This window comes from Thalassophryne amazonica, chromosome 13 (genome assembly GCF_902500255.1).
Source record: "Thalassophryne amazonica chromosome 13, fThaAma1.1, whole genome shotgun sequence".
Lineage (NCBI taxonomy): Eukaryota > Metazoa > Chordata > Actinopteri > Batrachoidiformes > Batrachoididae > Thalassophryne > Thalassophryne amazonica.
This window is the reverse complement of record NC_047115.1, coordinates 74,082,541-74,226,719: the sequence shown is the minus strand read 5'-3', so window position 1 is coordinate 74,226,719 and position 144,179 is coordinate 74,082,541. Positions and strand designations below refer to the sequence as shown.

The following is a 144,179-nucleotide window of genomic DNA, read 5'->3' as shown; positions in this document are numbered from 1 at the left end:
TAGTTTTTGAGGTCCTGCTGTCAGGATTGGGATTTTTGTTATTGTTAGGAAAAATGACCTTAAAAAACTCTCTGACACCGAAAACAAATGAGACACCAGAGGAACAGGTTTCAGTTTCCAAGATCTTTTGATATTTAAAGCTTTAAAGGTAGATGTCATACAGAGTGTAGGTCTGAAGACAAATACAAATACATTCAGTTTTCATGCCTCTTATATACAGTCCCAAGATGTGCCAAAGTCCATTGAATGAAATCAATTGATAGTATAAGACAGTCAGTCTCAAAGTCCATTCCCGATCGATCATGCATCATGCACTGATGGAATAAAGTCTTGTCTCATCACGTAGCATAAGACAATCAGTCACACAGTCCATTTTCTGCTTCTTCATCATGCACTGAATGAATGTCTCACCTCATCAATCTTATCTGTGCTCTTCCTCTTCCATGGCATTGTTCAATCAATTACTAAGACAATTACGATGGCAAATATATTTGACAAAGCATTAACAACATTAACTTTTATAACAGTTATGTTTTGTGTGTTGTTTTTGTACTTGGGATTCATGTGTTACTAATTATTCTTGTCTCACTTGGGTGTTTCGTGATGGGCAGTTCCCTTCTGCTTTCCACGCGCTGCTGTGGATCTTTCATTCACACCTGTTTCTCATCACCTGCTCATTACACTCTGTATTTACACCTCCTAACTCATCCCTGCCAGACCATTGTGCTTTACCGCCTTTGCTTCCAGCGTTCCTTCAGAATCCTTGTTTTGAATGCCCTGCTGTGTTTTTTGACATACCTCCCTGTTATCTCGACCTCGCCTTTTACCTGATGTTTTTGCCACTGTTGCTCATGCTGGACTGCCTTTTTGTGTACCGACCTCTGCATGGAATCTCAGTAAACCGTTTTGAACATCAAACACCAGTGTCTGTGTTTAGCATTTGTGTCCAGCCATTGCTGGTTACAGAACCTGATACCTGTGCCTTATTCTCTGGTGCAACTTAAATACTGAAAATCACACGTCAATAGAACACAATTTTCATATTGATTATCATTAAACTTGAAATTCATCACACATTTAATTTATTTATGAATATTTAGCAGGTTTTGATACTTTTTTAATTTAAATGTGCTTCAAACATTACCACAGAAACTTTTCTTAAAAATGTTCTGAGAAGTTTACAGCTGACTTATAACGTTTTGGGAACTTTACTTTGTTAGCTCAGGTGCTGCAAAGAGGAATGAGCAAAACTGCCCAAAGATAGGTACGCCAAGCTTGTGGCATGATATTCTTGAAGATTTGAGGCTGTATTTTCTGCCAAAGGTGCATCAACAAAGTATTGAGCAAAGAGTGTGAATACTTATGTACATGTGATTTCTTAGTTTTTTTTTAAATGTAATAAATTTGCAAACATTAAAAAAAAACTTTTACATGTTGTCATTATGAGGTATTGTGAGTTGGCCAGCTGACTTGGTCAAGGACAGACCCCCCCAACCCACACACACACACAAATAAACTCAACTTATTTTCTTCCCGAAACACCTGCATTTTGTTAGCCGTGCTTTGAGGAATGCACACTGTGTTCATCCTAACGACATTATTTGATCTCATTCAGCCATGTACCGACAGATAAACTGCAGCATGGAGACACTGGAGGCACAGGTGTGAGAGCAGACATAGAAGGTCTCTTTGTTGTCCATGGTTACAGCCCTAACATGCAGACAACAAAGGTTCCCTTGAGCCTCGGCGGCACAGGTCAGACACACTGTTCCTCTGAGCCAAGTGAGATCTGGTTATTAGTCTCCCCGAAGACCGTCTGCCATCACCTCATATTGAGGCTTCTGGGCTCGTGCTTTTTTTTTTTCTTTTTTTTTTTTTTTTTTAGAAAAACCTTCTTACTGGGATGTTCAGTGAAATGTAGTACTCCAGCACTCATGAACCTGTTTGATAATACTACACTGTGTTGTCTAAGTCCATGTGGTGCAGCATTCATGGGAATGCTTAGTGTTGTTCAGTGTGCAGACAAGAACCATGTATGGAAGCATACTGTCGTTGGAGTGTGCATGAATGGGTGAATGTGAGGCACCATTGTAAAGCACTATAGAAAAGCTTATGTTGTGTGGGCCGCTGAAGAGGAGGTACTGCTGGCCCACCACCAGAGGGCGCCCTGCCTGAAATGCGGGCTTCAGGCACGAGAGGGCGCTGGAGCAACCGGGAGTGACAGCTGTCACTCATCAACAGCACCAGCTGTCACTCATCATCACCAGCACCATAAAAGCCGGGCAGCAACTCCACCTCGCTGCCGAGATATCATCTACCGCTTAGGTGATATTTTCTGCCGTATTTGAACTGTGACTTACGTCTGATCTGTTTGCAGCCATTGTCCTGTGGTGCACTTTCAGCTGGGTTGGTGGTCAGTGATAGAAGCGACATCTTCGCCTCTCACTCCATCCAGATAAGTGGTAACAGGAGCTGCTAGTGTGTTCCTACTTCGGAGGTGGAGGTGCTCCCTCCCGGAGGAAATGTATCAGTGTCTGAGGATTTACTGGGTGTGTATCCACACACCCACCATTAACTGTCTCTGCTTCCTGCCAGCAGTACCAGGTCTGACAGCTGGAGACGGTGGCCACTTGGGGACCCAGGACTTGGCGGCTCCGGTGTTCTTCAGATCCGTTGGCGGTGGAAGCCATGTGGGGACCCGGCTCTTCTCTGGACAGACGTCTTCTATCCTCGAGCCTGCCCACACGTCACTTTTTGTATAATTGACTGTCATTATCAAACTGCATTTGTCTGTATTCCGTTGTGCACAATTCACAACATTAAATTGTTATATTTTGGCTTATCCATTGTCCGTTCATTTACGCCCCCTGTTGTGGGTCCGTGTAACTACATTTTCCCAACAGCTTACTTATCACTGATAAGCAGGGGCACCACCAGGGAATTTGGGCCCCATGAAAACACATCTTACCGGCCCACCCCCTATATTATTTTGTAAGTATTATAATTGTATTAGGGGCCTCTCTCAATCATGGGCCCCTGGAATCTTTCTCCTTAATCTCCCATTTTCAGCACCCCTGCTGATAAGTATTGTTTGCACATTGTTCTAGGTAGTTTAATGGCAGTTTGCAGATCTGTTGGTGCATTACCACCACCAACTGGGCAGGAGAGTCTACCAGCAGACTGACAAAGCAACAAACAGTATAAATACTGTATAAAACACTATACATACAATGTTATGAGTCCTGCATTGAAATTGTTTAGTAAAAGTACAAATGTGTTAGCAACAAAATATTCTTAAAGTACGAAAAGGCTAGCCAGCCAGGTAGCATACTAAATTATTAGCATGGAGATGTTCTGTCCCTATAGTAAATTAAAGCAAAAGCAGGGGTGGAGAATGTATTTAGGCCAAAAATTATACATGATTAAATTAATACTCTGTGTACCCCTGACAGTGATGGTAGAATAAGCCATTATATAAATGCCCAGTCATGCAAATAAATCACAATTTAAAAAATATATATCATGATATACTATAGAATTTAAAAAATAAAAAATTATAAAAAATGATACAGCAGTACTGCACAATGTGAATTATTCACATGTCCAGGACCTACTCTTGGATCAAAAACTTTCATTACGTGAACAAAGTTCCATGACAGCTGATTAGTAATATTTTCCATAATTCCATCATTCATTCATTCACTCATTCATTTTCAGCTGCTTATCCGGGTCCAGGTCACAGTGGCAGTAGAGCAAGCAGCTCATCCCACAGTTCCCTACTCTCAGTCAATAATTATTGCACACTTTCTGTAAATCCTAGAAACTTCATTTCACTTCTCAAATATCACTGTGTTTGTCTGCTATATGATATATTTAACCTGAAATTGCTGATCCAAACAACCAATGATTTATAAAGGAAAATCATGGAAATCATCAGGGGTGCCCAAACGTATGTTGGGGTTCAATTCAGCACTCAGGCACTTGCGGGCTGGAATCATGCACAGAGAAGTGCGCCACATGGTCAAAATGTTTAAGCTGATGCTCCCTCACAGTGCAAGTGATACTCCTCATCTAGTCCTCTCTTCGTACCAAAACCGGCCATTGATACAAAGGTCATTCCAGCGGAACTCAAGGCTCCTCCAAGAGAGCTAGTGCCAAAGATAGCCAGTTGCAACTGTCCAGTTGGATGTTACATAAAACCATTGGATTAAAAAGAACGTAGCCCTATGAAATCATGTTAGATTTTTCTCAAAATCAAATAAATTTGTCCTTGCCTACCCTCAGTTCTTCCACTAAGCCTGGTCTAAATCAATTGAAAACTCTGAATAATTTTGTTTCACACATGGAAACGATGTGCAGCATAGGGGTAGCATTATTGTGGTAATATGTGCTACCAATGTGAATGGGTTGTCGTGACTGTATACACACACATACACACTTGAATTATGTCCTGTTATGAGTACTGTTCAGACTGTTCATTTCTTTGGTGTTTGATTTCTAATTGAGTATGAATTGCATTGCACAGTATTATATGGCAATAAAATGTGCAGCACTTCTGTGTAAATACAAAGCAGATGACAGTGTGTCTTTGTAGGTGTGTCCTTGCTATCTGCTGCCTTTTTTTAAATGATCAAACCAGCTTTGGCAGTCTGTCAGGGGCACTTGTATGTGTTTCCTGTATCGTGTCACACATAGTTGGCACAGTGAACAGAAACTGAGCTCTTCATTAGGTACAGAAAGTTCATCAGCATGTGAACTACTGTATGTCTGCATCAGATACTAATCGCCAAACAACTTCATATAAAATTAGATTTTTAAATCTGTGAAATTTTTACACAGGAGTGCTGAGAATGCATCACTGTTCTGTTTAATAACTGCACTGAAGTCATATTAAATACTCTGTGACATGGGTGCCCAAACAGAATATGGAACAACTGTAGCAGGTGGCCCTGAACCATTCAGTAAAAAGGTGGGTAACACTTTACTTGAAGGTACCGTCATAGTGATGTCATAAACGTTTATGACTGCTGTCATTAAGTGTCATTCGGTTTTCGTAATGACAAGTTGGCATACAACTGAAGACTAAAAAGGCCAAAGACAACTTCTGGTCATGCCACGTTGATTAAAGTCAAGTTGTTATAATCAAGACAACCCCCAAAAAATGTCATCTTGTCATTATAAAAACTGAATGACAATCAATGACAGCAGTCATAAATGTTTATGACATTGACATAATGTTTATGACACGTTCATGACTGTGTCATGTCACTGTTATGACAATACCTTCAAGTGAAGTGTTATCAAAAGGGGACTAGACTAAATATATACATTAGTGATGTGAGAACAGTACCCCCTGGTTCTAGAGATGAGGTTGATATAAAAAACTGGTGATGGTCATCAAAACAACAAACAAACAAACAAACAAAAAAACACAACAAGAAAAAAAAAAAAAAAACTGAATCACATGCCACAGACAGTGGTGGGCACAGCTAACCAAAAGGTTAGCTTCGATAATCATTAATCCGCTAACTGAAAAGTTAACATTTATAAAGCTAAACTGATAAACCCCTAAAAAAATTTATGGAAGTTACAGCTAAAAGCTGAACCAGTAACTTTCAGTATTGATTCCAGTACACTGGCAGCTACTGACACTTCTGAATAAATTCAAAGACAATCACAAACAACAACAAGCCGGCACTTCTGTCTCAGATCAGCCTTCTCTCACCAAAAGAGACCTGGTGACCAAAGAGAAAGGAAGGGGAGAAAAATAAATAAGTAAATAAATTTTCACAGCCATACAGTCTTGCAGATGTGTCACAGGAGTGATGCACAGCAAGACAGTTTTGACTAATCATTAAAATTTTACACAAACTAATTCCGGACAAGTTGTTGAAATTAACGTCACCCCTGTTGTTTTTACAAAGTGAAAATATCAGGTATATGTTTTAGTTTTAAAGTAATTCACTACTTTTGAAGGTTTTAGAGTTTACAGACACACATGCCAAAAGGCATTATGGGAAAATTAGTTTCCTGTCATCGGTGGTTGGTCGGTTTATGTAAAAACCAACACACAAGTTACTGTAATGTGTGTTGGTTTTTTTGTCACTTTTTTATTTGTAAAAAATGGCAATTTGAAAACTGAAAAGTCTGTTAACCCTCTTCTATCTGGGATCCGAGGGCATTTTTTGGACAGTTCACTTGCCGGGCATAAATGTTTATTATTGCTGTTAACAGCTCTCCCTGTATCCCACAATCAAGTTTTATGTCTCTTTTTTTCAGGACAACCCTTGCTTTCATAATATATATGCTTTTGTTGTGTTTTATAAGTGTAATTACAATCAAAAATAAGGAAGGACAAAGTAAAGTGGAAAATAATTTTCCACACACATTTATTCAAAACACACAGCAAACTATAATAAACAACTGTTTTGACACTTTATAAAGGTAATTTGAGGTCTTGTGTGAAGACTGTACAACAAAAAGGGTTAAACAAAAAACACAAATGCACATGTTCAACAATATATACAAAACTGTCTATGCATTTTTTTGTCTTCATGGTAAAAGCAACAGTTATCCAGTAACATTCACATGCAAACTAGTGGAGCAATCCTGATAGTTACACACTCTTTGTTTGAGCACATGAGATTGTCATCAGAGGCTCTCCGTCTGCTCCGTCTGCTTTCAGTGATCGCTGTGCGTAATAGCGCAGGGCGCATTTGGAGCCCAATAGTATGTACTCATTGGAGCACCCAGGGGGCTATTCAAATGGGCCAACTAGTAACATATCATTCCTGAAAACTATCTTTGGCTTTTCACGTGAGGTGAATCTGCCCTACGATTGGATTTTGGAAAACCATGGTGACGGTGACCAATTCCGATTGGACATTCACATTGCGCACGTTTCACAGCTTCTACTAGGAGTACAAAGATGGCTGATGGCTGGCTCGAAAGTCTGCGGAGTGAACTTTTCAGCAAAAAAAAAAAAGTAAGTTTTTGTCTCATTAATTATTTATTATTAATTAATAAATTATTTTATTATTTATTAAATTATTTATTATTAATTATTAATATAACTTTTTAATAATTATCTCATTAAAAGTTATTATATAAAGTTATTTCTAATTTAGTAAAGCTTGGTATTAGCTGTTGTATATGACGACGTCAGCCCCAGAGGGTTAAGTGATTCAGCTCTTAGCGAATGTGTGGCAATTGGTATTCACACTGCCATGAACACTGCCATCCAGTAGATGGCAGTGTGTGTTGGTTTGTGTGTTGATTTTTACATAACCGACCAACCACTGATGACAGGAAACTAATTTTCCCATAATGCCTTTTTGGCATGTGTGTTTATAAATGCAAAACCTTAAAAAATTAGTGCATTACTTTAAAACTAATACATACTTCACTTTGTAAAAATGACATTAACGTGACGTTAATTTCAATAACTTGTCTGGAGTTAGTTTGATTAAAATTATAACCATTAGTCAAAACTGTCTTGCTGTGACATGCCTGCAAGTCTGTATGGCTGTGAAAAAAAAAAATATTTTTCCCCTTCTATTCCTTTCTCTCTGGTAGCCTGCTCTTCTCTGCTGGCAGCAGCCGGGGTGACAGCTGTCACTCATCAACTATGACAGCTGTCACCAATCACCAGGTCTTCAACCACGCACACAAAAACCAGACGACATCTCCACCTCGTCACGGAGATATCGTCTACCTCTATGGTAAATTCTCAGCCGTTTTGACTGTGCCGTTACGCACATAGTCCTTTCTGAGTGTTTGCAGGAGTTGCTGTAGCTGCTGTCTGCTGGGTGCAGTGTTTTGTGGTTCTGTGAAAGTGACGTTTCTTCATCCTCCGCCAAAACGCTAAAGTAGCTCTTTGGCTCCGCTTACCTGTGTTCTGTGTTAAAGGTGGAGGTGTTGTTTCCCACCTGGAATATCGAATTGCTGACTGTTACTGAGTGGATTGTCACCCACGCATCACATCTGTTCTTCTGGCCAGCAGTACCAGATCCAACAGTCGGAGACGGTGACCACCTGGGGACTCGGGACGTGGCGGCTCCAGTAGCCTTCAGGTTCGGTGGCAGTGGAAATCGTGTGGGATCCGGTTCTTCTATCCTCGAGCCTACCCACACATCACCTTGTACAGTTTTATTGTGATCCAAATTCTGCATTTGTCTGTATTGTCATTGTGCGTTTTTCACAACAGTAAAGTGTTGTATTTTTGGCTCATCTATTGTCCGCTCATTTATGCCCCCTGTGTGGGTCCTGTGTCACTACACTTTCCCAACAGGATATCTCGGCCATCATCATGGATCCCGAGGGGCGTCACCATCTGTTGAACAGCCAATGGAAGAGCAAGGTGCACAGGCATCTGCAGAGGCATGTTAGGTGAGTTGCAGCAAATCCTCACCACCTTTACTGCTCCGGTGGATCTAATGACCGAGCAGAACTCATCCTCAATCGCCGGATGGAGGCTCTCACCGCACAGGTGTAAGCGCCGCGCTCAGGGCGCTGCTGCAGCTCCTCTGCTGACCCGGTGCCGAATATAGACATTCCACCGGTCATTCAACGGACCCCCCCACCATCCCCTGAAGCATACATAAGTCCCCCCAGAACCGTATGGATGTTGTGTGGAAACATGCGCAGACTTTTTGATGCAGTGTTCGCGTCGTCTTTTCACAGCATCCGTGATGTACGCGTCTGACGCCAGTAGGGTGGCTTATGTGATTAATCTGCTTAGAGGTGAGGCAACGCGCCTGGGCTACGGCGCTCTGGGAGCAGAATTCACGGCTCCTTACCTCTTATACTGGGTTTGTGAGGGAGTTCAGAACAGTATTTGATCACCCAAACAGAGGCGAGACTGCTTCAACAGCGCTGCTGTCAATGAGACAGGGGCGTCGGAGTGCAGCAGAGTATGCGGTCGACTTCCGCATCGCGGCTGCGAGGTCCGGCTGGAATACCGCTAACAGACAAAGGAGACTGGTCCGCGGAGAGTGCTTTATCTGCGGCTCAAATGAACATCAGCAGACTGCCCCAAACGGTTAAACATCAACGCCCGCTCTTAGAAACTGGGCTAAGGGTGGGCCAAGAAATACACGTGGGACAAACCCGTCTTTCTGCATGACTCCCAGTTACGATCCTGAGTGGGGATCTAACCCTTCAGGCCCCCGCACTGGTGGACACGGGGTCAGAAGGGAATCTGCTGGACAGCAGATGGGCAAGGGAGGTAGGGCTCCCTCTGGTGGCGCTTCCTTTGCCATTGAAGGTGCGGGCACTAGATGGCACCCTTCTCCCTTTAATCACACACAAGACACTGCCAGTAACTTTGGTAGTGTCTGGGAATCATCGGGAAGAGATCGAGTTTTATGTGACTCCTTCTACCTCCCGCGTGATTTTGGGCTTCCCTTGGATGATCAAACACAACCCCCGGATTGATTGGCCGTCTGGGGTTGTGGCTCAGTGGAGCGAAACCTGTCACCGGGAATGTCTAGGATCCTCGGTTCCGCCCGGTTTGACCGCTAACGAGTAGGTTAAAGTCCCCCCCAATCTTGCGGGGGTGCCTGAGGAGTACCACGATCTCGCTGATGTCTTCAGCAAAGATCTAGCACTTACTCTTCCCCCACACCATCCGTACGATTGCGCCACTGATTTGATCCCGGGCACTGAGTATCCGTCCAGCAGGCTGTACAACCTCTCACGTCCTGAGCGCGAATCAATGGAGACCTACATCCGGGACTCGTTAGCTGCTGGGTTGATCCGGAACTCCACCTCCCCGATGGGTGCAGGTTTCTTTTTTGTGGGCAAGAAAGACGGCGGCCTCCGTCCATGCATTGACTACAGGGGACTGAACGAGATCACGGTCCGCAAACCGGTACCCTCTACCCCTGTTAGATTCGGTGTTCACGCCCCTGCACGGAGCCCAAATATTCACAAAACTCGATCTTAGGAACGCGTACCACCTGGTTCGGATCCGGAAGGGAGACGAGTGGAAGACGGCATTCAACACCACATTAGGTCACTTTGAGTACCTGGTTATGCCGTTCGGCCTCACCAATGCCCCCGCGACATTTCAGGCTTTGGTAAATGACGTCTTGCGGGACTTCCTGCACCGATTCGTCTTCGTATACCTAGACGATATTCTAATTTTTTCACCGGATCCTGAGACCCATGTCCAGCATGTACGTCAGGTCCTGCAGCGGTTGTTGGAGAACCGGCTGTTTGTGAAGGGCGAGAAGTGTGAGTTCCACCGCACATCTTTGTCCTTCCTGGGGTTCATAATCTCCTCTAACTCCGTCGCCCCTGATCCGGCCAAGGTCGCAGCGGTGAGAGACTGGCCCCAACCGACAAGCCGTAGGAAGCTGCAACAGTTCCTCGACTTTGCGAATTTCTACAGGAGGTTCATAAAGGGCTACAGTCAGGTAGTTAGCCCCCTGACAGCTCTGACCTCCTCCAAAGTACCATTTACCTTGGTCGGATCGGTGCGAGGCCCGCCGCGTTTAGGAGTTGAAACGCCGGTTTTTCGACTGCATCAGTTCTGGTGCAGCCCGATCCTAGCCGCCAGTTTGTGGTAGAAGTGGACGCTTTGGACTCAGGGATAGGAGCCGTGCTGTCCCAGAGCAGGGAGTCCGATCAGATTCTCTATCCTTGTGCCTATTTCTCACGCAGGTTGACCCCAGCTGAGCGGAACTACGACGTGAGCAATCGGGAACTCCTCACGGTGAAGGAGGCTCTTGAGGAGTGGAGACATCTGTTAGAGGGAGCCACGGTACCATTATGGTTTTCACGGACCACCGGAACCTGGAGTATATCAGGACCACCAAGCGGCTGAACCCCAGGCAAGCCTGCTGGTCATTGTTCTTCGGGGCGTTTTGACTTCCGGATCACCTACCACCCCGGGACCAAGAACCAAAGATCGGATGCTCTGTCCCGGGTTCAGGAAGTCGAAGTCAAAACCGAGCTGTCGGATCCGCCGGAATACATTCTACCTGAGTCCACTATCGTGGCCACCCTCACCTGGGACGTGGAGAAGACCGTCAGGAGGCCCTGCACGGAACCCGGACCCAGGTAAAGGGACCGAAGAACCGCCTCTACGTCCCCCAGAGGCCAGAGCTGCTGTCCTGGACTTCTGTCACGGTTCCAACTCTCCTGCCATCCTGGGGTGCGAAGGACCGTGGCAGTGGTCAGGCAGCACTTCTGGTGGGCATCCATGGAAGCCGACGTCCGGGACTATGTCCAGGCCTGCACCACCTGCGCCAGGGGGAAAAGCGACCACCACGGGCACAGGGACTGCTCCAACCGTTACCTGGCCCCATCACCCCTGGTCCCACATCGTCCTGGACTTCGTCATGGGCCTCCCGCCGTCCCGGGACATGACTACCATCCTCATGATAGTGGACCGATTCTCCAAGGCGGCCCACTTCGTGGCCTCCCGAAGCTCCCTACGGCCCAGGAGACAGCAGACCACCTGGTCCCACCATGTGTGCGTCTGCATGGATACCAACAGACATTGTCTCAGATCGTGGTCCCCAGTTCTCCTCTCAAGTCTGGAGGAGTTTTCTGCTGAGAACTGGGGGCCACCGTGAGCCTCTCGTCCTGAGGACCATTTAAGATGCTCAAGGTCATCAGTCACCCTATCACACCTCACCCCTCTGTGCTCCCGGACCGGCGCCGCCTCCTGCCTGGATCATCGACGGGGAGCCGGCTTGGACTGTGCGTCAGCTCCTGGCGTCCACCGGAAGGGGCCGGGGGTTCCAGTACTGGTGGACTGGGAGGGTTATGGACCCGAAGAACGCTCCTGGGTGAAGAGGAGCTTCATCCTGGATCCGGCCCTCCTGGCCGATATCTACCGTCGCCATCCCGACAAGCCGGGTCGGGCGCCAGGAGGCGCCCGTTGAGGGGGGGTTCCTGTTGTGTGGGCCACTGAAGAGGTGGTACTGCTGGCCCACTACCAAAGGGCGCCCTGCCTGAAGTGCGGGCTTCAGGCACGAGAGGGTGCTGCCGCCTCCACAGGAACAGCCGGGGTGACAGCTGTCATAGTTGATGAGGTCTTCAATCACGCACACAAAAACCGAACGACATCTCACCTCGTCGCCGAGATCATCGCTACCTCTATGGTAAATTCTCAGCCATTTTGACTGTGCCGTTATGAACATAATTCCTTTCTAAGTGTTGCAGGAGTTGCTGTAGCTGCTGTCTGCTGGGTGCAGCGTTTTGTGGTTCCGTGAAAGTGACGTTCTTCCACCCCTCACGCCAAGACGCTAAAGTAGCTCTTGGCTCTGCTTACCTGTGTTCTGTGTTAAAGGTGGAGTGTGTTTCCCACCTGGAATATCGAATTGCTGACTGTTTACTGAGTGTATTGTCACACACTCATCAATCTGTTCTTCTGCCAGCAGTACAGATCCGACAGTCGGAGACGGTGACCACCTGTGGATTCGGACTTGGCGGCTCCAGTATCCTTCGGGTTCGGTGGCAGTGGAAATCGTGTGGGATCCGGTTCTTCTCGGGACAGACGTCTTCTATCCTCGAGCCTACTCACACATCAACTTGTACAGTTTGATTGTGATCCAAATTCTGCATTTGTCTGTATTCTCGTTGTGCGTTTTTCACAACAGTAAAGTGTTGTATTTTTGGCTCATCTATTGTCCGCTCATTTACGCCCCCTGTTGTGGGTCCATGTCACTACACTTTCCCAACATTAATCTTTATTCACTATGATCGCAAAATATGTTAGTGGTCTAAAAGTTATTGGAACTAAATTTAGCAGAAGATAATTGGTCCACTGATGGTTTTCAAAGTTAGCTGAAAAGCTAATCAGTTAACAAAAAGGTTAGCTTCGCTATTATTGGATTAGCGGAACTGTGCCTACCACTGGCCACAGACAACAACATATGAAAAAGCAAATCATAGTTAAACTTCTGAAGTTATCAATTCATTTTATTTGTATAGCACCAATTCACAACAAAGGCACCCCAAGGTTCTGCACATGGTTAAGGACCTCACCTCTTGTAGTTCAGGCTAATTCACCCCACCCTTAAGGACAGAACTTTGAAAGTGAACATGTGGTGTATTTTTAAAAACTTGTGTCCACAACAATCCAAGCAGTTAGTGCTCTTGGTTCCACAACAGAAGGTCCCCAGTTGAAGACCAGCTGTGGTGTTTCATCAGGAAGGGCATCCAGCATAAAGCTTATGCCAGATCAAGATGCCACATCTGATCCACTGTGGTGACCCAAACAAAAAGAGAGGAATCAAAAGGGGGGCTAGAGAGTATCGCAGTGGTCACTGGCCGAGAGGTGGGGTACACTCTGGACAGGCTGGCAGTCTATCACAGGACTGACACCCGTATAGTCATTCACACTCTCACTCACCACTACAGTTAATTTAGTGTTTCCAGTTCACCTAACCAACCTGACACCCTCTCGCTGTAAGGCAACAGTGCTACCCACGAAGCCACCATGCTGCCTAACTGATGAATTAATATAACATTTTTTGTCATCATTGGGATCCAGCTGTCAGTTGCTGATGTCGTCCCTCCTTCTTCACAAGAAACGGTGTGAAAATGCTCAACACATCGTAAAAGGAAAAAATGCAGCCAGGACTTAGCTGAACAATCAGTAGTGACAGTAGAGGAGGTGTCAAAGTGTTAATGTCGCAGAGTTCTGATTTTGTCAGTGCACTCCTTCCCTAAAGAACATGGAATATTGTGGGGGTTTTTTTAAGAGATTTTGGCTCTGATCAACACTGCTGTGTGACCGTTGTTGGAATTCTGGTATTCTTAAACCTATCAATAGTAGATTAACCCTCTGAGGTCCCTGTACATTTCATCATATTTGTATCAATAGCTCAGCAATGGAATGTCACACAGACATCTTATGGCTGCTGCCTGAAACTGCAAATTCTCAGCTGTAATATCCATCTCTCCTCTTTGACTCACAGCCAATACTGGAGGCCGGAGAAGTTCACATAAGTAAATTTCCTCTCTGTCCCTGAAAAAGGCTGCACTCTGGCAGCATCTGTTAGTGGCAGTACCTCACTGAACCTGGCCACAAAACACTCATAATCTCTAAAAGAACAGCTCTGTTTTAAATTTTGTTTTATTTAGACATACAAACAAAGAGAAATGCTGCGGAAGAACATATGAAAGGTTATTTCCTTCAGGAATGGTGCAGCATTAAAAAAAAATAAATAAATTCAAGGCAGGAATATGGATTTTTTTTCACATAATTTTTCATCATAATTTTATTCATCCTTAAAAGAATGAATGCATAAGTGAAGAATTCCAGCAGACAAGTGATGTTATCAAAATGCTGTTTTTGAATGTTCTAGAGCTCTGCTGTAATTCCCAGTGGGTGGTGCTGCTGCACTGCATTGCACATATTTTATTTATTTATTTATTGTTCATTGCTTTAAAGTCTTTTTCATATATTACACTACTTTGTGACCAAACACTTTGGTACACTCATTTCTAACACCAAAACAGTTGAAATGAACAAAAATGTATATTCAAAGATTTGAAAAACATTTCATATTCACATAGTTGAGATGGTTCTTAACATTTTGATGTTCAACACATGGGCATTTTACTAAAAGAAAGTACAATAAAAAGAGAATTACTGAAAATATGGTTAAAAAAAGAGAGAAAATACTTTTGGGTTGAGTTTATTTGTGAAGGGATGATGGGGGGGGGTGCTTTCAAAAGGGATGCATCAGAAAGCTCCTGGAAACTACTGCTTAATGAAATGAGGGGGAAAAAATGTACGGTGAAGGGAGGATGATCTCATGATGAACATACAAAAGAATAGGCAGGAGTGACACACAATCCATATGGAGTCATGTCTCCCCATGTCAAAGCCAGACTGTCTATCTGGAAGCCTCTTTTTAACCACTGCAATTGGCAGAGGGCATGTCATGTCATGACACTCCTCCTTGATGCAGATTCCAGCACCATCTGTTCTTCAGTGACTGGGATTTCTACACCTCACATCATGATCAGTCAGAATGTAGGGTGTTTCCTCATCCACAATGAGAAAGCTGCAGCGCTGGAACAAATTGTACAAACAAGGCAAATAAGTTATAAGAAAGGTCTGAGAGAAGTGCGATCCAGCTCCATGCACAGCCATTGTTCAGTAATCTCAGACTGTATGTGTTATTTACACCACTTCAAAGGAGAGATCAGCTCTGAGATTGCAACATACACTCAACAAAAATATAAATGCAACACTTTTGGTTTTGCTCCCAATTTGTATGAGATGAACTCAAAGATCTAAAACTTTTTCCACATACACAATATCACAATTTCCCTCAAATATTGTTCACAAACCAGTCTAAATCTGTGATAGTGAGCACTTCTTTGCTGAGATAATCCATCCCACCTCACAGGTGTGCCATATCAAGATGCTGATTAGACACCATGATTAGTGCACAGTGTGCCTTAGACAAAACATTAATACCACACTCATTTTGCAGTCATCATAAGGTTAGGATACAGTGCCCTCCAAAAGTAATGGAACACTTATAATTCACACATTTTAATTGGTTTATCCCATTTCAAATTCAAGAAATACAAAAAAATATAAAGAATAAAAAATTCTAAAATTATCTTTCTCAAACTGAAAGCAAATCTCTGAAACTTGATAATACCTGTAAATAATAATCTGTTTTATTGCCACTTTTGGTCTTTTTCCTCTTGTGTCCGTAGGACACAAGAGGAAAAAGACCATCCAGATTGTTACCAGCGCAAAGTTCACAAGCCAGTGGAAGTCATGAATAAAGCTTTTAGATCATCCTCATTCCTTTGATGTATTTCTTAAACTACTATCAGAAAGTATGTCAACTGAAATGACGTCAGTTTCTGAGGTAAAAGCATTTTTTAGAGAGGTGTGGAAGGGAGTGTTCATTTAGAAAAATGTGAGTTTATTGTACTGTTCTTGATAGGGGTGGACCGTATTCTTTTCTGGAGTTGCCCAGGGGGTGAGGTGCCGGGCGGGTGTGGGGATACTATGAGTCTCCGGCTGAGCGCCGCTACGTGGGGTTTACTCCAGTAGACAAGAGGGTTGCCTCCCTGCATCTTCGAGTGGCGGAGGGAAAATGCTGACTGTTGTTTGTGTATATGCACCGAACAGCATTTTGGAGTATTCGGCCTTCTTGGAGTCCCTGAATGGAGTCCTGTATGGGGCTCCTTTGGAGGATTCCATTGTTCTGCTGGGGGACTTCAACGCACACGTGGGCAATGACAGAGACACCTGGAGAGGTGTGATTGGGAGGAATGGCCTCCCTGATCTAAACCCGAATGGTCGTTTGTTATTGGACTTCTGTGCTAGTCACGGACTGTCCATAACAAACACCATGTTCGAACATAAGGATGCTCGTAAGAGTACATGGTTCCAGAGCACCCTAGGCCGAAGACTGATGATCAATTTTGTGATTGTATCATATGATTTGAGGCCGGATAGTGCGGGTAAACTGGGAACATCTGGAGGAGCCCACTGTCCAACAGATCTGACAGATTTCACAATGCGTGTGAAGTACTGTTCACTGTTCACTCAGATTTATTTGGTAAAGACTTTTGACATTTAATTATGAAATATTCAGTGTAGCATCCAAAATAAACACTGTCTTCTTGACAAAAATGCTAGTGATGGTCTGATCATCTGATTGTGCTTGATCAGATTTTAACACCTTCTTTACATCAGTTTTACACCAGAGGTGTTGTGTGAGCAAACGCACATGTATTTAGACTGGCAGCAGAGCTGCTACAGCCACCTCTATGTTTCCACATTATTTGATTTTGATTATGGCTCTTTTCCCTCACACTCGTCTAAGAACTGTTTTTGGAAGTGATTTTACAAGGTCATAATTGGCTTCTTTTTTCTTTTTTTTTTTTTTGCCAACACAAACTGCTGAATTTATGGCAGCCAATGGATACCATCTCCCTGAAAATACAGAGTTGAATATGTTATACAGCAAGTATGCAAGCTTAAAAATGCTAATACATATAAACTTACTATCTGAACCAACAGCATTTCCTTTTTTATTTTATTTTTATTTTTATCATTTGGATCCTGTCGCTCACAGAGCTCTGTGTGAGTGTTGGTGGTGTAAACACCAGGTTTTGGAGCAACACATGCTGCCATCCAAGCAACATCTTTTCAGGGGACATCCCTGCTTATTTCTGTAAGACAATGCCAAGCCACATTCTGCACGTGTCCCAACAGCGCGGCTTCTTAGACAAAGAGTGCGGGTACTAGACTGGCCTGCCTGCAGTCCAGACCTGTCGCCCATTGAAAATGTGTGGCGCATTATGAAGCGCAAAATATGACAACGGAGACCCCGGACTGTTGAACAACTGAAGTCGTACATCAAGCAAGAATGAGAAAGAATTCCACCTACAAAGCTTCAACAATTAGTGTCCTCAGTTCCGAAACGCTTATTGAGTGTTGTTAGAAGGAAAGGTGGTAAACATACCACTGTCCCAACTTTTTTGAAATGTGTTGCAGGCATCCATTTCAAAATGAGCAAATATTTGCACAAAAACAATAAAGTTTATCAGTTTGAACATTAAATATCTTGTCTTTGTGGTGTATTCAATTGAATATAGGTTGAAGAGGATTTGCAAATCATTGTATTCTGTTTTTATTTACATCTTACACAACGTCCCAACTTCATTGGAATTGGGGTTGTATATCCACTGTAGCTCATTAGGATTAAAATGCTGTGCCACCAGTCCGTAGACAAAGGTTTGATTTCTGGTCACTTTAACTGTGTCTTTCAGCAAGACACTTTATGTGTGTTGTCTCCATCCACCCAGCTGTAAATGGATGCTACTCTTGGCTGGGAAAGTAGCTTGCATTGGACTGGCATCCCAACTACTTCACATTACAGAATCTGAAGATAAGCACCGGCACCAATAGCCCATACAGGTCTTATATATTGGTGTTCTCTTTTCCAAAATATATTTATGGAAAAAAACACTTTCTGAAAACCCAAGTCAGCTTTTTGATAAAGAAAATGCTTTAATTTGAAAGTAATTCTGATAAAAGTACATTTTACGGGCAGCATTTCATTTCTTTCCTAAATCATATACTGACACACTAACACTTTAGGTCCAACATTGTACTCTCATCATATATTTCTAGGCTGCTGGAGAGTTGTCTGATGACTCTGCTGCATTTATCATTTTGAGTTTGGTTCTCTGTCATTCAGTACAGTAAGCTAGTTCGGGTGGGTCACTTTGGTACTGGGTGGCACACTAATTTCATGGATATTTGGTGACACCTCCTTTTGTGTTTGTATAGGACAGGCAACAGTCTCAACCCTGAATATAATTTTTTAAAGATGTATATTCAAGAATTACATATGTATTGTTCATATTCTGAACAATACATTACATCCCAAATATCTTGCATTTGCAATAATTTGCTATCCAGTAATCGTGTGACAAAGGCCATTATCAGACAGATGCACACAAAGGCAGAGCTCAATAGCAAAAAGAGCTAAAAAGGAGCTCACAGTGGAAAGGCTGTTTGCAATATTTTGCTCACCTACCTTCTGTGGATGTAACAGTGATTATAAGATCCCACATGCTTTAGTCCAGGACCGTGACCACTTTAATCAGTCCCTGAATACATCACGTCACACACTGCAAAACTGCACGCTGCTGCACTGGTTCACTGGCCAGTCAGAAGAGCTTGAGCAAAGAGGCGGGTGTCTACTTTAAGCCCCTCAAATCACAACATACCTGTCAGAGAATGCATTTTTAAATAGGAAAAGCATTGTGTCATATCATTTATCAGAATCACAGAGGAATCATCATCAACAGAATCGTATGCAGTGGACGTCCAGAATGTGGGCACACAGATATATCTTTTTCCTCGATCACACAGTGTTATATAACCACCTGAGGAGGCTCCATCCTGTCCCAGATCAAGCTTTTTTCCCCCTTTTTTCTTTGTGTGTACGTGCAGGTTTCCAGATGCCCTCGTTACCACGACCGGAGTTTCTCTATTCACCCAGCCGTCCACAAAATCTCACGTCTGCATGTGTGACCGTGGTTATCTGAACATCTGAGGCAGTGCTGATCCCAGCACATTGACAAAATCAAGGCAGCTCCTGTAATCTCTCTTTTTATCACAGACAAATTCGTCAGCACATTTAGTCCACCTTTTTTTTTATAACCATGTGACCTTGAAAATGTTGAAGATTGTAGAGATACTCATAACTGGCAGTAGATAAACTGACTTTGGGATAAACTTAAGCAGAGCCGCAACAACCACTGCATGCACCATGCACAGTCTGCAGGGCACCAAGTGCTGGAGTGGCAAAAAAACAGCCTAATGAATGATCATTATAATCGTCATAATTAGAATGGCATGATTGATTACACTGCAATTCGGTCTGTGTGATTATATAATCTGAAAGGCTTTGATTTCTATAAATAAATCATCTTCACACACTGTGTTATCTACTTGTGGTGCACCCAGCCATTAAAACGCAATGCTTCCTCCATTGGATGCTACATGAAAGATGTACCACCGCTATTTATTTATTTATTTTTGTTTTTAATTTAAGTCAAAAAAGGATTTTCTTTGACACCAATGCTGGGGAATTTTATTCCGTAGCATTTAAATGAGGGATTCATAGTATGATAGTGGCAATTTGATCAAAATCTTGCTGGCTGGAAAAAATTCAGAATTTCTCCCCCTGAATAGGAAATTTTCAAGCAATCAGACAGCTATGAATTACATTTGGTGGTGATATTAGAGCATGTGGGCGCTTCCCCAGACTTGCATGAGGGATGTTGGGACATCCAGTTGAAGTAAAGACAGGCAGCATTAGGTCAGTTGGCAACAAAATAAACCAAGATGGTGGAAAAGCTCTGAAACTGCTTATTTCTGTATAAATCTAATATGTTTCTCATATATATTCTGTAAAGGTTAGCAAAAAATAAACACTTCCAAATCTAAAAAAACAAAAAATGCTGTTTTTGAAACCAGATAACACCTCTGAAGTGATTTACAAGACATCTTACATATGTTAGCATGCACGCACCAGGAATGCGCATGACACAAGTACATCAGGTCAAAGGTAATCTCAAAACCTCGTGCATGAGCACACACTTCCTTCTGTAGACGCCATTACAAGGAAAAGAAAATTTCGATCCATTTTTATACCCACTTACTCCAGTTAAGGGTCACTGTTGCAGGGAAACACACACACACACACACACACACACACACACTCTCATCTTCAACTGCTTAGTCCAATCAAGGGTTGCGGGGTCTGGAGCCTATCCCAGCAGTCATAGAGCATGAGGTGGGGTACACCCAGGACAGGATGCCACAAACAGAAAAAACAAAAACATTCACACCCGCACACACACCTACAGATAATTTTTAAGTGTCTAATCCACCTAACCTACACATCTCTGGATGTGGGAGGAAGCCAGAGTACCCGGAAGCCACAGGTGGGAATCAAACCCATGACATTCTTGCTGCGACGTAACAGTGCTAACCAAAATCCAGACTCTCACTGGAAGCTGTACGAAGTGTTTAGAGGCTGTTATTTCTGCAACAGGAGAATCTACTAAATATTGATGTATTTTTTCTCTTGGGTTCCCAAATTTATGCACCTGCCTAATTTTGTTTAAAGAATTAGTGCAAATGATTTATAAAGGAAAATCATAGAACTCATTAGGAGTGCCCAGACTTTTACATACAACTGTACATAGTTGATAGGAAATGCATCCGGGAGTGGTGTAGGAACAAGGATGAGCTTGCAGCCCTGGCCACAAAATAGCAAAACTGCTGCCTGGTGGTGGGGTGGGGAGTGGCAGGCAGGGGGAGTGGCTAGCATGACAAGGAAGGGACTGAAATATGAGGCACAGTGGCTGCATATGCAACATGGAAACCAAAACAGACTTGATGAGATTTCGTGGCAATGAGGTAGGACTATTTGATGTCTTCCGTTCTGCTTTGCCTGGGCAAAGCAGGATGGGAGGCATGGAACTCACGGATGAGAGCAGGATCCAAAAATGAAGTGGGAGAGAATCCACGCCCACTCCTTGGGGCCATAGCCCTCTCAGTCCACAAGATATTAGATCTCACGTCCACTGTGGCGAGAGCCCAGGAGCCATTGCACTGTAAACACCGGGCCACCATCCACACACCAGGATGATGAACAGACATTGGGTTAATAACTTTGGATACCAGGAATGGGCCAACAAACCTGGGAGCCAGTTTTCTGGGCAGTCCGTTCAATGGCAGATGGCAAATGGAGAGCAAAACCTTATGACCGGGCTCGTACGGTGGTGCAGAGGACCTCTTCTGGTCAGCGGCAGACTTATAGGCTTGTGAGGATCATAGCAGAGTTCTTTTAGCCCGCTCTCAGGTTCGTGGAGAATGAGTCTGAGTGCTGAGGGAGTTGGGGAGTCGAGATCTGTGGGTGGAAACAAAAAGGCTTTACTTGAGTGGATAGCAATGGTCGGTACACAAGTAAGCAGTCAAGAAAAGCAGCAGTAAAAAAATCATCAGGCAATCAGCGTGATTGAGGCAACAGGCTAGAGCTCAGGTACACACAATGAGGCAGGCAGGACTAGGAACACAGGAACAGAGCAGGAATGCAGGCACAGGGCACAACAAACTGGCGACTAGCAAACACACCCAGTGAGCTTAAGTAGCAACAGGTGATAATCAGCAAATCAGGAACAGGTGTGCATGGAAAGCACCAAAACAAGGACGTGGCCAGAGAAAGGGAAACACCCATCACCAAGGGACAAACAAGAGAGACAGTGACAGACAGACCCCAGCAGAAAAACCCAGCAAGACAAAGAACACACAGAACAACAAAACACAGCAAAACCAAAAAGTAACAAACCTAAGAAAATAAAACAGAAAACCAGACAAATATTCAAACCCTGAGATGCGTTCATTAACCTGCACTTGCTTTACAGCCCTGCCCTTTGTTCATATGAGTCACACATGAGAAGATTACTCTTTCCTTCGCAATCTATAATTGCATATTCAACAATTCAAATTTTTAAATATCCTGGTGGGGTGGCGGAATTGAATAGGACTTTACACTTCTGGCCTAAAGTAAAAAATTGCCCACCTCACAGCAAATCTGTGTATGCGCTGGGATGATTTAAAGTTTCCGATTCCCCTAACCTGTATATCTCTGGAAGTAGGAGGAAGTTGCAGCACCCAGGTGGTACCTACGCAAACACGGGGAGAACATGCAAACTCCACACAGAAAGGACCAGGTGAGAATCAATTCAACCTTCTTGCTGTGAGGCAACAGTGCTAACCACTAAGCCACCGTGTCGGCCAGTAATGAATTAAAGCCTCATAATTTTGCTGATATAAGACTTTCAGGCAGTAGATTCTCAGGCAAGTTCTCTCCATAGTAAGACATCCAAAGCACAACAATACAAGATAACATTTAAATGTGCACAAAAAACAAAAAACAAAAAACAGAATAAGCACCAAATACAAACATGTTATACAAATGTAATTAACAAATGTTAACTATAAACTAATAAGTACAGTAAGTCCCTTCCACTTCTTCATTGTTTTGCTAAAGCAGATCTGAGGTGGATCTGCATGTTGCTTTGGCACACATTTTATGCTGGATGACCTTCCTGATGCAACTGCACATTGTATGTTGAATGGGCAAGGGGGGCCTTGAACCATGTAGCTCAGTTCACTGCACTAGTAGCAGCCGCTGTTGGATTTTACATTATTACATTATTTTACATTATATCTTAATCAAATGTGCCCTAATCACTCTATTTGAAAGTGAGGTTCAGACTGGCACTCACTATCACCTGAAAACATTTGATAAGGATTTGATCTGGATTGTGGATTTTGTGGACATTTGAATTTAATATTGAAAAGCCCGTTTGGTGTATTTTGCATTAAATCTCAATCAAAAGTGTCTCAGTCACTCTCATTTTCCTGTTATGGATTTACCTACGCCACCAAAATTGGATGGAGGTTCCAATTTTATGCTTGTTTGTTTATCTTCCAGTTATCAGTCAGAAACCAAGTGCCAAAAAGCAATGACAAATTGTGCATAGCAGAGATAATTAATGTTCTGTGAAAATTATATGAAAAATAATTCAGAAAACAAAAAAGTAAAAAAAAAAAAAAACTGACAACACCACAAAAAACTTCAAGTGCATGAACTATATACTTACGAGAGGTGGGCGATACCGGGAATTTTGGTATTGATCCGATACCAAGTAAATACAGGCCCAGTATCGCCAATATCGATACCGATACTTTTTCATATTTAAGCTTCATAGATCCAAAGGATCCAAAAGACCTAGGATAGAATTTCGCCAAACACTGTATGTGACAACAAAATACTTTATTATCACAATCAACATTTTTGTTTAAAAAAATATCACTCAACACAACTTAAAACAAAATCTCCTGAGGTAGAGGGCTGACTCGAGGAGAGCGCTGATTGGGCGGGCCAGGCTGAGCCTACCTGCGTGGCTGTTGGCTGGTGCTCCTGAGCCACGTGACGGCGCAACAAAAGACTGGGGGGGAGGGGGGGTGTGCTGCTCCTTGTTGTGTCACAGCGCAGCGCTGCTCTTACAGACAGAGTAGACTTTGATGATGAATCAGTTAGTGCGTGCAGGAGAGAAAAAAGCTTGAGTATCAATCTTTTTACATGAGGATCATTCAATATCAATACCAGCGTTGGTATCGATATTATCGATATTAGGATCGATCCACCCACCTCTAATACTTATTCCCAACATTTGATCACATCTAATTGATCTTATGAAAAGTCACTTCTAACAGGACTTTGACCTTGACATTTTTTCCAAGGTAAAATTTTGTGGAATTGGAAACTAGTGTTGGTGGACATCTGAACACTATTCAGTTAGAAAGCAGTCCAGATTGAATCTGGCTCAAGCTGAATTGCCAACCATAGTCTGAGCGGGGTCTTAAACTACATCAGCAGTTATCCAAAGGCACGTTTAAAAGTACAAGTCTTTACTTACTTAAAATAGTCCACACATCTTTAGTTTAGAGGGATAGAATTAGAGAGTTTGGTGGTTATTAGTACAAAGCTCTGTCACCTTCACAGTAGCTGTCTTGTATGAGGAACAACGAGCATGGTCTAGTCAGAGAACCCAAGAGTCTTGGTTCTGATAAGTGGATACAGACACTGACTCATTTTGGTTGGTGCTTGGCCATGCAGAGCACTGAATATAAAACACTAGGGGCCTCATTTATCAAATGTTCATAGATTTGTGCTTAAAGTGTGTGTGTGAAGATTTGTACACACAGTATGGAATCAATCAGCTTGTACTTTGATTTAGAAATGTGTGTAAACATACTCACAGCTCTAGCCATTCATACGTACAGCGTCTAGTGATAGAACAAGAGAACTGCATCTAAAAAGCATTGTCAACATCACATCACGCAACCTCATCCACATCTGTTCTTTATTTCCTTGAATTAGTAAGGCCACAGTTGGTAATTGTCTCAAGTTAGAAACAGATGTGTAGCCTCACTGGTGTCAAAACCTACAAAAGAAACCTGTGTATTAACCAAAAAGCAGCTGTGACCTCAGCAACAAGCTGCTACTACATGGCGTGAAGCAAATAGTTTTCCTCCTGCAATTTTGTATTAAAAATGAGCCCACATTATTTTCGCTTCTCAAATTTCATGTGGAAAGGTTTCATCTTAATAAAGACAACAGTGCTGTGACCTCACAGGAGCACAAAGTATTCATTCTGAGACAACTGCAACAATAAATAATTGTTTATTTATTCTGTTAACTGGAAAGCTGGTTTTTGTGATGAAGTTTTTCAAGCTTCTCAAAGCTTGTTAAAATTACATCCAGAAGCGGTTTTGATGTCTAAATAAAGAAACAACATGACATTAAATAGATAGGGGTCGCTGCACTGAATTATTATTATTATTATTATTATTCCCTAAAAGTATCCAGACATCGAAAACCACAAAGGTTAAACCATGGCTAAACCAGGTTCTAAACCATGACTCATAAAATCAAAAAAATATTATTTATTTATTTTTACTTGATGACTGGGTTTTCATTAAATATTTGCACACAAGTTAAGTAACATTTTCAGAATGTCGACAAAACTCTATCTTGAAATAATAGCATTTCCACTGGACAGGGACTGCTGGTAACAGGGCTTTTACAATAAAATTTAAAATTTTAATCTGATTATAGTTTTTATATATATTTCTAATATTATTAAAAATCTTTGAATAGAATGTTGCAAACTACTGAGTCACAGGTGTCGGGCATGTCTTCTTGATTTGCTCAGTATTTGGCCATATGTTTTTATTGTAGCCCAACCCTCGCTCCAACAGTTTGCAGTCATCTTGATTGTGTAGTGAGTGACAGGTATCCCTTGATGTGCTCAATTTTTTAACTAAATTCCGTTGGCTCAAAGGCCTGAAATTCGGTGAATGGCAGCAGATGTTCAGTTTTGTGAGCATTAGCCAATGACAGGAGTGGACATTAGCATGAACTAGGTGGATTGTTCATTTATTCCAGACATTAATGAATGACAGTGGACATATTATAGTTTTTTCTGACAGTTTAGAGGGAAAATTGACAGTGACGATGGCTGCAGTGAACATTAGCATGAATTGATTATTGTACAAATAATGATAAGAATGGTAAGAATATTTCATGGGGTGGAAGATAGAGTGTTCCATTCAACGAGGCATATATTCTTTCCATTGAATGAATGAAAAAAAACATTCATTATTTGTTTATATTATGCCTAAAATGGGTTGTCACTTGATATTTTATTAATTTATAAGTAAGAGAAAAGGGACTCATGCCCTTCCCGGTGTCCGCCAAAGCTCTGTAGCAAGACCGAGATAGCCTGTGTCACCCAGTTGTCATTTGACAGAGCCTGCTGTGCCCCCTGCAAACCCAGCCTGTGCAGTTTTGCCTTTGGCAAACACTACTTTCTCAAGACCCGCCCCCCTCCCAACTTGCTCTCGAGCCCCCTCGGCGCATCCAGCCTTCCCGTCTGTTACCCAGCAAGTCTGGACACTGTGTCAGGCCGCTGTTTGTGCAATAGCACAAAATGTATAGAACCAAAATTGCATGCTATATAGAACCAACATTGTATGGTAAATGGAACACAACGGAAAATTCTACAAATATTCCAGATAACGTGACATAAAAAGCATCAATCAAATGACAAGGATCTATTCAGGCATTGTATAATAATTTATAATCACCTGTTCAGAGAATGACACCGGACATGATGAAGGGTAATTGGCCACCATCACATTACGAGCTCAGAAAGGTCGTAATGTGAGCTTCTCTTCAAATAAAGTACAGCCGACATCTCCCTCCTTCACACTAAAAAATGAACTGCTGTCTCAACGAGAAAAAGTGATGTAACAATTTGCATAGATTTTTTTAAAGTTATTTCAACTTAACTAAAGTTATTGTAACTTAACTAGAGAAGTCTTGTGGCATTAACTCAAATGAAAATGGAAATAACTTTTAAAAATCTATGAAAATTATTATATCAATTTTTCTCTTTGAGATAGCAGCTCCTTTTTAAAAGTTTTCCCTCCTCTTCCTCTAAATATGAATGAAACTTTCCTGTTGCCTGTCTGATGCCCTGCTCACAGGTTTTTATTTTATTTTTTAAACACACACCCACCCAAACAATTGTGAGAATCAATGCATATCGCCACACCCAGAAAAATAAATGGTAATTAATGACACAAACCCGACCCATCAGGGAGGGAGAGGAAAAAAGAAAAAAGCTAATGGGTCTATGATGAAATCCACACCATTTAAGTAGAATAATTTTATTATGCTCCATCCGTCCCTTGCTCGTGAACAGCACCCCGAGATACTTAAACTCCTCCACTTGAGGCAAGGACACTCCACTGACCTGAAGAGGGCAAGGCACCTTTTTCCGGTGGAGAACCATGGCCTCGGATTTGGCCGCTACCCGACTCCGGATAAAGCAGAAGAAGATGGATGGATGGATGGATGGATGGATGGATGGATGGATGGATGGATGGATGGATGGATGGATGGATGGATGGATGGATGGATGGATGGATGGAATTTTATTATGATGTGTGTGAAATGAAATGCAAAATGCAGACAGTCAGCCACACAGGAAGTGTAGAAATAAATTGTTCTTTACTCAGTGTACTATTTAATGCAGACAATACCAAGTAGTACAGCAGACATCCTCTGGGCTGTGCATGTCTAAGAGGGAGAGGGAAAGAGAAGATGGAATTAATCACATCTTATGCTGTATAAATAAACTGTAATGTGTACCCCACCTCGCACTCTATGACTGCTGGGATAGGCTCCAGCCCCCCGCGACCCTTGACTGGACGAAGCGGTTGAAGATGAGTGTGTGTGTGAGTATCTGTAAATCAGCAATCACTTAGTGTGTACTCTGCCATCCGAATCCTGGGTGCCCACAGGTTACGGGCTGACCCGTGCATCACAGTGTCTCTCTTTTGAAATTAAATTTGCTCTGGATAATTGTTTTATTCAGAAAAATAGTTCTGATAAATCAGTTGCAGGATCTATTGGCAGTTGTTACACATTTTGTAATGCATCCCTAGCTGCATCCACAGAACTTGAATGGATTTTTCTGACATTGTAGCATTTTGATCCGTTAGTCTGTAATTCCATCATTCTTGCATATTTTTTGTTGTGTTGTACTTGTGTTGCACATCATGCTTGCATATTTTTTGTTGTTGTGTTGTACTTGCTATGTGAAGGTGTTGCTGTTGTAAATTGGTAGCTCGTGTAGTGAGAAGCCTGCATCCACCATTCAACCTCCTAAGTCTGCATTAAGCAGAAGTCATAAAAAGCATTCTTCAAAGAGAAACCCATTCCAACCAAGACATGGGAAATATGAAGCTGTCAAAAGGCTTTTCTGACCATAGCACAGGATGGCCAACTGTCATCAACCCCCACCACTAACAGGATTTAAGATTCTCTAAAGTGCATTCCTCATGGAGCTGTGAATCCCCTTATCAGCCCGAAACCAGATGTTGAATCACACTGCAGTTTGTCTGGTTCAAATCAATGCAGAATTGAAAATTACAATATTTTACGATGAAATCCAAAACCCAGTCCCTTCCAGTCTGTGAACCAAGAGTGACCCCTGTTGGACAAATTAGGGAAGGGCATGTAACTAACTTGTACAGTATTATAAAGTTTAACCACCTTTAAAAAGTGTACTTTGCTGTTGTAACCAGAAGAAAAAAGAGGAAAAGGAAATGAACGTGATTGTTTAACCTCACACATGAAATTGATATATCTGGTATTTTGTGCTCTGATCATAAATTGTAGAATGTCTATCCAATGTGCTTTTTCATATATATAATTGTGTTGGGTGGTAGTTCTAAGGACATTGTTTACTAGAGCTTTTTGACCGTTGGGGTTTTTCTGTAATTATTGTATGGCTTTTGCCTTACAATATAAAGCACCTTGGGGCGACTGTTTGTTGTGATTTGGCGCTATATAAATAAAATTGATTTTGATTTCATTAGAGTTTTTACAATACAGGACTTGCTTGGTTTGTAAGCAGGAATTTAAGAATAACAGATGCTGATTTATTATAAAACTAGACAAAGGAACAAAGAAGAAAACTATAGTACCCACAATTCTTGGGGGTGGAGCTTTTAACCCTTTTAAAGCAGGCGCCCCCGGGGAATTGCTCTCTTGCATTCTCTTCTCTTATGCAATTCTCTTCCTCTTCTCTCTTCCTCCAGCTGTCTCTTCTTGGGTCTCGAGATGCTGCCTAGCCGTCCAAATTTTTTTTAGGACCCTTTGTCTGCAACCACGTGCTGTGTAAACTTATTTCTTGTTTGTACGCACCAACAAGAAATTACTTTTCCTTTTTCTATACTTTTGCTCAACTTTTGTAAAGTTAAATGCGCAGGCGCATTTAACTTCCTTTTGCGAATTTTCAAATTAAAACCTTTTTTCTTCTTGAACTCCAAATTCATCTCGCAAACATTTTTCTTACAAAGTCAGCTATTTTTGTATCGAGTTTTGTGATTTGATCCTGCTTCCAAAGACGACGACGAAAGACGAATTTTTGTTTTGGCAAATAGAAAAATAAAGACACTCAAGCCTTTATTCTGATCATCGCAGACTACAAGCGCTGCAGAGATAAAAACATCCGGGTCAGCTGAGATGACAACAGTGATTTGAACCTCTGCTGCAAGTCACAGCCTAACAACGGAAAGCATCCCCGGTAACCAATGAAACTGGGCGGGGTGACCGGCAGAGTCTCTTTGTCAAGGTCCCTGAAGCAGCTGTGTGACGGACGGATCATCGACTGAAAACGAGACGATTCCCAGCACATGACCTACAGAGACTGATCTGCACAGCGTCCAAGTAAGACTGGGCTACGGTGTCACATAAAAACAGAGTGGCTTTTATTTAAATTCTATTCACCTTCACTAACTATCTCACGTTAATAAATACCAAAGTAAATTCCCTGATGATTAGGATGAAATTCATTCTTAAATTCCCACAACTAAACCAAATTATCTGAACGTCATACAATAATTGCTCAGTGAAATTCATCATCCTCAGAGTGCTTACTGTGATATGTCCTGTTATTTAACTCCTGCCTGAGTTAAATAAATATCTTAAACCTGTGAAGTTGTCTGTGATTTTGTATGTTTTACAGAGGGGGTCGGACTTGACATGTAGAACTTGCGACTGTAAGATTAGAGACTGATTTTAATATTTCCTGTTGACTGACCCTAAAATCATAGATATTATAACCTGGTTATAATATCATTCAGTCATAGGTGGTGCCCCCAGTATTCGAGGTAAAATTATCCACAAGTAATAATTTCCAATATCCTAAAACACATATTATATTCTTCCTCCTGCTGCACTCAGCTGTCATGCTGCTGTTGCTGCAGTGTGAACTACAAGAGCGATCTCTGATATTGCTTATGTTCTCTTTTCCCAGTGTGTACCACCTGGTCTGCAAAACATCTGTGGTTGCAGTATGCGGGAACAGACATTCATATTGTCAGTTTTGGGGTTATTCGGCAGCATGTTTTTCAATTTGACAAAGACATTTATCCATATTTGTTAATTGTATTTTATGTCTGGAGCCTGATGACCTATAAAGATAATATAACTAAGGCAAAGCCTTGAGCAGAACATCGACGTAATTTGATGTAATATACCGTGTCAACTGTATGTGATACACAATAGTTCAAAATTGCTTGGGTGTATGAAGGTCTTGAGATGAATGTCCTTTCAACAGACTGACACGATTTGTTAATGATAAACTATTGTAGGCTTTGATGGTACATACATATGGGTTTATTAAAGGTATTCATGAAAATATCATTAGAATATCAAGAACAGAAACTTCTGTATTCTCAAGATTGATAGCTTTATTAAATGATCAATGTAATTTACAACTACAGTAAATAATATGTTTATGTCACCGACATTAATGAGCGAAGCTCTTCACCATCTCACCATGTCATTTAGGTCCTTCAGACATTTTATCAGTCAAATGGTTCTGGGGAGCATTAGCATGGCTAAAACCCTTTAGCGTCAACTCCCCCAACCAAGGCCCTCTTGACCTCCCTGCAATTTTAAGCATTTTTTTTTATTTGCCTGTCACATGCAAATAATGCATGCATGCTTGATGTTTGGTATGAAGAAGAGCTCAAAGTCATCATCATATTTTCAGTATTTGTTAGCCTAACCACCCAAATCACTCATGGACATTATAGATGCATTAGGATTACAGCAATGCATTCAGGGTTTGACTCGCATTATTGCAAATACCCTGGATTTAGTCCTCGTTTGTGGCATTACCGTCTCAAATATTGACATTGTGTCTCTTGCATCAGTGGTTTCAGATAACTCACTTATTACGTTTACAGTCTCTTTGCCTTGTCCACTGTGAAGAGACATTTAATTATCATCATAGTGTCATACGGTAGAGTAGCTAAATAGAAGCCACTCACAGAGGCCCTTTTCCCTGATCACTCAGTTTAGACAGGCAGTCAGCTCTAGGAAGAATCCTGGTGGATCCGAACGTCCTCCATTTACGGATGATGGAGGCTACTGTGCTCATTGGGACCTTCAAAGCAGCAGAAATGTTTCTGTACCCTTCCCCAGATTTGTGCCTCGAGACAATCCTGTCTCAGAGGTCTACAGACAATTCCTTTGACTTCATGCTTGGTTTGTGCTCTGACATGCACTGTCAACTGTGGGACCTTACCAAATCATGTCCAGTCAACTGAATTTACCTCAGGTGGACTCCAGTTAAGCTGTAGAAACATTTCAAGGATGATTAGTGGAAACAGGATGTACATGAGCTCAATTTTAAGCTTCATGGCAAAGGCTGTGAATACTTACGTGCACGTGAGTTCTTAGTTTTTTTTTCAATTTTAATAATTTGCAAAAGTAAAAAAAAAACAACTTTTTTCACATTGTCATTATGGGGTATTGTGTTTACAATTTTGATGAAAGAAAAAATAATTTCATCCATTTTGGAATAAGGCTCTAAAGTAACAATGTCAAAAAAGTGAAGCGTTAATACTTTCTGGATGCACTGTATCTTGACAGTCAGTAGTGCGTGTGGTCTAAAACAACCAATAATTTGTGTCACTTTTTTGTCATCAAAGTTTACTCAGTTTCATTGTGAAATATCTGCATGACACTGGAGCAAATATTTTGCCTCCTCAAATGAATCCATGGATCACAGTTTGAGTGACTAATCACAAAAGAGGGGAGATTTACTTCTTAAACAGATGCAGTGACAGATACGAAGCAATACTGTCTTAGATGAATGTCCTGACAAAGGAGGAAGGCAGTGTGACAAGACCGGCATAATGACATCTTTATGTCTTCATGATGGTGTTATCTTTCTGCTCTGTAGACTATAAGCTGTGTGTCAAAAAGACACCTTTAATAACTGGTCTTTCCGGGGGTTTCTCTGCCCAGCTGAGAGATCGCGTGCGACTTTGCAGTCACGGCCACCCACACAGATAAAAGAGGAATGGCGACGTGCAGACAAAGTCCAACAGATGCCTACATTTTCTTGCAAGAGTCACACACAGACTGTTAGGGAAGTGGTTTTCTTCTATCTTTTTTTTCTCTACATATCAGAGGGGAAATTCCATCATATATTTGTCAGTTCACTCCTCATACCTCCACTATTCACGTTTCTCTTCCATTTTTAAGCATGAGGGTAATAAAAACAGTTTTGAAATCATTTGTTGCATGACTGTAATTTGCACGTATTCCTCCTTTGCATGCAACCAGCAGGTTACGCCGCTCACACTGTTTCCTCATTTTACATACAAACTAACTGAAACAATGAGGACAGGCTCACTTTAAGACACAACTATTTGGCCATCTCAATCAAAATAATAGCACAGCGTGACAGAGGTTTGTTTTGATTTCTAATTGGCTTTGGAAAGCCAACAGGATGCCACAGCATTGCGTGTGAACCTTTGGCCCTTTTCCAGGTGACAGACTGTGGTTAAGAACATGTTGCTAAAGAGTTTCAGTACATTTTGAAACAGTGTGTCACGGCATTTGTGATTCAGCTGGTAACATTCAGGGTGAAGAGTTAGATGTGTGATGGCACTGATGTTTTCTGTGCATTTTGATTGAAGTGAGGTTTTTAAAAATAATTTAGCTGTGTAATATAGAAACTCATCTATCACAACATCATCTGAAAGGAAAATGATGTGTTTCACCTGAAATACAGTCTACTGACTGACACGAGAGGCAAATCACAATGAGCATTTAAGATTTGCAAAACCCTATTATATTATATTCTTCTTGCATTATTTTGCATGCTTTAAAACTGAGTTTTGTTTTTTGCAAGGTTCATCAAATTAAAACACCATAAGCAATCAAATCCATGGGCCAAGCAGGTTTTTGGTACCACTTAAGGTGACGAAATGACACTTAAAACTATACTACATTATTTGTCTGATCATAACGATTCCAGAAAGGTATAGTTTGGAATATCTATGATTGAATGTTTTCGAGTTATGGGGTAAAAACAACACAAATGGTGACAAAGGTCAGTTTCAGTTTGTACAGGGGTCTAAAGTTAAAGTTGCTCCAATTTCAGTAAAAAATGACGCAAATTATTGTTTGGGTTAATAGGGTTCTAAAAAGGAATAGTTTGCACCATCTGTCATGCTTAGTTATCATGTTACAGGGTAACGTATGTCAGATGTCATAGAATCCAATGAACGTCGACCTTGTTTGACTTTTACTTTAGAGACCAAACATTCAACACAGTCAAAACTACTGCATTTTTTAATCCTTTTATTTCAACCAATAACTTGTGCCATTTTTACTGAAACTGGAGCAACTTTAACTTTTGACCCCTGTAGAAACTGAAACTGACCTTTGTCACCATTTTTGCTGTTTTTACCCCATAACTCCATAACATTCCATCATAGATTGTCCAAACTATACCTTTTTGGAATCACTGTGATGAGACAAATAATGTGATATAGTTTTCAACATGATTGAAGCATTTTTACATTTTGACCTCTGTGTAATTCTTCATTGACCCCTAGCTGGCTCCAGCTGCCACCCTGGGATGTTTATCATACATTTTTGTGTAGGCCATAGTACACTGAGGCTGGATTCTAAGTGTTGTTTCGTCACCTTTCATGGTCCCCATTACGTCAAAATTAATGACTGGCTAATAGACTATTTGTACAATTCCACTGTACAAGAGAAATCAAATCTGTTCATTTTCCATAACCACTTACTCCAGTTAAGGGTCATTCACGCCTGAAGCCTATCCTAGCAGTCATAGGCTGTGAGGTAGGGTACACACTGGACAGGATGCCAGACTATCACAGCGCCACATATTGACAGACAAACATAAGCACACCCTCACAGTCAACCTGCGTATCTTTGGATGTGGGTGGAAGACGGAGCACCCAGAGGGAACCCACACAAACACAGGGAGAACATACAAACTCCACACAGAAAGGCCACAGGTGGTAAACAATCCCAGGACCTTCTTCCTGTGAGGACAACAGTGCCACCATGAAGCACCGTTCCATCAGTAATCACATTTCTGAAAAGAAAATGCATGTGTAAAGGGCATCTTAGAGTAAGAAAATGTAGATTATCTTAAAAATAACATGAACTAAAATTATGGACAGTATAGTGTGCAGATGCTTATACCACTTTTAAACATTATTACATTTTTATTAACGCCAGCAAGGTCATATTATTATTATTACTATAAGTATGTACAAATAATGTAATGCATCGTGCTGTGGCACAAGTCAACAAATTTAATTCATGAAACTTTGTGATAATGTTGCACCAAGGCTGAAATATAGACAACAATGAGTACATTTGGGGGCAGATGCTTGACAGTGTAAACTAAAAAAAAAAAAAAAACAAGAAAAAAAAAAGGGGGGGGGGCAGGTTGGTCATATTACAACAAGGATGCATCACTGCAATAAGATTTGTGAAATTTACTTTAAAGATGTACTGCTGTGGTATATTGTTGTGTCAATCCCTCAGTGGCAAGGAAGATTGTTAAGATAATTATTAATGGGGTCATATTGTGTCAAATCAGATTTTATCTCTTTTAAATTTTCATGTGTTTGCTATTTAATGTTTAACATCTCCAAAGTCCCACAATTCTATAAGTGTTTTCACAGAAATTCTTGTGAGTTAAATTGAATTTATGACTAACACAGCTTGTTTAAGACCTCTGTGACATAGGTAACAGAAATAACCTCCTCTAATTTTACCTCAGATTATTAATAGCCACCTATTCAAACCCATGCACTCTGTATTCCAAAAAACAGAAAACAAACTGAAATGCAAAGTGCAAATTGTTACATCACCATGATTGAGGTGATGAAAAAATTCTGAAAATACACTGTGTAGTGTAACAATAAATTATTCTCAGCATATTCATGATTTTGCAAAGTTCATAGACCGCACAATTAATCTTCAAATACACACTGAAGTATATATATAAACGCAACACTTTTGGTTTTGCTCCCACTTTGTATGAGATGAACTCAAAGATCTAAAACTTTTTCCACATACACAATATCACCATTTCTCTCAAATATTGTTCACAAACCAGTCTAAATCTGTGATAGTGAGCACTTCTCCTTTGCTGAGATAATCCATCCCACCTCACAGGTGTGCCATATCAAGATGCTGATTAGACACCATGATTAGTGCACAAGTGTGCCTTAGACTGCCCACAATAAAAGGCCACTCTGAAAGATGCAGTTTTATCACACAGCACAATGCCACAGATGTCGCAAGATTTGAGGGAGCGTGCAATTGGCATGCTGACAGCAGTAATGTCAACCAGAGCTGTTGCTCATGTATTGAATGTTCATTTCTCTACCATAAGCCGTCTCCAAAGGCGTTTCAGAGAATTTGGCAGTACATCCAACCAGCCTCACAACCGCAGACCATGTGTAACCACACCAGCCCAGGACCTCCACATCCAGCATGTTCACCTCCAAGATCGTCTGAGACCAGCCACTCGGACAGCTGCTGGAACAATCGGTTTGCATAACCAAAGAATTTCTGCACAAACTGTCAGAAACCGTCTCAGGGAAGCTCATCTGCATGCTCGTCGTCCTCATCGGGGTCTCAACCTGACTTCAGTTTGTCGTCGTAACCGATTTGAGTGGGCAAATGCTCACATTCGCTGCCGTTTGGCACGTTGGCGAGGTGTTCTCTTCACGGATGATGCGAAGGAGATGTGTTGCACTGCATGAGGCAAATGGTGGTCACACCAGATACTGACTGGTATCCCCCCCCAATAAAACAAAACTGCACCTTTCAGAGTGGCCTTTTATTGTGGGCAGTCTAAGGCACACCTGTGCACTAATCATGGTGTCTAATCAGCATTTTGGTACGGCACACCTGTGAGGTGGGATGGATTATCTCAGCAAAGGAGAAGTGCTCACTATCACAGATTTAGACTGGTTTGTGAACAATATTTGAGGGAAATGGTGATATTGTGTATGTGGAAAAAGTTTTAGATCTTTGAGTTCATCTCATACAAAATGGGAGCAAAACCAAAAGTGTTGCGTTTATATTTTTGTTGAGTATATATCTCCCAATGGGGGAAACTGTTTTTATCCATTTTTTTAAACACATGTAAAAAAAATCATTTATGTGTTTCAGTGTGATCAGGAATATTCATTTGACAGAAAAATCACTATGTTTTACGCCAGTGGAATTATTATATTATTTATACTCTTACTAATATGGCTGCAGCACTGTCTGAGTGCCCATTTAGTTAAATATGTATTATTACTTTGAAATATGTCCGTGTCTTTTTGTGGCCTGCACATAATTCTTTTAAAACTGGCCGCATTTTAAATTTTAGTCATCTGATTTGTTGGCTGTTGTTAGAGCTATAGAGTTAACTCGAAGCCTGTTCAGTAAATCTACTTGTTAGTGTAGTGGCGCCCTCTCGAGGAAACGATCGAGTAGTGAATCACAGTTGAACTACAACTCCCGTCAGGCCTTTTGGCGGCAGGGAGGGAGGAGCAGCAGCACTTCCGAATGATGGACGGAGGCGCTGTGAAAGCGGTGATCTTTGATTTCGACAACACGCTCGTTCAAACTACTCGGGCAGGCGCGCTGGCCATTGAAAAGGTGACTGTGCAACTCTTTGTGAAGCAATAACATAAAAAGGCGTAATGGTTATGTCTCGTTTGACTAATGATAACGTTGTTAATTTTCAAAGCAATGTATAGCATGTAAATGAGTGGGTGAGTCTACAGTTTGTCTGGCAATAACTCAGCAAAAGTGAGCGCTGGCTACTTGTAATAACTCATAACTTTGTTTTCCTTGTGTAATGGGTATAATGTAATAGTCGTTCATTTTCTACGGCTTATCCGGGTCACGGTGGCAGCAGACCGAGCAGCTCTATCCTCTCCTCCTCACTTGTATCTGCAGTCTTATTCTTTTGGCCATTATGCAAAGTTCATGACCATAGATGAGGATAGGAGCGTAAATCGGCTGGTAAATTGACAATCTTACCTTCTGGCTCAGCTCCTTCTTCACCATGATGGCTTGGCACAGCGTCCATAAACCATCAGACGCCGCCCCAATCCGTCAATCTATTTCACGCTCCAACTTACCCCCACTCGTGAACAAGATCCCGATCTACTTAAACTCCTCCACGTGGGGCAATAACTCTCACAGAGGGGACAGGCCACCCCAGTCCAACATGGTCTCAGGTTTGGAGGTGCTGATTCTCATCCCGTTTGCTTCACACTGCCTCAAACCTGCTCAGTGCATGTCGGCGGATGAAGCCAACAGCTAATAGTAAGTCCCTTCAGCTGCTCCCTTGTTTATCACTTGGGGTCACCACAACTTTTGGCACAGGTTTTATGCCAGATGCCCTTCCTGACACAACTCCACATTACATGGAGAAATGTGGCAGGGGTGAGGTTCGAACTGGGAACTTTTCACACTAACACCAAGCGCACTAACCACTTGTCCATCACCCCTGCAAACATCAGATGTAATATATGTTATGTAAAATTGATAAAGCCCATTGTTATTCCCCCGGCTCTTTCTGTAACACTGTCCCACACACACTACTAACTCGAACTATTCTGCACTTTTAAATTTATTCAAAGTCACAATGGAAATCAGGCCTGGTTTCTGAAGAACTTCTCTCATGCATGAGATCTGCCAATTCAGAACCAAGAGCAATGGATACAAACAGTTTTATAAAACTCTCCATGGGCTTAATAAAGGCGGACCTTATTTTGCAAAATCCTTCCCTTATTGGTCCCTGTGGGTATTTGAGGGAGGCCCCACCCCCTGCCACTGATCCGTGCGATAACAGGACATTTATGATTTATAATGTAATCTGAATCTCTTTGTCCTAAGTGGTGAAACTGGTTAAATCCAGTTCAACATGCACATTCCAGCAAATGCACATTTCAACAGATAACAGAGAAAAGTATATGAAACTAAGGATATAATCCTAAGTAAAATAACAACTTTAACCTCTTATAAGCCTGTATATCCCATTGATGGGAAATTTCACTTTTTATTTGTGAGATACTGACAAGCCAAAATGAGACAGGTGGTAGGGGATTTCAATACCAAAGCAAACAAAGAAAACAATAATTAAACACACAAATATATCTAACAGCCATGCTGTTACATAACTGATATATGGGATAATGCTTCCAGTAAGACCTCTTGGGTAAAGAATGACTTCTTACAAATTAGAAAAATAGCCAACAGAATTGATCCATGTAAGGTGGTGCATATTGTCTTTGGGCCTCCATCAAAAGGCCACAAATCTTCCTACCCTAGGGGAACTCACATGCTATCAGTATAATAATAGGTATGCAAGTTATTCGTCCATATTCGGGATAATGAATGCAATAACCTTCTGTTTGAGAAAGCCTATAATTAATCATGTCAGTTAGCAATATACAGGACCTCCTGGTCATTTTCTGAATAAAATAATCAGTAAACTTGAACTGGCAGCACAGTGGCTAATTTATATAGCGCCAGTTCACAATGAAATCATCTCAAGGCACTTCACACAACATAAAACAACAGCAACAAAAAAACTGAATTAAACATTTAAAACAATAAAAAGACGACCATAAAAGAATACAAGAATAAAAACACATCATAACACTAATGATAAAACAGGGAAAACAAATGAGTCTTTAAACGTGACTTAAAAGTCTCCACAGTATCAGACTGCCGATTGTGTGCCGGGAGATCGTTCCACAGAGCTGGGGCACGGTAGGAGAAAGCTCTGTGAACGGCAGACTTTGTATTCACCCTGAGAACACACAGAAGTCCTGCACCCTGAGAACGCAGGGCCCGAGCTGGTACATAGGGGCTTACCAGGTGAGCCAGATAGGAGGTGCAAGTCCATGAACAATTTTATAAACTAATAACAGTACTTTAAAATCCGATCTTCCAGCAACTGGAAGCCAGTGCAGGGACGCCAAAATGGGCGTAATGTGGTCGAACTTTCTGCTTTGTGTCAAAAGTCTGGCATTTTGAACCAGTTGAAGACCTCTAATCCTGGACTGCGGTAAGCCAGAAAATAGAGCATTACAATAGTCCAGTCTAGAAGAGACAAATGCATGAATCAAAGTCTCAGCATCAGCCATAGACAGGATGGGACGAATCTTCGCTATATTTTGCAAATGGAAGAAAGCAGTCCTCGTAATGTCTCTAATATGGAGATCAAAGGACAACGTAGAATCAAAAATTACTCCAAGGTTCCTCACTTTATCCGTATGATGTATAACACACGAACCTAAGCTAAGTGCTAGCAGATCAAATTGATGCCGATACCTCGCTGGACCAAGAACCATAACTTCAGTCTTATCAGAATTTAAAAGCAGGAAGTTACTAGACATCCAACTTCTTACTGATGCAAGGCAATCTTCCAAAGATTTTATGTGAATGAGATTACCAGCAGTTATTGGCATGTACATTTGAGTGTCATCAGCATAGCAATGAAAGGGAATCCAAAAGCGCCGCAGTATATTCCCAAGGGGTGCTACATAAAGGGAAAAAAAGCAGGGGCCCTAAAACGGATCCCTGCGGAACCCCAAACTTCATGTCCCTACGATCAGAGGATGTGCCATTACACAATACACAGTAAGAACGACTGGACAGGTATGACGTCAACCGTGCAAGAGCAGTTCCAGTAATCCCAAAGTGATTCTCCAGCCTATTGAGTAAAATATGATGATCCACAGTATCAAATGCAGCACTAAGATCCAGCAGCACCAAGACTGTAGTGGTATCTGAGTCCATTGCTCGCAAAAGGTCATTCACTACTTTAGTAAGTGCTGTCTCTGTGGAGTGATATTTTCTAAAAGCAGACTGCAGTGGCTCAAAAAGATTATTCTCAGTGAGGTAGTCCACGAGCTGTCGCGAAACCACTTTTTCCAGGATTTTAGAACAAAATTATAGATTTGATATCGGTCTATAATTTTTCAATACACTAGGGTCGAGATTGGATTTCTTAAGTAATGGTTTAATCACTGCAGACTTGAAATATTTAGGAACAGATCCACAAGTTAATGAGAGATTTATAATTTCCAGCACAGTCAGTCCAAGAATAGGTCACAGGTCCTTAAACAGTTTTGTTGGTATAGGATCAAGTAAACAGGTTGTGCTTTTAGTAGACTTCATGAGCTTACAGAACAATTTCTAAACTTCTGAATGTTCCAGTGGGGATATAATCCAGAAAACCCCCCCAAAAAAAACAGAATTCATCCATCCATCCATTTATGGTGAAATGGATGGATGGATGAATTCTGTTTTTTTTTTTTTATAAGTCATTACAAAATTCAGATGTGTAAAAGCTCAGGGGCTGACAAACTTTGAAGCACTACTGTAGCTGACTGAATCAAACTTGTTTTAACCTTACAATGACTGTCTTTGAATCTTTCAGACCACTGAACTTCTAAAAACCACAACTGGAAGTGATGACACGACCGTCTGCTGCATTTGTGAGAAGTTTAAGCAGAAGCTTTTGCATGAATCGTTTGACCCTGCAGCTGGGCGATCCATAGATGACATCCGTGTGGGTCACTGGGAGGAAAGCATCCAGGAGACTGTTGGCAACTGTTCCTCCCCCACACTGGCAGTTCAATGCTACCACTTGTGGAAACGGAGTCGCTTGGAGGTTCTCAGTCTGTCCCCTGAAATATGCAGGCTCCTGGAAGAGCTCCGAAGCCAGTACAAGCTGGTGCTGCTGACTAATGGGGAGACACAGAGCCAGAAGGAGAAAGTGGCAGCAGCTGGGTGTGAGAAGTTTTTTAATGCAGTTGTAGTGGCGGGAGAGCACACAGAGCAGAAACCATTTGTCTCCATCTTTAGATTCTGTTTTAACATACTTGGGGTAGAGGCCCAGGACTGCATTATGGTTGGAGACTCTTTGGACACAGATATTCAGGGTGGCTTCAATGCTGGAGTACGTGCAACAGTGTGGATCAGCAGCACAGGAGAAAATGTGCCAAACGGCAAAGTAAAACCAGACTACACGATTCCAAGTGTACTGGACCTGCCCAGTGTTCTGGCACAACTGAAGTAACTGGTGTTTTTAAAAGGGGGAAACCTTCATGTCACATCCTGCTGATCAAGTGCAAATTGGGGTTTAGTTGTAACTGTAACCAGGGCTGCAACAGGATTATTTTTATAATTGATTAATCTCACTTTTTTCACTCTATTAATTATTTTTGGATTAATCAGTGATGTTTTGGTTAATTTACTGGTAAATCATAACAGTAAAATCTACCAATAACTAAACCTTGCATTTAAATGTTAAATCTAAATATATGACAGATATAAAGTGACAAAAAGGGTGTTTACAGACAATCTTGTATACAGCTTTGCCTCTTTCTGACTCTCTCTCTCTCACAGACACACACACACACACACACACACTTGATAGGGCTGTAACAATTATTTTCATTATCAGTTTAATCCGTTGACTAGTTTCTGCATTAATCAGTCGCATTAGTCTATAAAATGTCAGAAAGTAGTTAAAAATATTGATCAGTTCTTCTCAAATGTCAAGATGACATCCTCGTATGTCTGGTTTCGTCTACAACCCAAAGCTATTCAGTTTACTGGCAGAAAGGAGTAATAATAATAATAAAAAAAAAAAATCAGAAAATATGTACATTGACGAAACTGAAATTGGAGAACCTGGACAAATAGACTCAAATCAATTAATGATTGATTATTATTTGATTAGTTATTGCAGCACTACTTAGAGGTAATATCAGGTTTGGACAAGTCAGGTCTGGAAGCATATGCAGTACTTCACCACATCCTTAATATTGCAGTACTGCCTTTGGGCTTGGATGGCAACGACTTACAGGCAGACAACCGGTCCAACCACCCATTTCAGAGAACAGGTTCAACCACTCAGGCACACAACCGCTCCACTGCCGCTTCTCAATAGGAACCACATATCTGTTACAGCCAGGTGAGACATGGGTGCCCAGAAAAACGTGCCACATGAACAAAATGTCATAGCTGGCGATCCCTCAATTCAAGTTGTACACCTCATCAGTCTCAACTGTTTGACACAGGTTTGTTAGCAATATATCTCAAAATGACAGATTTCAATCAAATATAGTAAAATGTTTTGTCTTGGGTTAGCGACGACTCTTCACTAACCCAAGATCGCCAAAGACTTGTTTTGATTTTGAGACAGCTGCAAACCAGGATACTTTTTTTAAAAATTAATATTTCTATAATGTATTCAATTCCCGCACTAATGCCTCATCACAATTAAGGACAAAGGGATAACAGGACTCTTTTGTGTTGGAAGAGGTATGCACACTATATTCTGTTTAGGTAATTACATGCATTCCCCTTTTTGAATGACGACGCTAAATAATTTGTTCAAGAATGAGGCTTCTTTCAGCTGCTCCGTTCAGTAGTAGGTTATCAGTTTCCATCTCACCCTGTTCTCTGCATCTTCCTCTGTCACACCACCCACCTGCATGTTCTCCCTCAGCACATTTCTAAACCTCGTCTTTGGCCTCCCTGTTCTCCTGTCTGGTGGCTCCATCTTCAGCATCCTTCTCCCTATTTGCTCTGTTGAGATATCCCATAATCAATCAATCAATCAACTTTTTTCTTATATAGCGCCAAATCACAACAAACAGTTGCCCCAAGGCGCTCCACATTGCAAGGCAAGGCCATACAATAATTATGAAAAACCCAACGGTCAAAACGACCCCCTATGAGCAAGCACTTGGCCACAGTGGGAAGGAAAAACTCCCTTTTAACAGGAAGAAACCTCCAGCAGAACCAGGCTCAGGGAGGGGCAGTCTTCTGCTGAGACTGGTTGGGGCTGAGGGAAAGAACCAGGAAAATCCCTTGTGTGCCAGAGAATTGCAGCAGTCTAAACGAGAATCCACATGACAACAATTGCAAATGAACATTATACTACCAAAATGTAATTTTTTTTATGCCATCCATAATAATAATAATGAGACTTGCTAAAACTGCCTGCCTACGTTTAACCTGCGTGAAACTTCTTGAATGCAAACAAGTGTTTCAGACATTATATATATATATATATATATATATATATATATATATATATATATATATATATTACTCTGGAACAAACAGGACAAACAGTGTTGTAAAGGACAATAAGCAGGATGTTAAAGAGCAAACTTCACTTTCCACCAGAACGACATGAGCAGAAAGTGACCGCGGCTCACAGATTTCCATTGAAAATAAACCTGAGCTTCTCGCATGTTTACATAAAACAAATACAATAGCAATGTCTATAAAGCCAGATAATATATTCAGAAGAGTTTTATGTTGCGAAGTTAATACTGTTATCCGTGTGCAGCCCGATCAGGGCGTCTCAATGCACCTCTCAATGACATCTCGCAGAGCGGTGAACTCTGAAGTTTTGGGGGATTTGAAACCTCAATAGGATGAATATACACATGCTGGGTCCGTCCATCTCAGTCTCGTCTATGTTCATTCCTTATACTGACTATCATCGTCACTCCCAAAGAAAATCGTAGCATAGTTTGCACAAGTATTAGCAATTTATTGTACTGAGTAACATCACCATCATGTACTCTTAATCTCCAATTATTACCTCTACCGAAAACATTTACTTCAATTTTTCTTTGTCCATTATTTCATTGAACCATGCTGATTGTATGAGATGGTCTACTGATTATTTGAAGATGAGCACATGACCTCTCAGTGACAATACGCAGTTTTAATCTATAGAGTGTGTTTCTACACTCAACAAAAATATAAACGCAACACTTTTGGTTTTGCTCCCATTTTGTATGAGATGACCTCAAAGATCTAAAACTTTTTCCACATACACAATATCACCATTTCCCTCAAATATTGTTCACAAACCAGTCTAAATCTGTGACAGTGAGCACTTCTCCTTTGCTGAGATAATCCATCCCACCTTACAGGTGTGCCATATCAAGATGCTGATTAGACACCATGATTAGTGCACAGGTGTGCCTTAGACTGTCCACAATAAAAGGCCACTCTGAAAGGTGCAGTTTTATTACACAGCACAATGCCACAGATGTCGCAAGATTTGAGGGAGCGTGCAATTGGCATGCTGATAGCAGGAATGTCAACCAGAGCTGTTGCTCATGTATTGAATGTTCATTTCTCTACCATAAGCCGTCTCCAAAGGCGTTTCAGAGAATTTGGCAGTACATCCAACCAGCCTCACAACCGCAGACCACGTGTAACCACACCAGCCCAGGACCTCCACATCCAGCATGTTCACCTCCAAGATCGTCTGAGACCAGCCACTCGGACAGCTGCTGAAACAGTCGGTTTGCATAACCAAAGAATTTCTGCACAAACTGTCAGAAACCGTCTCAGGGAAGCTCATCTGCATACTCATTGTCCTCATCGGGGTCTCGACCTGACTCCAGTTCGTCGTCGTAACCGACTTGAGTGGGCAAATGCTCACATTCACTGGCGTTTGGCACGTTGGAGAGGAGTTCTCTTCACGGATGAATCATTGTTGTTCCATACATCCAAGAACATCACCTCATGTTGCAGCAGGATAATGCACGGCCCCATGTTGCAAGGATCTGTACACAATTCTTGGAAGCTGAAAATGTCCCAGTTCTTGCATGGCCAGCATACTCACCGGACATGTCACCCATTGAGCATGTTTGGGATGCTCTGGACCGGCGTATACGACAGAGTGTACCAGTTCCTGCCAATATCCAGCAACTTCGCCCAGCCATTGAAGAGGAGTGGACCAACATTCCACAGGCCACAATTGACAACCTGATCAACTCTATGCGAAGGAGATGTGTTGCACTGCATGAGGCAAATGGTGGTCACACCAGATACTGACTGGTATCCCCCCACAATAAAACAAAACTGCACCTTTCAGAGTGGCCTTTTATTGTGGACAGTCTAAGGCACACCTGTGCACTAATCATGGTGTCTAATCAGCATCTTGATATGGCACACCTGTGAGGTGGGATGGATCATCTCAGCAAAGGAGAAGTGCTCACTATCACAGATTTAGACTGGTTTGTGAACAATATTTGAGGGAAATGGTGATATTGTGTATGTGGAAAAAGTTTTAGATCTTTGAGTTCATCTCATACAAAATGGGAGCAAAACCAAAAGTGTTGCGTTTATATTTTTGTTGAGTATGTCACAAGGCTGATTTTCCACAAACGTAGAGATGAGCGGTTGGTGGATTGTTGGGACTATTAAACACCAGATGCATTGTGTGCATGTGGTGGCAAAGCTGCTGCATCTGTCATGTAGTGTTTGTGCTGCTACACTGTTGCAGTACTCGTTTTTTTTCTACATCATTTGTTTTTGATAGTGGCTTTCTTCCTCATCTTCAGTGGAGTAAATTTTTTTTTTTTCATACGTGATTTTAGGCCCAGTGTCCATATTGTTTTTTTTCCTGCCAGAGAAGTGCTAAGAGCACTGTTTTATACTAGCACTTTAGGGGGGAAAAAAACAAAACAAAAGACCATTTTCATTTGGAGCAAGTAAATAATAATAATAAAAAACCTGTTGATGCTCTGGGGAAAGAAAAAAACCACCGTCTATGAGCACGGGACCTTACAGGTCACTAAGTTTTGTTTTTTTATACTGTCACTAAGGATGAACACCACACATAAAATTTTATTGCAATATTTCATGGCATTTTTAGTGATACAAGGGGTGACTGAGAAGTTTTGAGCCTGACCCAGAAAAAGTAGGGCATGGTTTTCCATCTTTTGCATCCTGTGAAAAAACATTTCTCAACACTGCACCCAATTCTCTACCTTTCTCAGGGTGCTAGGAGCGGTTGTAATCATACTGATGGGTTTTAGCCATGTTATTTGCTCATTGATTTATTGTCTGATTTGGTGACTCATGACTACTTCAATATCCATGTTAATAAGGTTTGTGGATCTCCTCAGCACAGCGCTTTTGCGTGTTTCGATTTTATCAGTTTATCCAGGAATTGACTCACTACAGTGATAATACTTGGGATTTGATACTGGCTCAGACAAATATATAGCCTCTCTTATGTCAGCGGTTTCACTCATTAGAAAGTCCCTTCAGCTGCTCCCTTTTCACTCACTCAGGGTCGCCACAGCAGATCCAACATGGATCACGTATGAATTGTCCTGCTCAGTGAGCCTGGATACACAGTAAAATCAGTAGTGTTAAATTAACACTGACAGTGAACATATGGTCCCACTCTGACTAGATATGTACACTGTCAGTGTTAATTCAACACTGTCAGTGTTAGTTTTACACTGGCGATTTTACTGTGTACCTGTATATCAACATTAGTTTTGCTACAGATATTTGTCACAAAAGTTTGCTTCCAAAGTGCACCGGAATGCATTTCAAGAGCAAGTAGATTTTAAAAAATAAATAATTACACAGCCAAGGTTCCCAAATTTACTTTCATCAGTGACATTTGGTCAAAAGTATCCCTGTAAACTTTAGTCAAACAGTGATCATATAACTAAAATAGGTATTACATCAGATAGAAAACTGACATTTACAAATTTTGACACTCTTACTTGGCATGCTGCTAAAAATTGTGGATAATGTTAATATACACAACTGTCACTTGGACTCACTGTGCTGACAATTATTAATCTGATCACAAATAGGTCTGTTCCTGCATAATTTAAATCTGCAATGATGTAAACTGGGGGCATGGTGGGCTTAGTGGTTAGCACTGGTGGCTCACAGCAAGAAGGTCGTGGGATTGCTTCCCGCCCTGTGTATTTTACATATTCTTCCCGCGTCTCTGTGGGTTTCCTCCGGACACTCCGGTTTCTTCCCACAATCAAAAACATGCTTATTTAGGGTCTGCTCCTCCTCTGGCCCTGAACAAGGCAGCATCTACATCTGGAGTTGGTCCCCAAGCACCGGACTGTGGCTGCACACTGCTCCCAGTGGTTGGATTGTGTCTAACTGTAATTCGGATGGGTTAAATGCAGAGGACAAATTTCATGTATGTATGTACGTAGATGCACAATGACAATAAAGGTTCTATTCTATTCAGTGATTATCCCATTCTCAAAAAAAACAAACCTAGATCCAGGTTACCAGTATCGAATCTTTCTGTTTCAACACTTGAAAAAGTGGTTTATCTTGCTGATGGCGATCTGTCTGAGCTGCTGCAATCAGTGTTCTGAACTCATTAGTCCACGAAGATAGCACTAAAGTGGTGAATAAGCTAGTAAGTCCCTCTGGCTCCTCCCTTGTTTTCACTCAAGGTCACGGTTACCACAGCAGACCCAAGGTGGCTCTGCATGTTGATTTGGCACAAGTTTTAACCGAATACCCTTCCTGACACAACTCTGGCAGGGGCAGGGTTTGAATCGGGACCATAAACTCAGATACAGCGCTGGTACTGCTGGATCTCAATACAGTGTTTAATGCAGTTGCTCAGTTTATATTCCCAGAGCTTCTTGAAAATGTTTTGGTATTACTATGTTGGGTTCTATCACAGTTGACATTTATATGACCAATCTTAATGTGTATTCTACAACATTACTTCAAAACTTCCTCTGGTAAAATATGAGGAACCACAGGGTTCTGTATAAGGCACTTTGCTATTCCATCTTTACATAGCACCACCACTTGGACATGGAATTACTTTTCACTGTTACGCTAATGATGCTTTACGTGCCAACTAATACAAATAACCTCTGTCGAAAAAGGATTTCAGAGGATTGTATAGCATTGCTGACAAACTGGACATCCTGTAATTTCTTTCTTTTAAATTCAGACAAGACTGATTTGATGGTCACTGGTCTCACAAGACAGACATCAGTTAATCAGCTAACAATGCCGGATGCAAGTCATTGATGGTAGAAAGCAAATAATAATAATAAAAAAAAAAACTCAAAATGATGTTTGATTCCACACACGGTTTGCTTTGTGTGTTTATTTCATCAGTGACCTGCTTTCAGGTTATTTCCACTAAGTAGCAGGATTATTAGAAGCAAATGTTGGTTGTTCTATAGATCCATTACATTTACAACACTTACATTACAACACAAATATCTGAAGACATTTTGGCAGAGCTATGTGTTCAGAGTATTGTTTGATAGTTCTGACAGACATGGTAAGTAAAACATTTTCTGTAAAGTAGCTCAACGCCTCAAGTATCTGATTTCTGCATCAAGAATTTGTATTTGTTCTGCAACATGTTTGATTTTGGCAGATGGGCAAGATATGAAGTAATAGTTGAAAAGGCATCTTCACCACTCATTTGATTTCTAACTTGACTTTTATGTTCATTGCTGCGAGCTCGGCTACAAAGTAGCGGAAGACATAAGGAACAGAAATCGAGTCAATGGAGTCACTTTTACCACACAGGGTACAGATGGTCTTACGGTGGCGCATGGCTGACCAGTAGGGTGGTGGTTTCTCTAACAGAGGGGAGAGCAAGCTGCCACAGTCAACACACACCTGAGTCACTGAACGGTCCGAGCAGTTAAAGAGCCGATCGTGGAGCAGGAAGGAAGAACCATGAGCCAACAGAGCGTCTCGCTCCATCTCCCCAAAACGGATGCCTCCCTGGATGTTCCTTCCTCCTACTGGCTGATTGGTCACCTTGTCTCGTGCTCCTGTGGTCCTCACCTGGAACTTGTCGGAGACCATATGACGAAGCCGCTGATAGTAGACAACACCAATGAAAATGTCCGCCTCTAGCTCCTGACCACTCAAGCCGCTGTAAAGTCGCTCTGTTCCATAGTAGTTGTAGCCACCGGCCTGAAGCATTTTACCGAAGTAGTCCAGTGCCGATTCCTCCTCAGAAAAGGTGAATGGTGTAGCATCATGGCTTAGGCCATGCAAGGAGGCAGACTTTCCAGCCATGCTTTCAATTAGCATCCCGATGGTCATACGGGAAGGGAAGCCATGAGGGTTGAACAGGATGTCAGGAGTCATGCCGCTCTCTGTGAAGGGCATGTCCTCTGCCGGCCACAGACGGCTTAGGATCCCCTTCTGTCCGTGGCGGCTGGCAAACTTATCACCAATGGTTGGGTTTCTTGGTATTCGAACAGTGATGCAGACACGCTTAAAGCGGCCTGAGCCGCCGTCGTTACTACAAACTTTTATATTGTCGACAACACAGGCCTCCTGGTTCCTATTGGCGGGGAGACAAAAAAATTAAACATTACTGGTTTCACGTTTACCATTTTTACAATTGCAAAAAAGTGAACCAAGAACATCAACAGTGGTATATATTGTAGCGAAGATACAGTCATTTAGAATTAATCCAATAAAGTGCATTAATTCTCTTCCCTAAAAGGATGATCTCAAACTGAGAAAAGACTGGTGTTACACTTTTGGCCTCCTGGTTTGGTCTCCTAAACACTCAGCCTCCACATCCCATCAGATTTACCATTACTTGTAATTCAGTTTTTCTTCAAAAGATGTCCCTGGAACCTACCAGGGAGTGTAAGTTATCGGACACTTTAATTGCCAGACATCAATGCAAGAAGCTTTCCAGACCATCCAGAATGTCTCCTCAAAGATAACAAGGCAATAAACTCAGAACCTTGACAAAACCAGTTTTCCTACAGGTTTTAACAATAAAAAAAAAAAAACACAACCACTTTGTGTTGCAAAGAACATTCTTTTATCCATGTATGAAAGTTAGAATGTTGTTCTTGTGTGCATAATTAAGCAAAAACACTATTTGGATATATCCAATTTAACCTGACATGTTTCCTTTTATAATGTGGTGTATGTTAATGTGATTCTTGAATTATTAATGCTTTGCCATGATGAAATGTTTTCTTTAATCGATTAACAGCTTGGGACTCCGGCAAGGGCGGTCGCATCTCCTCCTCCCTTCCCCTTCTGGGGTGCTGCGCAGTTTTAGCTGCGGCTCCCCATACTCACATCACCTCCTTTCAGAAAACGGACTGTTTCAAAGTTTAGTGCACATAAAGAATGTCAAATGTATATGTGTTGTTTTTAATTCTGTTGTGTGCCATTATTACGGTAAACAAGTAATAATTGTGGATTAATTGCTGTCTGTGGTAATTTGAGTGTGGACTTAATCTCGTTGTTGTTACACTCGTGTAATGACAATAATAAATCTCTTATCCATTTGTTTTCCAACACTCTAATCATATTTGTGCAGTTTAAAAGAACATAATAACAAAATGTCAATATATTTGAAGTATCTGAACCACTGAGTGAAATCACACACCAAATGGGTGGAGCTTAGTGATGTAGAGTCCACTTTAGAAGGCCAAGAACAAACAGGTCTCTCTTGTTTTTGTGCCCATTCTGTTTTTACTCTTACTCTCTTGTTTTTCTCTTTTGCAAGTGCTTCTTTTCTTTGTGACTAAGCAGTAGGGATGTGAATCGTACAACTCACGATTCAATTCGATTCCGATTCTTTGGGTGACGATTCGATTCAGAATCGATTTTCGATTGAAAGCGCTCTGAGAAATAGTTATATTACTTAGAAAATGTTTATGTTTAAGAAAATGCAGCTTTACAAGGTTAATCAAGTGATTCTAGATGTAAATTTATTTATCTGCTTTGCTTGTTCAGAGTTGGCTGACAGTTTAGTGAAGCGCTGGTCACTAGTCGGCAGAGACCGCTGCTCCACTTCTTTCCGGATAATGACGTAGCATGTGGGCTTGCGGATTTGAAGTGTTTCTGAAGTACTTGACTTTAATTTTGCAGATTTTGCACACTGCATAAATCATGTCAAGCTCCTTCTTACGCAGCAAATAATAAAATCCAAAATGCGCCCAAACATTTGCCTTCAGCAAAGACGGTGCTAGCTGAATTAGCTCTTCGTCCACCATGCTAAGCTGCAGCTCAAGAATGTTTGAAGCATGCTGGACCCTCCCCTCGCGGGGACGCTGTAGTACGGAGGCCGTTGCCTGACAAACAGTACACGCAGCGAGTAAGCAAGAAAATGTTTAAAGAAAATGCTTTTTAAAAATTGATTCTTGGACATTTTGGATCGATTCAGAATTGTAATAAATAAGAATCATGATTCGGACGTGAATCGATTTTTTTTCCCGGCACCCCTATTAAACAGGCCCGTTAGCTAAAAGCTACCACACGGTTTCGTTGTTCTTCATGTTCTCTGTTATTTCAGTACTTTTAAACTTTTGACAGCAACGTGCAAGCCTGATAACTTAAGGCTTGTCAAGTTTTTCACTTTTGTAGACAACTTCCTAGCAGAATTTTTCAGAATAACAGTGAAATTACAGAAAAGCAGCTTTTTCCTTTCCTGTAATTTTATGTCACTTTCAAGCCTTTAACTTTTTCTAAATTTACAAAGACTTTTAATCCAGTCCCACAAGTTGTTGAGGACACCAGAGTACCATTATTAACAAACACCTAAAACTTCATCCGCGGGTCAAGTGAGCCAAGACTGACCTGAAGAACCAGTCTGTCCTGCTGGCAAACCAAGCCTAAACCACGTCTAGCATCACCGGGGAAAACCAGCGGTTCAACCCCAGAAACAGGCAAGCTCAGACCGAAACCAGCCCATCAGCAACCAACGAGATCGACTGTTCATCTTCCAAGAACCAGCTAAATGACCCATCAAAGTGGTACAAGGTGGCTTCATATAGTTTTGTTTGATAATTTTCTTCAAAATTTTCTTCCTCAAAATTCTTACCTAAATTCCAATCAGATTTATTAATTTAATTACTTCAACTTTGTTTCACTGCTTTCTTTCGATGTCTCATGAGTAACAAAATGTGTCCATAATATAACTACTGTTCATTTCCTCAAAATTTCAGTAACCTGTTCATTTCTAGTACAATTGTACATAAATATCCCTGCAGTGGTTTTATTGCGTTCAGGTGGAAACAGTGTTGGTCAATCGTAGAAGTTACAACTTTGAGATTTGAGACTAATGATTACTGATTAATTACTGATTGTTTAAATGAAAGTTCCTGATCTTCAAAACTAGGTGGTGTCCTGATAACTCTTAGGTAATTAAATATCATTACAATTAAATATTGCTTTACTAATAAGACGGGAATACCTTGGCCTCCATAAAGCGGACTTTTTAATATTAAAGATTAATACATTTTAATATTCAAATTCATTACATTTTTCATCCGCCCATTTGTTCCAAATTATTAAATCTTAAAATTACTTATTTTGGTGCCCCGCTGGTGAGGCCCAGTCCAATTTAGGATCTTAATAATTATTCAATATTTAAACTTGCTACATCTTATGTTGCCACCCTGTGCAGCAAAGTTAACATTGGCAAATTATTATTTTTAATTATGCTACAATAGTCAGGCCTGTATGTATTTGGACAGTGGCATGGCTCCTGTAATTATGCCTCTGTACAGCAGTTAAGCTGAATGAAGCAACAGGTGACTGTAGTGGGGATGTATCTCACAGATAAGATTCAATCTATAAAATTTATTTAATCGGAATCTAGCCAAAAATAAAAGTGATTTGCACTAATCCTTAGTTATAGAACAGAGTCAGATATAAGTCCACTTTTTAAAAAACATTTTTAAAACTGACACTTCAGGTTTAAAGTTTAAGAGCTCTGAATGTGGTAAACACTTAGTGGTCAAGTAAACATCATTACTCATCTTCAACTGCTTATCCGGGATCGGGTTGTGGGGGCAACAGCTCCAGCAGGGGACCCCCCGACTTCCCCTTCTCGTGCCACATTGACCACCGCTGACTGGGGGATCCTGAGGCATTCACAGGCCAGTGTGGAGATATACTCTCCATCTAGTCTAGTTAGTTAGTTCCCCTCCGGCAGATCCCGAGCAGCCGGGAAAGCAGGACGACTGGGTGACTGTGAGGAGGAAGCGTAGTCCTAAACAGAAGCCCCGTGTACACCGCCAACCCGTTCACATTTCTAACCGTTTATCCCCACTCAGTGACACACCCGACGAGGAACAAACTCTGGTTATTGGCGACTCTGTTTTGAGAAATGTGAAGTTAGCGACACCAGCAACCATAGTCAATTGTCTTCCGGGGGCCAGAGCAGGCGACATTGAAGGAAATGTGAAACTGCTGGCTAAGGCTAAGCGTAAATTTGGTAAGATTGTAATTCACGTCAGCAGTAATGACACCCGGTTACGCCAATCAGAGGTCACTAAAATTAACATTGAATCAATGTGTAACTTTGCAAAAACAATGTCGGACTCTGTAGTTTTCTCTGGGCCCCTCCCCAATCGGACCGGGAGTGACATGTTTAGCCGCATGTTCTCCTTGAATTGCTGGCTGTCTGAGTGGTGTCCAAAAAATGAGGTGGGCTTCATAGATAATTGGCAAAGCTTCTGGGGAAAACCTGGTCTTGTTAGAAGAGACGGCATCCATCCCACTTTGGATGGAGCAGCTCTCATTTCTAGAAATCTGGCCAATTTTCTTAAATCCTCCAAACCGTGACTATCCAGGGTTGGGACCAGGAAGCAGAGTTGTAGTCTTACACACCTCTCTGCAGCTTCTCTCCCCCTGCCATCCCCTCATTACCCCATCCCCGTAGAGATGGTGCCTGCTCCACCGTAACCACAGACTAAAACAGTTAAATGTGGTCTATTAAACATTAGATCTCTCTCTTCTAAGTCCCTGTTAGTAAATGATATAATAATTGATCAACATATTGATTTATTCTGCCTTACAGAAACCTGGTTACAGCAGGATGAATGTGTTAGTTTAAATGAGTCAACACCCCCGAGTCACACTAACTGCCAGAACACTCGTAGCACGGGCCGAGGCGGAGGATTAGCAGCAATCTTCCACTCCAGCTTATTAATTAATCAAAAACCCAGACAGAGCTTTAATTCATTTGAAAGCTTGACTCTTAGTCTTGTCCATCCAAATTGGAAGTCCCAAAAAACAGTTTTATTTGTTGTTATCTATCGTCCACCTGGTCGTTACTGTGAGTTTCTCTGTGAATTTTCGGACCTTTTGTCTGACTTAGTGCTTAGCTCAGATAAGATAATTATAATGGGCGATTTTAACATCCACACAGATGCTGAGAATGACAGTCTCAACACTGCATTTAATCTATTGTTAGACTCGATTGGCTTTGCTCAAAATGTAAATGAGTCCACCCACCACTTTAATCATACCTTAGATCTTGTTCTGACTTATGGTATGGAAATTGAAGACTTAACAGTATTCCCTGAAAACCCCCTTCTGTCTGATCATTTCTTAATAACATTTACATTTACTCTGATGGACTACCCAGCAGTGGGGAATAAGTTTCATTACAGTAGAAGTCTTTCAGAAAGCGCTGTAACTAGGTTTAAGGATATGATTCCTTCTTTATGTTCTCCAATGCCATATACCAACACAGGGCAGAGTAGCTACCTAAACTCTGTAAGTGAGATAGAGTATCTCGTCAATAGTTTTATATCCTCATTGAGGACAACTTTGGATGCTGTAGCTCCTCTGAAAAAGAGAGCCTTAAATCAGAAGTGCCTGACTCCGTGGTATAACTCACAAACTCGCAGCTTAAAGCCGATAACCCATAAGTTGGAGAGGAAATGGCGTCTCACTAATTTAGAAGATCTTCACTTACCCTGGAAAAAGAGTCTGTTGCTTTATAAAAAAGCCCTCCGTAAAGCTAGGACATCTTACTACTCATCACTAATTGAAGAAAATAAGAACAACCCCAGGTTTCTTTTCAGCACTGTAGCCAGGCTGACAAAGAGTCAGAGCTCTATTGAGCCGAGTATTCCTTTAATTTTAACTAGTAATGACTTCATGACTTTCTTTGCTAATAAAATTTTAATTATTAGAGAAAAAATTACTCATAACCATCCCAAAGACATATCGTTCTCTTTGGCTGCTTTCAGTGATGCCGGTATTTGGTTAGACTCTTTCTCTCCGATTGTTCTGTCTGAGTTATTTTCATTAGTTACTTCCTCCAAACCATCAACATGTCTATTAGACCCCATTCCTACCAGGCTGCTCAAGGAAGCCCTACCATTAATTAATGCTTCGATCTTAAATATGATCAATCTATCTTTATTAGTTGGCTATGTACCACAGGCTTTTAAGGTGGCAGTAATTAAACCATTACTTAAAAAGCCATCACTTGACCCAGCTATCTTAGCTAATTATAGGCCAATCTCCAACCTTGCTTTTCTCTCAAAAATTCTTGAAAGGGTAGTTGTAAAACAGCTAACTGATCATCTGCAGAGGAATGGTCTATTTGAAGAGTTTCAGTCAGGGTTTAGAATTCATCATAGTACAGAAACAGCATTAGTGAAGGTTACAAATGATCTTCTTATGGCCTCAGACAGTGGACTCATCTCTGTGCTTATTCTGTTAGACCTCAGTGCTGCTTTTGATACTGCTGACCATAAAATTTTATTACAGAGATTAGAGCATGCCATAGGTATTAAAGGCACTGCGCTGCGGTGGTTTGAATCATATTTATCTAATAGATTACAATTTGTTCATGTAAATGGGGAATCTTCTTCACAGACTAAGGTTAATTATGGAGTTCCACAAGGTTCTGTGCTAGGACCAATTTTATTCACTTTACACATGCTTCCCTTAGGCAGTATTATTAGACAGCATTGCTTAAATTTTCATTGTTACGCAGATGATACCCAGCTTTATCTATCCATGAAGCCAGAGGACACACACCAATTAGCTAAACTGCAGGATTGTCTTACAGACATAAAGACATGGATGACCTCTAATTTCCTGCTTTTAAACTCAGATAAAACTGAAGTTATTGCACTTGGCCCCACAAATCTTAGAAACATGGTGTCTAACCAGATCCTTACTCTGGATGGCATTACCCTGACCTCTAGTAATACTGTGAGAAATCTTGGAGTCATTTTTTATCATATATGTCATTCAATGCGCATATTAAACAAATATGTAGGACTGCTTTTTTGCATTTGCGCAATATCTCTAAAATTAGAAAGGTCTTGTCTCAGAGTGATGCTGAAAAACTAATTCATGCATTTATTTCCTCTAGGCTGGACTATTGTAATTCATTATTATCAGGTTGTCCTAAAAGTTCCCTGAAAAGCCTTCAGTTAATTCAAAATGCTGCAGCTAGAGTACTGACGGGGACTAGAAGGAGAGAGCATATTTCACCCATATTGGCCTCTCTTCATTGGCTTCCTGTTAATTCTAGAATATAATTTAAAATTATTCTTCTTACTTATAAGGTTTTGAATAATCAGGTCCCATCTTATCTTAGGGACCTCATTGTACCATATCACCCCAATAGAGCACTTCGCTCTCAGACTGCAGACTTACTTGTAGTTCCTAGGGTTTTTAAGAGTAGAATGGGAGGCAGAGCCTTCAGCTTTCAGGCTCCTCTCCTGTGGAACCAGCTCCCAATTCGGATCAGGGAGACAGACACCCTCTCTACTTTTAAGATTAGGCTTAAAACTTTCCTTTTTGCCAAAGCTTATAGTTAGGGCTGGATCAGGTGACCCTGAACCATCCCTTAGTTATGCTGCTATAGACTTAGACTACTGGGGGGTTCCCATGATGCACTGAGTGTTTCTTTCTCTTTTTGCTCTGTATGCACCACTCTGCATTTAATCATTAGTGACTGATCTCTGCTCCCCTCCACAGCATGTCTTTCCTGGTTCTCTCCCTCAGCCCCAACCAGTCCCAGCAGAAGACTGCCCCTCCCTGAGCCTGGTTCTGCTGGAGGTTTCTTCCTGTTAAAAGGGAGTTTTTCCCTTCTCACTGTCGCCAAGTGCTTGCTCACAGGGGGTCGTTTTGACCGCTGGGGTTTTTCCGTAATTATTGTATGGCTTTGCCTTACAATATAAAGCGCCTTGGGGCAACTGTTTGTTGTGATTTGGCGCTATATAAATAAAATTGATTTGATTTGATCTAGTCCTGGGTCTCCTCCCAGATGGACAGGTTTTATTTTATTGGTATCCCAGCGTATATATATATATATATATATATATATATATATATATATATATATATATATATATATATATATATATATATATATATATATATATATATATATATATATATATATATATATATATATATATATATATATATATATATATATATATACACACAGTAGTGTTCAGAATAATAGTAGTGCTATGTGACTAAAAAGATTAATCCAGGTTTTGAGTATATTTCTTATTGTTACATGGGAAACAAGGTACTAGTAGATTCAGTAGATTCTCACAAATCCAACAAGACCAAGCATTCATGATATGCACACTCTTAAGGCTATGAAATTGGGCTATTAGTAAAAAAAAAGTAGAAAAGGGGGTGTTCACAATAATAGTAGCATCTGCTGTTGATGCTACAAACTCAAAACTATTATGTTCAAACTGCTTTTTTATCAATCCTGTGAATCACTAAACTAGTATTTAGTTGTATAACCACAGTTTTTCATGATTTCTTCACATCTGCGAGGCATTAATTCTGTTGGTTTGGTTTAAAATCAACAAGAACTTCATTCAAGCTACACTTTGAACATACTTCGAGGGGATAAATTGCTGAAGCCACAGCAGAAAACCCAAGAAAACATGCAGAAAGTGTCCTTTACAAGCGCATCTGGTGTTACTGCTGGCAGACGACTGGAAGTGGCCGAGTGGCTGAAATCTCGGGGTCGCAAGCTCACAAACAGAACTCAATAGAATGAGCTCGAGTTGGCATTCCAGTCTCTCTACTTTTATGTCATCAATAAATGTACGTAAGCTGCAATATCAAAAGTAACACAACTACTATCCCCCGGGGGTTCTTACAGACGTGTTTGATAGCATGAGATAGCACATACTTGACATGCCACATTGGACTCATGCCTACGGAAAACTAAGTGACAGCGGTTTTTATCCAGTAATACAATCATCATGTCTTAAAAAACATGTAGGTAGGATTTGGTACAAGGATGATGTGATACTAATTCCTTTACTAACGCCTTGAAAAAGATGTAAAATAAATCCTTCACATTGCAAAATTAGGAAACGCTGACACTCACTTGTAGAAGGTGATGAAGCTCTGGCCTGTGTTGAGGTTGATGTAACTGTAGAAGGGGTCTCCACAGTGAAGTGTTGACCCAATGCGGGGCAGTCCATCACCATCCAGTCTGTCGTTGACTCTGGTATCTCCCAGTTTGGTCCCGAACACTACACCTTCTTCTCCCTTCACCTTGTCAGCCAGGTCCACAAGCTCTGTCTTATAGATGCAGCCATGGGCGAAACCTCGCTCCCAGGATGACTTGTTCACAATCTAATATCATCAAAGAGTGTCAGGATGTCAGTTTTTACATTTGTCCATTATTAGTATTCTAGGAGGAAGAAGTAGTTAAATTATTGTATCCTTGCCATGGCATCTTCCATGTCATAGCCCGTGTAGGATATGACAGCCACGATGGCATTCGTGCCGCTGGGGTAGTTGTCCAGGTTATAGTGGTCGTACATGTAGGGCCTGACCAATGGGCTCTGTGGTGTCTGCAGCCGGTACAGCTTGTTATCAGATCGATCCATGAATGCGTGCAGGGGGAAACCCATTGTCTGTTTTCCTGAAAAACAGTTGAATCATGACCACTAGGTGAAACACATACAGAGGTTATTCCTGATTGAAATTTATGAAATTCAAGGTGCCTTCAATACATGATGGAATTTTGTCTTTCAGATCAGTGGTCTCTGACTTACCCATCTGACACTGGTACATATTCCTAGGACTCTGGTTGTGGTCAGAGAATGGGATGAAGTTTGCGACCACACTCAGCATACTATGAGGGAAGAGCTCCTGGTGTGTCGTCACACCTGGTTCAATCTCATTCTCCATGATGCCTACACTGATGTAAAGCTGAAGTTGCATAAAAAAAAGGAAGAAAAAAAGATGCTCTTATGTAATTTTTCTTTTTGTCCATTAAGCAAAACAACCCATCATTTTGACTTAAACACTTCAATTACTGGAATTAAAGCTGTATTTTGTAAATTTACCTGTTCAAATGTGCCAATCAATTCCTCTTTGCCAAGCGCTAGGTTGTGAACAGGTCGCACCATGCGACAGGGTGTGGTAAAGAGGTACAGGCCTGGGTACAAGCTAGCCTTGCCGGTTTTGGGAACAAGGACAACCTCAGTCCACGGAGGGATCTTCTCTCTCATTACCTGAATGTACATGTTTGAAGTACACTGATAGACTGTACACACAAAAGTCAACAGTAAACCCACTTTGTATATTCATACTGTACCTTAAACCTACGCAATGAGTCAACCACAATGGGAGCCAACTCATGCTCCACCCATCCGGCCATAGACCCATCCAGAACGACAGGGTAACAGTCTGAAAAAGCCTGTCCAGGAGCTCCCTCCACTGGAGTAACACCTTGGCCACCACAAAGAAAGATTATGGTTTAAAAATGTTTGGTTCAGACTGTTACAGCACAGAAGTAAAAGGAATTTTCCAGAAATGCACCTGTTAACTTCCTCAGGGAGAGAGAGAGAGAAAAAAAAAATTGCCAAAATTTGCATTTGCCAAATATGAGCACATGTGCGCAGAGACACTTACAATCATGAATAATTTGATGTTGTGTTGCTAACTGGGACGTTAAAAAACGTGCAACATGTCCTTTAAGGGTGCATCAAGCACTCTTTGTGCAAAATACGCATGTTCCTATTGTACAACATGTACAGGAAGCAAAACGAAGAGGCTGACTACACAGAACATCCAAACCCAGTGTGTAGAACACTCTTTAACCGCCAGTTTTCTTTTTTGCATAATTTGTTTTTCTCCAGACGCTGGTTCAACAATAGTGGCAAATGCCATAACATGGAGCTGCACAAAATTATAAAAATCTCCAGCTCCCTAATCCCTAACAGTACAGACCACAATACAGAACATGTTGTCAATTCAACCAATCAATAGCTTATAACCAATAACCATATGGAAAGTAGTATTTCATTTTTAATTATACACTAAAAAAATTAAAAGGGATTCACTCATATTTAATTATTTTCTTTCATTTATAAACTTTTGGCAAATATTTAATTATTTTTGCTTCTTTTATGTATAACCTTTTGGCAGATGTTTAATTAAGCATGAAAAAATTATTCATTTACTTTTGAAACATGCTACATTTATTCAAGAAGTTTTGTTTTTCAGCTTGCATTTTAACTATGGATTTTCTTTAACTTCAATTCATTGTCAAATCACAGCCTAAGTCACCAAAGTGCTGCACATGTAATCAGGGTGTATTCACACCAGGCACTCCATACTGTGTCGGGTTCGCTTGGCAACTGTGAGTGTTCTGGGCCATTCCCGGGCACGGCACGCTTTACGAGGGTAGGCTGAAAAGTTCTAAGGCTAACCAAGAAGGAGAAATGCCATTTCAATAAAACTTGGCATGCATTAAGTTGAACTCTTCTGATGACTAACTGTGTTATTTTCTTCCAGGTTGTGAGGTAGTTTGTGGTTCATAGCCAAGTTTGAAAGTTCGTGGTAGAGGGAAACGGCAAAAATGGACAAAATCTGGCATTGTGGTGTGATTAAGTACCTGCATAAGAAGGGGTTAAAGCCCAAGGACATTCATGCGGATATGGTTGCTACATTAGGGGATGAAGCTCCCTCCATATCTACAGTGCAGAAGTGGGCAGCTGAATTTAAGAGGGGCAGAGAGAGCCTTGAAGACGACCCAAGGTCTGGGCGGCCTGAAACAGCCACAACCCAGAAAAACATTGACCTTGTTCATGAAATGGTGATGGACGACAGACGATTAATCAGCTAGCAGATGCTGTGGGAATATCCCGTGAGAGAATTGAACACATTCTGCATGAAGAACTTGGAATGTCAAAGGTGTCAGCTCGGTGGGTGCCACGTCTTCTGACGCCTGATCAGAAACGCACCAGGCTAGTCATGTCGAAGGCAAACTTGGCGCAATTTGAAGAGGATCCAGCCAATTACATGGAACGTTTTCTTACCCAGGATGAGTGTTGGGTTCACCACTTTGAACCAGAGACAAAAAAAACAATCAATGCAGATGAGGTGATGGCTGCCGTTGGGGAATATTTTGACTCTCAAGATGAAAGCTTCTATGCCAAGGGAATCGAAGCACTCAAGCACCGCTGGAAGAAGTGTGTGGAGTTACAGGGAGACTATGTAGAAAAATAACCCTGAATTTGTTCAGTTCGACAACTGCATCATAGTCAGCCTTAGAACTTTTCAGCCTACCCTCGTACTGTGCATGGCCAGATTACCACTAACAGTGCAAGAGTATGGAACTCACATGTCAAGTCACTGGCAGGACTGGTCAATTTAACAGTTACGACTATTATTATTACTACTTGGATAATACAGTCTTCATTCAACATTTTGGTTCAAAACAGATCTGGGCCCGTATGCACGAAGCATCGCACAGTCCTCTCAAAGAGCTCCTTACTTAGCCTAGGCGAGGACCCTGGCAAGGACTCCCAGCCTAAGAGAGAACCAAGAGGTGTCTGAGAGCAACTCTGAGCAAAGAGTTGAGAGAAACTCCTATGTTAGTGAGGAGGCAGGGTTGACCCCATTGCTAGGTATGACGTGGTCCTGTAAGAGCTGTGATTGGTTGTCAAGAAAAGGAAAGGGAAAAAAAAAAAATACACTCTGCACTCCTACATATGAACGAGCAGTAAAATCAACCAATCATATAACTGCATCAAGAAATACGTAATTGTGAAAATAATTTAATGTCATGATGATGATACTCAGCAAAATTAAATTTGAGCGATCACCGGGCCAGTCGCTAAACCTGTTAATTCTTGTGCTGCAATGCATTATGGGAGTTCTTGGTTTTAAATGTTGTTATTGTGGTCCATGTTAGTTTAATAGTGTTGTTAGTGTTACTGATTTATTGTGTTTTTGTAGTTCAATTGGTTTAGTGAGTTAAGTGTCACCATAAGTGAAAAGTGTACTGTTTGATGCCATCCCTGTGTTGTTTCATCTGAAAAATAAGTGTGCCTCCTAATGGCAGAGTGCCAAAAAGACCACACGTTAACCACAAAATGAATTTTTACACAGCTTGAAGATGTCTGAACATATCTCATTCACATGCCAATTATCTACCTATTAAAAATGTGAGTGGGTGTGTGAGTTTATTAATAAATCAATGTCCGCCTCTCAACATCTTCAGGACCAGTTAACATCCTGAGCGTCTATGCTCCCACACTCTTGTTACCAACCTGAAGCAAAGGACGAGTTCTACGATTAGATCGAGACCGCAGTCCAAGCCGTACCAGCAATAGAACATCTGTTCCTACTCAGGGACTTCAACACCCGTATCGGGGCTGATCATGATTCCTGGCCTTGCTGCACTGGCCGTCACGGCATCGGCAAGCTAAATGAGAATGGACAGAGACTGCTAGAGCTCTGCTCCTACTATGACCTCTGTTTCACAAACATTTTCTTTTCCACCAAGCTTTATCATCATGTGTCATGGCGACACCCCAGGTCATGCCACTGGCATCAGCTGGACCTAGTCATCACCCGAAGGGCCTCACTGAATCATATGCTTGTCACCCAAAGCTACCACAGTGCTGACTGCGACACTGACCACTCCTTGGTCTGCAGCAAGGTGCGCCTTCAACCTAAACAGATTCATCACTCAAAGCAGAAAGGGCGCCTACGGATCAACACAGCCATGACATTGGCCCCAGACCTACGTGCATGCTTTGCCAACACCATCAATGAAGCCCTAAAGAACTGCCCGAGGGACAGTGCAGAAGCGAGGTGGAACCACATTTGAGACGCCACCTACCAAGCCGCCATGGACTCCTTTGGCAAGGAAGTGAGGCATAACCCAGACTGGTTTGAAGCAGGGATTGCCGAAATGGAACCAGCAATCACAAAGCAATCCCTCTGAGAAGACTCTGGCTGCCTACAGGAAGGCCAGAAGTGATGCCCAGCGGACTGCTCGGAAATGCGCCAACGATCATTGGCTGAGACTCTGTCAAAGCATCCAGCTTTCTGCCGACTACAGCGACATTTGCTCCATGTATGCATGCATGAAAAAAAGCCTTTCGCCCCAGCACCATCAAGATCGCTCCCCTTAAATCGGCCTCAGGTGAACTCATCACAGACCGTAGCAGGCAGATGGAGAGATGGGGAGAGCACTACAAGGATCTGTACTCCAGAGAGAACACCGTCACTGACACAGTAGTTGAGAACACCGTCACTGACACAGTAGTTGAGAACACCACTCCCTTGCCTGTCATGGAGGAGCTTGATGCTCCACCCTCTGTTGAGGAACTACGAAAGGCCATTGACTCCCTTGCCTGTGGCAAAGCACCAGGAAGAGATGGCATCCCCTCAGAGATCATTAAGGCTGGGAAAGACACCTCTCTCTTACAACACCTCCATGAACTCCTGCTACAGTGCTGGGAAGAAGGGACAGTGCCCCAAGAAATGTGAGACGCAAATATCATCACGCTGTATAAGAACAAAGGTGACCGTAGCGATTGCAACAACTATCGCGGAATCTCCCTGCTCAGCACTGTTGGCAAGGCCTTTACACAAGTCGCCCCGAATCGCCTACAGTCTCTCACCGAAAGGGTATACCTTGAGGCAGAGTGTGGCTTCAGAGCTGGAAGATCAACAGTCGACATGGCGTTCCCACTTCGACAACTCCAGGAGAAGTGCCGCGAGAAATGCCGACCCCTGTACATCACCTTCATCAATCTGAGAAAGGCATTCGATCTTGTCAGTAGACAAGGTCTCTTCACCTTACTCCAGAGGATTGGATGCCCTCCCAATCTACTGAAAATGATCACGTCCTTCCATGAGGAGATGAAAGGTACTGTCCAGTATGATGGCTCATCCTCAGAACCCATTCCAATCAAGAGCGGGGTGAAACAGGGCTGCGTGCTCGCATCAACACTCTTCGGCATCTTCTTCTTGCTGCTGCTGAGACACGCCTTCAACCAGACTGAAGATGGAGTCTTCATTCACACAAGAAGTGATGGCAACCTCTTCAACCTGGCCCGCCTCCGTGCAAAGACCAAGGTAAGGAAATTTCTCATGAGAGAGCTGCTGTTCGCAGATGATGCTGCCCTTACCACACATACAGAGGAAGCCTTACAAGGCTTATCAACAGCTTTGTTTCTGCCTGCACTGAATTTGGTCTCACCATAAGCATCAAGAAAACCAACATTATGGGTCAAGATGTCAGTAACGCCCCCCACATAACCATCTGTCACCATACCCTTGAAGTGACTGAAACCTTCACTTACCTGGGCTCTACCATCTCTAGTAACCTCTCACTTGACACCAAGCTTAACATAAGGATTGGCAAAACATCATCAGCAATGGCTCATCTGGCAAAGAGAGTGTGGGACAACTCCATGCTGACTACCAACACCAAGATGAAAGTGCACCAGGTCTTTCACTCTCCTCTATGGCAGCGAAACATGGACCCCGTATTCCCATCAAGAACGCAGGTTGAACGCCTTCCATCTGCGCTGCCTCAGATGACTCCTGGGCATCACCTGGCAGGACCGTGTCCCAAACATCGAAGTACTGGCTCGGGCAGGAGCCCCAAGCATGTTTGCCCTACTTAGCCAAAGATGGCTACGCTGGCTCAGTCATGTTGTCCGCATGGATGACGGCCGTAACCCCAAAGATATGCTGTATGGCGAGCTAGCCACTGGCTCCAGACCGACAGGACGGCCTGCACTACGCCACAAGGATGTCTGTAAGCGTGACCTCAGAGCGAGCAACATCAACCCAACAGACCTGGAAACATCAGCAGCAGACCGGGACAGCTGGCAGCTTACCACCAAGAGTGGCATCCAGCTGGCAGAAGCGAGGAGGGAGGAGCATTGGGAAGAAAGGAGACTCCAATGATGACAGCGAGCAGAGTCAGCACCCACAGAAACAGGAAATTATACCTGCAGCGCCTGCAACAGAGTGTGCCGATCCAGGATCGGGCTTTTCAGTCATAGCAGGCGCTGCAACCCAACTACTGACTGACCCATGGCGCAGCGCCATTGTCTCCCGAGACAGATTGATGTCAGAGAGATGATGTAAGTACATAATATAATTGTAAATACGTTAAAATTACATGAACGGCACAAGAAAGTGAAAACACTTACTTCCATTGTGGTCCATTTAAAAATCAAATGACAAAATAGAAGTAATCATAAAATAAAATAATACACTCAACAAAAATATAAACGCAACACTTTTGGTTTTGCTCCCATTTTGTATGAGATGAACTCAAAGATCTAAAACTTTTTCCACATACACAATATCACCATTTCCCTCAAATATTGTTCACAAACCAGTCTAAATCTGTGATAGTGAGCACTTCTCCTTTGCTGAGATAATCCATCCCACCTCACAGGTGTGCCATATCAAGATGCTGATTAGACACCATGATTAGTGCACAGGTTTTGCACGCCTCTTTCACTAATTGGCGTACAAAATGCTCAGAGCCATGGCACAATGATTTTACGTGCGCACGCAGACGGAAATGCCGCTGTGCAGAACGGAAATTGAAGAAAGATCAACTTCAAGTATCACTGGGGATTTTAAGACATTCACTTGCGAATTATCAAGATGCTGTTAAGACCACAAAATCAGAGTATATGGCAAATATTGTGTCTATAAATCTTCACAAACCCCAGGTTCTTTTTAATGTTTTGAACAAGATTGTTAACCCTATTGATTCAACTGGTACTGTTCCCTCTGTTTCTTTGTGTGAAAAATTTTGTCAGTTTTTCAGTGACAAAATTTCACTCATTCGATCTTCTTTGCCAACTGTCATCGCTGACCCCTGCATCATTCCTGAGTGCACAGCTGTTTTTAGTCAATTTGAGCCTATTTCTCTGTGTGAACTATCTAAAACTGTTCAAAATTTAAGGGTTTCAGACTGTGCACTGGATTTCCTTCCTGCTAAGCTTTTGAAAGAAGTCCTTGATTCAGTTGGCCCTTGTATTTTACAGCTGATTAATGCTTCTCTGTCTTCAGGTGTCGTTCCTTGTTCCTTTAAACAGGCCATGATACAGCCCCTTCTAAAAAAACATAATTTGGATCCTGCTATTTTTTCTAATTATAGACCCATTTCTAAGACATCATTTTTATCTAAAATACTTGAAAAGGTGGTCTATACTCAACTACAGTTGCACCTTACTGCATTTGACATAACTGAAAAGTTCCAGTCTGGTTTCAAACCTTTGCACAGCACTGAAACTGCTCTTTTAAAAGTTTTTAATGATCTTCTTTTAATCATGGACACTGGCAGCTCAGCTGTGCTTGTGCTTTTGGATTTAACTGCAGCCTTTGACACTGTTGACCACCAGGTCTTATTATCTCGCCTTGAATTGTGTGTTGGATTAAATGGCACAGTGCTCAAATGGTTTAAGTCCTATTTGACTGGTGCTTTTCTGTAAACCTTGGTCTCTTTGCATCACAGAAAGCCCCTTTGACTTGTGGAGTACCTCAGGGTTCAATTTTATTTTCGCTTTATTTGCTTCCTTTAGGATCAATTTTTAAGAAATATAACATTCAGTTTCACTGCTTTGCTGATGATGTGCAGATTTATCTACCTCTGAACCTTAAAACAAACTCATCTGCCATCCTACAGACTTGCTTTCAAGAAGTCAAAGACTGGATGTCTTTAAACTTTTTGAATCTAAATGAAAGCAAAACAGAGATTGTGGTCTTTGGTGACCTTGACCTTTCCGCCCTTGGTTCACTCGCCTCCTACTGTCGTTCATCTGCTAAGATCATTGGTGTTTTTATAGACAGCTCTTTTAAATTCGAGAAGCAGATCAACACAGTGGTCAAAACAAGTTTCTTCCAGCTTAGACTTTTAAGTAAAATCAAGCATTACCTGCCCCAAATCAGCTGGAACAGGTTGTGCACGCCTTGATTACATCTCGTTTGGACTACTGCAATTCTTTGTATGTTGGTCTTAATCAGTCGTCTCTGCATCGTCTCCAGATGGTGCAAAATGCAGCTGCGCGTCTGCTCACTGGAGCCAAACGGCACCAACACATTTCTCCTGTTTTAGCTTCACTGCACTGGTTGCCTGTTGCTTTTAGAATTGATTTTAAGATTTTGTTGCTTGTTTTTAAATCAATTCACGGTCAAGCCCCATTCTATTTATCTGATATGCTGTCATTGCATACTCCAGGAAGAGCTCTGCGCTCCGTGGACCAGAGTTTACTGGTCTGTCCCAGATCTAAGCTAAGGACCAGGGAAGACAGAGCCTTTGCTGTTGTGGGACCCAAGCTCTGGAACTCTCTGCCACTGAATGTCCGACTGGCTCCTTCAGTTGACTCTTTTAAAGACATATCTTTTTGCACTGGCTTTTAATACAAGATGAGCTGAACACTGCCACATCTTTTACTGTCTTGTTGATTTATTTTGTTCTTGTATTTAACGATATAATTTTAAATCCTTTTATTGTACAGCACTTTGGGGCAGTGTTGACTGTTTGTAAATGTGCTTTATAAATAAACCTGACCTTGACAGGTGTGCCTTAGACTGCCCACAATAAAAGGCCACTCTGAAAGGTGCAGTTTTATCACACAGCACAATGCCACAGATGTCGCAAGATTTGAGGGAGCGTGCAATTGGCATGCTGACAGCAGGAATGTCAACCAGAGCTGTTGCTCGTGTATTGAATGTTCATTTCTCTACCATAAGCCGTCTCCAAAGGCGTTTCAGAGAATTTGGCAGTACATCCGAACAGCCTCACAACCGCAGACCACGTGTAACCACACCAGCCCAGGACCTCCACAACCAGCATGTTCACCTCCAAGATCGTCTGAGATCAGCCACTTGGACAGCTCCTGAAACAATCGGTTTGCATAACCAAAGAATTTCTGCACAAACTGTCAGAAACCATCTCAGGGAAGCTCATCTGCATGCTCGTCGCCCTCATCGGGGTCTTGACCTGACTCCAGTTCGTCGTCTTAACCGACTTGAGTGGGCAAATGCTCACATTCGCTGGCGTTTGGCACGTTGGAGAGGTGTTCTCTTCACGGATGAATCCCGGTTCACACTGTCCAGGGCAGATGGCAGACAGAGTGTGTGGCGTTGGGTGGGTGAGCGGTTTTCTGATGTCAATGTTGTGGATTGAGTGGCCCATGGTGGCAGTGGGATTATGGTATGGCCAGGCGTCTGTTATGGACGAAGAACATAGGTGCATTTTATTGATGGCATTTTGAATGCACAGAGATACTGTGACGAGATCCTGAGGCCTATTGTTGTGCCATACATCCAAGAACATCACCTCATGTTGCAGCAGGATAATGCACGGCCCCATGTTGCAAGGATCTGTACACAATTCTTGGAAGCTGAAAATGTCCCAGTTCTTGCATGGCCGGCATACTCACCGGACATGTCACCCATTGAACATGTTTGGGATGCTCTGGACCAGCGTATACGACAGCGTGTACCAGTTCCTGCCAATATCCAGCAACTTCGCACAGCCACTGAAGAGGAGTGGACCAACATTCCACAGGCCACAATTGACAACCTGATCAACTCTATGCGAAGGAGATGTGTTGCACTGCATGAGGCAAATGGTGGTCACACCAGATACTGACTGGTATCCCCCCCAATAAAACCAAACTGCACCTTTCAGAGTGGCCTTTTATTGTGGACAGTCTAAGGCACACCTGTGCACTAATCATGGTGTCTCATCAGCATCTTGATATGGCACACCTGTGAGGTGGGATGGATTATCTCAGCAAAGGAGAAGTGCTCACTATCACCGATTTAGACTGGTTTGTGAACAATATTTGAGGGAAATGGTGATATTGTGTATGTGGAAAAAGTTTTAGATCTTTGAGTTCATCTCATACAAAATGGGAGCAAAACCAAAAGTGTTGTGTTTATATTTTTGTTGAGTGTATGAATAAGACCGATAATAATAAAAAGAATAATATTAATGTGTGAATATGATAACAGCAACCTAAACTATTTAGAAATACATTAAGACATTAAATTAACATAAAATAATTACATAGATCAAGCCGGTAGCGTGTTACTGACTCACTGTCATCCTACATTCGAAGAATATCCCTGCTTCCTCTCTGTCTTTTCCACCATCTTCTCTGCTTAAGACACTCTTAGGCTTCTTAAAAGTCCTCCTCACTACTCTTACCAGTTTAGCACCTTAGGAGCTCTCTTGAGGCCAAAGATGCTTTGTGAATAACTTTCATCTTACCAACGGAAAATTATAAGAACTGTCTTAGAATTCGAGGAATTCGAATACGAGCCCCAGTTTCTCACCTCAGTAATTAATGTAAATTGTAGTTAGCGAATGAAGCCACAAAATATTTCTTCTTCTACTGCCTCCATGAAAATCTTGTCATGCATACAGCATAATGATGGATAAAAGCCTTATTGCATAATTTATTTCAGACTGAACAGGTATTATAAGGGGAGATGGGATAAAGTAATTATTGTCAAAGTTCCTCAGTAATTTCTTTTTCATGTATGAATGTACTCTTTGTCTTTTTATGGACTGCGCACATCAGTGTCAGTAAACATTCCTGTGCTTTTTACCATCTGTAAAACAATCTGTAGAACGTACCTCAGGTTATATTAATTCTGTGTGAACAGAAAATGTTTATCCTGTAATATCCTCTGGAAAGGGGGTTTTCTTCCCTTTATCTCAAGAATGGAAGCGCTCAGAGACATTTAAGAAACCATCATCGTGCCAACAGCAGAGGTTTGACAATCACACTCGAGCATTTTAGTGTTTTCATCTACACTATAGAACCTGAGAGTTCTTAAGCCTGGGTCCCACCGAATAACAATCCATGAATAATGAGCCACGCATGGGTGTGTCAGCGATTATTCGAAGAATGACCCATGTTTTCATCTATCACGTATCTGCTACTAAGGCGCCTCTATGTACCCCACATGTGCCATGTTAGCAGCCTCTACTGAGCCACGACCAACCTGTCATTACAGCCTCGAATGGCTCGCATCAGTCACGCTAAGCCACGTAGTGCTGTGATAGTGCCATGATAACGCAATGTTGCCGCACGTTTAGGCATGATGGGTTTGGTCCAAACCTCCAGCCCTCCCACACCTGGTCCCATTATAGTGTGGGTTTTCAATTCACAGAAGCATTTAAAGATGTCACATTTTTTAAATGCAGTCCAAAAATAGACACGCCAGTACAGTCCCGCGGTTGTGCGCTGTGTGCCAGGCTGCTGTCCACCTGTAATGCACCAGACCAGCTAAAATCGAACCAAGGGTTCCTGGACAGCCGCCTCTGTGCTCCTCGCTGGCTTTATTTCTTCTGCGGCTTTAAACACACACACATCGTGATCCCACTATTAACTTTGTGTTCATCTGTTTATTTCTGCCAAATCGCTCTTTTGCGCATATATATATATATATATATCTTTATTTTTTCAGCAGCTTACAAGTCACCGTGATACAACTTTTAACTGTGTTCTGTCTTCAAAATTGGTCTTTTGCGTGCTCTCCTGTGTTGCTGCACAGCTCTGCACTGCTTTTAGCGGCTTCACTGGAGTTATTTCTTCCATGGCTTTAAACACACATCCACTTTCACACAGTCATCGAAATTGTAACTTTGTGTTCATCCAATATTGACTGAAAAAAATTTACTCTTGTGAGCTGGCTCATGTGATCCATTAACAAGATATTAAATCAACTATAGACACACTTTTACAGCTAGGAACTGTTTTATCAAGCTATAAAAACATTAAAAATAGTTACCTTAAGCTGTTCAAAATACATTCCACATGGAGCAGGAAAGAGAGGAAAAAAAGCGCCCAGATGAAACAGTCCTCTGTGATTCCAGAAGCGATTAGAGGTTTTTCAGCATCCAAGGTTTGGCAAAAAATGATTAGTCCTACAGAATAATTATTTTATATACAGCGTCCAGCGCACTGGGCAGGTGGAATTGTGTGCGCAAGAGGGCAGCCGCTCCAAAAATAGCCTCTCAGGTCCTGCTAGCTGCCAGGCGCACGGATAATGGGCTTTTAGCAGACTCGTAAGCACTATGCACATGCCTCTAAAACCTCATACACAAACTGCCCCATGCTGTTGTTGCTAAATTTTGAACATCTTGAAATTAGTGCCACGCTCAGAGAGGAGCCTCGTTAACTGAAGATAATGTCTCTAAGAGCCACTATTCTCCCACAATAGTTGAGGAAACCCTCTCGTAGCAAAGAAAACATGCTACGTGGCTCATTATTCATCCTTCATTATTCAGTGGGACCCAGGCTAACGATTTGAAGCCCAGTGATTTTACTGAAAATTTCAACAGTTTTTTGTTCGCTGGCATAGAAGATCTGACTCATTTATCACACATTCAGAGTAATATGCCTTCACTTTTGGGGGTGCCCTTTAGGCAGAAACTGCAAAAAAACCTCCTCAGGTCATAAAGGCTGATCGTTTTTGGGTAATTCTACAAACGAAAGCATAACCTCCTTGAACAACTGAACTGCTTGCCAAAAAAATGATTTTGACATGTAAGGAGAGGGAGGAAACCATAAAAGACATTTAAGAACAACTTAATCTGACACTGGCAGAGAATACACTGCAGAAAAACTATGAAACAAACAGATAAAAACAGATCACTATCGCAGAAGTGCGAGTAGTCACCTAGGGAACAGAGCAGCGTGGTTAAGGATGTAGTGGGCAAAGTTTGTGCGACAATCTCACAGCTGGCTGTCATGTGGTTCATGAGGCCACAGGGTTCTCCATCTGGTGTGTGGACAGGACACAGGAAGCCCCAGGACTCCGGCAGCAGCTTACGCACAGAAGTGGTCCTCATTTTGGCAAAAGCTGCTCCTCGGTGCACGCAGCGGAAGTGGGACAAATAGCGGATAAAGTTGAGTTTGTCAGCTACAACACACAGGCCTGTGTTCTGCAACATGCCAAGACCTAGGAACAGAAGAGTTTCATTATTTTTACAAATATAACAAACAGTCCTGGCCAGAATGATTGGCACCACGATATTTTAAGTACACAATTTAAAACATGTTCAAGAATAAATGCAAACAAACCAATTTTGCATCATTGAATTTTTTAAAAAGCTCAAAGCTACTGAGCAACAACAAAACAAATGCTTTCGTGAAGAGAAATTAGATAATAGCTATAAAAGACATGCTGGACACAGTGACTGACACCCTTTGAATTTACACTTTTGGACAGCTCAGGGTGTGGATCATTAATATTTTCAAGTCATAAAACATGTCTTGGGACTTCATTTACTTTAATCATTTAAAATATAAACAGTAGGGTGCTGTATAGTAAATATGTCTAGAGGAGGCAGTTCTCAAAGCCCGAGTGATCGTGCAAAAGTGATGCAACCTGGGCTTCAGTCTCCCATGTGACTTCTGGCTTTTCTTGTTGAGAAAGTCCCTCTTTTTGCAGCTCCACCATGAAAGTATGACTGGTGATGCAACCTTCCCTCACTTGTCTCCCACCATACTGCTTGTATTTCTTAACCCTCTGGGGTCCGAGGGCATTTTCTGGACAGTTCACTCGCCTGGCATAAATGTTTTATTATTGCTGTTAAAAGCTCACCCTGCATCCCACAATCAAGTGGTATGTCTCTTTTTTCAGGACAACCTGTACCCTCAGAATATATATATATATATATATATATATATATATATATATATATATATATATATATATATATATATATATATATATATATATATATATATATATATATATATATATATATATATATATATATATATATATATATATATATATATATATATATATATATATATATACTATAGTGGTGTTTTATAAGTGTAATAAAGGTTTACAATCAGAAATAAGAAAAGAAAAAAATAAAGTGGAAAATAATTTTCACACACATTTATTCAAAACACACAGCAAACTATAATAAACAACTATTTTGACAATTTATAAAAGGTAGTTTGGGATCTTGTACAATACAATGTACAAAAACAAAGGTTCTAAAATAAACACAAATGCACATTTTGAACAATATATACAAAATGGTCTACGCATTTTGTTTAAAGTCAAAGCAATTTCTGTCTGCTATTACACAAAGACTTCCAACACAAACTTTTTATTTCCATGGAGTTTGACTCTCTCTTGGAATGTCTTCCTGCACTGTAAACAACCTCTCTTCACAGTTTGAGGCCCTGTTAACCCCCCCCCATTCAAATGCGTAAACTGCACTTTACAAGTGAGAGCGAGAGAGGCTTATTCAACAATATTCCTTGGCCAAGTAATGAATCATTTCTCTTAGAGACACTCTTTGGTCGACCACATGAGGTTGTATAAGACCCTCTTACCCTGATCTCCTTAATTCATATGCGCAACGCTGCGCTTTTACGCATGGAGCCAGCAGCCAGAGGGCTATTCAGACAGCATTCACATGCCAAAGAGTAATACATTGCTTCTACAAACAATCTTTGGTCTACCATGTGAGACTGCTCTGCCCTACGATTGGATATTGGAAAACCATGTGACGGTGAACCAATTCCGATTGGACACTCACACTATGCACGTCATCACACAGCTTCTATGAGGAGTATAAAGATGGTGGATGGCTGGCTCAAAAGTCCACGGAGTTAACTTTTCAGCAAAATAAAAGTAAGTTTCTATCTTTGTACTTGGCCCCACAAATCTTAGAAGCATGGTGTCTAACCAGATCGTTACTCTGGATGGCATTTCCCTGATCTCTAGTAATACTGTGAGAAATCTTGGAGTTATTTTTGATCAGGATATGTCATTCAAAGCGCATATTAAACAAATATGTAGGACTGCCTTTTTGCATTTACGCAATATCTCTAAAATCAGAAAGGTCTTGTCTCAGAGTGATGCTGAAAAACTAATTCATGCATTTATTTCCTCTAGGCTGGACTATTGTAATTCATTATTATCAGGTTGTCCTAAAAGTTCCCTAAAAAGCCTTCAGTTGGTTCAGAATGCTGCAGCTAGAGTACTGACGGGGACTAGCAGGAGAGAGCATATCTCACCCGTGTTGGCCTCCCTTCATTGGCTTCCTGTTAATGCTAGAATAGAATTTAAAATTCTTCTTCTTACTTATAAGGTTTTGAATAATCAGGTCCCATCTTATCTTAGGGACCTCGTAGTACCATATTACCCCATTAGAGCGCTTCGCTCTCAGACTGCGGGCTTACTTGTAGTTCCTAGGGTTTGTAAGAGTAGAATGGGAGGCAGAGCCTTCAGCTTTCAGGCTCCTCTCCTGTGGAACCAGCTCCCAATTCAGATCAGGGAGACAGATACCCTCTCTACTTTTAAGATTAGGCTTAAAACTTTCCTTTTCGCTAAGGCTTATAGTTAGGGCTGGATCGGGTGACCCTGGACCATCCCTTGGTTATGTTGCTTTAGACGTAGACTGTGTTTCATAATTATTGTATGGCCTTGCCTTGCAATGTGGAGCGCCTTGGGGCAACTGTTTGTTGTGATTTGGCGCTATACAAGAAAAAAGTTGATTGATTGATCTCATATCATTAAAAGTTATTTATAAATTAGTAAAACTTGTACTCAGCCATCTTATACGACGGCCCCAAAGGGTTAAAGAAAATATATAAAATGGTTCATTTGCATTCATTTCTGAACATATTTTAAAACATGTACCTAAAATACAGGGTTGCCAGTACTTGTGACCAGGAATCCATTTTTCCTAGTACAATGTGTGCTGTCAGTGCGGACGTACCAGTCCTGGAGCTGAGATTCCCAGTGGCCAGCAGATACTCAAAGGGCTTGGTCTGGTCAGTGCCCATGTTGAACAGTTTTATCATGTTTTCAGCACTCCATGGTCGACTCAGTCTGCTGCCTCTCTTGTCAAAAGACAGCTTCACAGACGCCAACCAAGCAGCCATTCTCTCCTGTGAAAATATTTGGATGTTATGAGCACAAAGCACCAGTTTTCCACATGGGATAATTGCCCAACCTGAATGTCAATACTCAAACCAAAATGTTTACTCAAAAAGTTTAACTCATTTTGCCCCACTGACAACAGCTGTTGCCGAAGTGTATCACTGTCATTTTCGAATGACATTTACGAATACAACTTTTTCTACTTATTAAAAAAAAATCTGGGCATAAACGGGTCAATGTAGACCAATGGAGGCCACTTCTAACAGGACTTTAACCTTGAACATAAATTTATTGTTACCTTCACATCAGATGATGTTCTGTGAAGTGCCTTGAGGTGACCTCATCGTGAGTTGGCACTATATAAATTAATAAAATTGAATCAGACTATAGACATCCTCATCTTACGCCTTTTCTTTTTTTGCACTTTTCCTGATTTTGACAAAGGCTTTTTCTTATTTTTATTATTCACTGACAATGTTCATATTACAATTTTATACAACAATTAAGTATTTTATTTTAAAATAAAATACTGGACACCTTGTTTCTCATTCTGGACCACATACAAAAGTTCCTTATTTTCATTACTCAAGTTATTTTCAAAAATAAAAAAAAAAACCTAAGTAGCTTTTGTCCTTTTTTTTTTGTTTTTTTGTTTTTTTTGGTAATCTGTAAAAAGATCTAATTTGTGCCTTAAAAGACCCCATCCAAAGGAAACAGAGACCTTTGTGATCCATGACACCCCTGTATCCCCTGACTTAAGTGATGATTTACTTATGTTACACTGAAGGGTGCCATTACTTATGCAACCCATCATGCTTTGTGTCATGTTGCAGAAATTCCCCACCTTCTAAGACACAGTCATCGACTGTTTAGCACTGGTACAAATGGCAGATGTAACAAACTCGCCTTGAGAAACATGAGGTAGAGTTGACCAGGAGTGAGCACTTCCTGACACATTAAGCTGTCTGGATTTTCCTCCATGCACTCCTGCTTGGCAAAGGTGAAAAGCTTTCTGGTCATTAAACATAGCAGGTAGAACTTCTCCATATCTGACTTCAGGTGGATACAGATGCACTCGCTGATCAAGAGACAACACAGCACCTTTAACTGAGAGGACATGCATGCTGTGCATCAGACTGTCACAGGTTTGAGTTCTTACTCCAGCAGAAAGTGGGCACACTGCTCATCTGTGTACCACTCAGGGAGGTTCATCTTCACACGGAAGCGCTCTCCGAGGTAGTCGAGCACCTTGCTGCGAGTGGTGCAGCCCTCCTCCATGACAATACGTAGCATCTCTGATGCACAGCTCTTGTAGAAGGAATTTTCCTCACGGCCTTTGATCAGCTCCTGGTAGATCTGGAAATCCGAGAGGTCTACCAGCGCCTTGAATATGGAAACATGATATTAACATTTAACATATGGAAAAGGCACAATATTATTCACATTCAGAACATCTTTGAAGCACCACATTTTCCAGAGTACAACTCAGTTTGTTTTTTTTATTTTATTAGTTTGGGATTTCCTGCGACTTATACTCTGGTGTGACTTAAATACTGAAAGATCATATTTGTTATGAAAGGTACAGTGCCACTGAGTTTTTTAAAGATTTTAGTCATAAAAAATTTATGCTGTCTGGAAAGAATTTAGAATTTAAACACCTGAGGGGGAGAAATTCAAGACATCAGATGCTATTAGGGCTGGACAATATGACCTAAAATTCATATCTCAGTATAAATTGAATCCCTTCATGGTAATGGTATATATCGCGATATAAACTTAGTGTAAAAGTTATAATGGAAGCGTTTCTGAATGAGTTACATCGCCCCTTAGCAAAGCTAAATTGATTAAAAAAAAACAAAACAAAGGACAACAAAAACAGATACATTTATTGTGCAGATCTAAAAACTACAGTTTCAATTTGCTAGAAGGTACATCTAAGATGCAAGCCTAGATTTGATGTTTTGGTGAAAGAATTAAATACATTTATTTATTGCTGGGTCAATGACTGAAGTTTCATCTCTTGAACACTAGATGGCACATCCGCTATGAATACATGAACAGTTTTCAGGATGTAAGCACTTCCTCATTTCCAAAAAAAACCCAATAAATAAATTAATTTCATATTTGAAGTCAGTCTGGGTAAATAGTCATTCCCTGGCTGATTTTTATCTTTCTGCACCCGGTTAAAAAAAATCTTTGCATTATTTAATGTGGTGGTTTCTCAAATGTTTGATTCAGGTCATGATGGAACGTCACCTCTGCCCGGAGTGTCCGCTGAAAATAAACAATGGCTTTGCGGTGTTCAGCGGACATGCCCGCGACAGAACCCCTGCTTAGTTGACTGCTAAGTGCGGAATATACTGCTCGAAGCAGTATCAGACAGTATCAGTCTCAGAGACACACCTCAGCTCAGAACACCCCCCACTCTGTCTGCAGCAAAGTAGCACAGATATTTCACAGTTTTCCTAGAACGTAAAACTTGTGTTATGATTGATCGGTGGAGTCCAAATCTCTACCGTAGACCAAATTTATGTAATTTATATCGTGTACCGCCTATACTGTGCAGTACTAGATGCTATGACCAACATATGGTAAATTTGGAAATGATTTACAAGAAATCTTATGGATGTTAATGCAAGATGGGCCACAGATAATCTCAAAACCTCACACGTGCACACGCACTTCCTCCTGTAGTTAGTCTGCATGGTGATGAAGGAAAATATAATATTTACAATGGAATTTCCCAAGATAAATGTGCCCTCTTCATTAAAATGAGCTGTAATTTTGTAACATGTTACAAATAATTAATCCAAGCATTAATTATAATGCTTAGATTTCTGTACAAACTAAATTTTCTCAGTTTTGTGAAATTTGAAAGGCCCTATATCTTTAATATTAGCAATAATAGCTATTTATATGGCTTTCCCAAGAATCAAAACACTCAACAAAATAAATTCTAATAATAAAAGAATAAACACTAATAATAGTAAAATATACACTTCAATAATGCACAAAAATCCCAAATACAGACCTGATAATACAGAAAAGAAGGTGTAACTTGTCCTCCAGTGTGACTTGTGATCTGGAAAATATGGTAATTACTGTAATGTTGGTGGGGGGGTGCTGGCTGCTGGTGAAGGTCAAACAAGTCATTTTCCGTGCACGGGTAACAGCGTACGGTTTAGAGATCAAAACTCTAGATATGTAACAGCAATTACTAAGCTATTGTGCACATTACTGTAATTATTACGGATTGTGTTTGGATGAATATTGTGCAAGTATAGTGCTACAGCCCTGTGTAATATTGTCTAATTAATGCCTCATATTTTTATTTTGACTGAACTGCATACATCCTGTAGACTGTAATTTGCCATCTACCTTCATTAATAAATAAACCACGTCCCATGTAAAGAAATGTGCACTCTCACACTCGACTGGCTCTGTTATCCATGCTCAAAAACATCTTTAACAACCACGCTGAACCTATGAATTCAACAACCACTTGCAGATACCACCCTTCAAAATAAAAGCTCTAATTCCGTCAATGTGAGCACACCCTTCATGCTGGACAAATATAAAGCTAATAAGCGCACATAGTGCATTAACATCAAAATATTTTTACTTGAATGAACAGTATTTGATAAGTAAATACTGAGCGCTACCGGGGAGTCACGTGACGCGCTTGGCAAGCACAGCTGCTTGAGAGTGAACTGCGCCTTCCCCTGTGTATATTTTTACCTAAATTGCAACAAAGAGTCCTGAAACCTGCGCTAAAATTTTTTGGATAAGATTTCATGTTGCGATCATGCCGAACGTGACCAAAAACTCTACTAAACCTGCCTGTGGGGCTGGAACGAGCAAGGCGTACGAAGCAGCTGGTGCTAATCAAGCTAACCACATGGCCTCACGATTACGCGATGACACTGAGGAGGCTGAGGCGGCGACAGTGAGGCACATTCCCAGTGAAGTGGCTCAGGAATTGGCCGGGCTCTCAGCCCTTATAGTGGAGAAGTCTGATGGCCACAACAAGAAATTGGAGGAAATACGGATTAGCACAAGCGCTACAGAAAGTAAGATAGCTGATATAGCCGCTCGTATTGGTGGAGAACCGACTGTTTTCTGGAAGATGAGCACGAGAGGCTAAAGGCTAACCCTGCGGCTACTGCTGGTGAAGTTGCAGCACTTAAGCAGAAGCTAGATGACATTGAAAATGGAGAGCAAAGGAATAATTTGCGCTTTGTGGGATTCCCCGAGGGCTGTGAGGATAATGATGCTGTGCTTTTTTTGGAAGGAATCATACCAAAGATTTTAAACCTGGATTTCCCAAAGGGACTGGAGATTGAGAGTGCGCACAAAATTGGAGCTTTGCCGAAGAGGCACGACGGTGACCACCCCCCACGAGCGAGACCATTCATAGTCAGATTTCTGAGATTTCAAGACCGAAAGCGCATCGCTGAGGCCGCAGATAAACTGGGTGACGTTTCCTGGGAGGAGCACCGCGTCATGGTTTTTGAGGATTATTCCAAGTTTGTGAGTGACAAGTGTGTAAAGTTTAATGAATGCAAAATGCTTCTACATTGCAAACATCTGCGTTTCTCCCTGGTCTACTCTGCGGTACTTGTTGTGAAAACCCCTCAAGGACCCCGCCGTTTTGAAGACCACAAAAAAGCTCTGAATTTTATTCGGTTTTTGGAGTAAGTAGTTTTCTGCAACATGTACTCTTCTGTTTCTCCTTCTGGACACGTCTGTGTGATTTGATTTATATCAACAACATATTTGGATACTGAAAAGATATTGACTTTAACAGAGTTTCTGCGACAGTCAGGCACAAGCCTTTTATTTTGTGTTTTTCTTCACCTTCCCATGGGACACTTTGAGTTTACTACTCAGACTTGGCACCTGGTGGTGGTATGGCTGGATCTGAAATTACATACTCTGCTGATTTGGTAACATCTCTTATTAGACTCTTTGTTGCTAGTTTATCTCACGCTGGGCTCAGGGTTTTTTTTTTCCCCTCGATATTTACTCACCTGGCCCAGAGTTTGGGGAGCAGGGGGCTTAAAAGACGGCTCGAGTCAAGTGTATGATCACGGATCTTGGTGGGGGAGGGATTTGTGTCCTTTTCTGGACGCTATTTGGGTTTTGTTTCGACAAGTTTGTCAAGTGTGTAAATATTACTGTTCTTTTTTGTTGCCAAAAACACTAACTGGTTATGTAGGTTACTGTGCATTCTGTTTTACATGTATCTTGTGCATTACATCTTAGTAATAATAACTTGAGTTTTATGAGCTGGAACGTCAAGGGCCTTAAAATTGTGATTAAGAAAAGGAAGGTACTGTCCTTCATAAAATCTAAAAAGTGTGATATCATCTTTGTCCAAGAAACACATCTTTCGCCTGTGGAATCTCAGAGGTTATGTGTGGGCTGGGCAGGCTTTGTGGGCGCAGCCAGTGGCAGTGGTAAAAGCAGAGGGGTGGCAACACTGATTAGTAAACATTTACAGTTTAAATGTCTTAAACAGTGTAATGGCCCAGTCACACGGCACTTAATGAAGGGTGATGAAGACCCGAAGAAACAAGAAATCTGGACCTACGTTGACTGTCGTTGGCATCGTTTAACCTTCGCGCAGCCTCGTTCCTGCAGCGGGCACTTCGTCAGGATTTTTAAACTGTTGAAAATTCTGAACAAAGGGCAACGAAAACCTGAATTCGTCTGTGTCTCATTTTGCTGTTGTTCTTGATGTTTTTTAAGCGTTTGTGTAGTTTTTGTAACGTTATTGTTTAATTTGACTTTGTTGGAGCAGCTGAAAGTTTTCACACAGCGCAGAAGCCGGTTTGTGAGCGCTGAGGCTGCTGCTGCGTTCATATACATTGGAAATTACAGGGCAAACTCAGCCTGCTTGTTTGGATTTTTTGATCTGTGTGGGGGGCAGCGTCAATGGGCTCAGGCACCTTACATAGGCCAAAATGAATCTTTTGTGTGGATATAATTAATTATTTTGCCACAAGCAACTGTTGAATTTGAAACAACAAAAAAGTTGTGTAATTTCTGACGGTACTTGAATGCAGCATCATTGGCAGCAGGAGCTCCTGCGTGCGCTTATTATTTTTATTAAATATAACAATCTGAGTGTAGGAATGACAATCCAGTCCTTCTGTATATGTGGCAACAGGTAGATGAATCAAAATGATGATATAAAGAGCTGTTCTGGAAGGAAGAATTCACGTTGTGGATCAGTGATCAGCTGGTGGAATAACCGCATGTAAGTCAATGCGCGCGTTCACACGCACCGATTAATTTACTGTTCTGATATATTCAATTATCTTTACACTTATATTTATATTTATTCTCCCTTCTGACAGTTTTCTGTTATAAATAAATATATATGGCTTAGAACATAATACTGTGATACAGCAGTGACCACGGCGCACTTTTTTCTTTTTTTTTTTTAAATTGGAGGAAGACGGAGCGCGCAGCATGTCAACAGACAGTGTGGATTCTGATAATGATGGACATGATCCCGCTTTTGTTCTGGACGAGGAACCAGAGCAGGTGGTCCACCGACGTGCACACAGATCTCCACAGCTTCTGTTTGCAGTTTCTCCAGGACTCAGGCGCTATGAGCTCCGTCCCAGCTCCGAGTCCTGGAACGCAGAGACGCAAACACACACTGCTCCAGCTGTGGCTCCAGGCGTGTTTTGTCGAGATCGTGAGCTTCGGTTTTGTTAATTTCCTCTTTCGTCCCTTTTGCGCTCTTGCTTTGCAGACTGTTCGGTGATAAAAGCTTTCGTCCACCTTTGATCAACGAATTGTGACATTTTTTACTTTTTCCCTTTGTTCAGGAATCGTCATGTGCCATGTGACTGGGCCATCAAGATGACACCAGGAGGATGTTGTTAATGCTGTGTGAGATTCATGGGACTACTATAATTTCAGCCAATGTATATGCTCCGAATATTGATGAGCCAACCTTTTTTGGACAACTTGAGAAAAAAATAACCGATATGGGGGATTATCCAGTTATTTTGGGGGCGACTTTAATCAATCAATCAATCAATTTTTTTATATAGCGCCAAATCACAACAAACAGTTGCCCCAAGGCGCTTTATATTGTAAGGCAAGGCCATACAATAATTATGTAAAACCCCAACGGTCAAAACGACCCCCTGTGAGCAAGCACTTGGCTACAGTGGGAAGGAAAAACTCCCTTTTAACAGGAAGAAACCTCCAGCAGAACCAGGCTCAGGGAGGGGCAGTCTTCTGCTGGGACTGGTTGGGGCTGAGGGAGAGAACCAGGAAAAAGACATGCTGTGGAGGGGAGCAGAGATCGATCACTAATGATTAAATGCAGAGTGGTGCATACAGAGCAAAAAGAGAAAGAAACAATGCATCATGGGAACCCCGCAGCAGTCTACGTCTATAGCAGCATAACTAAGGGATGGTTCAGGGTCACCTGATCCAGCCCTAACTATAAGCTTTAGCTTTAGTCTCCCTGATCTGAATTGGGAGCTGGTTCCACAGGAGAGGAGCCTGAAAGCTGAAGGCTCTGCCTCCTATTCTACTCTTACAAACCCTAGGAACTACAAGTAAGCCTGCAGTCTGAGAGCGAAGCGCTCTATTGGGGTGATATGGTACTACGAGGTCCCTAAGATAAGATGGGACCTGATTATTCAAAACCTTATAAGTAAGAAGAAGAATTTTAAATTCTATTCTAGAATTAACAGGAAGCCAATGAAGAGAGGCCAATATGGGTGAGATATGCTCTCTCTTTCTAGTCCCCGTCAGTACTCTAGCTGCAGCATTTTTAATTAACTGAAGGCTTTTTAGGGAACTTTTAGGACAACCTGATAATAATGAATTACAATAGTCCAGCATAGAGGAAATAAATGCATGAATTAGTTTTTCAGCATCACTCTGAGACAAGACCTTTCTGATTTTAGAGATATTGCGTAAATGCAAAAAAGCAGTCCTACATATTTGTTTAATATGCGCTTTGAATGACATATCCTGATCAAAAATGACTCACTTCTCACAGTATTACTAGAGGTCAGGGTAATGCCATCCAGAGTAAGGATCTGGTTAGACACCATGTTTCTAAGATTTGTGGGGCCAAGTACAATAACTTCAGTTTTATCTGAGTTTAAAAGCAGGAAATTAGAGGTCATCCATGTCTTTATGTCTGTAAGACAATCCTGCAGTTTAGCTAATTGGTGTGTGTCCTCTGGCTTCATGGATAGATAAAGCTGGGTATCATCTGCGTAACAATGAAAATTTAAGCAATACCGTCTAATAATACTGCCTAAGGGAAGCATGTATAAAGTGAATAAAATTGGTCCTAGCACAGAACCTTGTGGAACTCCATAATTAACTTTAGTCTGTGAAGAAGAGTCCCCATTTACATGAACAAATTGTAATCTATTAGACAAATATGATTCAAACCACCGCAGCGCAGTGCCTTTAATACCTATGGCATGGAATAACTTCATTTAATGAAGTTATGGATCCACTACTAGACTGTAGTCTAGTACTAATAGTAGCATCTAGTACTATTGGCAACATAATTCTCTCAGACCATAGCCCTGTCTATCTACACGTTTGCTTATAACATTGTTAGGACCCCTAGGTGGAGACTAAACTCCAGCCTTCTATTAGATGAAACTTTCAAAGAGTCTCTTAGGTCTCAAATTAACCTGTATATAGAAACCAATGTGCCCACTGCCCCTTCAGCTGGAGTGGCATGGGAGGCATTAAAGGCCTTTTTAAGAGAGTACATTATTCAACATGCTTCTTTCAAAAAGAGAGAGAGCCTCGCCATGCTCCAGGATCCTGAACAACAGATTGAAGTCACTGAATCTAGTTTTAAAAGGGAATCCTCTTTATCAAACTTGAATAAATTGACCAAACTGAAATATGAATTTAATGCAATACTGTCACAAAAAGTAGAATTTTCTTTATTTTGCACGAGACAGAAGTATTTTGAAGAAGGGGATAAGGTAAGTAGGCTCCTGGCAAGATATATTAAACAGAGGAAGCCATGACCACTATCTCGGCCATTAAAGATGGTAATGGACATCTTTTTGAGCCAAAGAGAATTAACACAGCATTTAGTAACTTTTATAGAGATCCATACAGTCCAGAGTCAAAGGCCTCAGAGAATGATATAAGAAATTTTATGCTACCCCTAAATCTTCCCAAAGTCACAGCTGATCAGCTCGTATATCTGGACTCACCCATCACTATTGAGGAGATAATTGGGGTCATTAAACATCTTCCTTCAAGTAAGGCTCTAGGTCTAGACGGCTTTACAGCTGAGTTCTATAAATCATTTCCTGAAGAACTGGCACCTCTACTCCTGCACACCTACAACGAGTCCTATCGAAAGGGAATGCCTCCACCTTCTCTGTCAGAGGCCATTATTACGCTTATTTTTGAAAAAAGATAAAGATGCCTCTGACTGTAAAAGTTACCGACCAATAAGTTTGACCTCTTATGACAGTAAAATTTTATCTAAAGTGTTGGCCAATTGATTAGATCGAGTGATAACCTCTCTCGTCCATGCGGATCAGGTTGGATTTATATGTTTGCGCTCTTTGGCGGATAACATTAGGTTTATTGATATCATGTGGGCAGTTCAGGGTAGTCAGTCTCCTGTGGCCACTATCTCGCTGGATGCCGAAAAGGCATTTGACAGAGTTGAATGGCGACACTTACAACTCTGGAATGCTTTGGCTTCAGCAAGAGTTTTAATCGATTGGATTAGGCTTATATATGCTCACCCCAAGGCTTCTGTTCTTACAAATGGGATAATAGGTCCTTCATTTGAGCTAGGTCGAGGCACCAGACAGGGGGACCCCCCTCCCCTCTTCTTTTCGCCCTGGCCTTCGAACCATTGGCAGATGCTATACATAGGGAGCCCACATTTCCAGGTGTAAGCGTAGGGGGTGACTGTCATAAACGTATGTTGTACGCTGACGCCATTCTTCTTTTTGTATTGGATCCAGAGTATTCCTTTTCCTCTCTGCTCACAATAATTAACACGTTTTCAGAAATCTCTGGTTATAAAGTAAACTGGACCAAGTCAGAGGCCCTTCCCCTATCTTGCTACTGCCCTAAGACCCTTTTCCCAACTGGCATGTTCTCTTTTCTGCAGAAGGGCATTAAGTATCTTGGTATTGTCTTCCCACCGCATTTGTCAGACTTGATAAAAATAAATTTTGAACCTCTACTAAGTGGGACGAGAGCTGATTATCTTTCTATGTGGGGGGAGGTCAATATAATAAAAATGGTCTGTACACCCAAGTTTAATTATCTGTTACAAGTTTTACCTGTCCATGTTCCTTTGAACTATTTTAAACAATTTGATCAGCTTTGTAATTTATTCATTTGGAGCAAAAAGAAGCCTAGACTTAATTTGAGAAAACTAGAGACCAGTGGACAGAGGTGGACTTGGGATGCCTAATTTACTCTATTATCACTATGCCTTTTCCCTTAGGCACATGGCACATTGGTTTTTACCCCCTGAGAAAGCACCCCCTTGGTTCTACCTTGACAGCTTTGTTTGTTTACCCTTTACACCACTCTATAGTCTTTCGATTAATCTCGACCTTCATAACCAGTCACACCCTGTTCTGCCTCACTTGAAAGGAGTATGGAAGAAAATGATCCAAAATTTTTAAATTTGACCCCCACCTCAATCAGTCTGCCGGTATTTGGCATAATCCCAAACTTTGCATAGCTAAGTCGCCTTTTTTTTTGTGGAAGTCCTGGTTTTTGAAAGGTATAAAAGTGTTGGGGGATTTATATACTCAACAAAAATATAAACGCAACACTTTTGGTTTTGCTCCCATTTTGTATGAGATGAACTCAAAGATCTAAAACTTTTTCCACATACACAATATCACCATTTCCCTCAAATATTGTTCACAAACCAGTCTAAATCTGTGATAGTGAGCACTTCTCCTTTGCTGAGATAATCCATCCCACCTCACAGGTGTGCCATATCAAGATGCTGATTAGACACCATGATTAGTGCACAGGTGTGCCTTAGACTGCCCACAATAAAAGGCCACTCTGAAAGGTGCAGTTTTGTTTTATTGGGGGGGGATACCAGTCAGTATCTGGTGTGACCACCATTTGCCTCATGCAGTGCAACACATCTCCTTCGCATCATCCGTGAAGAGAACACCTCTCCAATGTGCCAAACGCCAGTGAATGTGAGCATTTGCCCACTCAAGTCGGTTACGACGACGAACTGGAGTCAGGTCGAGACCCCGATGAGGACGACGAGCATGCAGATGAGCTTCCCTGAGATGGTTTCTGACAGTTTGTGCAGAAATTCTTTGGTTATGCAAACCGATTGTTTCAGCAGCTGTCCGAGTGGCTGGTCTCAGACGATCTTGGAGGTGAACATGCTGGATGTGGAGGTTCTGGGCTGGTGTGGTTACACATGGTCTGCGGTTGTGAGGCTGGTTGGATGTACTGCCAAATTCTCTGAAACGACTTTGGAGACGGCTTATGGTAGAGACATGAACATTCAATACACGAGCAACAGCTCTGGTTGACATTCCTGCTGTCAGCATGCCAATTGCACGCTCCCTCAAATCTTGCGACATCTGTGGCATTGTGCTGTGTGATAAAACTGCACCTTTCAGAGTGGCCTTTTATTGTGGGCAGTCTAAGGCACACCTGTGCACTAATCATGGTGTCTAATCAGCATCTTGGTATGGCACACCTGTGAGGTGGGATGGATTATCTCAGCAAAGGAGAAGTGCTCACTATCACAGATTTAGACTGGTTTGTGAACAATATTTGAGAGAAATGGTGATATTGTGTATGTGGAAAAAGATTTAGATCTTTGAGTTCATCTCATACAAAATGGGAGCAAAACCAAAAGTGTTGCGTTTATATTTTTGTTGAGTGTATGACAATAATGTGTTGAAATCTTTTGAAAAACTCTTACAGGATTTTAATTTACCCCAGCAGGACTTTTGGAAATATCTGCAATTGTGACACCTGGTGGTAAATACATTGGGCTCACCCACAAAGCCCCCTTCATGCTGTGACACTCTGGAGGACATTAAAAAGGTTTTTGGACGTGGCCTCGAGGCCTCGGTCTATTATAAAATGTTGCTGTTATCTTCAGATCTTAATATACTCGTATATTGTCCCTTAAAAGAGCCAGGGAAATTGATTTAAATCTCTGTTTTACTGAAGAGGAGTTGTGTAGAGTTGTTAAGAATATGAAAAAATTATCATGGGAATTACAATCTAGACTGGTTCAATTTAAAATCCTAAACCGCATATACTCGACACCTTCTAGGTTGCATAAAGCGGGATTAGCGGACTCGGGTGCCTATTGGAAGTGCCAGCACGATAGTGGCTCACTTTTGCATATGCTCTGGGAATGTCCTAAAGTTCAGTTATACTGGTCTTCGATTCACACTGTTGTGGAGAAAGTTGTTGGTCGGGGCATTCCCTTTACTAACAGGCTTTATGTACTAGGAGATCCTTCTGTTTTGATTTATTTGCCCTCTTCACTTGCACAGTTGGTACAAACAGTCATGCTGGGGAGAAAACTTTTAGAAAGAGAGTGGAAGGCCCCATTGACACATACTTTCTCCCAGTGGCACACCTCACTTGGACAACTGGTAGCATTTGAAAGGTTATCGTACAGACTGTTGAATAGAATAGATGAATACAATGACAAACGGGCCCCATATTTTTCCTATACATGCCAATGATGTTTCCGGCTCAGGAGGTTGATCTTTATTGGTTCTGTCTGGTAACCTGGGTATAGTTGGCATCCTTTTTTTGTGTGTGTTTTATGGTTGGTCTTATTTTGTCCATTTCTTAAGTGTTCGCATATATAACTGGCCTAAGGTGCGACATGGCATAATTTGTATGGTTTATTCTGTTAAATAAAGTTCAAGTCATAAAAAAAAAAATACTGAGCGTTACCATGCAAGTATGAATATATATGCTGTAACCACTTAGACTCAGTTGAAGCGCACTTGAAGTTACTACTGTCCTCTTTGATGCTAAATGCACCACTGTGATCCACGCTACCTTCAGTGCAAAGCCCAGTGGGAGAAAGAAGAGCTCTTTGTGGTAAATGAAGTTCAACATCACGGTGCCATTCTCCAGGTAATGCAGGTTCATGTTAATGGCTGTGTGCTCCTCCTTTACACAGCGTATGGAAATACCTGCAAAAGATCGGGGGGTGGATCTAATCAATTACAGCTGAAATTTATCAGGTGACGATAGTGTAAATGTATGTGTGTTTTTACCATACTGAGTGTATCCCTGTCCCCTGCTTTTCCACTTGGGTCTTGACATGGCGATGGGATAGTTTCTGCGTGGCATGATCAGCATACGGATTACCTTCTCTATTCCGTTCACAATGAAATAGCCTCCCATTTCCTGTTAAGAGTTAGAGAGAAACACAGAGATAGCTGATTGATTTTAACTGACATTACAAAAGCAACTGTTTCAGGGCCACAGCTAATAAATATTATCATTATCAAGTAATGCATAGATTACTATTAATACTATCAGTATTAATTCAGGGGTCACCAGCCCTGCTGCTAGAGAGCACCTACCCTACACGATTTCCATGGCTGCATCACAATTCAGGGGCTGCACCCTTTTCAGGGCCATGTCCCACGAAACCCTTCAGACAAGGGAGGACTTTCCTACTATGTCATTAGTGACAGTGCCACGACATGCTCACTTCTTGGGCATAACCATAATTTAGTAATCTTTGTCAGTACTTCTAAAAAAAAAAAATTACATATCTGCAATTGCACATTTCGGTGGTGGCCAAGTGGATAGTGCGCTTGGCTTCAGGACAGATGGTTCCCGGTTCAAACACCACCCCTGCTACAGTTCTCCATGTAATGTGGAGTTGCATCAGGAAGGGCATCAGGTGTAAAACATGTGCCAAATAAACATGCTGACCCACCTTTTATATAATCACACAATGACCCATGGGACTGTTTGGGTGGCAAGGGACACGTGTCATGTCCTTCATTTTCAGAAGAAAGATGGCTGCACGTTGTCCGCTTTGCAAGGAGTCTTTGAAATGGGACAGCTTAGTTGTGCTCTTGACTGGCTGAGCACACCTGACTGTTAATTAATTATCAGTGGGTGGTGCAGGAATAGTTGAAAACATGAAGGGCAGGTGCTCTCTAGGAACAGAGTTTGGTGAACCCCAAATGAAGTCTTCAAAATAGAAAAAAAAAAAAAAAAAACAACATGCAGGTTGGGGCAGGCAAGGCCAGTGCTTCCGTATGCTGATCGGTGTGGCTCAGCACAAGTCGGAGAAGGTCAGTTAAACTTGTATCAGCTTTGAAGCTGTTCAAAAATTTCACAGCGCTTAGCCAGGATGTGGGTTCAGTGCAACTCACTGTCAGCTTTTCACACAAGCACAGAAAGAGATACCGTCAACCAGCCTCCAGTAAACAAAACAAAAAACAAAAAACAAAAAAAACCAAGCAAACAAACAAAAACTAAACACTGTCTTGACTTTTGCTGAACAGTGTGCCTCCTCTGGAGCACTCAGTACTGACTACAGCCACGTGAGAACCACTTGGGAAAAATAAATAAATAAATAAAATCAGCAAAGGTGCCCAGATTTATGATGCAAAACAGCACCAAACTTGGGCAGATGTGAAAGGATCTCAACTACCCAGGTGCAGGTGGAGCAAAGAGAATTGAAAAATGTGCAGCGGGGATGCTTGAGGACCAAAGATCTGAAACACTGAATGGACTCAATGTTGTAGTATTACATGGTTGTCTTACCTCAGCTTCTTCGTGGTGTTCAATGAGGTCTTTGGGGGACATGCCATGAAGGTTACACAGTTTTGACTTCACCATGATAGGCACCTGACCCAGGGTCTGCTTGATGATGCCTTTTGGGATTCCATTGATCGACCAGCTAATGTCTGTCTAAGATGACAAGTTAATCCATCAAACAACTAACCCACATACTATCAAATAATGCACACAGTATCAAGCTGTGTGCTAACTCAAAATTATTTCATGAAATGTGTGGGCCAGGGAGGGGCACAGATTAATAGCAGCTTTTCTTTCAAAACTTTAGGAAAACAGTGTTATGCATAATTTGAGGCTTACCACAAGCTTTCCTCTGTACGAGCATCTCCTTCCCCGACATTCGGCTGGAAACACCCTCATTTCCTTGCAGATGTTCCCCTTGGCAACTGCTGGGTTGTAGATTGTAGCTTCAACAAACACAAGGCTAATCCTGTCATTTTTTGAAGAAAACTCCAAGGGAGAGATGGCCTGGGTGGGGTGGGGGTGGACACACTTAAGACTAAAGAAGCTTCACTGCTTAAAAATTAAAAATTGTGCTCAAAAAGAGGTCAGTCAGACTGTGAGCACATCTAAAGTCTCTCCAAAATCAGAGTACATCAAAACACCACAGCAAAACATAGATAAACTCTGTAATTTCTATCTGAGACTTTGATTCAGATTCTTTATTGTCACTGTAACAAGTACAACAAAAGGTAAGGGCTCAAGCCTTTCACTGCAAATATAAACCTGAGTAAACCACGCACAGACTTTAAAGATATGGAGAAGGAAAGAAAACTAGAAGCACTCAGAGTGCAAACCTCCGCCAAGGCCATGGGGTCACTGACACCATAACATCTACACGCTGTGGAATCATTGAACCTAAAAAAGTGTAACAATGATGTTTGCTCAGTAGTAAAAAAAAGTTTCATCTGCTGTGACTGGATAGCATGTATCCTTAGCGCTTGGCATCACAGTTTATTGCAACTTGCACCTTTAACCAGAAGCTACTGTCATCTGAGCACTGATATTGTGAATTTTTTAACATTTATGAAACACTTCTCTAAACAAGGCCATAAGGTCACTGACCCCAAAGAGATTCCCTGCTTGGCACAGTGATCTATTTCTTTTTGTCTGTTACTCTAAAATGGTATATAATAATCATTAGATTATTAATATATAAACAAAAATAAATTTAAGAAATATTACAATTTGAAAACAAATGCACCCGAACGTGATGACAGCTGCAACTGCTTAATGCTAACTTTTAACACTGAAAATGCCATAGACATGCTAACACGTTAGCATCGGGATCCGGATCACCACTAAAATTGAATCACTTGTTCCTCTTGTCATTTCCAACCACTCCACAAAATTTCATCAAAATCCGTTCAAAACTTTTTGAGTTATCCTGCTGACAGACAGACAAACAAACAAACCCGACCAAAAACATAACCTCCTTGGCGGAGGTAATAAACATAAAATTTAACAGAATGAAAACTGTGTCCAAAGCACAAATTTAAAAAAAAGAAAAAGTTAGAAGAACGTAGTAGCAAAAAGATTGTATATAAAGAAGAGAAAAATATGTACAAAACTGTGGATACCTCAGTGGCAGTGGATACTGCACATAAACAAATACTGCACTCATTTCAAGTGTGGGATGTGACATGACAATTTGGTTCCAGTGGCATTCAAAGCTCTAACAGCAGTTGGGTACAAACTATTTTTCAATCCACTTGTACTTGCTTTATGAAACCAGATTCGATCAGGGAGTGCAAAGAAATCCGTTTGTCCCGATCCGCATACTTCGGCATATCGAATATTTCTAAAGGTTTTTCCTCATGCATCTCTTATTTGCAGGTTTACTAAAGCTGCAAATTGTCCTCCAGCTGCAGGAGCAGATGTAACGTCTTTATGAAACAAAGTTCTACTAAATACACCTTTAAACATTATTACATCACCATTAAAACAACTCTGGCCATTTGAAGGTAATTATTAATTGGACAAGATGTCAGCATAAAAGAAAAACGTTGTGTTTAATCCAAAGTGTTCCTGACCTGCACGACGCGGCTCAGTCCGTCGGTCACCGCCTGGTCAAAGGACTCGATATGAGCCTTTGTTAGGTCCTGAACAGAAGCGTGCTGAGTCTCCGCCACCAGGCCGAACCCTCCCAAAGTCAGGTTCCTCAGGCTCGGACCCGCAGCCAAATTACTCCACTTATTAAAAAAGTCCATGATTCTGCTTGTTTACACGTGCATGCTGACCGACACAGGAAGTACGTCACGCCTTCTTCTTCTGGCCTTCTTCAGAGTGAAGGCGGCACATTGCTGCTCCCCGCAGGCCACGGCTATAAGTTCAGATCATGGTCCTTTTTTTTTAAACCCCTTCGAGTAAATAAGTCATTTTGCTGAATGGTAAAGGTATAAATACGTTTTTATCATTTATTTAGACATGTATTAATTTCTTGATTCATATGTATAAAGCATAAATAAATTTTTTTTTTTCTTTATTATGCATGTAGTCAAACATTAATACATCATATATACAGTACTGTGCAAAAGGTTTTAGGAGCATTTAAGGCATCATAAAAGCATTGTTATGCACTGTAAACAAAAAGAATAGTTGAGAATACTTCAAATTTGCAGTATTGCAATATTCTACGTATATATTATAGTGTTTAGTTCATCATCGGCAAAACATGTCTTAGTGCAGACTGTTGCCTACAAATTTGAAGTATTCTCAACTATTCTTTTTTACAGTGCGAAGCAAAATTATGAAAACCTGATAAATATTCATAAATAAATTAAATGTGTGATGAATTTCAACTTTAATGATAATCTATATGACAGTCAGGATGTATTTACGTGATTTTTCGTTGTAGACGTCACAGGACCTCAAAAACTACTTTAGGGAAAATGCGACAAAGTATGAGTAATAATGTTTTACAATCATTTTAATATTGTATGTTCATTTGCAACTGTGTTTGTGTGGTATTCTATTGGCCAGTACACTTACAAAGAAATTATTATGGACCAAAGAAATGTGATTCACATGTTCAACTTTGTTGGAAGTGATTTCGTGTTGACATGACATGGGATGCCTAAAGCATCTGCACAGTACTGTGCATGCATTTATACTTTAGTACATGCATTAAAGTTGTGATGTGATGCTGTTTAATTGTGGCAGGATAGTTCTGAATGCATGACCCACCACTGCTAAACAGCCATAACATGAAACAATTTTAATTCTCTATTAAAATCTGCCTACTTATACAGATATCCATTTTCTTTAACTAAAAAAAGCTGTTTTCCTCATCTGCCTCGTGTGTGTGTGTGTATATATATATATATATATATATATACATACATACATACATACACACACAACCCCTGGCAATAATTATGGAATCACCGGCCTCAGAGGATGTTCATTCGGTTGTTTAATTTTGTAGAAAAAAAAAGCAGATCACAGACATGACACAAAACTAAAGTCATTTCAAATGGCAACTTTCTGGCTTTAAGAAACACTATAAGAAATCAAGAAAAAAGAAAAGAAAAGCTAAACGAAAGCCATCATTAACACCTAAACAGAAAAAAAAACAAGGTTACAATGGGCTAAGGAAAAGCAATCGTGGACTGTGGATGACTGGATGAAAGTCATATTCAGTGATGAATCTCGAATCTGCATTGGGCAAGGTGATGATGCTGGAACTTTTGTTTGGTGCCGTTCCAATGAGATTTATAAAGATGACTGCCTGAAGAAAACATGGAAATTTCCACAATCATTGATGATATGGGGCTGCATGTCAGGTAAAGGCACTGGGGAGATGGCTGTCATTACATCATCAATAAATGCACAAGTTTATGTTGATATTTTGGACACTTTTCTTAACCCATCAATTGAAAGGATGTTTGGGGATGATGAAATCATTTTTCAAGATGATGATGCATCTTGCCATAGAGCAAAAACTGTGAAAACATTCCTTGCAAAAAGACACACAGGGTCATTGTCATGGCCTGCAAATAGTCCAGATCTTAATCCAATTGGAAATCTTTGGTGGAAGTTGAAGAAAATGGTCCATGACAAGGCTCCAACCTGCAAAGCTGATCTGGCAACAGCAATCAGAGAAAGTTGGAGCCAGATTGATGAAGAGTACTGTTTGTCACTCATTAAGTCCATGCCTCAGAGACTGCAAGCTGTTGTAAAAGCCAGAGGTGGTGCAACAAAATACTAGTGATGTGTTGGAGTGTTCTTTTGTTTTTCATGATTCCATAATTTTTCCCTCAGAATTGAGTGATTCCATATTTTTTCCCCTCTGCTTGGTCTAAATAAGTAACCGTTACTGACTGCCACAATTTTTTTTTCCTGATTTCTTATAGTGTTTCTTAAAGCCAGAAAGTTGCCATTTGAAATGACTTTAGTTTTGTGTCATGTCTATGATCTGCTTTTTTTCTACAAAATTAAACAACTGAATGAACATCCTCCGAGGCCGGTGATTCCATAGGTCAAGATCCTAATGTTTGCAGTTTAGGGGGTCAATGTCTTGTTCACGGATACTTCACTGCTAAGCCACAACTGTGGATCGAATCCACTGATTTACAGTTAGATTTCTGCTTTATCACACAGAACAAGGGAAAAAAATAGTGTGACTTCAACTTAAAGTTGATGTCAGTCATATAATGAAAATAACAAAAGACAGAGGATCAATGATGGTCCACTTTTTAATTTATTTATTGTAATATGTTGTTTCTGATAAAGACAAGTGCTCATGCAAGATCTTGGATGAACCACAACACACATATAAATATGACATTTTCTAAGTTCCTGTTTTCCATCTGATGTCATGATACTAAAAATATCTTTGGTAAAGATGAGAAAATTCAGAAAACACTCAAACAGAAATATGAATTATGAAAAAAAAAAAACCTGAATAAAATCACTTGAATAAAACTGCATCTAAATAAGAAAGATGACATCATTAAGAAAAGTCAAATTCACTTCAATACAAATAAAGGCATATCTAAATGATGGAGATCCATTGCTTCTTTTTAAGGCACCCTTTCCTTTGAGAAAGGAATTTCCTGACCAATGACAGTTAAAAAAAAAAACAAAAACAAAAAACACATCATCATCTGACAACTTGCTTTGGATATTTCCAAAGTCAGTAAAAATGCAAACTCAACATAAAGTGTACATAATCACCCATGAGTACTTTCATACATCTTTCAAAACTTTAAAATGTTATTTCAGCGTCAATAGCATTTTGTGATGTTACCATAGCAGATACATCATATTTTCATAGCCATTTATCTAATTACAGTCTTGTTTATTTCACTTACTGATTATGAGTTCCAGCACTGATGTATATCATGGATGAAAACCATAGATGCAGGCAATCATCTCAGAAGGTTGATTCTAGTTTGTCTAATAAAATCCTTAATTGTACTCAAACAACTGAATAAAGCAAACTGGTCTGACCAGGATCAGTGGATCCTGGATCAACCAGTGTGTCCTGGTTCTTTTACATATACACAAGTTAGGCCTCAGGTGTCTGCGGCATCGTTGTTCCCTTCAAAGAGGATGCTCTTCCAGCTACATAAGATTTTTTTTTTTTAACCTACCAGAAATGACATAAAATGTATAATTCTGGAAGTTAATCTGCATATGGGTACACAATGAATAACTACCCAAACAGAACTAAACTGAGTATCTAAAGACCATGCACTTCAATGACGAAAGTACTCAAACACAGCTGTGGTAACATCAAACAATTTTACACATCCTCTTGGGCAGTACAACTCAGAGGTCTGATGGATTCAGAGATCTTTGAAAAAGAAAATGGACACAAATACAAATGAAACCTGAAAGAGTGCATGCAAGAAATAAAAATAAGGACAAAAAAGTGCCCTTAATTTTTGTTTTCAGTTAAAAAGTGTACAATATAACCCAAGCGGTGACAGAACCAGTCAATAGTGGAGATTAGCTATATCTCAAGGTGCTGAAATATGAAGAGCTCTTTACTTGTTCTGCATTTCCTAGTATTGTTGGCTGTGCACCAAATTTAGCTAAATAATAAATGTCATGCTAATCTAATTACATCTTTTCCGCAAATCTGATTGGTTAATTGTGTGAGATTTCAGACCATAAAATATCGCGTAAAGTGGCAAAATATTAAAACGTTTCACATTTAATGTGTTACTCCTTGCCCTGTCCACGCGCGTTGCTACGCGGATGTCAATAATGGCTGAGAGTGAGAAGTTGCAAAATGCCATTAAACACGAAGAAGAAGAAAAAAAACTGGCTGAGCAGCGACACCAAAATGGATTAATTTAAGCTACCATACGAAAGTAGTGATGTGGATTCTGCTCACGGAATTTCCAGTTTGGCATGAAGATGCTGTTGCCATGGTAAGCTTTAACGAGCCGACCACACCCTTTGTGTGCGTAATATTTTTACCGAACTATATTATTATGCCGATTAAGATGTAGCCTTAAGTGGTGGGCACGGATCTGTGCAAACGTTGGAATTGGATTAGAATGGGAATAACCCCCTTGTGTCTGATGACCGGCGACACATTAGCGGAGCTGGTAAAACAGCTATTTGCGACCGTAATCCAGCATTAACGTCTGCAAATCATTGGGTTATTCCCTAAATGAATGCTGTTCCTCAAAGAGAGCTACACGCAACTTAACTGACTGAAAAGTTGTTTCACAGGAAGAAAATCCTGTGTTCAATTCCACCTGGGGTCTTTCTGTGGAGTTTAGTAGTTGTCACCATCTGTACGGATTTGCTCCAAAAATCTAAATACAGGAAGATGTAAACCCTGTACAGGCCCCCAGGTTCATCGGGCTGTAGCTGATCCCAGACACTGCAGCATGAAGCATATGAGTGTATGACTCCCCTTGGATGTGACACCCATCCATCTCAGGCTACTTCTCCATCCAACGCCAGTACTAATTTATAGATGGGTAGACTGGGCCAATGTAGCTCAGCTGTCTTGTTCAAATACAGAGACAGATGCCTGAAACACACACCTGGAATTGAACCTTAGTCTATGTATGGGAAGACCTACTCCCACCCAGAACAGCATGCCTATGGTGCATCTTGTCCAATGAGTGTTGGGATGTGAAGTGATGGAAAGGACAATGGGGTATGGAAAATAAATACCTGACTGTTAACAGTGCAAGTTATGATTTGGGAATCCATCCTTGCTGTGTAGTTTAATTTCATGTGATCATCAATAAATGGGGTTTCAGTAACAAATGACACACATTGTACAATCAACTTGTCCCCAGAAGGTTGGAACCACACATAACACTGACAGTTTAGCTTCATAAAAAAAAAAAAAAAAAAAAAATCCAACTTGACCTATTCAGGCGTCCAAGCCCCCAATAACCTCCCAAGGCCCCGCAGGGGCCATGCAACTCATAATGATGCAACTATAGGGGTGTGGGTCAGACCCACAGTGTTGACGGCACTATCACACCAACTCTGCCTTCAAGAGGACTTTAACCAAGACTCACATTTTTTTTTTTCATCATGTCCACTGTATCAGCAATTGCTCCCCCCATGTGCTTGTGGCAATGTGCACTCTGGTAATTATGGTGTTATCCCTAGTTTGTCAGTCTATACATGTCAATATTCAAAATGTAATTTATATTCAAATCTGTTCAGCCAAGTTTTCTATCAAACTGCTCCAGATTTCCAGTTTCCCTGTAGATTCATCCCAGTCTCGCGCTTTTTTTCGTGCGCTGTCACAAAATGAGTCACATTATCGTGACACAGTATTTTTATTTTACTATTTCTTACCCTACCTAACCTAGCTCTCTCCCTTCCCCGAACTCTAACCCCTACAGACTCCCCACCCCACGTCACCCCTCATTTTGTGCTCGCGTCACGAAAATGTGGCACTTTTTTAACGGTATCACAAACCATAGGTTATTTTACTTTTCATGTTTCATCCAGGACTGTTGCAAAGGCTTTCTGTTTTGACTAGTACCTGTAGTAGGTTCTCCAATATAAAAGTAGCCAACTTTTGAGCTTTTGAGCTCACTGTAATAACTTACCGTAATTTCTAGACTAGTGAGCGCACCTGAATATAAAACTCAGCCACCAATTTTAAAAAGGAAAAAAAAATTGTACATATAGAGGCCGCATTTGTTGTTAAGTCGCAGCTGTCCACATTGAAACATGAGATATTTACACAGAAAGGTGTTACACAGAAAGATTTTTTTTTACTTTTAATTAAATACACACTGGTAACATACAGAAACACGTACCGTAAATGCTTTTGTCCGAAGGCGAAACACGCAATTATTGACGGCATCAAGCCATGCACGGTGTCGTGCAGTGTCTCCGCTCCACACTGCGGTAAAACTGAGTAATTTTAACATTATTTTATTTTGTTTTCTTTGTGTATCATGGGATAATTTCATCACATGCAGACAGAATCACCTGATGCCTGTGGTAACTGAGATGTTAATGAATGAGCCGCTGCCGCGCTGTGACTCTTTCAACTTGGCACAAACAGCAGGCTGTTGGGGGGGGGAATCCAGGCTCCGCTGACAGCACCACAGACACCCAACCAAAGGATTACAGCTGTAGCAGACCGAGCCGGTCTCACATCGGCCTGGACATGCACACCAAGCGCTGCAACTCAGCCACCTGATGGACGACCTCCTGTGCAGAATCTGACGGTGACCTGACGGAGGAACTGTGGCACAAAGTGCCGGTGTCACAGGACCATTCTTCAGCCACGAGAAGGAAATAAAGTATTTTCACACGTTTTCCAAAATCAGGAGCCTTAATGTGGATCATTTTTCTTCAGGATGTGATGAATCCCACTAAAATGAACAAGTAAGACTTTATATTTATTGTGTGTAATGTATGAATTTACTCTGCATGAGGACTGCAGCTTTCAGCCGATCAATGGACAGCATTAATGGACGTATTTCAATTTATGAGTAAATTACAAGAAAGCCTATAAAAATCCATAAATTAGGCACATTATTGTTTAAGCGACAGTGTTCAAAGTGTATAAAAAAAAAGTAGTGGCTTATAGTCCGGAAATTACGGTAAACTCTTAACGGGCCATAGATTGGACATGCAAAATTTAGTGTTGATCAAAGTGATAGTCATATGTGATTTTAGTCACTTTAGACATGCTGTACGCTGCCCAATAGTTTCTGTATCATTCTTATGTTGACTCACTAATATGGCTACAAATAACTACAAGTAAACAGAAAAATCATAAAAATAATTCAACAAGTGTCTAAGACAGGGGTGCTCAAGTTCAGTCCTCGAGAGCTACCTTCCTGATACTCTTAGTTGTCTCCCTGCTCCAACACACCTGAATCCAATGAAAGACTTGTTAGCAGGCTTTTAATGAGCCTTTCATTGGATTCAGGTGTGTTGGAGCAGGGAGACAACTAAGAGTATCAGGAAGGTAGCTCTCGAGGACTGAACTTGAGCACCCCTGGTCTAAGACCTTAACTGCTCGATTTAATTATGTATCCCAATTGCTGTGAACTCAGTTTGTGACCAGAAATATTCTGGATGTTCCAGATCAGCAGTGCAAAGTATTTTAGATTATATGTCACAAGAACAAAAGCTAATTTGCAGCCTTTTTAATGAGATGTAAGGCACTACAGTCTCATTTGAAGTGTCTCTGCATTTTCCTGATCTCCTTTCATTTGTTAATGGAGTAGTGATGGTGCATCTTGTATGAAATATAATGTGTCCTCATTTGGAAAGTCCCAGAGAATTGATTGTTTTTTTTTTACATCACAGTCACATCTGCATTATTGGGCGATCATTTCTGCAGTTCAGAACACTGAGCAGGCGTGGCAGGGAAGGACAGATTATAGGCGTCCCAGCATTCTCTCAAATAAATTCAGACCGGGACAGAGCTCAGCTTTGAGTAGGAGGGACAAAGAAAGAGATATTCTATGAGTGTGTGCTTACAGTCGAGTGAATGGGCCCACGTGGAGGGGCGCTCTTGGTTTGGGAGAGGAGCAGGAGGACGTGGTGATCATAGAGGAAGAGGAGGAGGAAAAAGGTGAAGATGAAGCAGACGAGTCACCGGCAGTGTTTAAGCTGAAGACACTGGAAATGGCCACATCCACAATACCTTGACATAGTTCTGAATAAAGTTTCCTGAAGAAGAATAGAAGAAAAAGATTGAATATATAATATATATAATATAAGTACGAATAAGGAGATTGATTGAATATGATCAACTGAATGTTACTGACTGTGCACAGGCTGGAGCTCCATTGATCTCAATGAGCCACACTTTGAAACTCTGGTCCACCATGAAGTCAAATCCAAAAAGCTGGAAGCTGTGGTAGGACAGGTGTTTGGTGCTGATTCTTGGTTCAATGAATGTCAGGCAGCTCCTGTGAAACCAAAACGCAAAAAGATACATCCATCTATAGTGCCATATCTTTTATTTTTTATGTTGAAAGGAGTGTCAAATAAAGATCTCTTTCTTGACCTCATATTTAACTGTTGACAGCACTGTAACAGTAAAACTTGCAATTTATAACCTGCATTGTTTATAAATGTAACTATTAAATTATTTCTAACATTTTTCTAACATTGAAATTCTGTCTAAACATTTTAATTGTTAAAATTATTATTATAAGTAGTATTAGTAGCTGTAGTAAACAAAAAAGGCTTCAAAACTGGACCTTTAATCTAGGGGTGTTTATGGGGGGGGGGGGGGCACATCCTTGCCCCAAACCCCCATTCCATCTGGATTCGCCCCTGCTTTGGCATCTGAGCACAAAGAATGGGTAACATTTATTTATGCAGAAAACATGACCAGATTTACAGGTAAGAACGTTTTATTGTGTTTTCACATCACGTGGTCCTCAGAAAGAGAGTTTAGGTGCATTTGAGTGGGGAAAAAAGTGGTAGTTGTTGACGGGTCGCGGAGGATCAGCTGTTTTACCGAGAAGATACGGAGCGGCTCAGCTCAGAATTCTAAATAAAGCATAAAAAAAAGCATAAAAATCTCTTTGTAAAGCTCAGTGCAGGCGTGCTGTTGTCACCGCGCTTTAAGAGGTGAGGACGAGTTGTAACTGCCGCAGAAAACCGCGGATAAAAAGCTCACAGCTCACTTAAAGTGGGCAGTTCAGTCGAACCCCTCCTGCCCATGGACCAAGTTTAATGCTGCTATTGACCCACAATGCAAAAATAATAGTAACGCACAGTGACTTGGAGAAGTAACTTTAATCTGATCACTGATTTGGAAAGATTAACACGTTAGATTACTCGTTACTAAAAAAAGTGGTCAGATTAGAGTAATGCGTTACTAAGTAACGCGTTACCGGCATCACTGCTCACCACATACATAAACATCCTCTTTGGCCTCCATCTTCTCCTCCTGCCTGGTGGCTCCATCCTCAGCATCTCTCTCCCTATATACCCTGGGTCCCTCCTCTGCACATGTCCAAACCATCTCAATCTCGTGTTTCTGACGTCGTCTCCAAACTGTCTCACCTGAGCTGTCCCTCTGATATGTTCATTCTTAATCCTGTTCATTCTCATCACTCTCAAAGACAATCCTAACATCTTCAGCTCTGCCTCCTATCGTTTTGTTAGTGCCACTGTCTCTAAGCCATACAACATGGCTGGTCTCAGTACTGTCTTGGAGACTTTCCCCTTCACTTTTGCAGATATTTTTCAGTCACAAATCACTCCTGCCACCTTTCTCCACCCACTCCACCCTGCCTGCACTCTCTTCTTCACCTCTCTGCCACACTCTCCATTACTTTGAACAGTTGACCCCAAGTATTTAAACTTACTGTATCTGCTTTCAGCACTCGTAGACACATATTTGGATGTTGTCAAAGAAATTTGAAGTGCATTGGACAAAATCCCTAGGAGGAGTTCGTTCAAATACAACATGTGGAAATCATTTCAAAATGAGAAGAAAATTCAAAATGGCCGACTTTCTGTTTGGAGTAGACTCATGGTGCGAAAGACTTTTTTGTACGCCTATGCAAGTCACACGTGTACCAATTTTCATCTCCTTACTCCAAAAAAACCCCTATGTGGAGGGGTTTTTGAAAGTTTCAAGGGGGTGCTATTGAGGCATTTTGCCCCGCCCATGGGCGACGCCCCTATGAATTGTAAGAGGTTGTCGTGCTCGACCTGTTTATCAATTTTCATGATGATGTGACAAAATTAAAGCCGTCAAAAGGAAGAACGTAATTTCATGGCGAATGGTCAATATTCGGCACGCCGCCACACGGACGCCATTACTCGTAACTTCACGGCGTTCATCGCCTACGTTCACCAATTTCTTCTGCATGTTTTAGAAGTGGAATGAAGTTGATTGTGTTAAGTATGTGACATCAGGACCTCTTAAAGTAAAAATAGGACCTTTCCCGCCACCACCGGAGGGCACTATGGCACAGGTGGGAACTTAAGATATGTAGACGTTCAGGGCAGAGCCCTCATCATGTCCAGCAAGTTTGAAGGATCTACGATGAAGTATGTGGGCGTGACAGCCGTTCGAAGTGAAATGGCGTGCTCCGAAAAGCTCGCCAAAGTTTGACGACCCCTAGCGGCCACGCCTTTTGAGTTAATTAGAATCTTTTGATAACCTTTGATCACCATTGTGTTGTGATGATTTTGACCAAATTTGAAGACGATCGGATGAAATCCCTAGGACGAGTTCGTTCAAATGTAAGTAGTGGAAAAGGCCAAAAATGGCAAAAATTTGCTCAAAATCGAAACTTAAAATAAAAATGGCCGACTTCCTGTCGATATTTCACCATGACAGTAAGAGACTTTTTTGTGCGTCCTGGCATGGTAAATATGTGTACCGAATTTCGTGAGGCTACGACAAAAAAAGCCCAATGCGGAGGGGTTTTTGAAAATTTCTAGGTGGCGCTATTTCGCGATTTTTCTGTGACCATGTGCGACGCCCCCAAAATATCGAATTTTGGATCCGGCTGGATGACTTTGGAAAGTTTGTTGAGTTTTTCAGCATGGGAAGAGGCCGAAATTTTGATTTCAAGAGTGAGAATAATAATAATAATAATAAATAATAATAATAAACAGCGCAATTACAATAGGGTCCTCGTAGGACGTTGCCTACTCGGGCCCTAATAATAATAATAATAATAATAATAATAATAAACAGCGCAATTACAATAGCGCTGTTACAATAGGGTCCTCGTAGGACGTTGCCTACTCGGGCCCTAATAATAATAATAATAATAATAATAATAATAATAATAAACAGCGCAATTACAATAGGGTCCTCGTAGGACGCTGCCTACTCGGGCCCTAATAATAATAACTGTCCAGGCCTCCCTTGTAAAAGAGATCTAAATCCCAATGGGACTAACCTGGTTAAAGAAATATTAAATAATAATAAAAGTAACTTGTATGAAGAGACATACATTTCTTACATTGTAACATGATACATGCAATCTTTGTTTTTCAAAAGCATTGTGTGAGGAGTTATTCTGAACACACAAATGTGCTCGTAACTATACTGCCACCAAGTCACAGAGGAGGGCAGAGGTTATGTGATGCACCCTTTCCATTTCTCTGTTTGTGGATGCAAAAACTTAAAATGTGTTTGGCAATAACAATACATTCATTAATTTTTTCAGCCTCTTATCTGGGTCCAAGTCGCGGTAGCAGCAGAGTAAGCAGCTCATCCACACGTCCCTATCCTCAGCTAAGTCCTGTAACTCCTCCTGGGAGATCCCATGGTGTTCCCAAGCCACCTGGGAAACATAATCTCTCCAGCATCTCTTGGATCTTCCCCAGGGCTTCCTCCTGGTTGGACATGCCTGGAAGACCTCCTTAGGGAGATGACCAGGGGGCAACAATAATAATAATAATAATGATAAGCTGTCCACTTAACTGTGCATGAATTGGATAAAAGAGGGGTTTCCCTGAGGAAAAACAGGCGTCTCAGAGACGGACTTATTCCTGAAAAGAGGTCAAATTACACATGGCTCAAAATACACTTCATTAGTCTATATACAAGCAGCCAGACGTAGCCTTTGGAAATTAAATAATGTGACAAGCAAATTTCAAGTTACACTTCAAAACCATAATTATGTTCAGAGGTGCCCAATTGTTTTTTTGTCTGAAGGGCAACAAATTAACCTGGATGGAGGGCTGTGGGCCAAAAACAAATGTTGATATATTGTAGTGATAATTACATTAATACAATAAAATGTATAATATTGGGTAGAAAATTAACATTCCAAATCAAAAACAAAATTTTGAAATAAGACAACCCACTTATTCAGAGAGGCTGGAGCATATTACAGAGGTCATTAGGCGAGAGGTGGGGTACACCCTGGACAGGCTGCCAGTCTATCACAACGCCTACACATTTAAACAGATAAACTCATTCACACTCCGACTCACCTATGGTCAATATGGAGTGACAAATTCACCTAAGCTGCAGGTCTTTGTGTAACGGAGGCCAACAGGAGAAGCTGCGGCATATGTACAGTAGTTTGTAAATCTTGCTCCCCAGTTCCAAGAGACAATGTGGTGACAGACACTGGAGCCCATGGGTTTTATCCTCGTGGTTGGAGTGCCTACCTCCCATCCAGGAGACGAGGATTTCAAGCCCAGAGTGGGACACAGTGAAAGAACACACTGCAGGTTACATTTGGAAGTGGGAGGTAGCCGGAGCACCCAGAGGGAACCCATGCAAACAGAAGGACAACATGCAAACTCCATACAGAAAGGACCAGGTCCGTAGACAACCTGGGGACTTGTCGCTTTAAGGCAACAGTGCTAACCACTAAGCCACCGTACTGCCAATTTCGAAATAATAAATACACAGATGCATAATGTACTCAACAGTCATTTATTAATTTGTTAATTGTCATAGCAAGCCAAAATGGCTGGGGTGCAAACGTGGTCCACAGGCCCTACATTGGTAAGTCCTTAACCCCCTCCCCAGGAATTAATAATGTATTCTGATTCCTATTTGAAAGAGGCAGAGAAAGAAGACAGAACTCTGTTTCAGCTCCAAACTCCCTTTCACAGGGTTGTGTTGATTTGTGACCGAATTAACAGTTGTTAAACTATCAGAAAAAACTGGTTATTTCTCTGATTTAGTAAGCATCACTGCAGAAACATTCTCAGTCTCTCTCACAGACCACATTCACTGCACACCTCACTCAAAGACCTCTTTCACGCTTTTTATGTTTCGTGGCTCAATTCATATAAAATCCTTTATGCAAGGTTTGTGGAGGCTTGACCTGTTATTTGAGATTTTGAAACGACTCTTCGGTAATCCAGAAACCAATGTCTTATTTATGTGGCTTAGTACATTCATATATCTGCCTGACACCACACCTGCTTCTAATCCAGCATCACCATTCATTAGGTGGCAGATATGCCTATGGGATATTAGGGAAAACAAAGTTGGTTTTCAATTGATCTTGTACATCAAAGCTCACCAGATGTAAAAGGGTTTACCCTCATTATACCTGTATGTTCTTAATCTGGTAAGATACAAGATGTTAGCATTGAGTTTTGGTTGGTATGAACATAGAAGGACTTACTTTATGATATGCTTGATTTGAGGTAATATGGTTGTTTCCAAGGAGACATTATGAGTGTTCAGCAAATACTGCCTGAACTCATTAAAGAACATTTCATTCCCCTCCTCATATCGGCCGTAGTTCTGTGAGTGCTGCTTCTGAATGCAGTGATTGGTCAGGTGACTGGTCATATCCTGTAGATCAGAGCTGTTGTAGGGTTCTGAGGAAGTCCGCAACACGCCCTCCCGGTATAAATAGATATTATATTGATGGTCCAACATCACCCAGCTCCTGGAAATGCAACCGCAGAAACAGTAAAAAAAATCAGTTACAATATCCAGACAAAGTAGCACATTCTCTCAGTGTGTGATGAGCCACACATCACTTGCCTGATGTCAAACTTCCGATGTCCTGGCTCCAGCAGTAGAGGTTTTTCCAAGTACTTCTGAATAACATGAACCTGTTCCTGATTATCAATGTACTCCAGCAACTCATTTGCATCATGGGATATCAATATACCAGCACCTGTGGCAGTATTACAATAGGTCAAACAACTTATACTAAGCACTGGACAAAAGTACTCACAGCACTTCACTTTTTCCACATTTTGTTATGTTACAGACTTATTCCAAAATGGAAGAGTTTTTTTTCTCCTCAAAATTCTACACACAATACCCCATAATGGCAATGTGATAAAAGGTCAGGTTTTTATTTTTTGCTAATTTATTAAAAAAAAACAACAACAACAAAAAAAAAAAACTAAGAAGTCATGTGTACATAAGTATTTACAGTCTTTACCATCAAGTTCAAAATTGAGCTCAGGTGCATCCTGTTTCCACTGATCATCCTTGAGATGTTTCTACAGCTTAATTGGAGTCCACCTGGGGTAAATTCAGCTGACTGGACATGATTTGGAAAGGCACACACCTGTCTACATTAGAGTGGTTAAAAAAAATAAAAGTTGGAAATTCATTACTCTCACCCCTTCATTTTATGATGCTTTGGGAAAAAAAAAAAGCCTGCCAAATATTTTTGTCATACATTAATATTTAGAGGTAGCACATCATAGCTGAAGGTTGTAAATATATCAATTATCGCTGCCCGAGTGCCCGTGCAATAGGTTATCCATTATCCAGTATCTAATCACATCACTTATAAAGAGGATAGAAATTAACCACCTGAGTGTAACTAAAGTATAATTTTATATTCAATTTAAAACTATACCTGGGTTTAAATATTTCTCTCTTCTTTCAAAACAACATACTTTCAAAAATGTTATTTTAGGTTACAAGCTGAAAATTTTGCTTCAATTCACAGCTTCTTTTCTTTCAGATCTTTGGTGATGGTGAATCTAACATGAGATAAATGTAAAAAGAGACACTTGCTGACTTAACATGCTTAACCATTAACTGGAAACTTCAGTAAAACATGTCAGCTACTAGAAGTAGAACATTTGTATACCTTATTGGTTCCACCGACTGAAATAAAGGGGGGAAAAATTGCCCTCACATGGGACATCAGGATGTCCTAACAATGATAAAGTTTGAAGATGACAGACAGTTCCTACTTGCTCAGTGAGAGAAAGGTAGAGGATGCATGACAGGCATAGATAAAATACAAACTGCCAAAGAACAAAGAGCAGAAAAAAGGAAAGCTGCAGAAGCAAAATACAAAGAGAAATTGGAGGAGCCTGGACCATCTAATGTCTCACTACCTGACACTGTCTCCAGCCAGAGTGAAGAGAACACAGAAAGTCCAGATGAAGAATTTGTTATGCCAGTGCCACAAAAAGCCAGTAAAATTAAAGCTGTTGTAACACCAGGACTTGCAGCAGCACTGGATAGGACCAAAACAACAGACAGAAGTGCCACCTATATTCTGACTGAAACGGCAGCAAGTCTTGGTCATGATGCAAGCAACTTAAATATCATTATCATGTAAAAGATGTTCTCTTATGTTACACAGCTGTATAATTGGTTCTTGTGCTGATTCATACATTTTTGAATATTAAGTACTGCAAGGCATAAAGAATATTATCATTTGGAGCGAGATCAAAATATATGTGGAAATATATAAAGCATAGACTTATTTAAATTTATCAATAATGAAACAGTATTTCATCAATAAAATGAAAATGCAATGTTTGATTGTTACAAAATCTTCGCTACCCCAGTATGTAGGTATTGTAGGAGAAGAACTGCATCTCACAATTCATGTTTTAGTGTTAACTATTTTATGGGATATGAAAAGATTTGATTTTCCAATGTATTGCCATAATTTCTGTCCTGACATATCAATATTAAACTGACAGAAATAATTTGGAAATATCTGGAAATGACCATACTATATGACAAAGTTATTGCCAGCAAAATCTTTAAGGGCTGTGTGCTACCAGTAAAAATTATGAAATTGTACATGATGTGTTTGTAAATTTAGAGGGTGAGACTTGAAGTTTTTTGAAAAAAAAATTTTGACCATTTTTATGGACCACCCTAGTCTACATATAAGGTGTGAATACGTATGGACATGTGATGCTTTAATTTTTTATTTTAAATAAATTTGCCAAAAAAAAAAAAAAAAAAGTAAATTCTCATGTTGTCATTATGGGGTGTTGTGAGTAGAATTTAGAGGGAAAAGTGAGTTTACTCCATTTTGAAATAAGGCTGTAACATAACAAAATGTGGAAAAAGAGAAGCTCTGTGAATACTTTTTGGATGCACTGTAAATACTTGTACACCCAGACAAATAAGGTAGTGTTTAAATATAGGAGGGGAAAAAAAGAGTTTTTGCCAACGAGACCTTTTCAAACTACGTATATGAAATGTTTTGGGGTTTGCAAAAGAATATCTTTGGTAAATGTTTGTAATCAGGTCGGGTCTGGGAGCATGAACTGATGCCACATGTCATTACATGATCCACCACCCCATGGAACTGCCCATAGTCCTGACCGGCAACCACTCAGGCAGGCAACCAGTCCATCCAAACCTCCTAAAAGTAGGGCAACCAAGTGAAGCTTGGGTATGACCTTAGCCTTTTCTGGTTGGGGTCCTGAACACTGAGGTATCTGTGCAATGCATGTGGTGCACGAGCAAAATGCTGCAGATTGACTTATGGACATCCACATATTTTCTTCAGATGCATTCCAATGATCCCCCCCAACCACACACACACACACACACACACACACACACACACACACACACACACACACACACACACACACACACACACACACACACACACACACACACACACACACACACACACACACACACACAATAACACAGTGGTTCCACAGGCAGGGCCTAAAATGCAGCCACAGATACCCCACATAAACCTAAATATCCCAAACAGCCATTCAGAATACAAGTAATTTTAACAATTCCTGGAATATTTTGGTATTTTTAAAGTTGTGAGGTTTAAGCTCACAATTCCACCAGTCAGTGTTATGATGTTATGTGTTCATTGCGGTTTTGTTCCATTATGCACAAGGCTTCAGATCCCAGCAGCAGCCTTTCAGAATTGCAGCATCCATTTATGACTGATTATTTTTGTGCTTCTACCATGGGTGAGTAGTCTATGTAATTAGATGCATTCTTTTTTGTGCAGTATGCTTAAATTTTATTTAATGTTGCTATGAATTGTGGGCAGATGGACACTTTACCATGACATTAGCGCCTTGCTCCAGATAAGCTAAATAAAAAAAGATGTTTTTTCCGTGTGAAACAATTAGGACACACACCAAATAAATAAATAAATAAATAATAAATAAATAAATAAATGCTCTGATGAGCCTGCATTGGTTTGTCTTCAAATACAGGTGTTTCTCACAAACATGACTCAATGGCATCACATGAATACAAAGTACAGTAAGTAAAGCACATGAACATCCATAACATAATTTACCTTTAGCTCCAGCAGATGACTTGGCGATCCACACTGTTCCCTCCCCACTTTCCTTTTTAAGATGATAGGAAGCCAAGAACACTTCCCGCTCATCAGTCTTGGGATTGTTCTTTAGATGACTAATGCCATTCTCCGCTGGAGCAACTGGAGTTTTGAGGTCAGTGGGATAGATGATGTACGATTCCGGGAACCAGTTAGAAAAATCGGAGAGTTCTTTGCTGGTCTTTATCAGCCTGTGTAACAAACTATTATTAGTAGTGCCAGTGAGCTAATTACTTCTTTTCTGAAAAATATATTTTTAAAAGATTATAAACAACAAGTACAGATGTTTAATTTCAAAAAGTAGATACACACTTGACCAAAGAAGCCTTTCTGCAAAGCTTGTCTGCCCCTCTGTAGTAATTTACCAGCTGCACCAGCCCTGGTTCATGACCTATAAATTCAGATTTAAAAAAAAAAAGATTTATGTTGCATTATTTTCACTGGTACACCAAAAACTGTACATCAAAATAACACGAACACTTGTAAAAGGTCTGTTACAGGGGCGTAGTCAGAATTTTCTGGAGTGGTGGGATCAGCCTGGTGAGTTTTAAATCCATGCACGCATCCACAATTATTATTTACAGTAGGTTGTGCATTAAATATTATTGCCTTTAATTATGACCATATTAACCTTTGATTTTGTGTCTCTTGGTTTTTATAATTTGCAGATATACGAGGTCTATTAGAAAAGTATCCGACATTATTTTTTTCAAAAACCATATGGATTTGAATCACGTGTGATTACATCAGACATGCTTGAACCCTCGTAGGCATGCAAGAGTTTTTTTCACGCCTGTCGGTTACGTCATTCGCCTGTGGGCAGTCTTTGAGTGAGGAGTGTCCCACCCTCTCATCGAATTTTTCATTGTTTAGGAATGGCTCAGAGACTGCTGCTTTGTTTGATCAAAATTTTTTCAAAACTGTAAGGCACAACTGAGTGGACATCATTTGATAAATTCAGCTGGTTTTCGGTAAAAATTTTAACGGCTGATGAGAGATTTGGGTCTGTAAGTGTCGCTTTAAGGACGGCCCACGGCGCCTGATGGCGATCTGCGCTTCGAGGCGGCAGCGTCTCGCCGTTTCAAGTTGAAAACTTCCACATTTCAGGCTCTGTTGACCCAGTAAGTCGTCAGAGAACAGAGAACTTTCAGAAGAAGTCGGCATGAGGAGTTTATTCGGACATTCCATTATTAACGGACATTTTGTAATGAAAGAACGTGTGGGCAGAGTCGCATGTCGGGCCGGACCCGACCGCAGGGGGTTGCGACAGGAAAAACACCTCCGTTGGAAACCTTAACGGGCAAGTTGGAACATGCCCAGCTGTTAAACAATTTCTCAGTTACTCACTTGTTGAAAGCCATCAAAAGCCGCCTGAATTTTACAAATGGCTTTCAACACGGAGGTGTTTTTCCTGTCGCGGCGCACACAGATTTGCCGAGTCGTCACGGAAACGACTCGGTGAATTTGCACGCACGTCTTTCATTACAAAATGTCCTTAAACAGTGGAATGTCCGCATAAAGTCCTCATGCCGGCCTCTTCTGAATCTTTTCTGTTCTCTCACGACGTCCTGGGTGAATTAAGCCTTAAATTAGGATGTTTTCAGGTCAAAACAGGCCGACGATGGCGCCTGGAAGCGCTGCGCGACGTCCCGCTCCGTGGGAAGTCCTTACACCGACAGAAACACCCCATAATCTCTCTTTTAAACTTTTCACCGAAAACTAGCTTAATTTCTCGAATAGTGTCCACTCGGATATTCGCCACAGGTCCAGAAAAATTTTTGATAAAGCAACGCGCGCCGTCTCGAGCAGCGTGTGAAACAACGGAATTCAGCCGAGAGCGGGATCACATCTCACTCAAGGCCTGCCCACAGGGAAATGACGTCACCGACGCGTGAAAAAACTCACGCATGCGCACGAGGGTTCAAGCATGATTGGTGTAATCGCACGTCATTCAAATCCATAGTTTTTTTTTTTAAATAAAAAGGTAGGATACTTTTCTGATAGACCTCGTATTCAGTAAATAACGTATTATAAACTTTTACATAAAGTCTCCCACCACAAAGACGTTATCTGTGGTCCTCACAGTTTGGAGATGAGATGTCGTGTTAAGTGTTGTGAACATGTGTTTGGGGTTCATTCACTTGGGCCCACACCAAGAACTTTCTCAAACACAGACTGATGCCAGAGTGACACAAATACACCTATGGCTTGGTCAAATAAAAAGGTAAAGGATGTGAATATTCTCTAGCAAGTGCAAAAGTACATGTAATACAGCTTATTCTGCTGTTGGTGAGGGTTTGAGGAAATGTTTGTCTGACAGAGACACAGAAAAACAAAAACAATGACCCACTTTGAGAATTTACTGGCAACGTAAGTGAAAACATACCAGACTTGTTCTGGTGCCATCTCTGGGCACGTTTGAGAATAAACCTATAGTATATTCAAACTGTAATTCTTTAGAAACACAGGACTCCAAGTCTGAAAAGTTGGGTAGAAGTCCTAGCCTGGATTCTGGTTCCCCTGTTTTTCAACATTGAAAATCCCCATTACAGTGGTCCCTCGTTTATCGCGGGAGTTACGTTCTAAAAATAACCCGCAATAAGCGAAATCCGCGAAGTAGTCAGCGCTATTTTTTGCAATTATTATAGATGTTTTAAGGCTGTAAAACCCCTCACTACACACTTTATACACTTTTCTCAAACAGGCATTAACATTTTCTCACTTTTCTCTCCTGTGTAAACACTGTCGTTTTTCTTCTGGACGAGAAGATTATAAACAGACACATGCAGAACTCTCCCTTCGCTCACTGCCTCCGGAGGTACGGATGCGGGACCCACAAAGAATCCAAGTCCTCTCTTGGTGGCCACGGAGCTCTGCGGCTGCGGTCAACATCCACATCAAAACAGCGAGCGTAGTTTCTGGACCTGTTGCCAGATTTGGCACAGCTCCGCACAGCAGACAGGAGGGCGGTGAGTGCCCCGCTGCTGCGTTTACCAAGCCCGCAGACTCAGTAAGCGCATCGGAGGCAGTGAGAGCAATCTCGGTGATGCCGGCCAGTGCTGCGACTGGCCCACCTGATAAGGACGCAGAACACAATGCGCAGTTTAAAAAAAAGCATGCAAAATTGCACTAAAAAATCCACGAAACTGTGAGGCCGCGAAAGGTGAACCGCGTTATAGCGAGGGACCACTGTACTGCCAACTGTGAGGTAATTCAACATGATGCCATTCTGTTGTGACATCATGATCTCATGCTGTTGTGTTTATTTTCTTTCAAGACAATGTTCCAAAACACTGTGTGGCTCTTTAGTCAAAAATACTCATCACGTACACTACTAAAACACATCTCTGATAAGACCATTTCACACATAAACAGAAAACATCACATTAGTCAAAGTTAGCCAAAAATTTTCTTATCATTCAGGTTCTCATTGTTAGATACATATCAAAAATCATGACAAATGTCAATCAGTGTTATCCAGAACACATGATGCACTCAAATTTCTTAATTTTTCACAGCCTAGAGATATTCAGTTTACTGCCAAATAGCTCACGTTCTTTCACAATGATTGCGTGCAAACATGTAATTTCTGTTCAGTCTGTTCAGTTATTTTATTATAAAGCACTTTGAGCTTCTGATGCAGATGAAAAAGTGCCATATAAACACAGTTCATTTATTTCAACTTCTATCCCAGTCATTCAAAACATTTCACCAATTCTTGTTTTTCTGTCAACTCATCCCTCACAAACAAAATTTCTTCTGCACTCTTGAGAATTTTAATTATTTTTTCTCCCCCCTTTCACATGACGGATCATCTAGTTGTCATTTTTGCAGTCATCCAAGTTGTAGAACGTTTCTCATATGTGCCCAAGGGAATAACTCCCATAATGGATAGAAAAGCAGGTGCAGGGGTGCCACGAGTGCATCAGCCCTGGAGATGATGCACTGGGGTGGTCCCCCTGTGCCTACGCCCTGTATTGTCACCATCATATGGAACAAAGAAAGTGATAGTTTATTTACCTAACCAACCAAAGGGCAGTCTGTTCCGTTCACCGAGCATTAAGTTGAATCTGGGATTGTCTCTTTTGAGCCTTCTCCACTTTCCGGTTGAGAGGAGGATTTTGGAAACCTCTGCGTAAACGGTGCTGTTGTCATCGCGGGAAACAAAGGTGTACATCGGACCATTCATAGTGACAAAATTAACTGGAAGGGTGTGGAAATAACTGGAAATAGTTATCCAGCTAGTTTCGAGGCTGCACTCTTCCAGGCAGACTTTGCCATGAAGAAAATTCTGTCAAATCCGTGCATTAAGTGAGGAACATGTAACAATAACTAAAAATTAGTTGGAGGTACTCTGCAAACTTGATATTACACACAGTATTATTAATTTAAAGATCCACGACCCGACACCACATAGGGTGTGACAGATTAGCTAACGGACCACCGCCACAGCTAACAGCTATATCCAAAAAGAAATAAAAAATAGCGCTCCAAAGACCACCGCCTACAAATTACTGATAAGATCTTTTATGATAGCTAACTTATCTAAACGCCACGTTTGTTAAAATCAGATTTTCACACATTCTTCATCCCCGACGGCTTCATTCTCTGGAGGCAGCAGCCTCTGCCGTTTGACGCAAAAATCCAAACAAGTCTACTGAATTGTGGTTAGTGTAGTTTTAAGACATACCGATGTTTCAACTTGTACACATTTAACTGTTTTTATGTTTAATATATTTTAGTTATAACGACTTTAGATATAATTTTGAGGAAAAACAATGCATCCTTTTAAAATAACATTACGCCTGAATTCGGTGACTAAATGAATTTGACTAACGTTGGTACTACATATCCCAGAAAGAACAGCGACATTTATTTTATAGACATTAACGCGATGCGACCACAAGATGGCGTGGTAGGCCTTATAATAGCTGAGCTCGTTTGCCATTATAGTATTTTAAAAGACATTTCGCATACGTTGAAAAGAGCGACTCCACTCTGCATAACGGGCTTTCCTTTTTGGCAACATTGTGCTATTTACAAATAATTATTATTAAATCAGTAATGCGACGTCAAAGTTAATAAAACAGCATTTGTTGTAGTTGTCTCCGCCTTCTGCGCGAACCCGGACTACAAATGAAGCGCACCCGCAGTATGGCACGCCTATAAGCGCGTTCCAATATCAGATATGAGGTTACTTTCTTTTGGCAAATGTCTTTATCGGATTTATCACGCGTTTATTTGCCATATTATCAGTTGAGTACATGTAGCTTTCTCTGACAAGTTGTGCTGATGAGTAAATATTTATTATTACTGTAATATACTTCATGGAAGGATGGAGACTGAAAAGACTGACGTGGGCTGCAAATGAAATGGAACGAAACCTTGAAAAGCAGTGCAGGCAAGAAAAAGATGGCGGGAACGTCTTAAGCAAAAGTTATCGTAAAATTGTAGTTTGTACTTTTGCGCTTCTTCTGTTTACCGCACATACGGAGGATTTTATAGTAAGTGTGAAAATACTGATCTTAAGCTGTTTTAGGTTATAACTGACTTAATTGACGTGTATAAAATTGTCAATGGAATTGAGTCCATTTGAACTCAGTTTGTTTTTCACTGGTGTCAGAGAGGACAGATTATGCATTGTGTGCGCTATTGTACACATTTTTATCACATGAATAATTTAATTATGAATTTGACAGGTTTAGGTTCAGGATGTAGGCCAGGCTCCTTGCCACCAGCTGACCTTGTGCACACCTTTCAATTTTACACAGTGAAGTATGGGGTACCTCAAAGTACCGTCTCTGTCCACTGTTGTTTGTCTTTGTCACTTAACGTAACATTTTATTGTGTGATTAAAAAAAAAATTGTACAAGTAGTACATAAACCATATCCAAGGTTAAAATAATGTAAGTGGCTATTCGCACGGCCGCCGTGTCCATAACTCTCATTTGGCTATTCGCACGGCAAGACTGGTGACTACTTGTATAAACAAACATACTGCATTAAATGAGAGTTATGGACACGGCCACCGTTCGAATAGGGTCAGCCTTTTGCCACCAGAGTCTTGCCGTGCGAATACTGAAATAAGAGTTATGGACACGGGCGAATAAAAAAAAAAAAAATCAAAAAATATTAAAGGAGTTATATCTTGAATGCAGTATGTTTGTTTATACAAGTAAGTAGTTCCAAGTTTTGCCACCAGAGTCTTGCCATGCGAATCGTGAAGTGAGAGTTATGGACACAGCCGAATAAAAAAAAAAAATCATCAAAATCGAAAAATATTAAAGGAGTTATGACATCTTGAATGCAGTATGTTTGTTTATACAAGTAGTTCAAAGTTTTGCCACCAGAGTCTTGCCGTGCGAATAGCCAAATGAGTTATGGACATGGCCGCCGTGCGAATAGTCACGGCCTAAAATAATAGTTAAAAAAAACAAAATGCAATTGATATAAAAGCACACCACCTCAGATAAAACCATAACAATACCTAAAAACCAGCTCTTGGTCAGATTACAGCTATCCCTGGGGTTGACTTTCACTATGAGGCTCATGACCTACCGTTGTGCATAAGCCTGTCACTATAATTACCTATCGGCTACTTCAAACAATATATAGATATGGTCTTGATAATTTTTCTGACCTCGATATTGCCTGTTGTATATACATTTATGTTTGTTTACATATCAGGGTTCTTGCCAGCGCATTTGAGCATAGGGGGCCCCTATGCTGTGGTTTGGATCCCCTATGCTGTGATTTAACCAGCATGGGGGGGGCTTTTCTGTTTTTTTTATTTTGTTTGTTTGTTTTGTTTTTAAGGACAAGTTGCACATTATTTGACATCCCACTTAACACAAAGTGGCCCTTAAAATACATGAAATAGTGTTTCAAAGGGTTATGGATTTCAACATTTTCTCTGGGGGGATGCCCTCGGACCCTCCTACAATAGTCGCACCTGCAATGTTCTTCGTGAAGCTACACCCCACTAAGTTCCCCCCCTATGCTGTGGAAAAAAAATCCTGGTGAGAACCCTGCACATGAATGTTAACATGATGCCAGAATAAGCACTGATTTTACCACCATAGTGCCCCACCTGAGCAGTAGAGTTGAGGGAGTCCTGATTCACTCAGACCCCATCATTAACCCAGAAATAACAAGTCTGTGGTCTCTGTTAAACAGGATGTTTTTTGACATATACAAATTAAAATGATAATGTTGATCTCACCACTCTCCTTATAACCTGTAAAATGCCCCGACCTATCTGAGTGGACTGGGTGCACTTCCTCCACCGTGATAATCATACCGGACTCAGATGTACGCATACACATCGCTCCTTGTCCAGACTCGAGGTTCATGTGTCTCACTGAACGATTTGATTTAGATGAAACATGGAGCAACACAGATTCATTCGCCAGTCTTGGGTGGGTATTAGGTTTGCATGGTGAACAAATTAAACTGTAGATGTGAACATTTCATCTAGTCAAGTGAAGAGATACTGCAATGTACCGACCACAATCAGCAATTAGGACACACTTGATGACACAACACGCCCCCGATGTGTTTTGTCTTCTGGACACACCATGAAATGCCCCTTGTGGGATTGTTTCATCATGGTTGTGTCCAGACTTTGCTGACATATTTTTGCCAGTTAAAAAAAAAAAAAAAATTACGACAGACACACGTGTCCTTTGGACCCAGATCGTGTGGAGGACACCTAGTTTCAATGTGGTCAAAGACACAGTCACACATGCATGGACCTATTTCAGCATTGTGATCATAGTGGAACAAGGTCATTTTGCTGTTTTGGACTTGTGGACATTTTGTTCATGTTGATTGTGAGGCGCAGGATGGGAAAAGAGACAGGCAGCTCTGGTGTAATTTCTATGGATTGCTTTACAGAGTGTAAAATGCACAACTGCATGGATATACGCTGTCCCTATGGTGCATTCAGATGCCACAAAATATTGAGGATTTCACCCAACTCCCCATGTATGCCTATCCCACCTGAATAAATTATGTAGTAGGGGATTTATCAATCAATCAAACTGCACGCATGAAAGGACCACCCGTCATATATACAAAAAAACAAACAAACAAATGTTTGGATTTTTTTTAATCTGTTTATTGAGCCATTGAATATACAAATGCTTGTTTTCTTATGAGGTTAATCGAATCCAAAGGAATCTCTTTGGATCATTTTACATAAAGTAAAAGACACAGACTGCATGGATGTGTGTAATCCATGTGCCACATTCTGATGCAGCAAAATACTGAGGATTTCTGATAATAATTACTTCACCCCACTTCCCCATATAAAGCCTGTCCCACCTGAATTAATTATGCAGTGATCAAATAGACTGCACGCCTGATAAGATTTTCATAGAGGCAGAAGAGGAAATATTTTGCAACCTTGCTCGATGACAACAGTTCACGTTAATTGACACTTTGAGAGACCAGACCCAATTCCTAAGTGTAGACAGTGTTATCCATGAAGTACTAATAACAATAAAGTGTCACTGACGGTTGGTCAATGCTCCCATTTACACTACGTGGGGCAGCGGCAGAGTCGGCTCTGCACCAAAGAAAACTCCTTTGAGAAATCTGTCAATTAGGAAGCTTAATATAAAACATCCTTTTACTCAGCAGCAAGTGAACACAAAAAAAGTCCACAGAAAACTGGGCTCATCAGTATGTTATGTTTTCCATGTTTGGCCCCAGTAGTGTTCATTTCATCAGATGAGATGAAATAAATTCATCAACGACCATTTTTTCAAGACGAAGGCGAGGCGAGGACGATACTACGTCAGTGTTCTAAAACATTAATTAAGACGAAATAAACTTGCATTATTGTTGACGAAAAAAGACGAGACTAAAATGTTTTGTGTGAAATAAACCCGAAAATCTCTCTCCATTTTTGTCCACAAGCTCTTATGCTTTGAAAATGTTTCCAAAATGTGTCACATTCAGTAAAGGTCATATAGTTCTTTTTAATCTACCATCCCTGGTTCTCAAGACCAGGCACCTAAGTGGCTCTACTCTACTCTTCTATTCTACTTTTTTTTTTTTTTTTTAGATATTTAGATATACCTTAGTATACACTTGTAGAGTTCTACCTTAGAATTGGAATGTACGAGGTCTGTTACAAAAGTAGCCAACCTTTTTATTTTTTGCAATAACCTTATGGATTTGAATCACGTGTGATTGCATCAGCCAAGCTTGAACCTTCGTGCGCATGCATGAGTTTTTTCACGCCTGTCGGTTGCGTCTTTCGCCTGTGACCACGCTTTGAGTGAGCACTGGTCCTCCCCCCTCATCGGATTTTCATTGTGAGGAAAATGTCTGAACGGCTGGAGCAGCGCTGCATCAAATTATTCCAGAAACTGTGAGAGACAGCCAGGTGGACACCATTCAGAAAATTCAGATGGCTTTCAGGGACGATTTTATGGGCATCACACAGATTAAGGAGTGGTACAGCCGGTTTAAAGATGGCGCACAATGGCGGAGGGAGCGCCGCGCTCTGAGCGGCGATCGACAGGCTGAAACGACGAGATCATTTCCAAACTGAATGCTGTGTTGATCCGGGACGTCGTCTGACTACCAGAGAAATGGCAGAAAATTGCACTTTCCTGGCACATTCCACTATTAAAGGAGATTTTGTCATGAAAACAGGAGCGGAGGAATTCGCCACGTAGCCGCTAATGGCGTGGAACGAAAGCACCTCCGTGTTGGTCTCACAGGACATGTTGTGACATGCTCAGCTCTTCGACAATTTCTCGGATGCTCACTTGACTGAAAAGCCACCCAAAGCCGTCTGAATCTTCCGAATGGTGGAAGAGCTGGGCATGTCCCGTGAGACTTCCAACACGGAGGTGCTTTTTGTTCTGCGCCATTAGCGGCTCCGTCCTGATGCGCGAATTCCGTCACACGTCTTTCATTACAAAATCTCCTGTAACAGTGTAATGTGTCGAAAAAGTGCTATGTCCACCTCTCTTGCCATTTCTCTGGTAGTCAGACGACGTCCCGGATCAACACAGCCTTCACTTTGGAAATGATCTGGTCGTTTCACACTGTCGATGGCCGCTCGAAGTGCGGCGCGCCCTCAGCCGCTGTGGGCCATCTTTAATCCTGTTGTAATGCTCCTTAATCTGTGTGATGCCCATAGGATCTTCACCGAAAGCCATCTGAAGTTTCCAAATGGTTTCCACCTGGCTGTCTCTCACAGGTTGTGAAAAAATTTTGATGCAGCAAAGCGGTAGTCGCTCGGCCATTTTCCTGACAATGAAAATCCACCGAGGGGGCTGCACCACTCCTCCTTCAAAGCGTGCTCACAGGTGAATGACGCAACCGACAGGCGTGAAAAAACTCACACATGTGCACGAAGGTTCAAGTTTGGCTGATGCAATCACACGTGATTCAAATCCATATAGTTTTTGAAAAAAATAAAAGGTCAGATAGTTTTCTAACAGACCTTGTATTATAGAAGACATACCTAACTGAATTTTCATGCATTAGATAGAAGAATTAGAAGCTTATTATTTTTGAAAGTGTGTTGTTGCATTATCAGATGGATAAAATGGAGATAGTATCGTTCAGCAACATTATTGAATTAAATGGTTATCATGACAGGTCCAGAACAACATGTCTGTTTTGGTAATGTGTCTCATACTGCAAAACTAGAGGTGTGTGACTGCTGGGAAAGATGGATGCTTTCTAATTTTCTACTTTTGAATTCAGAGAAGACAGGTGACTGTTGTTGGTCCTGCTACACAGTGACGGCTTCATGATTAATAAATGCTGTCACTGGGTGAGTGTGCGATTCATCATAGTGAAAGAGTTCAAATCTGTCCTGTCTGTGTGAGGTTCTGAAGTACTGATTCATGCTTTTGTGCCTGTGGAATCCATGGCTGTGATGTTTGATGTTCTGTTTTTCACAAAAGAGTACAAGATGAGCAGCATGGTGACTTAGTGGTTAGCAGTACTGCCTCACAGCTAGAATGTCCCAGGTTTGATTCTGGCCAGGGGCCTCCTGTAAAGACTTGTGTGGCTTTAATTCTGAAACATGGTGTATGCCAAAACTCAAACTGGCAGAAGCACAAAAATATTCAGATGTATCAAAGTGTGCGTACACATGGATCCAAGCAAGTTCTGTTTGTACATCCTACTAAACCTGGAATTGAGCGCACATGCAGATGCACCAAACTCCATCCCAGCCACGCTCCTATATAAATATGCAGTTCCATGTAAATAGTACCTTTGAGCAGGGATTCCCCACATCGTCACATCAGACAACATGAACAGAGAAGAGAAATTATACTGAATGTGAGCTACAATTGACTGGAAATGATGTGGAGACATGCAGGGATAGCTTATTTGGTACCCTGTTAAACAGAATAATCATGAAACTTTATAAATGTTAGTGGGAGCGTGTGCGTAAGGTCGAAACGCTGTGAGCTCAGTGCAGCGTACACACACTGAAGTTAAAAACATGAGGTGCTCTGTGGCTGACAGTGTGACATTCACAACATCACTCTCACGTTTATTAATAAATACTGAACACAGGGAGATAATTTGGGGTTTGGTAAGAATCTGCAGCTGTAGTGTAATCATCAATAAAAAGAAAACACATAAATAATAAGAAAAAAAAAACATATTGGAATGTCCACATGCCCAAATTTCCCTGTGCTGGTTTTCCTTTGGAACGGTTACACAAATAAACTATTTACACAACAAGCAGCCACCAATCGCACACCGTGCCAGCTTCTGTTCTCAACCCAACCAAATGCATTTGCACATCACATATGACTTGAACATTGATAGAATGAAATTATTTCCTTTTAACAAAAACAAATTCATGATGTGATGGTAACTTTATAGCAGTATGTGTGTAGTCAATAGCTCTGATTACATTGGGGAACCCGACTCTCGCTGCAAATTGTGCTTTTATGTTGGAATGTGATGTACCTGGATGACATTCAGATGATTGCGTTCCACACAGTTGGTATGGCTTGGCTTAAGGTTGACAAGCACACTCCTGGCCAATTGCTCCCACTGGAATGCCCCTGTTGCCAGGGAGCCCAGCGTGGTCTATGCATTTACACATTTTACAGCCTTTGTAAACATTTTAAACGTGTTTTTAAAGTTCTTTCTGTTCTTCTATTTTTATCTTTTGTCATATTTTAAACATAATTTTTTCATTCAAACATCTCTGTTTTTAAACGTCTTTGGCATAACTAACACATTTTAAGATAAATAATGGGTATTGATAAGATTTTATCTATCGATGCCATTATTGATTCGATTCCCTTATCAATACCTCCTGTGAATTTTCTGTGTACTAAAAGTAGGCTTTACAGGTTTTCTATGTTAATAACATTTTATTGAGTCTTAAAGTAAATAAATATGAAATCGGTCACTGGATCCTTGATCTCTGGACATAGATAAAAATAAGTAAAATCTGTAGTTTTTGTCAAAACCATTTCAGACATTAATGGCACAAATCTAACTCCATACCTCTGAGCTGAGCTCTTACAGCCGGCTGTGCTGCAGGTCAACATCAATGTAATTCCTAAAGAACGCAGGGCGTCTCATTTTGGGAGGAAAAAAAAAGTTTTACTCTGTTGTCTGTGTTACAACTTTTGGAAAGAGGTGTCATTTGATGGTGATTCGCTTTGAAGTTATTAATTCCAACCAGATTCTAACTTGACTCGGCAGAGAGCGGCGCAGCGTTTTGTAAATGGAACGGAGGGCGATCCTTGTTTCTTGTCTGCACCAAGACGAGTCTCAATTAGTGACTTTTATCCGCACAAAAGTGACTCACGATTGACATTTTTAAATGGCTTTGAGAGGGGTTAAGAAGCGGACTGGTCGCTTCTGAAATCAGCGAAGCAATGAACGAACGAAGCAGCGGATCAGAGCACTGCTTTGTTGTTTCAAGCTTCAAAGCGGTGCTATTACAGAAGCGGTTGATTACAGACCCGCTGCAGGGTCTGCAATCAACATAGAAAAATGATCATTTTCCTGATAAAACACTCTCAAAAACAATGGCTGTTCTGAAGGTCCGATAAGGGAATCGTTAAGCAAAAAGGCTATTGATGTCGGTGGATCAAATAATTTCTTTACGATTTTCGAAAAGAACAAGTTCATGATACCCATCCCTTGCAGCCCCCTGAAGAACTTTGTCACCCCCCGGGAGTGGGGGAGCTCACAGTTTGAAAATCACTGGTCTAGTGATTAAGCGTTGGGCTTGAGACCAGAGGATCCTCGGTTCAAACCCCAGCCTGACAGAAAAATCACTAAGGGCTCTTGGGCAAGGTCCTTAATTCCCTAGTTGCTCCCGGTGTGTAGTGAACGCCTTGCATGGCAGCACCCTGGCATCAGTGTGTGAGTGTGTTTGTGTGAATGGGTGAATGTGAGGCATAATTATAAAGCGCTTTGAGCGTCTGATGCAGATGGAAAAGTGCTATATAAATGTAGTCCATTTACCCCTGCTCTAAATTGACTGTAGGTATGAATAGGAGTGTGACTGAATTTGTTCCTCTCCGTGTGTTGGCCATACTACTGGCAGCCTGTCCAGGGTGTAGCCCACCTCTTGACCACTGACAGCTGGGATAGGCTTCAGCCTCCGCTGTGACCCTTAAATGGAATAACTAGGTTTAGAAAATGGATGGAGTACATGATGTCTGCACATGATTCAGAATACAGGTGCTAGAGTTTTGGGTAGAATTGAAGGTTTGATCACATTGCACGTGTTCTGGCTTCCTTTCTCTGGCTTCCTGTCAGTGTGAGAGCAGATTTTAAGGTTTTGTTGTTGACTTATAAAATTGTGAATGCTGTGTTTTGTCTTATCTGATGGAGCTTATCAAACCTTATACACAATCCCGTGCAGAGGTGTCAGGATGCAGGCTTACTCTGTGTTCCTGAGGTTAAAGCTCACATATTGTACTCCTTTTCAACAAGTTTCCATACATCTCAGAGGTCCCCAAATCATATCTTTTGAAGTTTCTTGCTAAAAATCTACTCTGATCCTGGATTGTAGCATGTCTATGAAGCCCTCTGCTTCCGCCCTGCTCAGAACAAGCTGTTTCTGTGTCTGCAGGTTCAATTGTATGTGTGGGTATATACATTTGTGCTGAAAAGTTTACATACCCTGGGAGAATTTTTGCTTTTTTTTTTTTTTTGCCCATTCTTCAGAGAATGTGAATGATAACTCAAAAACTTATATTTCACTTATGGTTAGTGGTTTTGTGAAGCCATTTTTTGTCAAACAACTGTGTTTACTCTTTCTAAATCATAATGACAACAGAAACTAACCAAATGACCCTGATCAAAATTTTACATACCCTGGTTATTTTGGCCTGATAACAAACAGGAAAGGGATATAAAAAGATATCCAAGGGACTGAGAATGCCAATCAGCATGTTCAGACTATAATTAAGAAGTGGAAAATGAGGGATTCCATTGGAACAAACCACACTCAGGTAGACCAACAAAAATTTCAGGCACAAGTGCCAGGGAAATTGTTCGGGATGCAAAGAAAAACCCACAAATAAGTTCAGTTGAAATACAGGACTCTGGGGGGAAAAAGTGGTGTGGCTTTTTCAAGATACACAATAAGGAGGCACTTGTTGAAGAAAAATGGGCTGCATGGTTGTCACCAGAAGAAAGCCATTACTATGCAATTGTCACAAAGTATCCCGTTTACAATACGCCAAACACCACAGAGAACAAAGTAATTTGGAGTGATGAGACTAAAATTTTACTTTCTGGCCACTACTATAAACGTTACATTCGGAGAGGAGTCAACAAGACCTATGATGAATGTTACACCGTTCCTACTGTGAGGCATGGAGGTGTATCGCTGATGTTTTGGGGATGTGTGAGATACAACAGCACAGGAAACCTGGTCAAAATTTATAGAAGGATGAATGCTTCATGTTATCAGAAAATACTGGAGGAATATTTGTACTCATCAGCCCAGAAGCTGTGCATGGGATGAACTTGGATGTTACAACGATCCAAAACACAAGGTCAAGTCAACCTGTCACTGGTTACAGCATAATAAAGGTGACAGTCTCCTGACCTCAATGTCATTGAGCCACTCTGGGGAGATCTCAAATGTGCAGTTCATGCAAGACAGCCCAGGAATTTTCATGAACTGGAGGCTGTTTGCCAAGAAGAATGGGCAGCTGTCCATTAGAATAAATAAAGAGCCTCGTCCACAACTACCACAGAAGACTCCAAGCTGTCATTGATGTTACAGGGGGCAATACACGGTATTAAGAACTGGGGTATGTAAAGTTTTGATCAGTGTCATTTGGGTAGGTCTGATTATTACGATTTAAAAACCGTAAACAGCTGTTTGACAATAAACGGCTTCACACAACCACTAACCATGAGTGGGGAAAAAAGTTTTTGTATCATTCATGTTCTCTGAAAAATAGACAAAAAAATCTAAAATTCTGCCAGGGTATGTAAACGTTTGAGCACAACTGTATGACGCACTTTAACAGCACCATTCGAGGAAAGTGCATGCCATATTTGTGGTGTGTTTCAAGTTTGAAGTTGGGTCACAAACACTCTTTACAGATCCGTGCTTTATCTACAGAATTGTAGCAAGTCTGATATTGTACTGGCCCTTGTTGAGAAAACAATTTGAAAGGAAATTTTAAGCACTCACACTTTAGGAGTTATTGTGGGTGCATTTCCATCAAAAATAAATTAATTTACTTGGTCTTCATATCCTCAGACATAGGGGTAAAAATGTCTTTTGTGTTCCTGTGTGTAGCCAATAACCGAGCAACTGGCATACTTTGTTCGTACTGTCGACATGTTTGCTTTACCAGAGCCAGAGTTTGTTGGTCAGACTCAGTGGGTGGATAAACACCTAAAGTTGTGTTGTTTGATTTCCGAGATGAGTTTCCTCCGTAGGGTGGCTGGGCGCTCCCTTAGAGATAGGGTGAGGAGCTCGGTCACTCGGGAGGAGCTCGGAGTCGAGCCGCTGCTCCTCCACGTCGAAAGGAGTCAGTTGAGGTGGCTCGGGCACGTCCCACTGGGAGGAGGCCCCGGGGAAGACCCAGCTGGCTTGGGAAAGCCTTGGGGTTCCCCCGGAGGAGCTGGGGGAGGTGTGTGTGGATCGGGAGGTCTGGGCGGCTTTGCCTGAGCTGCTGCCCCCGCGACCCGACTCCGGATAAAGCGGAAGAAAATGGATGGATGGATGGACGGGGGGGTTCAGCTTTGTAAAACTTTGCAAGTCCTCCTACACTGTTTTCAATGAAACTACTTAAATAGTGTCACTCCATATGAAGATGTGCATGAAGGAAAATAACTCCACTCTGACATCTGCTTGGGGAGATAAGTGGACTTTTCTTGCTTTTAAAGTAGACCTGCATTGAAATAAATGCAGTCAGATCTTTGGACCAAAAAATGACTTATATTTACAAATAAGATCCTTCTGAATGTAGTAAAGTAAATCTGCAAGCCCAGATCTGTCATTCAATGGAGAAATCTTCATTTAAAAATGACAAATTTACAGCTAAAATTTAGCCCTCCGCAAAACTGTCATCACATCCGGGACACTGCAGAGACGTCAGGGAAAAGACCCTCTCCCAGCATGCATTGCGCGCGCCAACTGTAATTTGTGGATTTACGTCAGTTTGCATCTGCACCTTTTTCTTGTCTTATACGGAAGGATCTACTTTTTTTTAAACTTCATATTGTCTTGTGGCACTTTTGGTGAGTACACATTTCTTTTATTTGTGCTTGAAAATTATTTTGGGGGGATTTTTTCATACATCCGTTTGACTGAGTGGTGTTGCATTGAAAATCTACTGTCTTTCGTCTCCGGTGTTACCGTCGCAGGGTACGGAGGCGGGACCCGCAAAGAATCCAAGTCATTAAAAAGATATAAACCTCTCTCAGCGGCCACGGAGCTCTGCGGCTACGATTACCGAGACGTGCGGCACTGCGGAAAGTCTGTCCTTGCAGCAACAGGTGTCACCGGCCGCTCCACATCAAAACAGCGAGCGTAGTCTCTGGACTTTTGCCAAGTTGGCTGCACCTCCATTCAGTAGACAGGGACGTGGTGCCGGCTGCACAGCAGACACGGGGGCAAAGTGAGTGGCCCGCTTTGGCGTTTACCGAGCACGCAGACTCAGTAAGCGCAGCGGAGGCAGAGAGCGAGGCGTCGGGGAAGAACGTCGCCCGCTGTCGATGTCGCCGCTGATCTGAGCATGCAGAGCTGTATCTCACATTCATTGCAGCTTACTTTTGGATGCTGAAACCAGGACGTGTATAACAGTAACATTACTAACAGATAAAATCAATTTTAATGCGGGATCGGACTGAAGGCGGGAGCGCTCTGTCTTCTGCCGGACGTCACTGCAATGACCCGGATGTACAAACAGTTTTCGCAGAGGGCCAAATTTTAGCTGCAAATTTGTCATTTTTAAATGAAGATTTCTCCGCTGAATTACAAATTTGGGCTTGCAGATTTACTTTACTGCATTCATAAGGGTCTTATACTGTAAATACATATCAGCTATTTCTTTCTAAGATCTGACCACATTTAATTCAATGCAGGTCTACTTTAAATATACCATAATTGTCTATTACATGTACAGAGGTGGGCAGCACGGTGAATTAGTGGTTAGCACATTTGCCTCACAGCAAGAAGATTGTGGGATCCCTTCCCATTTCGTCCTTTCTGTGTGGAGTTTGAATGTTCTCCACGTATTTGTGTGCTTCGGCTTCCTCCCACTTCCTAAGACATGCAGGTTTGGTGGATTAGTGACTCTAAATTGACTGCAGGTATGAGTGAGAATTTGGATGTGTTTGTCTACATGTCACTGCGATGGACTGGCGTCCAGGGTGTACCCCACCTCATGTCCTATGACTGCTGGGAAAGGCTTCAGAACTTCCCCTGACCTTTGGTTGGAGTACGCAGGTATAGAAAATAAATTAATATACAAATTTGTTTGTATATTCATTCGTTTATGATGAAATACCTGTTTGTTAATTCAGGTATTTCATCACAAACAATTTGCTACCACTGATCGATCGATCTCTCTCTCTCTCTCTCTCTCTCTCTCTCTCTCTTATTTTTATATATATATATATATATATATATATATATATATATATATATATATATATATATATATATATAATTTGTGAACTTGCTCAGAAATCTCTCCATTTGTGTTTATTTGTTTTAAATTAGATTTGATGCAATTGAAAATGTGTATTAAGAAGCAATTCTTAGGTGAATGATGGTGTGGCTGCTGTTTGAACAGTCAGTTAATTTGCAGATTATTGCAAACATAAATAAGAATTTTTCCAGAGGTGTTTTAAAAATAAAATAATTTGGAAGGGGGAAAAGAATCTGAAGAATTGCAATTCAACCAGTTATGTGCCTGCAGCATTTAGTTGGAGTGAAAGTGTAAATCTGGAAGCCACAACAGTAGATGAATAGGAATTTCCTCCTGGATAATTAAATGGTCAGTAAAATAGGTAGTTAATGTAAATACGTGTTTTTGCACTGTGTGTGTGCGCCTGCTGTTACTGAGATCATGTATTTTTGATAACTCTTGTTTACCTCTTCTTCATCAGGTTGGAACAGGGCAGGCATGAGTGGCGCACACCTGAGCGAATGGCAGAGGAGGTCCTTTGATATTTCATCTGGCAACTGTACACCAGAACAGACGGCAGATGCCTACCGAGCCCACATCCTCTCCATTCAGTATGCATGGGCAAGCTCCGAACTCTCTCAGGCCGGCATGGCCAGCCTGTTCAGGACCTACTCAGAGCGCTATGCCTCAGTGCTGGACTCAGATGACCCTCGCACAGGGCTAAACAACTATGCAGAGAGTGCGCTACATCTGGCCCGTAGTCAGAGGAACTGCAGCGACAAATGGGAGTCGTGCCTGACCATGGAGAGCATGCTGGAGTTGCCCTCTGTGCAGAAGATGATTCGGACTGGGACAGAGGAAGGAGGCTCCCTGGTGGCACCAGCAGATGTTGACATATGTGTTGGACAAGATAGCAGGTGCACATCCCTGTTTGTTCCCTCTACAGAAGTCAGGGCAGAGGCTCCGTTTATCAGCTCTGTAGGAAACCCACATCTTAAAATAGACAGTAACGGAAGAAATATTGCTGTCAGTACTACTGCAGAGATGGCAAGATGTTCTGATGGGATCCTGGGTAATCCCAGTTCATCGTCCAAACCTCCAGTTCGAGCACAGTCTGAGTTTGTTCACACTTCTTTAATGCCACCACAGACAAACTGTGCCCCTGTTGGTGGCTCACTAAACCGATCATCCTCTTTTGCTTCCACAAATCCATCAAAGCGGAAGAATTTCTACAACCAAGATGGAGAGGATTGTGGCAAAGTGCCATATGGGGGTCAGTCAGCTATTGGAAGTAACTTCAAAACTGCTCGTGAGCAGTTCATTGTGGATCAACAGAGAAAACACCAGTTGCAAAGAGGTCAGAGCCCTGGTGTGGCAGCAGCTATGAAGAAATCACTGGGTGCCAACAGACCTCGGGGGGCATTTTCAAAATTTGTTTCCCCTATACCACGACAGGGGGTAGAAGAAGAAAGGGTGTCCCGCAATACCAGTCAGAAGCCTCAGGTCCTGGATGAGCGTCTGAAAATGTTTGAGCCAAAGATTGTTGAACTGATCTTGAGTGAGATCATGGATCACGGGCCCCCTGTGGCCTGGGATGACATAGCAGGCCTGGAGTTTGCCAAAACAACCATAAAGGAGATTGTAGTTTGGCCTATGCTGAGGCCTGACATCTTCACAGGTCTCCGTGGTCCACCCAAAGGGATTCTTCTGTTTGGACCCCCAGGGACTGGCAAAACTCTGATAGGAAAATGCATAGCTTGTCAGTCAGGTGCCACTTTCTTTAGCATCAGTGCTTCATCACTCACATCCAAATGGGTAGGTGAGGGAGAAAAAATGGTTCGCGCCTTGTTTGCCATCTCTCGCTGCCACCAGCCAGCCGTCATTTTCATTGACGAGATTGATTCACTATTGTCTCAGCGCACAGACGGAGAGCATGACTCATCGCGGAGGATAAAGACAGAGTTCTTAGTCCAGCTCGATGGTGCCACTACCGCAGCCGAGGACCGCATCCTAGTGGTGGGTGCAACCAATCGTCCTCAGGAGATTGACGAAGCTGCCCGCCGACGCCTGGCAAAGAGATTATACATTCCACTGCCTGGAGCAGCCGCCCGTCAGCAGATAGTTTGTAACCTCATGACTCAAGAGAAAAACAAGCTGAGACAGGAGGAGCTGGAGAGTGTGGTAACAGCAACCGAGGGATTTTCGGGAGCTGATATGACTCAGCTGTGTCGAGAGGCAGCGTTGGGGCCCATCCGCAGCATCCACCTCAGTGATATTACCACCATCACTGCTGAGCAGGTGCGCCCAATCCTCTACAGTGACTTCCAGGATGCCTTGAAGACTGTACGTCCAAGTGTCTCATCTAAAGACTTGGAGCTCTATGAAGAGTGGAATAAGACTTTTGGATGCGGGCGCTGATTTGGCTTCTGGATCTTGTAGTGTAACTCCTTTATTGAACGGAATTTTCTTTGATGCATCAGAAGTATGGAAGGTAATTTTATGCTTACGGAATCACAATCAGAGCAAATTCTTTATGGTAAGGTAAAATATGGCCAGATTTTGCTGTCATTGTAATTCCATTACTGGGGAATTTGCGTGGAGTAAATAACGGAGGTTACAGTATAATTTGCAATTTTGAAACTATGAACCAGTTTCTAAACATTTAAAATGGCCATTGAAACAAAAAAAAAAACTGTAAAACTGCCATCTTGATGTTATTGCACAACCTACTGTCAAAACAGTGCACTGCAGCTATAAAAAATTGGTTGAAATATGAAGGTCATTTTTCACAGTCGCAGTTGCTGCACAAGTGTTATGAGCACCTTGAGACTTGCAAGAATTTGATCAGCACGCTGGCACACAATCTTGCATGCCAATGCATAAACTGTTAAACTGAGTGCGGCTGCGTGCCAGTGCACAAAGAAAATTTAGAAATGTTCAAAACTTATGGCACGCATTCATTTCGTGCCTCTTGCATGAATTAACCATGAACATTGTGCAACCTATTCGAAAACACTGCGTGTCACTGCACACATGGCATCTGAACGAGATGTTAAATCTGTAATAAACATAACATTACAGATACATTATCTAACTCATTAGAAGAAAATGCAGCTGTTTCACCAATCCATTACAATATCTGTATATTATAAATAATTACTTTGAAGACAAGATTCCAAGTGCGTTGTCCACCGCATGATGCGTACAAGGCAACCTGAAGCTGTAGATCATTTGTCTGTGATTCTGGGCGCGATGAGAGAATGGTTTCATCAGCCAAGTTCTGAGAGAAAATACGTAATCAGCTATAAAATGATTATTTTATATGGAGCGTGGCGTCAAGGGGGTCAAAACGGACGCATTGGCACGACGATTTGCACTGCGGGGATCAAATTTGTGTAAGTGTCAAGGTGCCTTTACTTTTGGCCAAGACAAAAAATAACTTTTTTGACAGAATGATGAGCAGCCCTAACATCTCAAAACGTGCTGTCAGTGATGTACAGAGAAAGAAGCTGATTGGTTGAATTTAGAGTTGCAGTCAGTGGCGGGATGAACAGTGACAAAATAACAGACAATAGAGATGCTTAATGTTTTCACAAAATATCAACAAAAGCAGGTGAATATCAGCACAGAGGAAACCCAGGCGAGTGTGTGCGTACACGCAGATGAGACATTAATCTGTGCTAAATGGCTACTTTCTGGGCTTTTTCCAAACTGTCCGGTATGCAGTGTTGCCCCCTAGTGGTGATGTAAAACTATAGAGGTGTGCAGACACACGTCTGTGCATGCCAGTTAAGATGGCACCAACAAACATTGCTGTTCTGAAAAAAGGCTTTAAGTCAATGACACGGCTGATGCGTTGTGATTGAGCGCTAAGGTATCTGCTGCTCTCTGACGGTTTGCGTCTGTTTGGAACTGATGAAAGTTGGCTGTTGAAAGTGTCACCTCTGAGGACACAAACCACCTTACACTATCACTTAATGTAACACCACAACCTGCAGCCACAGAAATGACCACACAGCTGCTGGATTAACACTTCCGTGCAAGTTTAAAAACAAACACATCTTGTAAAGCTAGTGTTATGCGTTTCCTCACCACCTCTATTATTGCATAAAATTATCACTGTTTTGTTGAGCTGTTTTGATTGATCAGTTTCATTTGTGTCTTTATAATAAGTTATTGATTGTTACACCTGGCAGGTTGTTCTGCCTGGAGTTGAAGAAATACAAACACAGAGTGTTAGATATTTTGGGAGGATATTTAGGGGGGAAAAACAAATGGAATGTATGTGTTTTCCATTTGTCCTTCTGTGCTCTGATATTTGTGCTTAGAGAAGAACGTTGTCTGTGTTTGGGAACACTGGACATATTGTTCTGTAATGTAACGTATTGACTTGATTTTCATGTTTATTTCCCGAACTGTTTTCTGAGGAAATGATTATACTGTTACAGTACTGCAGTGACATTGATTTGTTGATACTTAAATTGTTCGGGGTTTTTAAAACCTCTGCTAAGGAGGGTGTGTTCACTGAAGTATGTCTGTGCCTGTGATTATTCAAAACTGTAAAACACAGTGGCGGGCAGGTGCTTATTGAAGAAATAACCCTTTACGTTTTGGTGTCTCTCTGGATCCAGGACCCCCCCCCCCCCCCCCCACACACACACACACACACACACACACACATATATACATATGCCTACACTCTGTGGCCAGTATTGTGTGAAAGGCTGTGCATATTTATAGATTTTGGAGATAAACATACAGGCCTCTAAAAGGAATCACACCTATATACGAGGTCTGTCCATAAAGTATAGGTCCTTTTTATTTTTTCAAAAACTATATGGATTTCATTCATATGTTTTTACGTCAGACATGCTTGAACCCTCGTGCGCATGCGTGAGTTTTTCCACGCCTGTCGGTGACGTCATTCGCCTGTGAGCACTCCTTGTGGGAGGAGTCGTCCAGCCCCTCGTCGGAATTCCTTTGTCTGAGAAGTTGCTGAGAGACTGGCGCTTTGTTTGATCAAACTTTTTTCTAAACCTGTGAGACACATTGAAGTGGACATGGTTCGAAAAATTAAGCTGGTTTTCAGTGAAAATTTTAACGGCTGATGAGAGATTTTGAGGTGACACTGTCGCTTTAAGGACTTCCCACAGTGCGAGACGTCGCACAGCGCTCTCAGGCGGCGTCATCAGCCTGTTTCAAGCTGAAAACCTTCACATTTCAGGCTCTTGATCCAGGACGTCGTGAGAGAACAGAGAAGTTTCAGAAGAAGTCGGTTTCAGCATTTTATCCGGATATTCCACTGTTTTAATGAAAGACGTGCGGAACAATTTCTCATATACTCACGCCACTGAAAGCCATCAAAAGCCGCCTGGATTTTACAAATGGTTATCAACACAGAGGTGTTTTTCCTGTGCCGCCGCACCGCGTCGGCTGCGTCCCAACGCGCGGACCCGTCCGCACGTCTTTCATTAAAAAAATCTCCTTTAACAGTGGAATATCCGGACAAAATGCTGAAACCGACTTCTTCTGAAACTTCTCTGTTCTCTCACGACGTCCTGGATCAATAGAGCCTGAAATGTGGAGGTTTTAAGCTTGAAACAGGCTGATGACGCCGCCTGAGAGCGCAGCGCGACGTCTCGCACCGTGGGAAGTCCTTAAAGCGACAGAATCACCTCAAAATCTCTCATCAGCTGTTAAAATTTTCACTGAAAACCAGCTTAATTTTTCGAACCATGTCCACTTCGATGTGTCTCACAGGTTTAGAAAAAATTTTGATCAAACAAAGCGCCAGTCTCTCAGCAACTTCTCAGACAAAGGAATTCCGACGAGGGGCTGGACGACTCCTCCCACAAGGAGTGCTCACAGGCGAATGACGTCACCGACAGGCGTGGAAAAACTCACGCATGCGCACGAGGGTTCATGCATGTCTGACGTAAAAACATATGAATGAAATCCATATAGTTTTTGAAAAAAATAAAAAGGACCTATACTTTATGGACAGCCCTCGTATAGTGTGTTTCTTCTAGTTTTGTTGGACCAGTAAGCTATAATTAAAAACCATCCCGTCCACTCTTGTTTTTCATTCCTAAGATTCTGTTTTATTCATGCAAAACTTTAGCTTTTCTTTACTTGTTTCTGTTGATTGTGTATGAAATAGGTTTTTTCCTGAATAAAATAACATTTTTTGAATCACCTTATTTATCCTTTTCTTTAGGGTTTTGTTTGTTTTGTTTTTGTTTTTTGTTTTTTTGCAGAGGCTGTAGTGTGTTTTTTTGTTTGTTTGTTTGTTTTTTGTCAAGTTGGTGGTCCCTGTAACCCCCAGAGGGCAGTGTGATCACTCTGTGAGCTACCAACTTTTTCAGTTGACTGCTCTTTGTCCTGGAATGTTCCAAAAGCTGGATCTGCTAATCTTGACCACAGAAGTTGGGCAACATTGGTGTGTCCTGGGTCCCATGATTAAAAAAAAAAAGTACTTTTGCTCAACTGCCCTTCCTGTTGTTGATTAAGACAGCAGGAAAATCTGCTACCTCAGTATATCCTTAAACTACAAGTATAAACTCCACAAAGTGGCACATTTCAAACTCTCTTGACCTAATTTATTTTAAATCGGTATTATTAATCCACACCCAATAAGATATTTGGTAGTATGTTTTTTAATTATTATTTTTTTCTTTAATATTATTTTCTATTTGAATACCTTTATATAGCGTGGTAGTGTAGGAGACTGTTATAGATTGTGCACACTTGAAGAGCCATGTAATTTTAATGAAATGATCTGTGAAAATCTGGAAGACCATGAAATAAGACTTTCATTTATTTTTCATCTTTTTGTCCAGTCTCTGATAAATATTTCAGCGCTGTGTGGTTGGCCACTGTGTTGAAACTTTGTTGAATTAGCCAGCAGTGAAAGTAGTCGCACAACCCCAAGGGCGTCTCAGAATCCGGGGACTCCTCACAGCTGGACCGGGACAGATGCACAGAATTCCTCTGGTGCTGTCGGGATCAATATGGTCCACCGAGTTTTGACTGAAGGTTGGAACATATGGTGAATACGGTTGTAGTGGTCATGTGTTCTAATCACAAACATGTAGTCAAAATTGTACTTTCCTTAAAAATATAGAAAGGAAAGCCTCATTACTATTATTAGGTATTATACATCAGTGACGTCTCTGGCACATAAAGCCTGGTGGGGTCTAGTGAAGTGAAGTCTGTATATATGGGCAGCACCTCATCAATGGCATGGAAAATGTAAATATTAACATCGCAGTGAAGCAACTATCAATTTCAATTTTTCATTTATATAGCGCCAAATCACAACAAAGCTGCCTCAAGATGCTTCACACAAGTAAGGTCTAACCATACCATCCCATAGAGCAAGCACACAGGTGACAGTGGTAAGGGAAAAACTCCCTCTGATGGTGCTGAGGAAGAAACCTCAAGCAGACCAGACTCAGAGGGGTGACCCACTGCTTAGGCCGTTCTTACAGTTACAAGCAGCATGTTGTGGTCTGGAGTTGTGATAACACATCCGAAGCAACATTTAAATGCAGGGAATCCTGTTTCTGGCCATCAACCTACACCTAAAGTAATGCATAGTTGTATAATCAATGATTATATAATCATCTTTCTTTCTTTTCTGGTCTTTTAGCTGCACCTAATTACCAGGGGTTGTCACAGCAGACCTTTTCCCACATTGAAGATTTTACATGATTAAGCAGCTGTCCCTGTGTGATGACCAATTTTTTTTTTTTTTAGCAGTGCCACATTTTTCTCGAGCCACAGTAACTTGAAGTAGCAGTTTTTGCCCTTTTCAAACTGATTGATGATGAAATCCGCTGGCTCATTTCATCTCAAGTTTTTGCTCTGATGGCAAACATTTATTGTCAGCTTGGTTAATTTTATTGCCTCGCTATTGGCAGTAGCTATGATAACTCTTGTGCATATTTTAAGGGAAGAAGAGTGAAATATGTATTTTAAACTGTCAAGGTGGCAGCACTGGAGCATTATTTGTTACCACTCCGTTTATGAAACAAAGCAACACATGCACATTGTTAATCTGTGTGAATAAAATAGGTTAGTTGTTAGTTGGGGTGCTTTTAAAATGTGCTTATCAAAGTGAAACAGCAGCCAGGACTCTGTTCATTCATTGGCACCGTGTTTATAAAGACAGAGCATACACCTTGGTGACTTTGGTTTAATTGTGTTTAATTTCTGCAATATTGATCAATCAAAAATGCCCTGATCGGGTCGATTTTGATAGGATTCAAACAGATTAAGGCATCCCTTATGGAAAGCTTGAGCATTAATGAAACATAGTGCAGAAACGTAGTCCTGCAGGTGCTGCTTGTGACGTGCAGGTCTGGTATCACTCTGCTGTGCAAAAGTGCAACAGGACAGAGTCATAGATAAGGTGATGTGACGATCCACTTTTTCAAAAATATGCCACCCTGTGCTCCAGCCAGTGTCCTTCTGTCATCAAGCACATGCTCAATACAACTGAGGTCAACAGGGCTGGATCCAGAGTGAAAATCTGACCAATGCATTTTTGCCCAATGATAAAATAAAAATCGTATGCATCTTGTTATTCAATAATCTTCATTCTTTTATTCGTGTGCAACATACACTGTCACACTTCTTTTAATATATTTATTATACTTCATGGATCATAGTGAACACTTATTTGTATAAATATGATGTCCTAAAAAAACACTATAACAAAAATTGACTGTAAACAGGATCAAATTTATTGCCAAAATCTTTCAATTATACCTGAATCTATGATTTTTTTTTCAGTTGATAAAATCAATAAAAATATGACTGCATATATTCTTAATAATATTGAGATACAGACAGTTCACAGAAGACATTTTCCATTGATACCAATCAAAATTAGAAACAGTCCAGCAGGTAACAATATTCATCATGTCCATGACTATTGTACACATATCACAACTTTGATATGTGTACAATTGTGATGTATTTGTTTTAGTATATTTAGATTTTGTTGTGATTTGGCACTTTATAAGTTGATTAAATTGAATTGAAACTGAACATTTTATTGAGTCTTAAAGTAAATAAATATGAAATTGGTCATTGGATCCTTAAACTTTGGACATAATAAACTCTACATGGTGGATCCTTGATCTCTGGACATAAATAGGAATAAAAATCTAGTTTTTTTTTCAAAAGCATTTCCTTTCAGACATTATTGGCATGAATGTCATTCCATATATCTGAGCTGAGCTCTTGTAGCTGCTGTGCTTCACTTCAGGATGTAATTTGTAAAGAAATAGCATGTTTCATTTTGGGAAGAAAAAAACGTTTTAGTCGATTGTAGTTTCTTGTCTGCATTACAACGTTTGTAAGAGGTGTCATTTTATTTAAAGCGGCAATTCGTTTTGAAGTTATTAATTCCAACTGGACACTGTCTCGGCCGCGCAGTGTTTCGAGCTGTGTGAACGGAATGGAGGACGATTCTCGTTTCTTGACTGCAACAAGACAAAAGTCCCAGTTAGTGACTTTAATCCACACAAAAGTGCCTCACGGTATTTTAATAGCTTTGAGAGGAGTTAAGAAGCGGACTTACCACTTCTGAAGAGCAGCGAATCAAAGAGCCACGAGCCATTGAATCGAAGCATTGCTTCAATGGTTCACGGCTTCAAAGTGGAGTCGCGCCGCAGAAACAGTTGATTACAGAGCCGCTATCCGTATGACTCTGAAACTCGGAAAAATCTGTATAATTTACGGACTATAGGTTGACATGAAAACCAAAGCTGTGTTCAGCGCGGGGACACGTTTGGCACTATTCTGAATTATTCAAGATTTTTTTTTTTTTTTTTTTTTTTTACCGATGACGAACGATACGTAAAAAAATTTGACTCCAAACCGGTCTGGATCCGGGCCTGGTCAATACATTGAGCAAGTTGGTGGAGGTTTTGTTTTCGCCCCTGTTTGTTTGTCTGTTTGTGAACAGCCTGTAACCCACAATTTTTCATATATTGTAATGAAATTTTTACAGAGGATTCATATCCTGATAGGCAAGAAATGATTCAGTTTTCAAGGTCAAAGGTCAAACTCAGGAAAAAGTTTTGAAAATTGGAAAAATCCATATCCAATTGAACAAATATTAAAAAAATTCATAACTCTGTCAAGAAAAGATCAAGTTTCTTTCATATTTCAGAGCGTTATGTAGGATTGTATCCTTTATCAACTGACAAACTTTGATCCGGTGTTGCAGACCGAACAGTCCGCCTTTTGCATTTGCGCATGCGTCATTTTGGACCACAGCAGCACGTTGGAGATGGAGTCTCTTCACCCAAAGCAATCAAATGGGTTAATGAGATTATTAACCATCAGATGATAAAGGTAAAACCTCTTAAATCATTCTAAAGTCAGTTTTAAGCAGAAACAAGGCAAAATTGCATGACACTTTAAAATGTCCGACACTGTGAACGCATCAGCTAGCAGCTCATTTAGCCGTGGCACTCTGATCGCTTCTGCCGCCTTTCGTCATGAAATAATGTTGAATATATGTGGAAATGACCGTTGTGCTAAAGCGTCAGATACCTGTTGCTGAGATAGATGATCACTGGTGTGTAATTTGAAGCAGAAACGAGGTGATAATCCGTGAACCGCGTCATCGGGGGGACCGATTTGTGGGGGGGACCGTTCAGTCTGCGATACCGGATCTGATCTGAATTGTAGATTTGAAACCAAGTGCCAAAAAGCAATGACAACTTGTGCATAGCAGAGATAACCAATGTTCTGTGAAAATTATCTGAAAAACAATTAAGAAACCAAAAAAGCTGAAAAAAAAAAAAAAAACCTCACAACACCACAAAAAACTTGTGCATGATGTAAATACATACTCCTGAAATCTGATTACATCTAATTTATCTTATGAAAAGCCACTTCTAGTAATAGGATTTTGACCTTGAAAATATTTTCCAAGGTAAAAATTTTGTGGAACTGGAAACTAGTGGTTTGCCCTCTGGGCGCAATGCTCTAGTTATGAATTTGAAGGTATTGCAGGCCTTCGTTCAGTCCTTGTGTCACAGACCGAATGACCCCCCCTAAAAATTGATCCGCCCTGCCTCCACTGTGCATGCGTCATTTCGAACCACAGCAGCTCGTCTGAGACGTAGTCTCTTCACTCAAAGCAATCAAATGGATTGATGGGATTATTAATCATCAGATGACAAGGTAAAACCTCTTAAATCATTCTAAAGTCAGGTTTAAGCAGAAACAAGGCCATTTTAAGTAGAAATGTGATACTCTGACGTTTTGAAATGACCAACACGCAGTGAACGCATCAGCTAGCAGCTCATGTAGCTACTGCGCTCTGATCACTTCCTCTGTCTTTTATGATGAAATAATGCTGAATTTATGTGGAAATGATTGTTCAAAAGCTTCAGATATCTGTCACTGAGATAGATGATGACTGGATTGCAGTTTGAAGCAGAAACGAGGTGATAACTGGTGAACCGCGGCTAATGACACATGCGCAGTGAAGGCAGGGTGGACTGATTTTTCGGGGGGGACCATTCGCTTGGCGACACTGGGCCCAGTGTGGTCACATTACCTGCCTACTGCTTGTTACCCCACATGGGACAGTCCTCTGGCAGTCCTCTGATTCTCAGAAAATAATCTTGATGCACACAGACACTATTCCCCTTAAAAAGATGTGAAATTTCAGGTAATCGCCACAAACATAATGGGATACGCATGTCTAGATTTGATCTTCTTGTATTAAAGTCTTTCTCTAGGCCACTTCAACATGAAGCTGTGTGATGCAATAGATCCAGTCACATCCACATCCTTCACTGGAGAAGAATGGACAGCTGAAGATCTTGTGCTGATCTCCACCAAACCTTGTGAAATAATACATTTTATTAAAAGGAAGAGCCCTTTTAATTTTGGGTGTATCTCGGGATTTTGATTCTGGATAATTTTTTTTAGAAATTGGAGATGCGTTTTTGGTCCCATAAATTTCTGAGCATCATCCAACAGTCATATTAAGTTCACACGTGGTTACACATGGTTTGTAATGACAGCTAGCAGGCAGTGGTGGAGGGAACTAAATAGTGACTAATTACTGTTACTCAAGTTACTGTAATTAAGTAGCTTTTCTGGTACTTGTACTTTTATGAGTATATTTTAAGTCTATAATTTTAATTTGTAGTTATGTACAAATGAAAGTAAATAATCTACTTTAGTGTGTTTAAAATCACAGTTAATTACTGAGGTCTCCACTTTGTCATCTCATGCGCGCACCTACTTCCTGGGGGAAAAGATGACGCGGTGCCACTTCCTTGTATAAAGTCATCAACATCACACACCACGTCTGTGTCTTATTCATTTGATTTCATCTTACACTCTTCACAGTCAAATGTCACTTATACTTCAAGGAATTTCTGAAGAAGTTAGTCATTATTTTCAGTTTTTCAGTTACTGTTGAATAAGGTCTTTACTGGTAATTGGGCAGCGCAGTCTCGTTTGAGGGCGGGCACTAAAGGGGTCAAATATGACTCATATGACGTAATTTCTCTACTTCCAGGGACAGAAACAGCACTTTCTCTGAGATTTTGAGCAAATTGCATGCAAACAAAGTGGAAATACAAAGAAAAAGTGACGATGCGGTGGAAAGTCGACGTGTTGCGGTTTGTTTATGACCTGGAGCTCCAGGCGGTTGTGCAGGTGAGAGAACGTAGCCACTCTGGTTAGCTGTGTAGGCTAACACTTACTGACACGACCTCTCCCATTCGCCTCGTCTTCCCTTCTCCACTGGGAACTGTGAAAACTGCACTTTTTTGCTTTGGTGATTGCAGCCGAAAACAAAACAGTCCACCATTTTCCCGTGTGAAGTTATGCTGTGTATATATGGCTGTCCCCATAAGTGGTCAAATCCCGCGATATCACGCAGGGTTCAAATGAGACTGCGTGGCCCTATTGCCATTTGAGAATGAGCATCTGTTTGACATTTAAAACAGATCTAGTCGTTACTGTTATAATAAATATTTGGAAAAGTGATTCATATTTATTTTAATCTCACTCAAGCTGAGCTGAGATGTACAGGTGAGTGACTCAGTCCACTGGAAAATATCAAAAAGCTTTTTTTTTTTTGTCAACCAACCGGTATTTACGCAGCATATTATGCAAACATTATTGTAATATTAAATATCGGAATAATTTCAGCAAATTGATGTGACTGAAAATACTGGTAAATGCAAATAAAGGAAATAATTTCATATTTTACAGTGAAAAATTACAACAAAAAAAGGAACACTTTGACAACACATCAGTTTACACTCACTCAATCACACACCTATGGACAATTTAAAGTTTCCAGTCCATCTAACCTGCATGGCTTTGGATGCAGACACGATGAGAACATGAAAACTCCACACAGAACCGCCACAGGTGGGAATCAATCCCTCAACCTTCTTGCTGTGAGGCAACAGTGCTAACCACTAAGACACCATACTGCCCCATCAGATCTCAATGAGGAACAAAAATCATGCTCATATCTTTCCTGACATGGACTAGATAATGTGTTAGGAATGAAAGGATGCCACATTGTATGATGGAAATAAAAATTGTCAACCTACAGAGGGTTGAATTCAAAGACACCACTAAAAAATGATGTGACAGGCTTGTTGTCCATTTTGCCAAAATTTCATTGCAGCAACTCAAAATGGTGCTCAGTAGTTTGTTTGGCTCTCACGTTTGTATGTATGCCTGACAATGTTTGGGCATTCTCTTAGTGAGTTGGCGGATGGTGTCCTGGGGGATCTCCTCCCAGATCTGCGCCAGGGCTTTACTTAGGTCCTGGACAGTTTGAGGCAACCTGTTGATGTCAGATGGACAGAAACGTAGTGTCCCAGACGTGTTCCACTGGATTTAGATGAGGTGAGCATGGGCACCAGTCAGTGGTGTCAATAGCTTCATCCTCCAGGAACTTGCCTGCCACATGAGGCCGGGCATTGTTATGCACCAGGAAGAATCCAGGATCCACTGCACCACCATAGGGTCCAACAATGGGTCCAAGGATTTCATCCCGATACCTAATAGCAGTCAGTGTCTGTGCATCCTTCCAGGAATATGCCTCTCCAGACCATCACTGACCCACCACTAAACCTGTCATGCTGAATGATGTTGTAGGCAGCATAACATTCTCCACGGTGTCTCCAGACCCTTTCATGTCTGTCACATGTGCTCAAGTTGAACCAGCTCTCATCTGTGAAAAGCACATAGCACCAGTGACAGGCCTGCCAATTCTGGTGTTCTATGGCAAATGCCAGTTGAACTCCACAGTGCTGGTCAGTGAGTACAGCGCCCACTACAGGACGTCGGGCCCTCAGCCCACCCTCATAAAGTCTGTTTCTCATTGTTTGGTCAGAGACTCTTATGCCAGTGGCCTGCTGGAGGTCATTTTGTAGGGCTCCAGCAGTGCTTATCCTGTTCCTCCTTGCACAAAGGAGCAGATACTGGTCCTGCTGATGGGTTAAGGACCTTCTACGGTTCTGTCCACATCTCCCAGAGTAAGTGCTTGTCTCCTGGAATCTCGTCCATGGTCTTGGGACTGTGTTGGGAGACAAGGCAAACCTTCTTGTAATGGCATTGTATTGATGTGCCATCCTGGTGCAGGTGGACAACCTTTGAAGCCTCTGTAGGGTCCAGGTACTGCACCATGCTACCAGTAGTGACACTGACCCTAGCTAAGTGCAAAAGTAGTGGAAAAACTAGCCCGAAATGATGAGGAGGAAAAAACGTCAGTGGCCTCCACCTGTGAAACTACTGTATACCTGTTTTGGGTGTCATCTCAGGTGTCCCTTTCATTTAATCCCCTGCTACTTAACTGACCGGATCAATATCCCAAAAGTTGAATTGGCTTGATGCTATACTCTGATTAAAAAGTGTTCCTTTAAATTTTTTGAGCAGTGTATTATAAATCCATCCATTTTCTACACCTGCTTACGCCAATTAAGGGTCACAGGAAAGCTGGAGCCCATCACAGCAGTCATAGGGCATGAGGCCTGCTACACCCTGAACAGGACGCCAGTCTGTCCCAGGGCCACATATAGACAGACAAAGCCATTCACACCCGCACGCACACCTATGGACAATTTAAAGTCTCCAGTTCACCAAACCTGCATGTGGGAGGAAGCCAAAGAAGGCACCCTGAGGGACCCCAAGCAGACATGGGGAGAGCATGCAAACTCAACACAGAAAGTGTGGGAAGCAATCCCATGACCTTCTTGCTGTGAGGCATCCATGCTAACCACTGATCCACCGTGCCGTCCCACTATATTATAAGTGACAATGAAAAACTTGCTTCACTGTCAAAACTTAACAAACTTCAACAATGTACCATACTGGTAGGCAACCATGATGTCCTGGTAAAGGTTCACTGGGTGCTGTAGTCTGCAGGAAGCTGCATGTTGTCTCCAAGGTTCAGGTAACCCTTACACAGTTTACAGATTACAATACAAATGTGAGTGCAATCTGCATCTTACCCTTCAGAGGTATTGGGATGCATCAGTACCTCATGGCCTTCCTCAATGAAAATCCTTCAACTGAATGCTAACTCGATGTTCAATGTTCATGGAGAATTGGTCCTGTCAGTCTAATCTGAACACCTGTGATTCTTCCAGGAGAATCGGCACCGCCATGCTGACTGAAGCAGACACACACAGTTTGCAGTGAATGTTATCTGGATGACCATCCGTGAATGCAGCGGTTCCCAGAGTGGAGTTGGGGGTGATTTCCCACTGATGGATGGAGGTATACAGCCAATGCAGGGGCAGTGCAGACAGATCTACACTTCATAAATTGCTTTATTTGTTTTTGTGTTCCAAATTGGAAACTGAACCATTTGAGGACACGGTCATGTGAAGTGTGTAAAATCGTGCCGTGATATCTTCATATAGTTTGATCCTTAGAGCACAGCTGGGTTTGGTTAAGACTGATTCTTAAAGTAATAAAGTGTTTGAGTCAGATGGCTGAAAGGGGAAGTGAGATTTGGGATTCTGGCAGGGCCTGCATTGTTTGGCGAGATGATCCCTCTCATGCAAATGCCCTCCCTCCCCCGTTGGGTCCCAGTTAAGCGTGGGGACCCGGCGCTGGCCACAGCTGCTTCCAGTTTCTGGTAAATCACACATCAGCCATCTGGACGAGGTTGCCGCTGCACAAAACTGCCTGGGTCCTCCAGCGGCCCCGGATTGTGTCGCTGTGATACAACGCCTGACGCTCCTCGGAGTATCACTCTTTAATTCGAAGGTGTGGACAAATGTCACCACTGTCTAAAATCTCACTTTATTAGCACTCTTTGGTTGTGTTAGATTAATTGTCAAACTATGGCGAGAATAAGGCAGCTCCATATAAGGCTTAATTTCTCAGCCATAACTAAACTGGATGTAAAATTTAAATCTTTATTCCATGTTCACTCACTGTAATTACTTAATATGCTCATTTATTTATTTTGCATTTTGTTTACAAACGTCAATCATTTGTGATTTTTCCTTGACAAGCAGCAGTGAGCAGCATCTTGAATGACACCTAAACTTCATTATTTCAGTTGCTCTGAGCATGTCCAGGGAATTGGTCATAATTTTATTCACTTTAAAATATAAGTAGGGCAGTAAAAGTCAGAGAAACTTTCCATTAACAACTTGAAGTGCACTCAACCACCAAAGTCAACAGGTTTATATCTGTGACATTTTAGTTTTGTCTTTTTTCATTCAGTCTCTTCATTGTAAATAATATTCATTTAAAGTTTTCTCTACCGTGTTTAGGATTCTTATTGCTGAGTTTTGAGGCTGAATCTTTTATCTGATTGCCGACTTTTCATCCTGATCTTTGATCCTCATTTCTGACCTATGATCCTGGCATGTTATACTGATGCTGACCTGTGATTATGA

At 41.3% G+C, this 144,179-nt stretch overlaps 4 protein-coding genes and 1 long non-coding RNA gene across 5 annotated transcripts; 3 read left to right on the top strand and 2 right to left on the bottom strand.

The window, feature by feature from the left end:
- The first annotated feature begins 36,577 nt into the window (after window positions 1-36,577).
- On the top strand, window positions 36,578-42,694 carry nanp (N-acetylneuraminic acid phosphatase). Its single transcript, XM_034185536.1, has 2 exons — window positions 36,578-36,677; window positions 40,480-42,694. The coding sequence occupies exons 1-2, from the start codon at window positions 36,585-36,587 to the stop codon at window positions 41,119-41,121; spliced, it is 735 nt and encodes a 244-aa protein (XP_034041427.1). The 5' UTR covers window positions 36,578-36,584; the 3' UTR covers window positions 41,122-42,694.
- Window positions 42,695-48,311: 5,617 nt separating this feature from the next.
- polr1b (RNA polymerase I subunit B) lies at window positions 48,312-91,882 on the bottom strand. Its single transcript, XM_034185046.1, has 15 exons — window positions 91,706-91,882; window positions 89,973-90,140; window positions 89,640-89,786; window positions 88,127-88,259; window positions 87,906-88,042; window positions 76,000-76,223; window positions 75,747-75,918; window positions 74,677-74,848; window positions 71,604-71,885; window positions 59,227-59,360; window positions 58,976-59,143; window positions 58,682-58,838; window positions 58,352-58,548; window positions 58,006-58,256; window positions 48,312-49,194 (listed from the first exon to the last, which is right to left on the bottom strand). The coding sequence occupies exons 1-15, from the start codon at window positions 91,880-91,882 to the stop codon at window positions 48,312-48,314; spliced, it is 3,402 nt and encodes a 1,133-aa protein (XP_034040937.1).
- Window positions 91,883-99,132: 7,250 nt separating this feature from the next.
- On the bottom strand, window positions 99,133-113,752 carry ttl (tubulin tyrosine ligase). Its single transcript, XM_034184808.1, has 7 exons — window positions 113,156-113,752; window positions 109,448-109,526; window positions 109,094-109,326; window positions 105,577-105,712; window positions 105,209-105,478; window positions 99,902-100,045; window positions 99,133-99,803 (listed from the first exon to the last, which is right to left on the bottom strand). Exons 1-7 carry the CDS (start codon window positions 113,322-113,324, stop codon window positions 99,608-99,610), a joined length of 1,227 nt encoding a protein of 408 aa, XP_034040699.1. The 5' UTR covers window positions 113,325-113,752; the 3' UTR covers window positions 99,133-99,607.
- A 783-nt stretch (window positions 113,753-114,535) lies between these two features.
- fignl1 (fidgetin-like 1) lies at window positions 114,536-129,740 on the top strand. Its single transcript, XM_034185523.1, has 2 exons — window positions 114,536-114,639; window positions 127,739-129,740. The coding sequence occupies exon 2, from the start codon at window positions 127,756-127,758 to the stop codon at window positions 129,673-129,675; it is 1,920 nt and encodes a 639-aa protein (XP_034041414.1). The 5' UTR covers window positions 114,536-114,639; window positions 127,739-127,755; the 3' UTR covers window positions 129,676-129,740.
- On the top strand, window positions 120,186-131,695 carry LOC117523902. Its single transcript, XR_004564639.1, has 5 exons — window positions 120,186-120,196; window positions 121,515-121,521; window positions 124,616-124,622; window positions 129,749-130,068; window positions 130,665-131,695. It is a non-coding gene; the product is annotated as an uncharacterized LOC117523902 (long non-coding RNA).
- The last annotated feature ends 12,484 nt before the right edge of the window (window positions 131,696-144,179 follow it).

Excerpts from the sequence above, each read along its gene's own strand:
- fignl1 (XM_034185523.1), top strand. The coding sequence starts at position 127,756 with ATGAGTGGCGCACACCTGAGCGAATGGCAGAGGAGGTCCTTTGATATT.
- nanp (XM_034185536.1), top strand. The coding sequence starts at position 36,585 with ATGATGGACGGAGGCGCTGTGAAAGCGGTGATCTTTGATTTCGACAAC. Across the intron at positions 36,678-40,479 it reads GCGCGCTGGCCATTGAAAAG|ACCACTGAACTTCTAAAAAC; the intron begins GTGACTGTGCAA and ends TGAATCTTTCAG.
- ttl (XM_034184808.1), bottom strand. The coding sequence starts at position 113,324 with ATGAATGGTCCGATGTACACCTTTGTTTCCCGCGATGACAACAGCACC. Across the intron at positions 109,327-109,447 it reads AGAAAGGCTTCTTTGGTCAA|GCTGATAAAGACCAGCAAAG; the intron begins GTGTGTATCTAC and ends TTTGTTACACAG. Across the intron at positions 105,713-109,093 it reads GTCATCTGCTGGAGCTAAAG|GTGCTGGTATATTGATATCC; the intron begins GTAAATTATGTT and ends ATACTGCCACAG.
- polr1b (XM_034185046.1), bottom strand. The coding sequence starts at position 91,882 with ATGGACTTTTTTAATAAGTGGAGTAATTTGGCTGCGGGTCCGAGCCTG. Across the intron at positions 76,224-87,905 it reads CACTGGGCTTTGCACTGAAG|GCGCTGGTAGACCTCTCGGA; the intron begins GTAGCGTGGATC and ends TCCATATTCAAG. Across the intron at positions 74,849-75,746 it reads TCTACCTCATGTTTCTCAAG|GAGAGAATGGCTGCTTGGTT; the intron begins GCGAGTTTGTTA and ends ATATTTTCACAG.